General features: G+C 51.7%; 11 protein-coding genes across 19 annotated transcripts; 5 read left to right on the top strand and 6 right to left on the bottom strand.

Annotated features, from left to right (window-relative positions):
• The first annotated feature begins 8041 nt into the window (after positions 1 to 8041).
• LOC128268495 (nuclear transcription factor Y subunit beta) lies at positions 8042 to 48712 on the top strand. The gene is given in 6 exon segments (XM_053005610.1): positions 8042 to 8120; positions 30023 to 30218; positions 30362 to 30419; positions 30749 to 30920; positions 30995 to 31548; positions 46372 to 48712. Coding segments are annotated over 6 exon segments (1527 nt in total). The 3' UTR covers positions 46840 to 48712.
• Positions 23082 to 24180, top strand: LOC128268498 (uncharacterized). Its single transcript, XM_053005615.1, has 3 exons — positions 23082 to 23291; positions 23360 to 23599; positions 23669 to 24180. Exons 1-3 carry the CDS (start codon positions 23162 to 23164, stop codon positions 23824 to 23826), a joined length of 528 nt encoding a protein of 175 aa, XP_052861575.1. The 5' UTR covers positions 23082 to 23161; the 3' UTR covers positions 23827 to 24180.
• Positions 24105 to 25280, bottom strand: LOC128268502 (uncharacterized). 2 transcript variants are annotated; one of them, XM_053005620.1, is made up of 4 exons: positions 25011 to 25280; positions 24865 to 24956; positions 24650 to 24791; positions 24105 to 24582 (listed from the first exon to the last, which is right to left on the bottom strand). In XM_053005620.1, the coding sequence occupies exons 1-4, from the start codon at positions 25027 to 25029 to the stop codon at positions 24437 to 24439; spliced, it is 399 nt and encodes a 132-aa protein (XP_052861580.1). In that variant the 5' UTR covers positions 25030 to 25280; the 3' UTR covers positions 24105 to 24436. The 2 variants fall into 2 exon arrangements, with proteins under 2 accessions (XP_052861580.1, XP_052861578.1); XM_053005618.1 differs by having other exon boundaries at positions 25015 to 25280.
• Positions 26471 to 27486, top strand: LOC128268501 (uncharacterized). Its single transcript, XM_053005617.1, has 3 exons — positions 26471 to 26814; positions 26903 to 27133; positions 27216 to 27486. Exons 1-3 carry the CDS (start codon positions 26685 to 26687, stop codon positions 27362 to 27364), a joined length of 510 nt encoding a protein of 169 aa, XP_052861577.1. The 5' UTR covers positions 26471 to 26684; the 3' UTR covers positions 27365 to 27486.
• On the top strand, positions 27807 to 29289 carry LOC128268500 (uncharacterized). Its single transcript, XM_053005616.1, has 4 exons — positions 27807 to 28123; positions 28197 to 28288; positions 28359 to 28503; positions 28578 to 29289. Exons 1-4 carry the CDS (start codon positions 27988 to 27990, stop codon positions 28724 to 28726), a joined length of 522 nt encoding a protein of 173 aa, XP_052861576.1. The 5' UTR covers positions 27807 to 27987; the 3' UTR covers positions 28727 to 29289.
• On the bottom strand, positions 33195 to 38569 carry LOC128268497 (uncharacterized). Of its 2 annotated transcripts, none has more exons than XM_053005613.1 (5): positions 38105 to 38569; positions 37315 to 37409; positions 37083 to 37227; positions 36574 to 36998; positions 33195 to 34034 (listed from the first exon to the last, which is right to left on the bottom strand). In XM_053005613.1, the coding sequence occupies exons 1-4, from the start codon at positions 38262 to 38264 to the stop codon at positions 36793 to 36795; spliced, it is 606 nt and encodes a 201-aa protein (XP_052861573.1). In that variant the 5' UTR covers positions 38265 to 38569; the 3' UTR covers positions 33195 to 34034; positions 36574 to 36792. The 2 variants fall into 2 exon arrangements, with proteins under 2 accessions (XP_052861573.1, XP_052861574.1); XM_053005614.1 differs by having other exon boundaries at positions 37315 to 37406.
• LOC128268496 (uncharacterized) lies at positions 39989 to 41000 on the bottom strand. The gene is made up of 4 exons (XM_053005612.1): positions 40676 to 41000; positions 40425 to 40611; positions 40225 to 40317; positions 39989 to 40155 (listed from the first exon to the last, which is right to left on the bottom strand). Exons 1-4 carry the CDS (start codon positions 40988 to 40990, stop codon positions 40079 to 40081), a joined length of 672 nt encoding a protein of 223 aa, XP_052861572.1. The 5' UTR covers positions 40991 to 41000; the 3' UTR covers positions 39989 to 40078.
• LOC128268503 (uncharacterized) lies at positions 41426 to 42624 on the bottom strand. Its single transcript, XM_053005621.1, has 4 exons — positions 42387 to 42624; positions 42215 to 42306; positions 42015 to 42144; positions 41426 to 41936 (listed from the first exon to the last, which is right to left on the bottom strand). The coding sequence occupies exons 1-4, from the start codon at positions 42526 to 42528 to the stop codon at positions 41833 to 41835; spliced, it is 468 nt and encodes a 155-aa protein (XP_052861581.1). The 5' UTR covers positions 42529 to 42624; the 3' UTR covers positions 41426 to 41832.
• A 1259-nt stretch (positions 48713 to 49971) lies between the features above and the next one.
• On the top strand, positions 49972 to 50751 carry LOC128268971 (anaphase-promoting complex subunit 15). Its single transcript, XM_053006293.1, has 3 exons — positions 49972 to 50154; positions 50220 to 50313; positions 50384 to 50751. Exons 1-3 carry the CDS (start codon positions 50035 to 50037, stop codon positions 50509 to 50511), a joined length of 342 nt encoding a protein of 113 aa, XP_052862253.1. The 5' UTR covers positions 49972 to 50034; the 3' UTR covers positions 50512 to 50751.
• LOC128268969 (RNA-binding protein 1-like) lies at positions 50750 to 57431 on the bottom strand. 7 transcript variants are annotated; one of them, XR_008269174.1, is made up of 6 exons: positions 57305 to 57431; positions 56761 to 57046; positions 56604 to 56693; positions 54166 to 56023; positions 53034 to 54059; positions 50750 to 51900 (listed from the first exon to the last, which is right to left on the bottom strand). XR_008269174.1 is itself a non-coding variant. In XM_053006291.1 (4 exons), the coding sequence occupies exons 2-4, from the start codon at positions 56976 to 56978 to the stop codon at positions 51801 to 51803; spliced, it is 408 nt and encodes a 135-aa protein (XP_052862251.1). In that variant the 5' UTR covers positions 56979 to 57046; positions 57305 to 57431; the 3' UTR covers positions 50750 to 51800. The 7 variants fall into 7 exon arrangements, 1 of the variants encoding a protein (XP_052862251.1); XR_008269175.1 differs by having other exon boundaries at positions 53034 to 53862; XR_008269176.1 differs by having other exon boundaries at positions 53034 to 53688.
• Positions 57432 to 116532: 59101 nt separating this feature from the next.
• LOC128267875 (U7 snRNA-associated Sm-like protein LSm11) lies at positions 116533 to 117595 on the bottom strand. Its single transcript, XM_053004823.1, has 2 exons — positions 117116 to 117595; positions 116533 to 117032 (listed from the first exon to the last, which is right to left on the bottom strand). Exons 1-2 carry the CDS (start codon positions 117417 to 117419, stop codon positions 116545 to 116547), a joined length of 792 nt encoding a protein of 263 aa, XP_052860783.1. The 5' UTR covers positions 117420 to 117595; the 3' UTR covers positions 116533 to 116544.
• Between the last annotated feature and the right edge of the window lie 4301 nt (positions 117596 to 121896).

The raw sequence follows: 121896 nt of genomic DNA, 5'->3' as shown, positions 1-121896 counted from the left end.
GATACGGAACGTAAGCACCGGAAAATCGACATGACGGCGCGCTCAAGCGGGTGGAAAAATAAATAGAAAATTGAAAACGAGAACGCTGTGAGTGGGACTAAAAAAACGCACACACACACATACGTAGGGCAAGAATGTTGTGTGCCGGTTGTGTGGCGCCTCGGGAAAAATTCTGGCCAGCCAAGTGTGTAAACATTGTCCGCCGGAACGCTGTGGGCGCTGCCGTGGCACAACCTCTCTCCTCGTGCTATCAATCACACACTCCAACGAGCGCGTGCGTGTGTGTGTTTTTGGAGGGCTAACCCAAGGAGTCTGGTTTGCTCACGGACGGCCCCTCAGGTTATTCGAACCCCACCAGTTCCAAGGAAGTCTGCAAGGGGGCTCTATGAAAATTCTTGGCTTTGGCTTTAAATGATACTTTTGCGAAGAGTTTGGTGGCTTACGCGGCCTACTCTGCCCGAGGAAGACGCCAATCCTAACCGACTTGGACTCCCCATCACGCAGTAGGCGGTTTCGGAAAGAGTGTCGAAGGATGAATAGTTTTCATAACGTTCTTTCGTCTCATCATAGTTCACAGTGTGAAATTGTTGAAATCCTTCCCCGGTGCGAAAGTTTGGCGCGCGAATCCTTTCACCCTGGTGGGCTGGCATGTGGTCGTGCTTCCCGCAAAGAACCACCTGCCATTTGCAGATAGAGTCGGCCGGTGTGGATCGCTTGTCAGCCAGCAGCAGCAGCAGCAGATACGGTAACCATAAGCTCTGTAAAGCTGGTTGCTCCCGTAGAGACTGCCACCGACCGACCACCACCGTTATCAGCTCTCCGACTCCGAACCTTCGACAGACAAACCCCTTCGCAGGCCGATAAGTCACGAAGCGCTAGATTTGCAAAAAGTGGGCATTTTCTGGCGGAGGGCATGGAATCGGATCGGCGGCGCTTATCGACAGGCCGGCAGTGGCACCACGAAAATATGTCTAATCCTCGGAAACTTGTTCACCAGGGAGCGGCCATTCGAGGCTCACGGAACCGGGTGGGGAAATTAGTTCGCGGTAACATCTCGGTTTTCTGGCACTGGCGGACCCTAAGGTGGAAGATTGAACGTTCAACTGCGAGAATCGGCCGCCGAGGTGGGCGGAATGTCGATTCCAGGAAGAATGTCACCTCCAATCCTTGGCTAAGATTTAGTAGTTCACAGGAACGAAGCTTTCCACTGCAATCGGTCGTGACATTGAAATCCCTTTCCCGAAGTCTCGAAGTCGAAGCCTGTTCCTGAAAATAGCTTGCCCCGTAAGTGGTGCTTGTTCTTGGTTGACCTTATGTGACATGTCTGGGTTGGCGTATTGAACTAAATTGATGACCCAACCAGCCCCAGTCCAAACACTTACCAACGGACAATAGAGCTAACAAGGTTGGAAAACGCAGGCCCCCCTCAACGGGACTAGGATAGTCGGATTACACGGGTGCTGTCTAAGCCGGTTTGAGAAGGGGCCGCATAAGCCCTAAGCACAACCAATCATAATACAAATAAACGTTAGACGGCTTTGTAAGGTGACCTGTGCTAAATACGAGTGCTGTCCAGGACGCTCCGTTGTCACCGTTGCCAGCGTTGGTTCCCCTCTATTTACGAGTGCAGCAGTAAATACTCTGCAAGGGAGTTCATGCTCCGGCCCTTATACGCCAACATTTGCATATCGTTTAATAGGGGCCAGCCTGGACGGTAACGAAACGGCAGCCGACCAACGACCTCATTTGTTCCGATGTTTACATCCTTGAAATCCAATTTGCCAAGTACAAGAACACGGAACGAAGGAAAACGAAAGGATTCCACCGTGGATGTTGGTGGCGGCGGCCTACCCCAACCAGCGATGCGCCTGGCGGTTAGAGACTTTGGGCTGAATAAACAGCTCCCTCATAGGTTAACTTTCGTTTGCAGTTCGTAAACTGACACCGAATCCGACACCAACCGCCGGGATTCTGTGCCGGGAATCAATCCGCGTTTTAGAATATCTTAACTCCCGGAGTGGAGACTAATCTGGGACTACGAGAAGAGCTGGGACCGAGAGCGCACCTACTGTGGATGCATAACAGGATTGTCCCCGGACCGGAAGGAGTTTCTTGGTAGAATGCAAATCTGATCACACATCGGACCGCGCTACTCTTCAACCGCCCGGCGGCAGCCCGCAACCCTTTTGGACTTGAACTTCGGTGCCGGTGCCCGGGTGTCTTGCATGCATAATTGAATTATAGGCTCTGAAACACACATCGACACGGAGACCTCCACGGACGTGTCACGCACGGGCTTGTAAGTGAGAGGCTTTAATATACCTGCCACCAGCCACGTCCCGTAGCCGATGGCAAATCGCACATCCGCCGTGGCACACGTGGTGCTCTTGCTCAGTGAGTGTTCCAAGCGCCATCGGGGGGGTCCATCCGGTCCTAATTTAATTATTAGGCCGCTCTCCGTCTAAAATTTCATCCAACGGAGGACGGTTAAGCCATGGAAGGTCTACAGGACGCTGGCGCATGTATTAAATTTTCACCGGCTACCCTTCCCGCGAGCGTCTTGCCGTTTGAAGTTTGCAGCTGAAACCTGTCCGGAACTTTCACGTCACGTGTTGAGCTCTATGGCTATATGGCGCTTCGTAGGACGCTCGAAAGTTGCTCCGGGGAACGCGGGTTCTCCGATTTCTCACTGCACAAATGCAAATGCCAGTGAGCCCGATATTGGCAGCTGTATAAATATTGTCCATAGTGAGATTGGCTTGTTCCGGTGATCCGGTCGCTTTGATCGCCCCTGTGTGCGCCCGTCTCTGTGCAAGGTGGTCTCACCGTACCTTCGATTTGCATTTCACGGGATGCTCTTGACACACGAGCCCTGTGAGCTGCTCGGTGCTGGGTGACCCACTAACATCTATAAGTGGATATCGAGTCGAGAACTTCACTTTGCGGACTGCGATTGCGCCATTCCGAATGCGACGTCGGAAAATGAATGTCTGTGACGCAGAGAGATAGCGTTTTTTTTTTGTGGAGTTAAACGACAAAAGTTATGCCGCAAAGTCTGAAGGGCCTTCTTGGAATGCTTGTGATGCATACTCTACGTTCCACGAACGGAACGGAATTTCAGTTCCTGCCGGTAGTTCCTTCGCCGGTGTGCGATCCCGAAAATAGACAAAGTCACAACACTGGGTCACTTACTTCACTTCGACGAATGAAAGCGACCGACCGCTGGCGGCCTTCCTTGTCATTCTGCCGGGTTTCGTTCGGGGCCCCTTTGGCAGCACACACACCACACACGATTGTCGTCACCTCTTCCAGACACTTAGCGAACGTCATCGTCGGAGCTCAAGGATGTTTATTATTTATCGAAAAACAGCGCTCAAGCGCTCGGCACGATCCCGACCCCCGTCGTGTCCCGGGCACCACCATCACCAGCAAATGGATCACACCGAGAAGAGGCTCGAAAGTGGAATCCTTGTGGCCACTATCCGGAGCGGTCGCGGCAACAGGTCGCGAGCGGCGCAAAAGATGGCGCTCGTTCGGAGTGGCCTTCAGCCACGTATGATGTGAAAATGGTCCTTCATTGGGTTTCTTTGTCGCTGGCGCTCGGCTTTCACAATGCTGTTTTTCCCAGTGTTTTTCTCATTCTTTTTCCGTTCCGTTGTACTTTCGCCGGCCCACAAGCGGCCCAGCGGCGGCTCTGGGCGGCTCGTGCTTTTGTTGCACCGTTTGGGGACCGTAAGGATCTCACCTCAGCGGCGGGGGATCGTCCCCCGTGTGGAGTCATCGTCGGTGTGTGTTCTTTGTGTGCACCACGTGTCCCATTTTCCTCGCCCCTTGGCACACAGCTTTGTGCCAGGCCCGCCTTTTCGCCTGGTGCCCTTTTTGACGAGGTGGCCGACCGACGAGAGGATCGTAAACGGATTTTTAATCATTGAGCGCTCCATTGAATGAAAATGACTGCCCGTTTTCGACCCAAAGTGGGAAGTTATTTTTATGGCAGAATTCAGTTGATGGCTTCCTACTGTGGCATACATGCTCTTGATTGCTGATAAGCTCCACTCTCACAAAACCTTCTCAAGGCAACGTAAAATCGACATAAATTAGTGAGCATATAGTTTGATTCAATTTCCCTATAATAATAAGTGAACCTGATTTGATTATCGATCGACGTCCGTTCGGACCACTTGCGAAGCGGTTGCGATCCTGATTTTAGCTCTGATTTTTTGCCACTTAGCCCCCGGTGGGGGACCATACTGGCGTGGTACTCCATTTTGTCCGCCACCCATCTGTCCTCACTCAGCTCGCGGGGCGGCGTCCGAAGCGGCATCCCTGACCTACACTCGAGGCAAAAAGTAGGCCGCCGCTCGGCAGCACCATCCGTGATCCGGCTGCGCGGTACGACGGTGGCCTACAGTGGCTTTTCCCCGTCCGAATGTACGTACGCGGACGGCAACAAATCTAATTATACCTAGTGCACCTAAAAATAGCACAACTAACCGGCCACCAGCCGCTTCACTCTTTCGCTGATGGCCACACACTCTCTCTCTCTCACTCACACTCTCTCTCTCACACAAACACACACCTCATAATGTTGCGCCGTTGCCATTAACATCGGTTGACGGATAAGATAGCGTTTGTGCGTTTTTGGGGGGGTTGCTCGAGGTCACCGCGGCCGCGGCGCGAGTCGAACGAAGGATGACGAAGTCCCGCTGACGTTTTATCGATTCCGATCGCACCGGGGGAATTGTCGAGAGATATGTTGGGTCGACGCGCAAACCGCCCTTAATGTCCGCGACTGGTCGGTTGCCAAATAATGGCTGGTTTGGGCCAAACTCCGGGCGCAGCTATCGGGGTCGGTAGCCTAAGGGCGCAGACTGTACTGCACTTAGCCGAGCGGCTCGACATCAAACGGATCGGGCTAATGTATTGTCCGACGCACGGTTTCTGTGGCTGTGGTTGGGAAGCTTTAAAGTATTGCAGATATTGACTGACGGTTCAAAGAATGGGTCTCAACGTGACCAAACTTCCGAACTAGGCCCCTATTGGGCCTTTCGGAACTACAGTCTGAACATTTTTAAATCAAATTCCCGGCCACAAAACGGGCTACAAAGGGGACCAACTGATCGCGCCAACGATTCGGTGCGCCACCAACAGTTCGAGGACGCCACTGGCCGATTTGTTTATGTTTTTCCATGCACACTGCACCGTTCCTGCTCGCCCAAGGGTGTTTACGTAGCGAATAGCAATGAGCTGTCTATGACGTTATGTCGTAGGCTAAGTTTGCCCTGCAATACGCCGCTGGAACGTCAGCGCTCCCTCTGCGATCGATCGGTTGATCGCGTAGCAGTCCTTCGTTAATATTCCTCGGATTCGGAAGTTCCATGGGCCGCATTCGACGACACAGATTGATGATCGAGATTTCAGCGAGTTCAGATTGCCACTCGGCTTCGTTTTTAAATCAATTTTGCCTTGTTAGGTAGGTGTATTGCCCCGAAAACCCACCTGAAAATCGTGAATCCTGAATTTTTGTATAGGATTTTTTGTTTTGTACGTTTACCTAGCATGTAGCGTGGCTAGCGAAGGGAATGAATAATCCATAAGCTTCCCAAGACAGCCCAAGTGGGACGGTTCCCGTGTCCATTTTGGGGTCCACGGCATCGCCCGGTATGTACACGCGTGCATTTTTCCCGTAATGAATATAAATGTTACGCCTGGGAATATTAACATTCCATTTTTCTCGAAATCCCTCGAGCGAAGAACGAAAAAGCTTCCTTTTTAGGTCGAACTTGAATGCGTGCTGTCAGCATTCCGATGTCGGCCACGCGAAATGAAGGGCAGTTTCCCTCCCCCGGATCGTCAGCATTCAATCGGAGCCGCCCGCACACTCAATTCAGTGTCCCAAAGGCAGTGCACCGTTCCGCTTGTTCCGTGATGTAGTTGTTTTGGGCTAGTTGTGTCTATGTTTCACTACCACCCACCTCGTAGAAAAGGGCATCGAGGCCATCAAACACATTAAATCGTATTGCGATAGGCCAGCGAGAGCCGAGAGTCGAAAAACAACCCCGAAAAACCGACGGTCTAGTCCACTGTTCGTCGTCATCAGTGCGATGATAAATATTCAAAGAATGTTTGCCATCTCCATTTTCCAGCCTCACTGGCCCCAGTCACCCAGTGCTGGCAGCACTGGGTTCCCCACTGGTCTTCCTGCTGTTTGTTTTTTGCACAATCTCCGACATTTTGCCGACTGCGCGACCAGATTGGAATGGCTTCCGTGTTCTGCGAGCTGGCGAGGCTGGCGATGAGTTTTCTTACCGCTCACGGGCTCCAACCAGCCGGCGGTCGGGCGTTCGTTGACCTTTGCTGCTTATGCCGCTCCTTCCGCGAGTCGTCGTCGTCGTCGTCTGATGGTACGGCCTCGGGTGGAGTCTTCCTCCTGTCAGCGCGTGGAGGCTAATGTCACGCCCTACGCGAACCCTGTCGGACCGTGCCGTGACTTTGCGGAACGCTGTTTAATTGAAATCTCAGAGCAAACCACAATTTCTAATCGTCGGGCGGATTTGCACGAAACTGTCCCCCCGGGGGGCTACGCGCCTTAGAAGGGCGGTGAAATTCTGGGAAAAAGCATTTCACTGTTCACTCCGCACAAGGCACTAAAGGAGCTCTCCTGGGCGACGTCGACAGCACGGTGCTTTCGCTTAACAAAATTAAACAAACAATAGTAAATAGAAAGCAGGAAGGGAAGTCTTCGGAAGGGTGATAAATCATGGATTCAATTTTGGTCCGTCCGAACGACCGAGTGTGGCTTTCTAAATTCATTCTAAAAAGTGGCGATATCGTCATTTGTGCTACACTCCAGCACACTTTAGTAAAGGAGTTTGGATTTAACGGACAGTTTCACTGAAGATCTCATTCTGATTGCGGCTTTGGCGGGCACAATCCGCGGCGTAGAGCACCCTGGTACGAACAACCATGCGCCTCCATTCCGGATTTTCGATGCGATTTCCAACACTCAAATGAATGCTAATCAATGCTATCCCTTCTCGCAGTCGCAGACCAAGCCGGCCGCATTCTTCGACGTACGGAAACCCGATTTTTATCTGCCTCTGAAGCTTTCTTAGTGCCGGGTCCGTCATCCGGTCTCGGGTTCACACCATCCGCGACCATCGCAACGCGCAGCATCGAGGGCACGCGATGCTGCGCCCAGCAATTAATGCCATGCTCTCGGTGCCATCAATCACTGCCATTAATGGGCCCGCCCGGTTGGTGTTGCTGAATTCAATTAAATAATCGTAGAGAGATGATTAATTAATTTTCCATTTCGCGCGGTGAATGGTCATTGTTCCGGCCATGTCGGTTGAGAGTGCTGAGAGTTCGCCAAATTTGATATTGATAACTGCCACGCGTGCATATTAAGGTTCTATTTAAGTTCGCATAAAATGCGTACGGTGTTTGATTGAACATGTTTTTAACTCTCTGTCTGTCTTTGCAGGAACTTTGCCGCAATGAAAGTGTTGTGAAACGAAAAGTTGGGTGCGTTCGCAGGAGCAAGCCGGATATTGGAGAGAGAATTCATAGAAAGTGAAGAGTGAGTTAATCTTAATAGTGGTACTGGTGATCGCATCGCAAAGAATGTTAAACGTGTTTGTGTTCTTCGTGAGCTCCCAACTGAATGCTTGTGATTTTCCCAAGTGCTCCCCGTTTGGTTTAATAAAATATTCCCATTTGTTGTAGGTTGAATAGTGCGAAACAAAGTCAAGCAAATGCCGTGAACATAAATGGTGCAGTGTTTGTGTGGTTTTGCTCCAGAAGAAGCAGAAGTGAAGAGTTGAACCTAAAATTGTGTACTGAAAAGCTTCTCAAGTGGCCCGCAAATGGATCGTACGGTGAAGGAGACATGAGGCGCGTCCTTCGCTAGGTGTTTTTTAAAAGTTCGTGCAAGTATCAAGCACCAGAGTGTGTGCCAGTGTGCCATAGAGCGAGAAAGAGAGAGAGCCAAAAAGGGAAGAAAAAGGAGACGAGAGCCAACCACTAACAGTGCCACAGAATGGGATGCGGACAGAGCAAGATTCATCTTTACCCGAGGAAAAATAAGAGCAAATCGAACGGCAAGAAGAGCGGCCATAGTAAGTAGCACCGAGCGAATGTGTTATGTGTCCCTCGTCCGCCCGGTTTTTCGGTGGTAAAGTCTTAGCGCGAGCTCTTAATCCGACTCCGAGATCCGGTCCGATCCATCCATCGACGTCTCGCAGTTTTTCCACAATTTATCTCCCATAAACTTTGGCTCTCCCGGGTAGCGCGTCCCGTACCGTCGACAAATTAATGTTTTCAATGCTTAAATCGATCCATCCTGCCTCCAACGAGGTGGAAGAATTCGTCGGTTCCATCGATCGACCGTGGGGACCATCACCCCGACGACGTCTGATGGGAAGAGCCAACCCATCGGTAGCCCCATCATCGCACCGAAACAGGCAACGGACAGGGCAGCGCAGGGCAGGGCAGGGCAGGGCAGGGCAGGACAGGGAACTGTTTGGAAACCGAACGATAAAAGGATCCTTCTATTTTTGGCGGATTATTTTGATGTGTTTGCTAAAGCGTGCAGTCAATCGAGGCAAGGCAACACATCCTTCCGAAGGGTTCCGGGAATGCAGCGTGCGCCCGCCTTCCCCGCAGGCGCCTCGGTATACGATACATCCAATGTCCGGTAAATCAATTTACAGTGCTCTCACGGCACACTGTTAAAATCTGCCACCTTTAGCGACAGGATGATGAGCTTAGCTTCGGAGAATTCCGGGCACGGTGATGCGTGAATTGTGTGGACACCGTTTCCGCTCGGCTAGTCCTGTTGTGCGTGTTAGTTATGTGGTAACTACAGAAATGGACAGTTACACAGTACCCGACACCTTTCGGAACGGGTTCCGTTCTTTGCCTTTCACCGCAAATGGTGCAGCTTTTCATTATCCGCTTTCGAACGCGGCGGACATTGATGACGATTGAATTCGCAGCCGTCGCAGTGGGAAATGGACATTCGGTAACAAATATTTCCGGCCAACTCGTAAATGAACTGTTTTAATTGACTGACGCGCATCCATTTTAATTACGGCTCTTACGGCCAGGCTTAATCGACAAACCGGCGTGTCCGGCGAGTTGTTCTGTTTTCGTGCAAATCTCTCGCTCGAGCTTCCGGCGAGCTTATTGGTGGAATCCACCATATTTTATCGGCTCAAGTATTTCCAGTGCCCCATTATGAAGTGGCAGTTGGTTCCTGGCGCGACGCGGCGGAGTGTGTCCTGGCGGTGTTCACATCGCACGCCGCCGACGTCGCCGCAAGTAATTAACCGATGGATCACGGTGGCGATCAAAACAAACGCGTAATGAAATCCGTCCGCCCCAAGAACCATCAATTACATGGCGTAGCGAAATGTATCCATCCTTCCCAAAAAACCCCGTGGATGCCGGGCCGCGCAGGCTGTGCAGTTAAATTGTGTGTAAATTGCTTTATTGATGGCGGGTGTTTCGGGTCGTCCTTCTTTTCGGTTTCGATTGCAAAGGTTAGCTCCGGAAAGTCCACCGCGAGCCACCGACTAAAGCGCCCCGGGGCTGGGGTTTTCCTTAATGTGGCCGGACAGGAGTTTTCTCAGGTAATGGAAAACGGAGCTATAATGACCGGGGGGGGGGCGGTCCATAAATGTCGGTCCCAGGTGGCCCTTTTCCGATCGATGCCGTCTTTTTTGCTGCCACCCGCCACGCAGCGTGGAATATTTTCAACAAACTTTTGAGCCACACTTTTAAATGACCGACCGCCGAAAAGGGCACAACGACAGAAAAGTTGTTCCGCCGAACAGGGAACATTGAACGTTGTTTTGTAATTCACCCGCGTGGCTTGCCATTAATGGTCCCAATCGGCCATTCGAGCGATGCTAGTAAGAACCCAATAGAAACCTGTTGCGTTGGTGTTTGGTGGGATTGCATGAATTAATGGGTGTTGGTGTAGCGGATACTAAAAACTCCCGAGATAAAGATGTCACCGGAGAAGATGATCTGCGTCAATCATGAGCAGCGTTAATGGTGGCAAGCAAAAAACGGGGCGGACCGCTTAAGAGCCGAAGCGGCGGATCTAAGTACCGGTGCTTTTGTTGCAACATCCCCATGGTCTTGCCCCTTATGGCCTTATGCTATCTGTTTCACGTTTCATTGGTTATTGCCGCCGTCCCCAGGCGCAAACAAGCACCTCGTATTCATGTGCCCCCCCGGCACCGAGCGTTGCGTGTGAATCCTCGCCGCCGTACGATGAGTGTCACGACGCACACGACACGAGGCTAAACTCGGAGGAAACCATAAATCAGCGGAAATCCTCATAAATCAGCGTCCGAGAAGCGAGAAGTGGAGGCGCCTTGGCGCCATCAGCTGCCGGTGTGCTGGGCGCCGCGACCACTGGATGATGAAGCACAAAGCGGACCGAAAACGAGAAAGGATTGATTTTCGTTTCACATTTCGGCACCCCGAACTGTGGGTGGTGCGCGGACTTTCTCTTAAAAAAGCTTTAAACGTTGAGTGGCGCTGAACGTTTCTAACAAATTGCAGTCTTTATGCAGCACCAGTGCCAAATTTATTGTTCCGATAAGAAGCGCCTGGGTTTTTTTTGTTTTTAATTAGCTTCGAGTGGTGCTTTGGGTCCCTCGAAAGGATGACGTCCGATGAAAACGGTTCTCTTCGTTCCCTTCGGCAAATAACTCATTTTTGGGACCACCGACCCTTGAAGACGGTGGCCACCACCGAAATCACTCCACCATTCGCCCGCCAGGACTCGCAATTTGTCTTCCGACGGTCCGTGGTCGGACAGAGAGAGGGGGCATCAGTAAGCGAAGATTAATGAGGTCCACCGCGGCTCGTTTTGCTGATTGGGGCATCTTGAGATTTTTGAACGGCGCATTCAAAAGTGGGCACTTTCGACGCCGTCAGTCGAGAGATTTGAAACATTTGAAACCGCGGAGCCTTGTGCGGGTTTGTGGCCGCACAAGACGTTGAAGCCCCGCAGCTGTGTGGTGCCACGTGCGCCGTGACGTGCCAACACCGTCAAAAGGGGGTTTTGAGTGAAGAAGATCAAAGCAATGTTCGCTCACTTTCGGGGCACGCTCTCGCACGTCTGTTGCAGGGCGCGCCAAGCTCCTTTGTGTGTTGGCATCCAGGAGTTGGCCACCGACGGCTCGCTTTCAGTGTCATTGGCCGCCCATTTGCTTTCAGCAGTGCCTCAGTCCGGGTTCGGGGAGCATGAAGGCGGCTGGTAATTTATTGTTAATGTATTTCGGTGTCGGTGGCCGCTTTCTTCGTGTACAATGTTTATCTACGATCGGATACCCCGGAACAGGAGTGTCCACATAAATCATCACTTATGTGTGCGGGCGTGTGTGTGTGTGTGTGGGGCGCACCAATTCGTTACACTCTTATCTTCCCGGTGGGAATTTTGGAAAATGAATTAAACAGTGCGCGCCGCATCGGTCGGTCCGTGAAAATGTTATTAAAAACTTTCCAAGAACTTTCCTTCCCCTTCGGGCTCCTTAGTGGCGCACGTCACCAGCAGCGTGACGTGTTGCCGCACTTAGTGCCGCGCTGTGGCACGCTAATCGTATCGGATCGTTTTAGAAATTAATGACATTTACATGAAAATGTTCACCCGGTCGGTCCGGCGGCGAGTGGCAGAGTTCGGTTCGATCGAAAAGTTGTTTCGAATCGGCTCCCTCTGGGGCGGGCCGTGTGGCCTAATAGTGACCGAGTTGAGGAAGGACGAACGAAGGACACACACAGCTGCTCTCTGGGGCCGGACGGGACCTCTCTGACCTGCTATGGGGCACCGTTGTCACTGCCGTTGCTGTCTTCGTGGTCTCATGGTGTGAAGTGTGCTGGATATGTTGAGGTCCTTCAATCTTAACGGGGGCCCCTCGTGCGTGCGATAAATTATTCACTCGAGAGAGAGGAGCGGTCACTCACACGTAGGCATACTTTTCCTAGCATTTTCGCCAACTTCATTATGCTTCCCAGGCCCCTAATGGTCCCGCTGGCCAGTGTCGTAAATATTGTTAATGTGCTTTGTTTTATGAAACCAATTTCACTTGTGTTTACATGTTCGCAAATTCATGTTCATTTTGTTTTACAAAAGATAACAACCGCCTGCAGGCTGGATTTAATAATAAAATGGTCATTTATAACGTCCGTTGCCGGTGGTGGCCGCTTGGCCGCCGCTAATCGTGAAACTCTCCCCGGGATTGCTGACGTCAGTGGACGAAGGATTCGTAGCAAAGTGCGCTTGGTCGCACAGAATTCCTACGGCACTGGCACACGCGGGTTGGTCTCTGAAAGGTCAAAGGCCAGGGGACGCGGGAGACGGCCGCCAGCATCGGCCAGCGGATGGAAAGGAAAAATTAAATTATCCAACCGATGCTACAATGACACTCTCCGGGACCGGGACCCCGGGGCCGGGCGGCGAGTATAGTAGGGGCAATAAAACTATCGGCAAGTTATTTTTAGCCGTCCATCAGGACGACAACTCACGCCGCGCCGAGTCCTTGTGCGGCGAAGTGTATCTTTCGGATTCGGATTTATCGCTCTACACACAGGAGGTCGGCAGCAGAAACTCACACACTCTCACTGTTCGGAAGTAACTTTTGGTAGAATGGAAAATGTTTGTTAGCACAACTATGTTCAAAGCTTCGGGGGTCCTCCGGGGGAGTAGTGCCTGCGTGGAACGGTTGGTCGCCGCTGATGCGATGGCGATAAAAACTACAACGCCTTTTGTTACGGCTAATCCGGTACACGGAGCGGCGGGAAAAAAGTGGAACTCTTTTCCACACCGAACCACACCGAGCATTGGAAAACATTTTCGCAAAGCGGTGGCGCAATCACGCCGAAGCTCGCGGTGCAAACGAACTTGTGTTATAAAATACTTTTGCTCAAAATGTCGCTAAATTATTAGCAGCATCAACAGCAGCACCGGCAGCAGCAGGTGGCCCACTGTTGAAGCCTCGCCGGTCGGTTGGTCGCGGTTGGCATAAAGAAATTAAAATATCATCCCATTTATCGCTTTCTGCAAGTTTTGCGCTTTTTGCCCGCGGCGAGCAAAATAATAACGGAAAACCCCTGAAGCAAAAAGCGCGCTTTTATGACCACAAAGTTGTCTGTCCGTGGGCGAGCACACGAAATCGATTTTTGCTTCGGTTCTCGCCGTGGTTGGCCGTAAAAGTTTTGCGGGGCACGCGAGGAGACGAGACCGACCGATGTTCCCGGGGGGGGGGGGGCCATGTTGCCAATCTTTCAGCGACACACTTGCCGATCGATTTGTCTTCGGCATTTCGAGCCAACGAACCATCGGGACGTCGTCAGCGACAGTGCAAGAGACACACTTACAACCGTCAGCACGACGCTCGCTGAATGGATGATTAATTTCGGTTGGGGAAGAGTTTTTAATTACATTCAACCTACCGTGTACCGGGTGGAGTGTTGGGTTGGCCACATAATGTGGCCCGAACAGCGAATGGCGTTCGATCGATAAAATGCTCATGATGCTGCTCGCTCTGTGAGTCTGTGAGTCGAAAATGGGGCCACGTTGCTCAGGACACACAAAAAAGAACCCAGCTCGCAAGAGCTTTGAAGTAAACTTTCTTACGGCATACCGACTGCCGGCAGGCGGCCACCCTCTCGAGAAGCTCGGTTCTATTTTTGTGCCACGCCGAGGACGCCGAGGATCTAAATTTACTGAATAGCGCCCTGTTTGGCTTCCTCCAGAAAGATAGAATAAAACAATTCCGTACCTGGGCCAAGATAAACGGAAGCGGACCAAAAGGAGCACGCCTCAAGGCGATGTGCTCTTCACGGTCCTTTACGCTCGTAAGGAGGAACTCAGCAGCAGCAGCAGCAGCAGCGGGCAGAATAGTCACTGACTGACGCCAAAGACTGAACGTTTGCCACCGGCCGGCCGTGGGCCGGTGGTGAGAAGTGAAAAGAAAATCGGTACGGTACGGCAAATGAGCATAACGAGGCGCGCGCGCAGGGAGAGCTATTTTTAATCCCAGCGCAAAGATCTCAGCGCCCGGCGGTGGGGTCCGTTGCTCACTTAATGGTCCTGGTACGGCATTCCGGCGATGGAATCCTTGCGCCGCCGGCGGCGGTGGTGTATCCGTTTTCCGATGTCTAGCCGTACAGCTGAGATTCGATTACCCGATTCCCGGTGCTTAATGAATGGAAATAATGTCGTTCGGCACGACGGCGGTACCTTGACGGACGGGTGGGATCGTTAGGAGGGCACCGAAAAAGGTACCGTGATAAAGCTACGGAACCACGGCTTCTTTTGGCCGGGCCTCGAGGGTTGTGATTTATGTGCCAACCAACGTGCCATACGGTTGCTTTGGCTGGAGAAGAGGTCACCATTACTTTTTCTTCTCGAAACAACCCGCAAACTAGAGAGTGGCCAGAGCGAGCTGGAGAACGATCCATAGCGACCACGAAAGTAGAAGGAAAAGTAAGTAAATAAATCAGCCTACAGTTGTTTTCGTTTGCCAGCCGCACCGCAGGTAATGATGTGATCTGTGTGGCTCCATCAGCGTGGATGGCGGCGCATTTGTTTCCTTCCAACTCGTCGCTCCATTCCACGTGCTGCCCCCCCCCAGGCAATCACGGCTCGTACGGGGGGCGTCTAAAGGTGTTGGATGCCGCCGCTGCACACCGTTGGGCTGTTGGGCTCCCGGCGGAGTAGACATTCAAATAGCCCGGTCCTGGGAGGAACAGTGGCTTACACAATCCGTGGCACGGCGCAAAAATTGGTTCAATTTTGCTCCCACCACAAAGAATGGTGCCGAGAATGGTGTGAATAATGGAGGAATGTTTGGCCAACGCGTGTTTTCCGCACAGCCACATGCCACCCGACCCGACCCGGTCCGGCCTTACACCTCACGGCGGACGTTCAAATTGGGGCAAAACAACAAATTTGTGCACTCCGTCATCCGTCCGGCGCGCCGCAACAGTGTGAGTTTTGGGGCGAGACCTACCGACGACCAGGCGTCTCCATCTGCTCGGCTTCTTCTGCGCGTAACTTTCCTAATCTAATTAATCCCAAGCCGATGTGCTTACGGTCCCAGTTTTGGCATTTCAATTTGGTCGTTTCTTTAAAAATGAATCAACCAAAAACACACTGACATACTCTGATGGCTGAGGCAAAGGTCCTGCCACAAAGGTTTTCGTGAGCCGCGCGCAGATCGTTAATTTTGCTTAAATTCTCATCCTCCACCGGGCGGGGGTGGCCATTAAATGCGATTGACGCCGCCTCCCCACTAACTCTCCCCTGGCTTCCCTGGCGTGAACAAAGTGTCAAAATGTACATTTTCGCTCCTGCACACGCAACACTTGGTGGCCGCGGTGTCCGATCTCCGGAACGTTTCCTCTGGCCGGGCAGCATCTTGCCGGCAGCCGGACAGATGGACAGAAGTTTTGCGCTCGGCTGTAGCGAAATGAGTTTTCAACTTTCGCTGTCCCAATTATCGTTTGTTTATGTTAGCTCTGGCCACCGTAACATTGTGATCGGCTACAAATGTCTCGGACTACGGATACGGCAACATCCCGGCGCGGAGTAAGTTCGGTTCGGTTCAGTCGGCTGGAACTAGGTCGCGAGAGGTTTATTTTATTCGCTCCCGGCCCCATCCGTGGTAGTCTTGGTGTCGCATGCATCGCGAAGTGGTCTTCGTTTGAATTTTCTAAACTAAGCCATCGCATCGCGGCTGGTAGAGTGTCCCCGCGGGGAAGGGGCTTTCTTGGAATCGAGGTTTGGAGAACGCGTTTTTGCCAACGGAACGGATGCCGTGGTGGGAGCCACAGCCACAAGGTTGGCGCCCCGGCGCCAGCAACTAGCGGAAATCCATTAACATTTTCATATCCTTTTCACCGTGTACGCGTACGCTCGTCTTCTTTCGCACCCGCTTTCCGTCCGCGGTAAAGGATGCGGCACTTAATTTTCTTCCTGTTTAGCCCGTTCCCCGTTCCGGCCGAGGGTTCGCCGGGTTTTTTCATTTCATCGGGTACCGTGTTTTTCCCCATTTCGCGCCCCGCATTTTACTGTTGAGCGCACACAAAATAGCCTTCACATGACTAACTCTGCGCCGTGGCAAACCCTGGGGGGGGGGGCTGGTCACGACGCAATGGCGACGAAATGGATACCATGCACCGGCACCTTGGAGGGATTAAAGTGAAATTTAATAACCATTTGAAACATTTAAATCGCAAACAGCAAAGAGAGCTGGTTATTGAAACAGTAAAAGGCTTCACAAATGCGCCTTGTGCGTTGATTTGATCAAACCACAACGGCACGATCTACGAACGATCTGCTGCGGCAGGAGAGGACGGAACAGAACGGGAACCGCCTCCATTTTATGGCCTCCGGAATGATGTAATGGCGGGCCTCTCGGAGAGGCTTATCGGAGCTCCGAGGTTTCGGGGTACGATTCGCCGATTCCAATCGGCCGTCGGCGCGTCGGGTGTTGCGACCCAACCCAACATCGGGGCACGGCCGGGACACACACGCAGGCCTCCGGGAATGGTTTATATGATCGAATGAAATTTAATTTGTTTGCCTTTGGTGCGGCGGACGGACGGACGGACGGCTGCGGAAGGTAGGAAAACCATCGGCGTACCATCGCGACGTGGCGTACGTTTGGGAAATCAATTGACTTCGACGGGACACACACGGTGCGGGGTGGAAGACGTTCGCGGTCGCTTTCTGTCGCCATCTGCTGGCCCCGCAGGCTTATTGCGTGCAAGAAAACCCGGCAAAAGTTAAAGAGTGTGCGCGGAAAAAGGAGAAAATGAAGCCAAAATGTATCCCATTTGTGACATTTAAACATCAAATGCGACAGCACACCACACGGCCATGTTTTCGCCCGGTTTTCGTAAGTGGAGAAAGTGGATCAATTGCTTCGGTACCAGACCGAAGAATCTCGCCGGTCGTCGGTCGCAGTTGTGATGCGTATCAATCGACAGCGAACTCAACGAAACGTGGGTCGATGTTTTCCCAGCAAAACAAACAAAACTGTAGAGGAATTTATCGGCTTACCACAAGCGGAGCAAACTGGTATCGTTCCTGACGAATTTCGAATTCAACAATTCTTCTTCATTCAACCCCCCGAGGGTTGCTTCCCAAGTGCCACCCATTGGCAGGTTAAATCACTTCTGCAAACTATCTGCATTCTACCGCGAATGAGTTATCGAAACATATTTCTGGCCAGCTGAAGGGGGTTCTCCCTGATTGCCTGACGTCCTGTGGCTTGGCTTTGGGTCGTTTCCAACTCTTTCAATTAGGGCACACAACACCACTCCACGTTACACTATCGACTGCCAATTAATCCGACAGCGTAATCATTTTCCCAACCCCGACGACGACCCCCGCCGTTTTCGATTGCGGCCAAGGTGCGAGACCCATCTCTCTCTCTTCGTGTCTGTCTGTGTGGCCCAAAAATGAAGCCGTTAAGCCCCACCCAAAAAGCGGGTTCGGTTTGGATTGGAAGGCCTCCGCATTTACTAATTTAGTTCTTCCGGCACCGAGGACGACGAGACCCATTCGGTTTTTATGTGGTGCGTGGTCTGGTGATAGTGAAACACACCGGCACGCAATTTGCTGCAGAAGGACGTATGGGTGCAGTTAAAGGACGAAGTGATAACAAGGCTTTAATGGTCAATTTTGGGGTGTCACTGCAGGTCCCATCAGCAGCCAGCCCGGAGGGTGCGTGTGGAGTGGTCGGTTCTATTTCCGCTCGCTTGGCGCTTGGCCCGCGTGAAGTGTGTCGCATTAACGCCAAAGTGTTACGCTGAAGTGATTACGACGGCCGCCTCTACAACTACACGGCACTTGGCCTGTTGTTTGCCAACAATTACCGCCAGCAAACACACCGTGCGTTCCCGTCGTTGGGCTAGTGTGTCCGTCGACATGGACATAACGAAAAACTAGTTGGTGCCCAACTTTAGAGCTAGAGCGCCCCGCGCGCCAAACGACGCCACATACCACCGGTTGGGCTTCGATTAGTTTTCGAACTGCGCGGTCAAAGTTTTCCCCAAAAGCCAGCAGCAAATCTCGGCCAAAGTTTAATACGGAACTTTTCGGATATGGATATCGAACCCGGACCCGGAGAGTTTCTTGGTTTCACGTGGCTTGTGGCCAACCGTAAAGGAGGACGCGCGACCATCGTCGTTACGTGAAGACGGCTCGAGGCCACAGGGAAGCAACGGTTCGAACGGTCACGACGTACACGGTGATGATGGTGCACGACATGGGCCGCCACGTCAAGAAGCGCGTCTTTTGACGCGGCCCATCGGGGGTTGATTGCATTAAATTTTGGTACGCTGTCATGTAACGAAATTATTTTACATGCTTTATAATTATGGTGGCCTGCCAGTCAGCCAGCCAGCTGCTGGTGGTTTTTACCATCTCGCGGCGGTATTTGACGTAATTTTGTGGCTCGCAGTCGGCCGGGTTGTGCAACCTGAACCATGCCGATCGAAATTCATTAAATTCCCGTGACATTAGGAAGCCACCTTTCGTATGCCTGCCGCGGCGGCACATTGTTATGCAAACGAGCTGGGAAGGTAGCCCGGAAATGGTGCCAACTTCGAGTAGTCTGAACGGCAGACAGTGGAATTGTCCGGAACAGGGTCGACCGGACAAAGCAACCGAACAGGCTGTTCTTGGCGTTTTAACGCCTCGGAACTTCCCAGCACACCCTTCTCGCTGCTCCCGCGACAGGCTCCCGTTAAATTGTCCATTTAAAAGTCTTGAGTGGCCCGTTCGCCGCGTTCTGTTCAACTGTTTGGATAAACTTTGCCGTCTATTGAACCGCTCACCTCAAAGTCGTCGCACCGGGTAGGTGGCGGCGTCCAGAAAAAAAGGGCCAGTTGGTTCCGGTCACGGTCAGTTGGTTTTCGGGCTAGGGTAGAGTTTCCTTTTTTCGGTGGCCAAAACGGAGGACCTTCGAACGTCCTTCACAGACTTCGCTTTGCGGCTCCTTAGCTCCCGGGAACCGTTTTCGTAATACGAATACGAAAGAAGAAAATAAAAATTGCGTGAACGTTGGCCGCCAACAGGCGAACGACAGACCGATCTACTAATAGGCAACATTAATTAGGTCATTAGAAGCGAACGATGGCATCGAAGAGGTATTTATGGGTTTTTTTTCTTATCGGATTTCAGTGACAAGAAGTATCGTGCACGGTCGATGGCGTGGTGCGATACACCGGTTAATCCGCTTCCTTGGGATCTACAAAATAACAGTTCCTTTTTTTATGCCTTTCCAATATCGTTTAATACGGAGCATTTTAGTAGCGTCCGTTTCCTCGTTTATCGGACCATTTATCAAACCAATCGATTTAAACGACACTGGTACACGGTTCCTTACAAGTCTCCCGTAAGCCTACACCCTACAGGTGTGCAACCCGTGCAAAGTCTTCAGTCTGTCGTGCATCCTATTTTTATGCGAGCTTTCATAAGAAACGCTCCGAAGCCGAGAGCGCCTTTATCACCTTCTCAAAGGTTGACTAAAGCCACCGCAAGGAGGCACGCTTCAAAAGACACGAAGTCCGAGAATAGGTGACTGACAGGCCCTAACGACACTCTTTGGGCGGCCCGGCGGCAGTGTGGTTGATTAAAGTTTCTTTTTCCGAGCCCCGGTCGCCACCATATCCGACCGACATAGCACAGGGTGTCCCGATTTGAATTCTTTAAAAACCAGAGAAAGAGAGAGAGAGAGAGAGAGAGAGCGCTGCCGGAAGTGTACTGTGAAACCCGGCGATAGTTCCTTTTTGGTCGTGGGGACGCGATTGGACCTGGATTTGTGGTGAGGAACCGGAAACATTATTATCATATGCACTGCCAAGGGATCAGTGGCTTTAGGAAGCGCTGCACAAAGCAGCATCATCATCGTGGCGCTCGGCGCACACGGAGCGGGGGGGACCGAGTGCCGAGTGTGTGCGCCAGCATGAAAACTGCATTCCCTGGGCAGAAGGTCCTTGCTGTCACCGAAGACGGCGACGGAGAAGAGCAACCCGCACGTTGGCACCGAACCGAACGGGACACGCGAATCCTTTTGACGCGTCACACACTTCAGCACGACCCGCGAAGACTTCAACAGCTGGCGTCTGACACGGGTCTGGGCGGGGGGTGGGCACCTTCAGGACTTCCGCGCCTTTCAGTGAGGTTCCAGTTGGTTCCATTTCCCTGCGGGCACCGATCGGAGGGGATGTTCCTTTTCTGCTCGCTACCGGACAATAGAAAAGACCCACCGAGGAGGGAGTCCTTGCTATTAATAAAACCGCGACATACGCGTCGGATGATGGTGGCGCAATAAAAAGGTGGCAGGCTGGTGCCCGATGGTGCTCTGGGTTGTTTGGTCCTTCCCGTAGAAACTTTTCACGTACACAACTTCGCGCTCCCGGAGGAAGTTTACTCCAGTAGCCGTAGTCGTAAGCCGTTATTGAACAGTATTGTCGCTCACAAGCAGGCAGCCAGGCCATTAAGCCACTCGGCACCGGGTGCGTCCTTCAAACTTCCGCCCGCCCACTTCCGTCCAGCAATTCGTTTTAAGTGTTTCTACATAAAGTTCAGGCAATGCGTGTAATCCTCACCGATGGCCATTGGGACGCCGGGAATTTTCAAGTGACCACGCTCCTCGAAGAGTGATCGTGAGATATTGCCACAACGCAGCGGTGTCGGATTACATCAACTGCACCCTCACGAGATGGTCACGTTTCAGTTCCACATCATTCCGGGCGGCATTCTTCAATTCCTCTAGCATCCATCGGTGGAATGCAATTCCCGACGGTGTCGGGGTGGAATCGTACATCGTCGGGTACAATACCCCGGGACCGGAAGAAATCCTCGGAAGCTCGCACACGGGCACTACACACAGTACTTGTTGAGATCGCACTCAATCCCACCGCTGGACCGAAGCATGATAAATGGGTTAACAATCTTGTCCAACTCTCCGTCGAAGCATCGTGTTAAGGGCATTCCGATTTCCTGGTGGACTGAATACCCCGTTCGTCGTAGTTCGCAAATCGAATCGTGGTCGATCCGAAGGTTTGCCATACATTCGAGAACCCGCCCCGGGTTGTTGATGGCGCATAATATTCATTATGCAAATATTCGCAGTCGATGCCTGTGTAAGTCTGTGGCCAAGATCTGCCCGCTTCCGTGTGCTTTTGGAGTGTTCTTTTGCAACGGAAATTGATGCTCGATGCAATCCGTGCTTTGGGTGCGAGGGATACAGTGATTTCAGATTCGTCTTTTACGGTTCCGAGAACGGAAGTAATGCCCGAGTTGGCATGCAAATGATCTGATAAGTAAAAGTATAAATTAATCAAAGTTTGTGTCCTGCGTCGTCTACAGTTTAATGTTTAAAACCCGTTTGAAATAAAACGTGATCAACTCCTTTCCTTTAGTCCTTTAGGACTGTTTTGGTTCCGAGCCGAGCCGAGCAAGTGGATCAACTGTAAGCATCTCCATCTTTAAATAAAGAAACTTGAGCAAAAGTTCGACATTCGATAAGTTCTGCGAAAAAGTATCCTCGCAGCGATCCCCTTGACGCAGAGTCCGCTTGAAGTATCAATTTTGTCTACCAAGTAGTATCTGCATGCGCTCGAGACTGCCCCGGGCAGGGCCGCCATCAGAGGATGGGCACATCAAACGGCGCAGTATCTTTCTGCGAAGCGAAATCCACTTGCCGGGACACGCTGCACACTCGATACGTTTGACACCGGACACCGACCACCGAAGTTCTCGGAGTTGATGCCGGATGCGCTCGGAAAGAGAACGGGCCCAAGATTCGCTGAATGTTGACACAACTCGCCGTCTCTACTAGTGCCGATTTCTACCGGACTGGAGACTGGGGCAAGCACAGGATTTTTGCCCTGCCGGACTTTAAGGAAACGGGATGCGGCAGTGTCAGTCATCTTTTCTTTTCGATAAGCTTCGAGCAAGCTTCTCTCTGTTCCGAAATATGGTGTAAAACGTGTCCCGTTTGCTTTCGGTCCTTGTGATCGATCGATCGAGCTTGATATGGATTTGATTGTATTAACCGTTCTCCCCAAAACAACATGATGCCTATCAGGCCGCAACATCTTGACGGTCCGATTCACGAATGGTACGAATCACGAGTGATTGATGAACCGTGCGACGGAATTGAACCTTCCGAGAATTGGTGAGGAGCAAATCTTTCATTCCCCGCCGCAGAAAACAACAGACGATGGCGCAATAAACCACTTTTCCGGGTCGCCCGTCTTGGCGTCGGGGTGACCGTAAAATTATTAAACGTCAGCCGGGCCGGCCGGACTTGCCTGCCTGGGTTTAGACCACCTGTTGGCCGCCCCCCCACCACGCTGGCTGGCCTAATTGGCAGTAATGACCGTCATTTCCTTGCAGTGCCACCGGTAGCGGAGCCATGATTTACATATCATAATGCGAGCGGGAAAGGCAAGCCGAGCGACCATAATTAAGGCAGCTGTGCCGTCGCTGCCGGCCGTTTGGTCCTTTTTTTATGGCGCACCTCCTTTGATCAACTCCGTGTCCGGCCGATGGAAGTAATGGGCCGGGTTGGGTTGGTTGGGCCATTTTGCCGAGGCCCGAGTGGGGCAGTAGCGGCTGGTTAAGTATTCAAAGCAACTGGTTGTGGTTCACGTTTTCGGACCCCAAAGGATTAGCCGTGTAATTAGCCACCACATTAATGTGGTCCCGAAGTGGTTCATGCGCGCCACCGACCGGACACTGACGCATAAATTAATTCCGAGCGCGCTCGGCACGCGTAATCAAACGCGCGCAACGTCGGATCGGGGGTGCCACAATCAGTGCCCTTCAAAATTCCACTCGGGGAAAGGAGCTGAGGAACCGCGCTGGGTGAAGAGGCCCCCGGATAGAGTGCTTCGCGCAGTGCGCAAGTGTTTCCGTTCCGCAGAGTATCAGCCCGATCTTGCCCCGTTCTCGGCGATCCCTTTTTTCAATTTCGCCCAGCGCAAAATGCCGGCCCATCTGAGCTCTTATCAGTAGCGGCCGAGTCGACCCGGCACGACCGCGCCCAGCGCACAGTTAGTTTTTTGTGCGAATCTTAGACGGAGTGTCGCAAACCGCGATCACTAGTGGTGGGCCAGAATGGAGCGATACCTGCGGTTCTACATTAAGTTTCAGGGCTACATGATCGGTGTGTTTACGTTGGTCTTTTCGGTGCTCATCACGATGGTGATCTTTGACACGAACAACTTCACCTACCCGTTGGAGTACTGTAAGTGGCGTACGGTGCGGGATCGTTACGGACACCGATCGCTTCTTACCGCTGTCTTTACCGTGTAGATTACAACTACCGCTTCATGGGCGCCGTAGCAGTCCTGTTGGGCGTGATGTGGTTCGGGGCAGGGGCCGCCTTCCTGTACGGCGTTTACCGCGAATCCAAGCAGTGTCTGTTGCCGTTCGCGCTACTCTACCTGATCGATCTGTTCCTGATCGCCATCCGAGACATCCTTATGTTGTGGCACGACAAACGGTTCTACTCGATGGTGTTCACAAACTTGCCGTCTGCGATTGTAACGTTGTGTAAGTAACGGGCTTCAACGCGGTGGTCCGGTTTCGCCCAAGAAAAACCCATTGCGATTTATGTTGCAGACATCACTTGCTACCTGCTGATGACGCTGATTGCCCTCTCGAGGCTGTTCAGTACCGATCCGAAGCCGGAGCCGGGCTCCAACTTTATACGGTTCAACAATGGCATCCAGAACCCGATCACCGTCGAGGAAGAAGTGGACGAGCTTCTCGTAGAATAGTCTTTAGGCCGGTCTTCCATTAAGCTAATTCCTCCATTTTGAGCAATACGGTCTACCGAGAGTGGAAGGCTTCCAAGAACGCGTTTGTGCTAGATTGCAACTTGCGGCAGGCTTGCGAGACGAAATCGTTATCAACAGGCGGCGGCGTGTTTATACTGCTCACCACCACCACATACCGTGCTCACGATTGATAGCGTTAAATACAGTGGCCTCAGTGGTACCCTGCCCCAAACTAGGGGCACAGTAAACAAACGAACCCCGTTGTCCCCGGTGCGCACCGATCATCCGAAACGACCGTTCCGATTCGTGTTTTAATCAGTCAATCAGATACAAAAAACGCCTCTTATTAATCTGTGTACCACAGCAGAGCATTAGATTTGGTAGTTTGAACGCATTAATCCAGTTAGTCCATTGGCGATCTACGTGTGAGGTAATTTGGCCGCCGTTCCCCGTCGTCGTCGTTCTATTGCTAATGTTTTAGTTCCACAAAACCGTGTGGAACACACACACACGGTTCAAGCTCAAACGCGCACACAGAGCCTAGCTATCGATTGCACTTCTTTGAGTTGCCAGTCGAGTCAGGATCACTCCGCAGCGGGTGATCTTCACCTCAGGCGGACGACTGCACCGCCTGTGTTGGTTCGCCTGTTTCGTTCCGTTCGAAGCGCACGAATCCTTCACTGCGTTGCGTGACGATCGGATCGACGGTGTACAGCCGGTGCAGGGCCAGCAAACTGGCCGTCACGTACGGTACCGCTGCGAAGGGGAAAGCCGATCGAGCATTAGAAAGCGGAAGAACGGGGTTTACCGCGCCGTAACTTACTCATTACCACCACCGTGATTTTGATGCTCCACAGTTCGAGGAAAAAGTCCCCAATGATCATCACATAGATTTCACGTAATATCAACAAAACGAGATCCAACGCGAACATGAACGCGTACGGGTATATGCAGCGTTTGTCCTCCTGCAACAGGAGATAAGAGGGGGCTCGTAAAGGAAAGGGGCGTTATGGACCCGGCCCCCGGTCCGGTTCCTACCTTGTGTATGGCGACCACAAGAAAAACGGTCGCCGTAAACCAGCCACTGGCAAACATTACGGCCGTCACTCCGCCGAGCCGCAGGTCTTCGACTGAAACACGGAACGGATTGATTAACTTCTAACGGAGGATCGCACCGCGCATACTCACTGCTGTTTGCATCATGGTGCGCCAGAACGGGAGTGAAAACGGCGATCATAAGCGACGTGAACATCACGATCGTGTACACCTGGTACTTGATGAACAACCGCAAGTATTTGTCCATCGTGATCGTGGGATGCTGCGGATGCGGATGGAAAAGGGATAATGCTTTAGACTTTATTCTAACACGATCACTCTCTATTCTACTGCGCTCTCCGGTCTGTGTGGGGGCTACCGGATCGGTGCGAAGCGAGCACTCATCCCGTCCGCGATCACGATCACGCACAGCGGTTAAGTGAAACTTTATTTACTAAACAGAACCGTCTGACGTTTTGTTCCGTCGCCCGGCGGCCCGTGTGTATATAGCGCAGCGTTCGGGAGTTCGGATCACGATCAGCCGCCCAGCGGCTGCTTATTTTGCTGCACGATCGCGCGCGTGTTGTGAAATATTTCAAGCTAACCGGTCGCTTTAAGGCAACATGTGCGCGTGCGTTTCATTTTCAGCGATAAGCCGCGATAAGCTGCCATTATGACGACAGTCTAATCTAAGGAGTGACACACTGACGCTCCAACGATCCTGATCCCAACGCGCCAAGCCACGTTCTCCGATCGCACTTCGAAATGGTGTCACATGGGACCCCGAAATGGTTATTGTTTTCGTCAACCCGCCACAATACTCAATTTCATAACAAATCCCACCGAAAAGGGGCCACGGACCCCAGTTCGGCCGTTCGCGGGATCATTTTTAAATAGAACACAACACCCCAACGCAGAACGCACGGAGTGGACGTTGGTCAAGGTGACAAACTTTTGCGCCCTGAACGGGTTTTCCTGCTCTTCGTTCGCGTGGTTGGAATTCCACCTTATCGGCCATTCGGGCCAGATTCTAAGGCCCGAATGGCCGATAAGGCAGGGGATTCTTCACGCGTCGCGCGCGCGGTGGCTTCAAACACACTTCCTTATCACGGTTCTCAGTCTCAGCGAGTGCCGAGATTGTGTGACGGACGGACATTCTACGCAACCACCCGCGGTTGTGTTATGATGCACATGGCGGCGGCGACGGCGACAACACCTGTGTGGTGTGCGTGGCTGTGGCTCCCGAAAGGCCTCAAAACCTGTCCCTAGCCTGTTGTTGTTGATCGCAGATAGATAGCGCGCCGCAGAAACAAGGTACACGGAATGCGCAACCTGATCTCTCGGTGGCGGCCTGACCTGTCCGCGTGCGCGGTTTTGCGCGTTGCGTCTCAGGAACGCGATATCCCGGGCGCGCGCCGTTGTCGTCATCGATGTTTTGTTGTCGTCGTCGTTCGGGTTGCTGGTAGTGGTGCTGCCTTCGGGATTATCACCGGGCGCTGGCATCCCCTGGGGGACTGGGTGGAGACAACGGGGCGGGGCAGCATGGGTCTAGTGGGTTGATCGTGCGCGCTCCGTTATGCTCACCACACGCGGGGGCCAGTGAGCAACGAATGCTTGACCGATTCGAACGCACAATCGTCGGCTGCGTGTGGAGCGTGTGTGTGCTTCGTTGAGTCGCTCTCTCGGCCACGGAACCGTGGAACAGGAACCGTTACACCGTAAAGTGTGTGCCGTGTTGTGAAAGGTTCACCCGCCCCAGAACCGTCGGGAGGGCTCGTAGGGCCTACGCACTCGAAAAAGCCCACACACACACACCGCAAGCGATGGAGCGGTCGCTGAGGAGGTACGTGAAAGCCCACGGGTATGCCATCGCCCTGGCTGCCCTATTTTTCGGATGCATCTTCGTGGCCAGTATTGTCAGCGGTGACCAGCTGCAGCGTTCGTCGAGCGAGTGTAAGCACGATAATAGCACGACGGAGCAAGGAGTTCCGGGTGGCACCCAGAAAGTATATGGTAACGGAACGGAAAATTGGCTTTGCAGATGCATTCTTCCGATCGCGACCGCTCGAGCAGCTGATCTTCTCGATCGCGTGGATCGTAGCCGGAATGATCTTTCTGCTGGGGTTGATCTGCGAGCGCAAGGAAGCGATCTTTCCGTTCTCGACCGTCTTCCTGGTCGAGTGGAGTCTGGTCCTGGTGCAGCTGCTCGGGAGGCTGCAGAGCCGGGGTGTGACGGACCTGCTCCTGTCCGCCGAGGCTGCCGTATTCCTGCGTACGTGAGAATCACCCGGTGGGGGAGTGCAAATCCTTTCGCTGACCTCTCTCTCGATCGTGCCTCTCGTTTTCTCACGCAGTGGTGCCGCTGTACGTTGGCTACACGCTGGTGGTCCTGTACCGGGTGTTCGACAGCCGGTACAAGGAAGAGGACGACATCGAGCAGCAAATCCACCAACCGGTGAAGTTCTTCTTCGGTGACGAACCGGACGACCCCAGCTACAGTTAGGGGAGGGATGCCAGGCGCCAGTGTTTGCTGTTAAGTTTTAATGTTACGCTAATTTATGAGCGCGGATCAGGAGGAGTCATGAGTTTCCAATTAAAATCTCTCGCACCATGTGCAACCGAACACACGGAACACGCGGCTGGCTCGTTTGTTCACTCTGTCCGCAGCATCCTCTTTGTGGTGTCCGAACTCCGTCGAAGTCGAAGGATCCGAAAGCTCAATCCCTAATCAGTCGATACGGCGATCGGCTCATCCGATGGGCCGGTGATCGCGCTGGCGTGGCGTGGCTTGGATCGTGACGCAAATGGGCAAAGGACTGCACTGACTGAACACGTAATTACTGGTTATTCATCGACCACTCCAGTGCTAACCGGCGTGGCTTCGGGGGGCACCTCGACGGCTCCGTCTCGTCCCCGGTTCCGGGGCGACGTAAACAAGCCGATAAGGAAGGAACCGCGTCTTTGTGGAGAGTTTCGAACACGGCCACACTATCTCTCTGTTCCGTGCCGTGATTTTTCCTTTTACGCACCCGATGCAGTGACACGAATGCCGGCCGTGGCGCGGTATCAGTCCCAGTTCGAACGTCTCGCGGGCCGTGGTAAAGTGGCCAACGCGCCGGGCACACGATGGATCCCAAATTCGTTCGATTCATTCAATTCAACGGCTACCTCGTAGCGACCGTGATTTGCTATCACACGTTCGTGCAAGCCTTCGGATTGCCACCCCGGCTCCAGCAGTGGTACCAGTGCCCCGGCGGACAAAGTATGCAGATCAGCACTCTTTTCGAAACGGGCCCGCGTTGAGCTACCATCAGCTTTTTGTTTCCCTCCTTCAGGTTGGTTCGGGCGTGATCATCCCGTCGTCGATGGGGTGCTGTTGTTGGGTTGGATCACCGCCGTAGCTTCGCTCTATCAGGCACTCAAACTGGTACGTCACTGGGGTTGTTTACCGCGGTCGCGGGTTGTTGTTGATGGGGGCCTTTTCCGCTGATTGACAGGAAGTGGCAGCGATGCTGTGCCCAATCGGTTACTTGCTGTCGCTAGAAGTGGCGCTCGTGGTGGTGCAGGACACGGTCAGCACTTGGAACGATGATGCCGAGGAGCGCTATCTACGCAACGCGCAGGACGTTCTCGCTTGGTCCGGTAAGCTGGCGCCCCGGGAGTCCTGTCGCAATCGTGTCCCGTGACTTAATGCAGCTTCGTTGCCCACGTTTTAGCATTTCTGCTGTACTTCTACTACACACTGTACACACTGAAGCACCTCTTCCGGCGGCAGGATCATCGGCAGCCTGCCCTACAATCAATCGAAACACTGGCATCATCGTTGGAGGGGAAACCCTGCCATTCGCTGATGCCAGCCGTCTAGCTCTCTGCATTATGTTGCCAAAAACGGCGACCTTCCCGACGGCTAAAGACGGGTCCATTACTGGCTGGTGACCTTGTATCAGTGCTGCCCCGCCGGGTCCATCCGCCCGCCTCACGCGCACACGTTAGATAATGATGATGTAAAATCGATAGATAAGTGAGCGAAGGCCAAAGTGAAGTGTGCGCCATTGAAGAAGTTCAAATTCGCCGTGCCATCGCGTCAGCCCCTTTATCGCTCTGGGGTCCCGCGATGTTTGTCAATCATGTTTGGATACACCTCAGTGTCCTGTTCTTTGCCGCGGGGTTGACAGGTGATTGACTTTAATGTGTCAAGGTGTCAAATGCCGTGGGTGCGCGCAATTTTTGCCGAATTTTTATACCTTATTTGCCGCCGATCCACCGACGGGCAGGACAAATGGATGGCGGATGACTTCACGCGGTCGGTGAGATGCGCTACTTAATTGACCGGGGTTTGGGTGCTTAAGAGGACCGGTTTTTTTCAGGGTCAAATACTTTAACTCGAATAAATAGTCGTCGTAAGTTTTTAACAAAAGATAAACACAGCCATTCACAGTCCGTTCGAACTATCCTCCGGTTTTGTATATTTGTGTCGCTGGAAACAGGTAAGTAACGCGGTGTTAGTTTGTGTCTCCGTGTGGTCGAAGTTTGCTCGCAGTCGACAGTGTTACAGGATGTTCCAAATCCTTCCTCAATCGCCACTCAAGTCTTGTGTTGAGTTCGCCCGCCGTAGGTCCTTCCTTGCCAATGTCAGCTTTAAAGCGCACTTGTCGCGGTAGTTTATACCTGATTCTCGTGAAACTTTGCCCTTAAATCGGATTGGATCAAAGTGATGATGAAGCAACGACTGCCACGTGGCAGATGCGATGAGCTTTCGCCCTTCGGACGCTCCCGGTTCGACGCCGTTCGGCCAAAGGGCAAAGGTTAGACCAGAGAGACGATCGGAAAAACAAAACCCACTCAAGGGTCACGGCGACCCCCTTGGGGGAAGGTGAAGATTGTAACCGAGAGTTTCCCGCGCCTCCCTCATCGTTCCCCCCGCCTTGCCGCCGCCAAATGACCTTTACCACCGAAATAATCGTTCGCTCCATAATATCCAAGACGGCGCCCGAGACAGGACAGGGCCAGTGTCTCTTCAGACAGGCCTCCTCCATCCTGCGGGCTTCGTCGAGTGTCCTCCAGGGCGCCCGCCATGTCAGGCTGCTTCGTGTGGCATATTAATCTTAACCGCTGCGTTTTTGCTCGCTTTTCCATCATAACTCACCAACCCCGCCACCAGTAGAGGACGCCGAAGCGGACGAAGAGGATGGACAGAATGGCCGGGGAGGCGACGATCGGGCCGACCGGGGCGACCCGAACGGCGAGAAGGAGAAGCTCGACGAGGAACACTCACTCCGGGACGACGGGTCGCCGGAGCCACCGAATGGCGAGATCGTGTCAATACTCCGCAAGAACGGTTCCCTGCTCCAGAGCCAGTAAGTTGGTGGCGTCACGCGGTACCGGCGGAGGTGGCGGCCGCATTTTCTCCAAAACAAATCATTGATTTTTGTTTACTCTTTGCTCTCTCTCTCTGTATCATCGCGGAAATTGCGGCCAAACGAACGGACCGATTCTTCAGGGAAATATCGTCCAGCCAACAGAACTTCTTCCGCATGTTGGACCAGAAAATCGAAGAGGTAGGTTCCACCGGTCGGTGGTGGAAATTGAATTGTTTGCTTTCCCGGGGTTTGTTTTTGACACACACACATCCTTCATCTGCTGCTGCCTGGCCGACGAAGCCTCCGAGGGCGCCCGGATGGCTCGGTGTAATTGAGTTTCGAGTTCAATCCGTTTTGGGTGGCGGCGTCCTCGCAGCACCCTTTTATTTATGGACCAGCCCCTCGGTTCCCCCTACCCCCGGGGGACGATGAGTTATGGAGGCGGTCTGGTGTTTAAACCAACTTCGCACTTATTTCCCCTGTTGGGGCCATTTTTCAATCTTCCCTGTCGAAAACGCAACCCAAAGGGCCCAGACTACGACTCGAGCAGTGAAACGGAGCAAGCCCTGGAGGAGGCTCGCCTGAACGCGCTGGTGCAGCACTGGGAATCGGCCAGCTTGACCACGTCGATGTGTTCTTCCACCAGCCGGTCCCTGCAGGGGACACCGGTCCGGCAGGTACCGCTCAGGTGAGCCCCGTTGTGTGGTCCCCCCGTGGTCCCGGTCGGACGCACCGCAGCCAATGACGCCCGACCCGCCGGTTCTCGATCTTTCACAGACAGCCTCCATTGAGGCCACCGTTCCAGCAACCGCTCAGTGCCGAGCTGTTGTCCCAGCAGCAGCTGCTGCTCAAACAACAGCACCACCACCTGCAGCAGCAACAGCAACAGCAAATGCAGCAGCAACAGCAGCAGCAACTACACAGCCTCCAGCAGTCGCCACAGCAGCAGCAGTCGATCATACACCAAAACCTCAGCCTCGGAATGGGCATGAGCAGTCCGAAGCGGGTGATCGGCAGCGGGAATGCCGTCAGCGTCGGTGGCGACCCGGGCACCCAGCGGTCGCTGCTGGCCCAGTCGCTCATCCATCAGAACTACGGTGTGATACAGACGTCGCAGACGGCGACCCAGCTGCGCCCCAGCTCGGGCCGCACGCTGCCGTCGCCGGTGCAGTGCCTGCAGATGTCGTACTACCAGCAACAGCAGCAGCAGCAGCAACTTCAGCAACAACAGCAACAACAGGCCCAATCGCTGAGCCAGCACTTCCCGCAGCAGCAATCGATACCTCCACAGTCCTACTACAATGACATTCTGCGGCATCCGATGCAGGTGAGTCCCGGGTCCCGGTGGAGCTTTTCCCGCCGAATAGATACATATTTGACAAGAGTATTACGGCTGAAATCACGGGAATAAAGGGCCGCAATGGAATGAGAATGTAGGCTAGTTGAAGTCCTCTCCAAATGTGGCGAAGCGGCTCGAATGATTGGTTAGCCCCAACAGAACAATTTCAACTTCTTCTCGAAGATCGATGTATGATCTGTATCGATTACCAAATGTTTTAAATGCAGCTTAGGTAAATGGCCAAGTTACGATACGATTTGAGCGATTTGACGCAGAATTGGCATTCGGATACAATCCAATCCTTCATGAGTCCGAGAACCTGTTACATTTGTAGACCAAAACTCGGGTTCGGATCGGTGTTGCTCCGATCGGTCTCCGGTCCCAAATGGAAATACTATATTAAATAACTTTTTAATGTAGTTTCTTTCGGAAATCAGTCAAACTGTCAACCGATTGAAAAAGGATTGATAGGGGAGACTAGAAAAACTATTCTCGAACAAAAAGGGTTTCCCAAAACGGATGAAGTCGCTTCTCGGTGGCAAATCCCCCCTCACATTTGTTGCAAAAAAGACACTCCAAAAAACGCATCGAAGGATGATGAAAGAACCGCACATCGCATCGGGCGAAAGCGATTGCGCGGAGTCGGTCTCGCCTTGATAACCCAACACCGCACAGTTTCGGACCGTATGCTCGCGGAACACTCGTTCTATGGAATGTAAGAGAGAGAGGAAAAAAACAGAACCACGATTCAACACATGCCAACACCCTTTTTGATCGGATCGATTTCACGACGATTGCATCAGGGACGGTGTTTTTACCGGAAGGCCTCCGGCCTCTGTGTGGGGTTGTAATTTGAGGCCCTAACACAACAATCATCGTTTAAGATCGTAACCCGGGACACGCCGTTGGGTTGGGTGGCTGCCCTAGGCTTAGCTTTCCACCGACACCGGCGGGGCACAATGCAACGCGCGGCACGTGCGTGGGAACTGAGCGGCCTCCCCTTTGTTCGTTCGTTTTCGTTCGCCATTGTTGTGCGATTTTCTTTTACTGCTCTTTCGAATCGAATTCCGCCCGCCCTAGGGCTGGGGAGGGGACATTTCATAAATGAAGTGATAACAAAAATGATAATAGAGATACGAAAAAGGATGCGAAACGAATTGAATCGTTCGTTCGGCCGTAATCGGTTAGTAATTGGAATAAACAAAAAGGGGACAGGTAATTTAGTTGTTAGTGTAGAGACCCTTTTAAATAAACTTTCGAGAGCGGTCTTTAAGGTGGTAAACAACATTATCTCTCACGCATCCAACTCCTTAAGGGGTCAACAACAACAGCATGTTGAATTTCGCTTTCCAACGTGTAAATTGACCCCGTTCACACCTTGCTGGCTCATCCACGGTTTCGTGCCACACGCGACCGTTTACGAACGGGCACGGGCGTCAGTGGGTCGATCCGCGGACAAAGATCGCCCGACGATCACGGTGGCTGATCGATCCCAATATTTCTTTCCCCAGTTTTTTTTTTTTTTTGTGGAAGTTAACACTTGCCGTGGCCGTGAAATGTGATAAACGCGAGCCCCAGACCGACACGAACGCGTGTTTGTTTTTCCTGTTTGCTGCGTACATAGGGGTGGTAAATCTTGCTTTATTATCGGCCCAGTTCGCGCGCCACAGTAAGACACGAAAAGTATGTATTTATTTGCTTTGGCGTTGGCAACATTACTAATGACCTTTTTTGGGGTGGTTTTAAATTGCAGTCGGTGCTCGAATTACTACCTCGATGCCGGCGGCCGGCTAGTGCCGCCAAGCGCCAAGCGGGGTCCTATGATATGTTTATTAATTGTTTAGTGGCCCTCGCCTGGGGGGTATCTTCTACATATTACTGCCAGCACCTTCAGCTCCGAGCGAGATGAGTACCGTGTACCCGGTTACTAATGATACTGATACGCGCGCGGACGCGGAATGTCTGGTCGGCCCACCGTGGGCCTCGCGCGTAACGAGACAATTTGCACTTAAAAATAGAACGAACGTGTGCCGCTGCAAGGCGTAAGGCGGCCGCACCGGACGCACCACTACTTTACTGGCTATTTGGTCGGCTAAAATAAAACAACGGAAACGCACAACATACGACCGCTTGGCCTAACAATAGCAAACAGCTCGGTCCCGCTACTCCACTGCTGCTGCTGCTGCTGCTGCGGACCGCTTTGATGATGAGCGGCGCATCCTTCGCGCCGCCCAGGACACCGGCCGTGTCCAATATTATGCGTACACCGCGCGCGCTATCACATACACCTTTGCCGCCGCCGCCGGCCACTTCAATAGGCAGATTGGATTCGCATTCAGTCAGCAGTGCGCCAGCAAGTGGCCAGCCCCCGGATCGGTAGCACCTAATTGTGGCCAATTGTGGAACGGCACGTGAGACGGCGTTGAGGTCACATACGCGTCGCAGCCAGCTGGCCTAGTCCACGCCTGCGATCCCTGGGGAAAAGAAAGTGGAGAATGGAAAGGTTGAGCGAACGGTGGTGGTCTCTGAATGGTGATCAATTAGCAGCGTAACGATCGTTTGTAGTTGGTCCCCGGTTTGGGGTCTAATCAGCTAATGGTTTAGTGTCACTTCAAACATAATAATGCTGCCTGATTTGCTGCTGTGTCTTTGACTTATTGCGTTGATTAAAAGTCCTCTCAAGTACAAAGGTTCTTAAAGGGGACCACTAATTTCCAAATATTGAGCGCATATAAAGTATATTAACAAAAGGCCCCGACGTGTTTACCGCGGATCGAACGCGAGCACACAACATTCATCAGCACACATCGCTCAGTCGCAGGACACGCTTCATTAATGGTGTGCCGCGTCGTGACCAAACGGTTAACGCGCTTATCAGGGTTTCAGGGACACCAACCACGGGGCTTGTCCGCCGAGAGACAGAAGGTGATAAGATCCCCGAGCGCCGCCGGTTTCGGGAAGCGAAGAAAGACGACACAGCGAACACACGACGAACTATAATCTCTCGCCCGCGGTTATGATGATAGGAATTGGAATTACTTCCCATAGGCAGCCCGTTCTAGAGACAACAGTGAGACCAACCATAGGGCCATGGGCTGCTCACAAATCTGTGACTAATCGTCTAAGCGGAATGCCTAATCTCTTATTCCCGGGAACTGGTTTCGGTTATGCTGTGGGGGATGCTGGGAAAAAACCGTCCCGAAGGAAGTTTCACCGATGAAGCAGATTAGGAATCCATTTTCAAGGAACCGGCGTGATTGAAGGATCGATCAATCAGTGGTCTGCGCATATCGTTTTATCAAACATTGGTGGCTTCTATTCGAAATATTGTTGGACGTTCTTAATGCGCTCTCTTTTTGAATGTTTGAGGATCAGAGTTAATTTTGGGACCATTAACCGACTGTTTCAAGCGCATTCTTTTAAGGGTCTTCTCGTGACGCTGTTCATGTGACGCATTTAACAATCGTTAATGAATCATTCAATAGTACTAATAAATTGACTTCCAATACGCTAACTCAGCTACTAACCAATCCAATAGGAATATCCACTCATGAACAATAAGCTACGTGACTGTTACGGAAAATCAAACACCGTTTTGACGACCCACTAAAGGCCACTTCAACCACGCTAAGCGCACGGCGCATTGCGGCTGCGTGTCCGGTCGGGCAGAAGTTTAGAAAGCTGTGGCTTCCACCGGCCAGGAACGTTTCATTCTTTCTTTCTGCCCACCGAAACGTGACAGCCTTCCCGGTCGCGCAACCTTGGAAACCGCAGCCTCGTTGCGGTCAGGGGCTATCCGCGGCTTGTTGTTACCAAGCGTCAGGTACCTCGTGACATCGGCCCCAAGGAGAAAATCCGTAAGCCCGGTCGGTCGATGGTGCGATAATACGCAGATGATTCTGCGGAACTGCAGTTGCGACGATAACAATGCACACTGCCTCTGTGTGTTTGTTTGGTTAATTATAATTTACATGAACAAATTAAATTTCCACTGGCACTGACTCTGTGATGAAGGCGAACACATTTAATGGCGCCAGCAAGCGAACGAAACTCGGCTGTAACGCAAGCAACACGCAACCTCTCGCGCAGCCATCGTTTGCAGTTTCCGCACGCAAACAGTGGAATCTTCCCACCGGACGACCCAGGGACCCACTTCCGGGAGTCGGTCAGTCAGTCGGTGCGCTTCGGGCGATTAAAATGTGCACCTGTAAAGCTTATGGCCACCACCAGCTTCAGCAGCAGCAGCAAGTCAGTCGGAACCATTCCCAGCCCGAGAGCTGAAGCCGTCCACGGGCCAAAGACAAAGTTAGTGACTCCATCCATCGCATCGGGAGCAGCTTACGAAGCAGCCCGCCGAAGCAAAGGCTTAGGCGCCTGGCCCGTGTAGCTGTGTAGCTTTTCTGTGGAACTGTTTCGCTCTCGATCTAAGCCCATTTAATCTATTATCTAGTTGGTACAAGATTGGACAGATTAGAGAGCATGGCCACTGGGGCAAGTGAACTAGAAAAATGGGCTTCGCATTGAAACGGAGCTTCCCGAAAGGGACGCGAGCGCGAAGGTTGATGAATGAGAAGCAATCATAAACTTCTTCGAAGATGAAGCCGTGCAATTTGTTTTTCTTTTTTCCTGTTGGCCAGCTGGCTCTAGTTAGTTAGTGGATGGTTATGGCTGTGTGCTGCACTGCACTTCCTACACACCCCCTGTGCATATTCATCAACTGAAACCAGCACCGGATTGGATTGGCCACCCGAACTTCCGACTGCGGGTGAAATCGATTTCGAACATCGCCCGCGCTCATCATGGAATGGCCGTGTGGAAGGATTACTCCAAAGTCCGGCACAGAGATTGATGAATTGATTTCCCATCACGAATTGGGCGGACGGACGGACCGGGACGCGGGACGTTTTTTTTTGCCGTAAAATGCTTTTCATTTTAAGTAAAACCGACTTTCACCACCGTTACTTTCTGTCGGCCCGTGCAAAAACACATCGGTCGGAGCGTTGAATAACTTACGCATCTTCCCCTGCGGCGGCGACGGCTGCTGCTGCAGCCACTTCGCTTCTTCGCACCACATTTATGTCACAACGCACACATACACACTCGCACACAGAGGTCTCGTTCACACGTACAAAATGTTCAACTTCACAACACCACGAAATATGTACATCACTTTCACTAGCATTTTTGCGCGCCCGCACGCCGGGACGGGACAGGAGCTGCCTCGCGGCTGCTTTAGGTTGCACCGATCGCCGCCGTGACACTGTGGGCCGCCGCCGCCGCCGTCGTCGTTGCCTGTGGCGCGGTCGACCCGGGCGGTCCCGACTCCACGTCCTGTTCGTTGTCGAAGCGCACAAAGTTGTTCTGCGGCACCGGCAGCGGTCCCTTGCCGAACATCCGGTACAGCACGATCAGACTGACCAGCACGTACACGTTGGCCACTTGATGAGGGGGAGGAAGAGCAAGAAAACCGACCTTGAAACACCACAAACTGGGGGCGAGCGAGGGCTGTAGGTGAGACTTACGTAGCATGATGACCAGCTGGCGGGTCTCGATCATGGCCAGCTCCGAGGGGCGCCCGGTGCAGAGGTTAACCGTTTCCTGGACGATCACGACCACGCCGTCGACGATGAACAGCGCCAGAAAGGGGGTGAGAAAGTTTTTGTTTTCCTGCGAACAAGAGGGAAGAGCGTGTGCGTGTTGTTGTTGATGCTCGGTTCACTCCGGCCACCACCTCGCGGCCACCACACTACTCACCCGATACAGGCCGGCCACCAGGAGGGCCGAGGCGCACAGCCAGAGGGCCGACTCGAGCTGGATCAGCACCGGGAACCGTTGGACCGCCTCGACTACTGGGGAAGAAGAAAGTTGAACATTCATGAGACTGAGAAAGTCGGTTTGGGGCGACGCTCCCATTGGCATCGAGTGCGCCAAGCGCACACACACGCACACGCGTCACGAGAGAGATGCACCATCGCTGGCTCGCTGTGGCTGTCACACGGACTAGGCCGCGGATTACGCGGCCGTCCGCTAATTGGATCCACGCACTCTGAAACGCTCTCCGTCTCAATTAGAGGGACGGGAAAAACGCGAAACACAAGGCCATCGGGCGATTAATGTCCCAATGTGGTGACGCCCCACCGAATCTAGTAAATTATTCATCGGTTCAGCGGGGTAAGATTGTCCAAACCCGCGACGCGAAAAGTGTCCCAATTATTTGTCCATTTTCCTGCGCCGCGCAGCGCACCGTTGTTGTTGTGATGGATCGAGCGCTTAGCTGTAGACCAGCTGAGCAAACAAGATCGCGCTATCGGATCTCGAGAGGAAGGTCGTCTACGTCGGTGTGGCGTGCGGCACGAGGGTAATACCACACGGCGGTAATTGTGGGTTCGAGAGAGTCGCACTTCCGGTTCGCGGCTAAAGCCACCGTCAAATGGGTTCCCAATAACAATGCGATCGCGACGTGCGTTTGTTTGGTGTGCCCTTTTTTTGTGCCAGCCGAGCTGTGATTTTGTCACAAAAACCGTCACGTGGGGGGGCCACTTACATTCTTCCTCCACGAACAGCGGCTCGTCGCGCACCTCCCGGCCCATGAACGAGCTGACGATGATGACCGACGTGAAGAAGATCGTGCAAAACGCGATGAAGTACCCGTGGAACTTCATGAAGTACCGAAAGATTCGGTTCATGATCATTGATTCGAGCATTTTGCCGTGTCGTGATGGTGATCGTGACTGAAGATCTTTGCGCGAGATGGGCACTTTGGGTTCACAGGCGTACCGTCTGGTTGCTCAAGAAAGCCCCACCACAACGGCCACCGCGGCCATTCGCGAGTCGAGAGCACCCGCTTCTTCAATCAACGTCCAATTTCCGAGCGCGGCTAGTTCTCACATACGTGTCACAGATACGGGGAATTGGTACGTCGCCACACGGTCTCACTGCGTTCGGCGGTCACACTCTAGCAGTAGTGTCTTCTTCGCTAGGATTAACGTTTTCGCGGGTCCTGTTCAAGCGTAACACACAACCGCGCGCGATCGATCGCGACTAACTGACCGGACTCGCGGGCTGGCACATTGCGTTGGGTTGCCACCGCGGCAACCGCGCCACGACCACACGCAGAGAGGGGCCGCGGCACACGCGCCGATGAAACCACTACCAACGGCCACGGCAACATAAAAACGCTTCCCGCTTCAGGGGCTGCTGGAGGCGCGCGCACGGAGCTTGTGCGGATTTAACGACGGAACGGTAACCGGAGTTTCGCAGCGCATCTGCCGCGTTTCCCAACCTCTAATGGTCTTCGCTCTTGCGCCTCCTGTTCCGACCCCCGATATGTATGCCAACGCCGTCCTTAAAACCGGCCCAAGCGCCGGCCCCAAGGTAGACTTTAATTTGCATCACAAACCGAGAGATACGATTGCGGTCCGTCGGTTTGTTTGGGCTTCCCTGGTTGCCCGTCCCTGGCATGTTCCTGGATTTCGGGCCTGAAACGCATGCATGTGTGTTCCATTTTACGCAACCGCACCACTACCACTCTACCGCAGAGGGCCACACGATCGGGTTGCGGGCACGATCGCGAAACAACCTTCGCGTAGAGAGCGAAAGAGGCCCTGTGAGGGAAGGAGAGAGCGAGAAATTTGTGGTCGGCTCTCTTGGAAACGGCCGAAGGGTATTAGACCGCCACACAGCACCCCCCACCACCATGCCATTGCTTCTCACCGGCCGGGTCCACCACCGGATGAGTTGTGCATGCTCCGCGATGTTGATGTTGTTGCCGCAATCTCAAGCAATAAGCGAGAGAGCGAGAGAACGAAATGATGCACCGTGAAGCCCTAGCGCACAGTGGTTTGTAATTCAAATGAGGACCCAAACCACATAAACGATTGTGCCATAATTGAGTGCAGATGCACTCGTCCGACTGATCACGGGTAAGAATCGAACGACGGTAATCCCACGACAGTCGGAACCAAGCCTCCGAATTACGTGCGTGAGCCCGGAGGCGGTCAAGCGGATCGGAATCGATGACGTTTTTGGTGGCAGGTGCTGTCAAATCCGACCAACTGGTTGCGGGGAACCGAAGCGAACAATTATGTTCCGTATCGATCGAACGCAGGGCGCCGGAAATCAATAATGCATTCTCAACGATACTGGACAAGCTGGTGGGGTGCTAGAAGGAGAATAGCGGCATATGTAAGGAGTAAAAAATGGCCACTGTCACGTGACTGCAGCAAACAGGATATTCACTCTTCGCGAGTGGGAACTGGTTCTCGTTAATGTTGATAATGCCTGTGGAAAGTGTTGTCCTTCGACAACCGATTACCGCCGATCGGTCATCGGTCTGGATAAAAACTCTGGATGGATGGTGTAAATTATATAAAAAAAACAAATGCCAGGATGCATACAAAACGGTCAGTACAATTGACCAGCGGTGTATTAGAGTAACATAATTCTAGAAACATAAAAAACGTGTTTGCCTTAACTAAACCAACTTCCTCCTGGTGACAGAACTGTTGTACCTCTCAGTTCAGCGGATGCGTTCTCGTCTTGCGGCAATTATACGACCATACGTTTTAACTATCTTGAAGGAGTCCCAAGTAAAGCCTGGTCGAAAGAGAACACAAGCATTGAGAAAAGAGTACGGTTTAATCGATTATTATGTTGTTTACTCACATAATCCTAATAAGAGGACGATTCCGTCCAGGCCCACTTTGTTATTGTAACCGGCCCAAACAACTACCACTCCTGTAACTGTTACTGCACTTGCTGTGGATAGATAATGGTGTAGTGTTTTACATACGTTCAACGTTGCCGTTTTGGCACATTTCCCAACGCGCTGATCAGTTGATCGTTAATCGTCAGATTAGACTTACTCATTACTATCTGGGGAAGGTTGGTAATAAGATCCAAGATAAAAGATGATAATAGTATAAAGCCAGATAGAAACCAGAATGCAGGTCTCGAATAAACATGGTTGATTAAAGCGATCCCGTAGCAGACGCAAGTCATGAGCCAATGTGGTTTGAACAGAGCTACGAAAAGCACGGTCAAATGTTGGTTCTGAAATAGTAGAGAAAGCCACATCAATATACGTTTCCGGCATCCGACATGTTAGCAATCTTACCTTACACCAAACCACGAAAAACCAAATCACAGACGACGCCAATTGTCCCCAGAAGAGATACATCTCCCACAACTGTGCGTCACTTTTGAACGCATCGACGATAGAGTGAGGAATGGTTTTGTTTCCTCCCAGATTCTGGCTCTCTGACTCTCGAGATGGTATTTTCGTAGTCAGTACCACCGCGAAGGCAATCCATACCCAACGCAGGATCTCCTCGCGCAACTTTGGGGCTTTTACCACACTCCAAAGCAAGCGCAAAATTAGGAAATCGGTGGCGTTAGAAGTTCGCGGTGCCCTCAAGTTTATCGAAGCCATTTTACCGGCACCGTTCTTTTCGGTACGACGGAGCGCAGCGACTAACTTACGGGTTTGTTCGGATGTGTGCCCTGAGTTAGCCGGCTAACAGTGCTTATCAGCAGGATTATTGCAATTTAAAACCCACTTGTTTATTATTATCGCAAAAATAATCTTCGCAGTCTCTCGTGAAGTGCTCAAAAATGTTCTTTCTATCTGTCACTTTCATTCTCTTTGTACCCGGCTTTTCTCAGGGGATTGGTGTGCGTGTGAGCCCCAGTTCCCGACAGATCCGCCAGGGGCGCTAGTGACGGCGGTTAGGACTCTATTGACTTATTTAAAATGCTTAATATTTAAAATTTTAATCCTTAAATGTTTGAGCACTTCATATCACGAGAGAAAAAAACAAGAGGAGCTTAAAAAAGGTGTTTAGTTTGTACGTCACCAATATTGCGATAATGAATAACATTAAAAATGTTAACAGCGGTTGAGCCCAATTAAGTTATTAAGTATGAAATTAACTCTAACAGTACTCAAACAAGCACAAACCCTCTGAAAACCAACACTGATCGGCACATATATTGTTGTTTGTCATTTTCCGGTGGACATCGATAGCGACCCATGCCATACCAAATCATGCGGTCTTTATGCGAATGTTGACGCTAAACTAAGTTCACGGTCGCGGTCACGGTCTGATGGCGATCGTGCCAGATTGGAGACCCACCCACGCTTGTCGCCTGCACTTTTGTCGCATTTTTCCACTGTTTTATTCTCGTTTCTATAAATAGATGTTGCGAAATTCGGCCCGCGGATAGGGATCGAAAAGATATGCTAACGACGCCGCAGCGGTGTTGCACTCCACGTTACACCGTCCCGCTATCGGCCTCCGGTTTGCGATCTGCATCAAGTGCAACGGAGATTGAGCTCCGCAGTTGATGCACCACCAGCAGCATGTACGTGACGATTCCTTTTGAATAGAAGCGATTGTAAATGGGCACAAATTAGTGAACACACGCGCGCGGGATGCACCAGATGCCGGACTTGCCTAGAATGGTCACCATTATCACCGTGCTTCCGATGCTGCACATCATGATAGCGCCGACCAGCAGAAACAAGTGCAGCACGAAGCACTGGTAAACAAACACCAGAAACAGTGTCAGGCACCATCGTTGTTGCTGGAGGAAAAAACGCACAGAGAAGCAATAGTGTTCAAGCGGCGATCTTCACGAACAAGGGGTCTCTTACTCTGATGACTCCGAGGCAGTAGATGCCGAAGAAGGTCAGTTCTATGATGCCGAGCCACATAACCACATCCTGCTGGCCGTCGAGCTCTTTCACTGGCGGTTTCAAAACAGAAGCCCCGGTTAAACGTCCGTCGAGCAGATCCCATCAGATCCGTTAGGCCGCGAATACTCACGATTTTCCCCGAGGTCATCGTCGGTGCGCAGCACTACGCTCAGAAGTAGTGTTAGGATGGCGTCCAGTGCCGTGATCACCCCAACGATCGTGGCGTGCGTTCGTATGTTTGCTGAAAAATCGCAAAACCTCCCAAACGCCATCGCGACTCCGTCACCCGACTCTCTTGCTCTCTCGCTCTAGAGTGGAAAAATGCAAGAAGTACCCGCACGCAACCGGTGTGTACGTTGTGTCGGAACAGAGCTTGGCCGGAGACTAAAGATTCGCGAAACACACGATCAATCCGCGTGCCAACGGCAATGGAATGGAATGGTGGGATGCGTGGGACATTATTCTACTCGCGCCCATACAAAAAACCAACACTGGGGTCTCTCCACTAGAGCGTGGCGACCCGAGGGCCTGTCTCGATGGTGTGAATGGTTGTAGATATTTTTGGCGTGACTTGCTCACACACAGGCCCACCGACAAAGCATTCAGATCGGGTTCGGAGGTGGTCGGGTGGCCTTGTGATCAGACGGAGATCGAGCATTGTGAAGATCTTGTAAATGTAAACATATTACGCAAAGAGCTGTTTCTATGATGATGATCGGTCCCACTTCGGGGATCCTAAGGGCGGTTTATGATCTGAAAGGATTTCAAGCGGCAAGGACACTTTGTGTAGTTTAGAGTTATGATGGTTTTATTTACTACCCTTTTCGTCTACTTTGTGGCCTGACGGAACATTTACATTAAATCAGTGACGTAGTGGTGGAACAAGGAACACAGTATGTGGGGTCTTGCCAGAAGCTTCACGTCACATTTCGATGTGCTCCGCGCTGCTACTCAAGCTACGGTAGCCCTGCAGTCGCTCGTCCCACATGCACCGCTCACGTCGTAGTGATCGGAAGAGGTAAAATACCGTCACAAACATGTAACCGTACAAAGCTGACGAAAAGGGACAAATTCGTAGGGATAAATAAAGTCGAGAAGATGGGCGCGAGACAACGTACCTAATTCTTGCACCATCGAAAGGGTTGCACCACGAAACTGTTCCGGCCGATCGCTGGTCAGCGTGATGGCCACTTTCGACGCAACGTACCCCATCGCGTCGAGCAGAAGCAGTATGCCGAACGGGATGATGTAGTACTCGTTAACCTGCAAACGATCCGATCACTGAGATTTCCGAATTCTTTCAACAAACAACCCTTGCCATCCGTTACTAACCTTGCATATTCCGATAAAGTATGCACCGACCACCAACAGCACGATCACCACAAAAATGACGTCGATTATCGCGTACCGATAGTACATGGCAACTGGGGCATGGTCGGAAGTGGAGCAAAAAAAACAACGTCTGTTTTGTCACTACTCAAACGTAATCGGAGCACACATCGGTGCCGCAGAACACTTACACTCTTCGGGAACCTTCTGGACGCTGTCGAACCGTACTCGAAGGTACACCGAGGCGGTGATCGCGGTGACGCTGTTGACGAGCGCCAGCAGCCCCACCAGCACACCGTGGAACCGGGAGCTTACCAGACACCGGCAGCCACTGGTCTGTTTGGCCATCTCACGAAGAAAGAATGGGGAACTACACTGGCTGGCGGAAGGTGGACCACAAGACGTCTTTCTGTTTGACCGTCCAAACCAATTCTGACCAAAAAATCAAATCGCCAAACCTGCTATCATCATCGTTCTGGCTTATCGGTTCCGTGGCTAGGACAGTGTTTCAAAGCAATAAACCAATCGCCACTAGTCTCGTGAGCCAGAGATTACGCCAAGTAGTCAAAAAGCTCAGCGATCATGCTGGGGCCGAACAGCAGAGGGACCGCAAAATCATTTTGATCATGCCACAGGTCAGTTTTTTACCCAGTGTGTCATCTAATGCATAAAACAATCTCACCCTAAGCCTTAGATTGGGTTAACTATTTTTTACTGAGACGAATGGAATATTCCTCAAAACGCATTATCGCTTATGGTCCTTATGGTATCGCTTATGGTATGGTCGCTTATGGTATGGACATTCACAATAATCTGGCCGATTCTCTCGCGCACCGGATTACAGCATCGGGAGCCGACCTAACTACTAACACTAAGCTCTATAACACAGATTGTTACGCTGCGATCATCGCTGGAGCATCCGGCCGGCGATCTCACAGACAGATGGACTTGCGGAACTCCTCCGACCGCGTGGCTCCTTCTTTCGCCTTGATTTGAAACAGCTTGTACAGCCCGATAAGCGTCACGAACACATACAGAAACAGAACTACGGGCGAAAAAGGTGATTAGTGATCGATCAACCGATCGCCGAAAATGATCCTTTCCTACCAGTTTGAATGACCCACACCTGGTACGGTAGGGTCCTAGGGCCGCGTGTGTTGGCCACCACGTACGCCACCCAATCGAACACGATCGACAGCAGGTAGGGGATCAGACAGAAGCGATTCTCCTGAAAACACACAGAGGTTCGTTAGTTCAGCCGCCTGACGGGGTGCCTATGCTACTGGCTACCTTTCGAATGCCGTAAAAGAGGACTCCAATCGACACGAGATGCAGCGTGTCGCCCGCGAAATCAAACCACCCATAATCGATGAGATCCTGCACTGTTGTGGAAGGTTTTTGGAAGAAAAGGGGACAGACAATTTCGTTAATCTCGCGGTTCGACTTCGACACCCTGGCGCTGTCCAGTTCTTACAGTCCCGCGGTATGCTGGCGTCTTGCGTGCCATGGTAGACCAGCTTCAGGATGGCAGAACTGACTAGGATGGTCGTGGTGAGCAGGGCCGAAAACACCACGATCACGTACCCGTGGAACTTAATATTGGCACAGAGACTCATCGCGGCGGACCTGTTGCTAGCAGCGTCGTCGGAAGGATACTGACGACGCAAACTCCCGCAAACGGAGAAACCACGGCCGCTCTAGAACACCACCTGCTTCTGCCGAGATCTTGGCCACCAGAAGGACCTCCTAAAGCCCACGACCGGGAAGAAGATCACTTGGTTAGCGCGGGGGAAACCCACAGCGCACGGTCTGTGATGGGTAATGGGAATCGGAGCGGCCATAAAGTAATCATTGGGCAAGGACACATACCAGCATCCCGCCTAAGCCTCGGAACCCCCCGGTGGATTGGCCCGTGGTGCGTGTTTTGGATTCTTCCCGAAAATAGTTCAACCCAGGAGAGGAAGGTGGTCAAAAGAGTAAGCAAGAAGAAAGATGAGAAAGAGAGTGAAAGGAGAGATCAAGAAGCGGAACCCAGACCCTTCGGTTCCGAGAAGCAGAAGGAGGATCACGCCGTAACCGGGATTGACCCGAGTTCCCCATTAACAGATGTTGCCGGAGCGAAGTCGGTTTCGATTCTTAATGAAGTTTTGGCGGGTTTTTTTGTTCGGCTTTTCGCTTTGTTTCAGACCCATCTCATTCATACGCCGTTTCTCGGCACACACATACGGGCCTTCGTATCCTTCTTCACGTTGTTGGGATTAAAAAATGGTGTCCTTTTGAGCACACCACCGCTGCCTGCTACCTGCTTCGAAGCCCGGGGCCTCAGAATGTTCGTTTCGGTTTCGGAAAAACGAAAGGCGTTTTTTGTCCGCGGGTTAGTTTGGCAACCCAATCGCCGAAAGCAACGAAAACGGCGGACTTGGGAAAACTGGAGGATTGTTCATAAAATTCCACAAAAAGAGGGACGGCAGAAACAAAACAGAAGCCCAAATAACTCATCTACCGAATTCGGTACGTGCCACGGACGTGAGACGGAGAACCGTTCGGTGTCCTCCCCGCGGGGATATAGACACACGGGAACATTGACCCGTTTTATGGACGTGATGCGTCTCGCGTAGGGGATGAGCATTTCCTTTCGTTTTTTGTTTATGGTCGACAGCAACCGGTCACATATAAACTTGCGTCTGTCGAGACAAATTATTGGGTCCTTTACGAGGCGGTCGGGACTTTCAACATTTCATTAGCTGCGCCTAACCCTTATCCGTATCGTCTATTCTTCTTTCCAGCAACAGCAGCTCCAGCCACAGCCGCCACCACCGCCAGGAATCTCGAATGTCTCGTCCTCGGTGGCCGCATCGCTGGCGTCTGCCTCGGTGGCGGTCGCGTCGGCCGGCGGTAGCGGAGGAGCGAGTGCGAGTGCAAGCGGGGCGTCCGGATCGTCCGCGGTCAGTGCGGCGCTTGCCGGCGGCTCCCTGACAATGTCCGGTGAGCCTCGCTTTCCGCCGGCGATCGCCGTGCAACGGTTAGCGCCCCAGGTGCAGCGGCAACTGCGCGAAACCCAGGAACTCATCAAGGACTCGTGCGCGCAGCTGTACGGATCGGCTTACGGTAGCCCCGGGCCACCGGTGGTCACACTCCCGGTGGCCGGTGGATCGAGTGGACCCCCGCTCCGTACGGGGCCCGGCTCGGTGCTGGGCCGGTCCGCCGGCCGGCGTCCCACGCTCGAGACTCAGTATTCGCAGGAACTTTCGTGATATCTAGACAAGTAGTGAACCTGTCCGTGCCCACCATCGTCCGAACGTGGGTAACGCGCGCTCGGTTCAGCTTCGCTTTGCCACCTGGAACACCTGGAACGACGCGCCCTTAACTTCGACCGATATGACGAGGATGGCCCGATCCCAACGAGCACCGATTCCCCATCCAACCGAACGGTCGTCGGTGGATGAATATCAGCGTGGAAACAATCGAACCAATAACCAGGAAGTCCACCCAACGCCCAACAGGAGAATAGTCCCCCAATAGTCCCGCGGTAGCCAACATATCAGCCAACCGACCCTTCCATCGACGAAGCGATCCCTGTCCCGACTTTTACTAGGGCCACTTTGGAATCGGCCGGGGAGCTATTCGTCTAACACATTCACTGTCATACAGAGCCCATACAGCCAAATCAATGAGCGTCCGTTGGGTCGGCTCCGGACCACTTCCGGGCAGCTAGTAGATCTGAAGTCATCCACCTCCAACCTGCGGCCAGCTTTTCAAAGAGACCCACAGAATCTTCCCACCTAAACCCAGACACAAACATAGTGCATCCCACAGAAGCAAAAGGTAAACTCCCGGAACTGCCCCAGCTGATGGTGCAAGGAAGCTGAAAAGCTCAGCCAAGAACCGATTGAGCGAACCCCAGCCCAAATGATGGCGATCCTACCGATGACGGAATTCGCAAGTTACGCGGAAACGAGTGCCAGCCAGCAATGCTGCCTGATGATGGGTGGCGCAGAGCCGGGCGCTATGAGCGAGCGATTATTGAACGTGTAGCTAGTGTTGACCATTTTATTTTTGTGAACCCGACGGATGTTTTGTAAAACCACGTAAGCGTGCACCCGAAAGCAACCTCCCAGTTGGGGGAGGGAGACACAGATATAGAGAGGGGGGGAGGGTGCTTATAAAGGCAAAAAAGCGTAGTGAGTTGAACCTAGGCCAAATGCAAAGCTGATGATGATGATGATGCAAACCTATAGACGATAGAAGGTTAAGTAAAATTAATGAAACAAATTTTCCACGACCGCGTGACCGCGTAGCCGTCACCGCGTGTTGTGTGGGAAGAAGCGAGAAACGTAGGGGGGTGTATTAAATGTGTACGTGAAGGAGCTAGCAAACGAAGAAAAGCACTAGACGCTAGAAACAAGTGGCGCGTAAGTGGATAAGAGACTTACAAGGCGAAAAGTAGGGCCAGAAAGATTGATATTCTAACAAACCACAAACCGAACTGCGGGCAAACACAGTCAGAAACAGGCGCAAACCGACAGATTATCGAACAAATGACTCTCTTCATGGGCGAACATTCCTCTCCACGGTAGCCGAGTAAGATGAGTGCAAATCGCGGGAACAGACAACTCCCGAAGCGATATCCTAGCCGAGATGAATTATTGCACTTTACGTTTGTTGCCAAGCTTGGCACGTGCCACGCGTTTCGTTGTTTCTGCCACCGTTGACTGACCGAGGTGTTGTGGAGATACGGGCGGTGTAAACAAATCTGCCAGCAACAAGATTTGAACCATTGAGCCTGTTAGCCGAACGAACAAACTGACGCATTGAGTTTAAAAACAATGTTTTAATGTCAAAGATTACAGCCAGAAAGGATACATACAGGAACTAGCAGACAGGAGAGAGAAAGAGAACATCGAGACAAAGTCCGTGTTGGGGAGGAGCACACAGAAAAGCAAATAAAGTGGCACAAGTGGAAAATGCTTTCAATTTGTATCTTTTTCTCGTTCAAAGTACACATTTTAACAGCGATTGATTAATTGTTTTAAAGAAATCGTCGTAACAGAACGGTACGGAGCATAACAAAGCAATTATACGGGCGAAAGCGAAGGGTGAATGGTTTTTGATAAAACAAAACAATCTAAAAACGTTAACACAGTTTTAAATTACTTTCAAGCAATGATGAAGGAGGAAGGGTTCGGCGAAGCGCAGGATAAACCACAAACGGATTGATGTAATCATTAGCCCACCACAAACCCCAAAGCTCACGCCAAAAGAATGGCCCAAACACACAATGGCCACAAGACAGTGAGCAATAGCCACCCGATCACAAATAAACATTCGAAAAAAAGTTAATTGAATTCGGTGGCTAATAGTACACAACTCACCCACACACGCCGCGCAACTCACACAACACTTCTTCATTATGTAGAATTCCGAGGGGTTTACGATTATGATATACGCTAGAGAATAAAGTCGAGCCGAAATCGATGAGCATTTAAGGCGCCAAACGGAAAAAGAGGGGGCGCCAGTGAATAGAGGATGTGCTTAGAGAATAAAACGGACCGCGAAAGCAAAGGAAACCAAACCAAAACGTGAACCAAACAAGCAGTAAATTAAACACGTTCCCAGTCCTCTACCTAACGATGCACATCTTTCCACAAACGTGTCACATGTTTAATGATAACAAGAAACTAAGTAACTGAACAAGCAAGAAAGGCGAATTACTTTCTTGCGAGCGAGCGAGCGCGGCGAGAAGAAAACAGAACAAACCAAAGTAACAAGCGTAAAGTGTTTAGTGTTGTTGCTAGGAAAAGAACAAACAAACCCAGAAAACCGCAAAAGAGTTATCTCGTACACACAAGAAGATGAGTCGTTTCACCCATTCTTAGGCAAAACCAAAAAAACACCCATCCACGTGTGGAATGTTCGGTGGAAGGGACTTTGATTGATGGGTCGGTCGAGGCGGAATAAGGCGTGGACGGCAATCACGGGCCAGGAGGGCGAATGCCGTCTGCGGACGCGAAGTGTGTTGTAAAGCAGCATGGTAAAGCAGTTGTTTCGTCGTACATGTTTCTGTTTCAGTTTATCGTTTTAACGTTTCCTTTCTACAAATCCGACTATGTACAAAGCGGTCAAGAAAATCGATAGAGAAAATAAATGAAAAATTATATGAAATTCAATAATAAAAATTAAAAAGCGCAAAGTAATTCCAAAGCACTACTGTGATAATTGCGGTGGTGGTGTCTGAAGTTTTTTTTATAAAGATCTGTTTTTCCAGGACCGCAACAGTCAGTTTGAATTGCACCACAAACTCACCACCACTACTCACCACTACGTGACTCTATACACCTTGGTTTCTAGGTGGCTGTCATAAATTGACGGTTCCGTTCGGCGTTGTTGACAAAAGTCGTTGTTTATCAAACAATAGTTTCCGATTCCGGTAACGTTCCGTTGCCGTCGGAATGATCCCGTTCTTTCCTTCACTTCAACCCTCGCGAAGTGCGAACCTGTGGTTTGCCGTTGATGAATCGTACGATGATGACGCAGAAGTCAGCACGATGGAAGCGGATCATCAGGATTGGGTAAGGGCGGTAAATAGGGCTGCTGCAGTTCCATCGGAATAGTAATGAAAGATTGGGTATTTCAGCTCAACCGCATAGGACTGATCGGAGCAGACTTAACACCGATCGGCAAAAGCTCAAGCGAGCACATGGAAAACATGGACACGGAAGATGAGGATGGTACGTATTTGCTCGATCGCATTATTTTTGCCTTTAGTTGGAACTGTCTGTTCGTTTTTCTTTTGTGCAGCAAACGATGAGAGCGACGATTCGGATAATTCAGACGAGGACGACGATGAGATGGAGGACATGAACGGTCGGAACATTGTCGGGAACGACGCGGTTATGGACGATATGGTCGGAAACGACACGGTTTAGAGGTCGGGCCTACGATCGGCGGCGCGCCAGCCAACAGTGTAATCCTGCCTCTCTCTCCCGCGCTCGCTCATAGATCGGTTTGGCTAACAGGACGGGGCCACAGGACAACCGTAAAAGCCCCCGTTAGAATTTTCTTTATTTCCGCTGGAATTGGCCTTTGTGAATGAAATGAGGAATAACGACGCAACCGGGCTAGTGTGATATATGAATAAAACAAAAAAGCGACCGATTTGCTCGTACTTGTCCGTACCATATCTATTTCTCATTATGTATCATACCGTACTTTACGAATAAGTTCTCTACATGCTATATAAGAATTCTCCCACCAACGGGAAAAGGTTGATGTGCAGGGTGGGGTGTGCGCCATGCTTTTCTGTGTGCAATACGTGGACGGCTCAATGAGCAGCCAAACAGAACACAAGACGCTACACGAGCCCTCTCCTGGCGTGAGTTTATGAGGGGATTGGATTTTGTAATAGTGTCTCTACTGAAGATCAAATAACGCTCACCACGCGGCGCACCGCCGGTTGTTGAGCTTCGCAAAAACTTCTAAAATCAAAGTTTTGCCCTTCTGGCTATCTGTCATCGTCGGGTAAACTAATCGGAGTCGATGAGAGCACAACGAAGATGCGAGTGAACACACATAAGAATACCGATGAAATAACTCAACAAAATGCCGTTCACAATTCGTTGCGGTTACAGGGAGGAGGAGCATGCTTCACTCGCTCCAACAAAGTTTGATGAACTGTCCTCTAAACGTTATCCAACACCTTCTTTTTCTCCACTCATGCTGAGAACCGCACCTTCGCTTACCCGGCAGAGTTACAAAAGTAAAAGAAAAGGGGTAGCGATTCGTGCGGAAACCCGCGGCCAGTGCTGCTACTACTACTACACACTACCAACGTTTTTGGTATCAGTATTAGCAGCAACAACAGCCCGTACCGTCACCGACAAGATATCGTGTCCGTGTTATGCTTTAAATTTCACGTGGTCACTCGTAATTTAAAAATAATAAAGTTGACAACAAGTTGTCGTCCTGAATTGCGTCACCTCCAATTTACACTCGCGGAACTAGCTCCTTGCTGCGTTTCGGTCGATCCTTTGTCAATCGCTCTGTCCAGTTACGTTTCCGTTGTAGTAGTAATTGCTTTAGTGTTGTACGTTATACTATTGTTCTGTGTTCCGGCGTTTCGCGATCGCGACCTTTGGAGGGCATCACAACACAAACACACTAGGAGTTTACCGAGAGTCTGCTCTAACATCGTATTCGTCACCTGCGCGCGCTCGATCTAGCGACGATCGCGAGATCCGCTGCGGCTGCGGCGATCGCGCTCGCGCTCACGGCTCATGCTACGGCTACGCGTCCGGGAACGGCGCGGAGATCGTGATCTGCGTTGAGAGAGAGAAGAAAAGTGAAGAAATCGGACAGGACAAAGGATGTACGTGTGTATGTGTATGTAGAGGGGTGTGTTTCGTTGGTGGACGAGATAGAGAGAGAACAAGATTGTGGAAATATGTATGAAATTGCGTTCTTTAACAATTTTCTTATCTTCTAACCTAGATAAATAGATAAAAGCATATGGGCACCACAAGTTATAGTTTAGAATTTCATACTGTGTTTCCTATTTTAGGAAATCGCAACAATGCAATTCTAAACTATGCTTCTTCGTCTACTTAACATACACTGAAGTTGAATCGAAAGCATATCAGAGCTGATGCCATGGAATGCAATGGCATTTTAGTTAAGGAAGACGAACTAGGCAAATTTTCAGAACTGCAAACATTTAGAATTCGTTTTCGCAAGTGTTTAGGGGACTGCAGATTGCGCAACCGTCTCTCCCGAGCGCCATTAGCCTCGTGAAGAAGCTTATTACCGACAATTAACAAACAATTCCACCAAACTTTAAGGAAAAAGGTAAAATCAATTCAAACCAAAGAGTGATCCTTTGGCACTCGACCACGACGACCACAAACCCACGGCACGAAGCGTAAATTTCAGTCATTGCGTGTATTGCCCACCCCAATTCCTTGAGCCGATACGAGAATGCAGGAACATCCAACACTTCTCAGGCAGTAAAAACTTTGCTAGGAAGAACCCAGACGACCCTCGCATCAATTCCTTTGATGGAAGATGCTTTATGGTAGACGTCCCGTATGGAGATCGTGATCATTTTTTACGATGAAATCTAAATGATACAGATAATTTATACAGAAACTAACACAGAGTACAGAGTACAACAAAATCACTACAGAAAGGGCAAGTATAGGACAGTAACAGATTTGCACAGTATGGACGTTTTTTTCCATTAACCATTTCGGTGTCCAAAACTACACGCTACACACCGGAGTCTCGAGAGCAATATGGTAACCACGAAAGAACATATAAATGACTAGCACAAACTAGCAATTGTCAGGACACAATTCAAAGCATCGACACACTGGACAGTGGTCTCCTGAGGGTAAAGTAATGGAAAGTAAAACTAATAAAAAAGAAGGAAAACGAAATCATACCAACATCCTACCTTTTCCGGAAACGGAAGAAGAGATGAGTAGAGAAAGCGAGCACACACGATGTGGAGCATTCGAGATGGTTGGATGCACAGCAGTAGGCGGTGGTGGTTGTGTGTAGTTGGTGGTGGTGGTGATGGTGAAGGGACACATTTTCTGTCTTGCCTATCTGGCCATTCCCTACTATCAACGTTCTTTTGGGGGGGACGTGCGGGCATTCTGATGCCCGCTCGGACGATTTGCGCCGATGTGTTGTTAATTTCGGCGATAGCGAGCTAAAGCTGCCAGGCCAGGCAGTGGACGTAATGCCGGGAACGCACGAGTATGTGTGTGTTTGTGTGTAAGAAGAGACGGGTTGAAGAGATGCCACATCGAGAGCTCCGTGAAGAAAAAAGAAGAAAACCGCAAAAAACCACCTTCTTTGTGTCCACAGCAGCGCAACGGACTCACCACGCTGTTTCAGCTCAATAAAAGCTGTCCAGCGCCTACTGCACGGTGTAACGAAGAAGCCTCGTCGACGAAGGATGCACTTTGGTGTTGAGTGGTTTGGTCGTGTTGAGTATCGTGATGGCAATATTTCGACGATCAAGTTGATTTTTAGTGTGCGGAGAAAAGTTGTTTGGAAGAAGATGGACGGAAGAACCCACGGAAGCTTGCAGCATTAACGCCCTGTGCGATCATCCGAACACCAGCATAAAGCGCGGTTGTGTGTGAGAAGAGAGGTTATTTCCCACCAAAGTTGTCCCTCCCGCGGTCACGATAATATGTTGCGCTAGCGGCAGAAGTGTGGCAATGTCGATGAGGATGATCGGCACTCGATCGAGAGCACGTCGATGACGTTCGCTTAAAATTGGTTGTGGGGACGAACATATAATGTTGGTGATTTCTTCGTACTGTTGTTGTCGTCCGTGAGATGATGATGGTGATGATGATGGTGGTTGGTGGCGTCGCACGACGTACAAGGGGAGTGTCGGGATTGGAGCAGTTATTTTTGCAGCACTAGGATTTGGGATCTTCGCGGATGGCTAATTTTCATCGAACTGAAGTAAAGTAGTATTAGAAGAAAATGTGAGGCCGCAAGGAAGTAAGGAGAATACTCGGATGGAAAGGTTGGGTGGCCGCGCCTGTTGTTAACGGTAAACTTACACATCGGTACACGGTGGTGGCTCTGGGCTGGGATAGATGTTGTTGCTGATGCTGCTGCTGCTGCTAGCGAGCAATCAATCGCAATGAAGTTTGAAGCTCTCACTTGTGGAGTGTATTAGAAGAAGAGGTCCAAACTTGGCCCGTATTGGTGCTCTAAAGCTGGTGGCTCGTGCAAAGGCCAAGAAGCAAAACATAGCTGGAGCTAGTGGCTGTTCACAGTCGAGAGCCAAATTGCAGGAGAAGATCCCAACGTTGCCCGTACATAGCGCAGTAGCAGCTCGTCGAACTAGAGGTTCATTTTCCTGCGACCTCGGTTTCTTTAGCAGGGATGTTCTATTGATGTTTGGTGATGGTGGTAGCAGTAGTAGCAGTAGTAGTAGTAGAAGTAGTAGGTAAGTAGTACGGTGGTAGCAGAGCTGGGCTGGTGGTAGGTGATTGGTAGGCAGGGGTGGTAGTAGTCGCAGTGATGATAATAAAGTTGGCAGTTGTGCAAGGTACGAGAAGAAGCCCGATGATGATGATAAATGTGTTGCCAATGTGGGCTCGAACGGGTGACCCATTAACCCTCATCGGACGCGCATCGCTACATGCTACAATAATGCGACACTTGCAAACGAATCGAAGGGCGTATCGGCTGGGAAAGAGAGACAAAGAAAAAGAAAAGAAAAAAAAATCCGAGACTTCCGGAGAGGGAGGAAACCACCAGACGACGGAGAGTTGGCCGAGGGTAGCAATCGCAGGTTGGTAGCCCCAGTTAAAGCTGACGCTGCACTCTATCATCCCGTGGTGGTCGCCCTCCATCCCCGGACTCCGGGAGGGAAGGTCCGCTGCGAAGGAAGCGCAGTAGTAGCTGGCGGCCGCGGTGGTTCGTTTGTCTGTGTGTGTGTTCGAGCCCTCGACAGCAGCAACAGCGGTGACATGTGGAGATCGTGGCGAACTTGTGTGTAAGAAGTTAGGCTACTGTCAGCGAGAGCAGCATTAGCAGGCATCCGATGGACACACGGGTGTGGTGCGCGGCGTTGCATGTGACGCGAGCAGCCAGTTCGGTCAAGGCGATACGAAACCGGATCGGACCGTACAGCGGTTCATCCCTCCTCGCGGTGTCGTCGCAGGCTAGCCAGCGAACGGCAAGGACACCTCGAAGAGGACAAGTTGCAAGGGTGAAGCAGGCGCACGATCACCGGAAGCGGCTCATCAGGCTCAGCCGGCGGCGGTCGTGTGGTCGTTGCCTCAAGTTGTAATGAAAACGGTCCACGGAAGCGACGAATGGCGCTGCTGGGCGGTTTTTGCGTTCGATGCTGCTGCTGCTGCTGTCCCCGGCAGCTCGTGGTGGGCAGAACGGACGAGACGGAAGTGGTGACGATGGCAGAAGAGGTGGTGGTGGTGGTGATAGTAGCAGTAGAAGAAAAGGAAGAGCAAGCAAACTGCACAACTGAAGGCCGCAGAATGGGATGGCCGCTGCTGTCGCTGAAGCCCGGCGCAGAAGAGAGCACCCAGCTTTCCTCCTGCAGTTGCCAGTGGCACGGGGAGCGGCGCTTGCAGTGGTGAAGAAGGTAGAAGCCCACCGTAGACGGCGCCGCGTAACGACCGAACTGCTGCTGCTGCGCGTCTGGAGGAGACCGGGCAGCGGGAGCACTCGCTCGTAGCAGAAGTAGTAGCAGTAGTAGTGGTGGTGGTGGTGAAGGTAGTATTGGTTGTATTTTTGGTGGTGGATGGTGGTGGTGGTAAAATTGGTGGAATTGATGATGGTGTTGCGGTAGTAGTCTTAGCACTAGTAGCGCTACTAGCAAAATTAAGACAACATGATGTACTGTGACGGTAGACGTCGCGGTCGTGGAGTATCATAGAAGAGTTTGCCCTGAAATTTGTTTGATCAACCATTGGTTAGATTGTTTTGTCTTCTACGATCTTTTTATCATTGCAAGGACAGGGAGAAAGGCAAGGACCAGCTACGGAGTGTAACGGACAACGGACGACAAGGAAGCAAGCGTCGATCACGTAGACAGTTCTTATATCCCTTCAAACGACAACTTTCCTAACTTTCAGCGCAAAGGCTTTTTGATTGCTGCCCACCCATACTTTACGATCATTGGAAAAAGTGATACTCGGATCGGTCGGAACCTCTTTACATTTACGCATTACAACACGCAATAAGCATACCAGATTTCGCTTCCACACAGTCGAAAATCACACTCGAAAATATAGGTCAATTAAATAGCAAACGAAATTAAATTAACGATACGCTCGGCGGAACTAGACTAGATAGAATTACTTCGAGCGGCAATCATTTCAATGACTACAACACGGTACAGAACAGCGCGGCCAACTGCATTGTTTAGGCGCTTGTTATCAACAAATTACTTTATCATTCGATACTCCCAATTCTATCATCACCTCTAACACTGTTACAGTCATAACGGTAATTGAATATCTCTTACCTGTACGAACGGCGGGGTCGGCGGGTGCGGTCATCACGACGCGAGCGTCCCGAGGACATCTCTACCCGTATCCGGGTACCACAGCATCGCCTGTGAACGGAGGTTCCGAAAGATTATTGTGGATCCCGTAAGACCGAACTTTGCCACGAATACTTACGTTCCGTCAAGCGAACGAACTGCGTCTTCTGCGTCGCGTTTGTCCTCGAACTCGACGAACGCGAATCCGGGCGGGTTCCGGGCTACCCAGACGTTCCGCAGTGGGCCATACTTGCCGAACGCACTTTCTATTTCGTGCTTCGACGCAGAGGAGCCTAAATTGCCCACGTAAACCTTGCACTGCAGGTCCCACTCACGGTAACGTGCCATCTTATCCATCTAAACTGCGACTAGCTGTAGCGTAGCTGGTGTAGCGAATGGCACGCAGGGTGTTTAGCGTAAGGAACCTATGGTGAGGACAAATACGACGCGGCTAATTATTGCGATGCTACGCAATAGCGAAATGTCCTTGAAAAGTTTTGTTGCTTCACGGTCGGTATGGGAGCAAAATTCGGTGCTGCTGTTACGAGAACGCAGTAAACGATGCATACATTTTTCCATCGTTCCCATCCAAGATGGCTGCCGTAGCAGTGCGTGCTGGGCATGGATTTTCAATTCGATTTTTCATATCCATAGCCGGCGTGAATCAAACAGATAATACTTACTCGGTGTAGCACTAGTGTTCAACTTTAAAAATTCGCTAAATCGGTGAAGATTTACAGCGAAAATTATCACTTTTTTATGGAAAATTTGCAGACACGCGAACACCAGCACTTTGCTTTGTCGTCGTTTGACAAGAAATTCGTAGAAATTCGATCGTAGCTGAATCGCTGAAGGCACACTCAGCGCACCTGGCGGATTCTACCGGGAACTACTGCAGCGGAATCACACACACACACACACACACACTTTATTATTGAATGTTTCGGCATTTTGAAACGAAACTGAACCAAACAAAAAGCCTACTTTCCAGAAAGAATAATAAAAACGCGACAGAAACTCTCGCGCCTTTTGTACAAAGTAGAAAAAGCAGAGCGAGCGAGAGATGGAACGGAACGTAAAAATGTGCGGGAACCTCATTTGGGAAGAGCGAGATGGCCATATTTTACATGGAATGAATTTGCCATGTTCAACAAAAACCAAAACAAACAAGGGCGACCTCTGCGTGCAGGTTTTAGAAACAGATCCACTACAGCGTCCTCTGTATGTCAGGAATTAGTAATTTTAAAAGTCCTATTGTTTATTGATTTACGTGTTGCAACACGCAACAAATGAATGAATGAATGGTTCCGAATGAACCGAATAAACTTTCAGAAACACAGTGAACTTCCGTTTCACATTTTTTCGTTTTACGTGAACTTGCGTTTTACATTTTTGATACATTTTTGAGTTGTTTTGCGTAAGATTTTTCAAATTTTCCGTTTTTTTGAAATGTCTTCAAAGCAGATTTTAGAGCTTCGAAATTCGGAGTGTACCTTAAAATTCAATACATCAACGCGTTTGTATGAGAATGGAAAATTATCAGAATGAGAAAGGAGAAGGATGTAAATGCTAGGAACTGACTTGAAAGTAAAAGCTTAAACAAATTTTACAAGAACGAAGTTTTACTACGAATAGTACGAAGTGAACAACTTATGTTCACCTTTCTGAGAGTTTCCATCCAACGCTGATGAACGCAAGTCGACGCACATGCTGACTCACGGCGCGCCGAACGAGTTGTACCTATTTATAAACACGAATCAAGATTTCACTTGACCTATCCCAAACGGCAAGCTGGGAATCGTAGATCAATTCTTCTACATCGCCGTCGAGCCGGCACGGCACGCATTTGGGGCAAGGTGCATCCCATACGCACGGGCTCGGTTGCTTTCGCTCCGTCTTGACGGACAATTTTCATTCCGGCGGGTGCATTGCTTCGCAACACTGCCCTTGCATTTGCCCGGCCTCCCAGAGCATCGAGAGCATCGAGCACCGGAATGATCTTCCCTCAGAAGGCACCATAACCTACCACAATGGACGAGACCATCGACTTGCACCGGGTGCGTCCGTTTGGCGAAACTATTTTTGTGTGAACGGGGAGTGGCATGCATGCCAACCGTTTGGCTTTATTTTTAGCCCACGGCTGGCGTCCTCTCTACCGTCGAAGGTCCTACGATTCGCAGGCCAAGCGAACGAATCCATCCCGAAACCTCGGGATGGATGCGTTCGGGACAGTTAGTGACGCAACTCCGCACTCCGCAGCTTCATCTTGATCGTCGTCGTCGTCGCGGAGGATGTCGGAATGGACGCTTATTAAGGTTCTGCACCGTATCATTCCCGCGTGCTGCACTCCACCGGCAACTAAGACATCATGCAGTCGGGATCGGGAGTTTGGTCCCCTGCAGAACGCGTGGACATTCCCAAAATACGCACCGTATTGTCGGGGGTCTTGGACATCGGGATCGCGACGGGTCGCGACAAGCCGGTTTCACGACGACGGCGACGATGCTTGTACGAAAGTTGCATTTCACTGCTCATTAGAATCCATCTGTCAGCCCCGCAGTCAGGCCCCGGGGCTGCGTTGGTCAAATCTTGCCACAGAGATCGATGACCCACCCGTGGCGTGGCGTGGCGTGGCCGTCGTGCCACGACTTCCGGGCTCAGTGACAGCAGCTCTAGTGTCCGATTACTGACCCGGTCGGTCGTTAGCGCGACGTTAAGCGTGCATGAGCATGTCTTAATCTCACAATTTTATGATTTTATGCGACGGCAATCAGCGAGTGGAAAGAGGTCGAACTGTCTGTGGACATTTGGGAGGGACATTGTGCCCTCAACAGACTATCGACTAGTAATAAATTCTACTGTTAAATCAGCTTAAAGAAAGTAAATGGAATCTCTTCACAACTATTACAACCTAGTTTTCGTCAACTTTAACATTTAACACTGGCCGGAACTCGTTTTACGGCATAGAAACCCAATGATTTATCATAGCCCCGAGGAGCATGGTGCGCCACTAATTCGGCCCGAGTGTCCTATTATACTACTTTCCTCGATTGGCGTGATAAAGATGCAAAAATGCACCCCGAAACAATGCACGGCGTGGGCCACCATTTTAAGGTCGCACCGAATGCTTGTCGAAGATGATACCCGGCCTCGGCCGCTTGATTTACGGCCGCTCCGCCCCGCCGCATGCTGGCGAAGAATTATGCTTTCCATTCGCCCTCCGGAGTTGCTCTTGTGGTGTTTCTATTCTGCGGAGTCTCCGGAGCCAATCTTTCTTTCTATTCACGCCTCTAGTTGGGCTTCTTTCGAAATGCCGGGCGGTCGGCGATTAAAACTAACGCTAAAAGACAGCACCGACGGCGGTGTGCGAGGTGTTTCTATGGTTTGAAGTTTTTTTCCAGCTCGATCGACGACGGTCATCAAAATGGCCGGAGGTGCCTCGTCGGCAACAACCGTTCGATTGCACTTTTCGCGAGCTCCGGAACTACACGGCCAGGCGCCATTGCGGCACTGGAAAGCATATTTTACGACCATAAAATCGCCTGTCCGCCGACAGACACCCACGAGCTGCTGCCATCTGCATGCATCTTAGCCGCATCCCACGCAACCGGCGCAATGCAATGCGGCGCACCGAGGGAAGAAAGTCTTTCGGCCGCATTTTCCCGTTGCTGGCCGCTGGAGAAATTATTTATTGCATGTAGGTTGGGGTTTGAGTTTTCCATATTTTTCATCCCCCTGTCGCGATAGTGTGTGTGTGTGTGTGTTGGGTCACGTTTGTGGCCGCTGATAACGATGCAGAAGAGAGGTGCGCATAATTTACATTCCTGTGACAGGGGACGAGATGAAGTATTCGATTTATTTTAAAACACCATATGCTTTAAGGTTAAAAAAACTGGAAGAAGATATTTAGCAGCTTCTTTCTGTTGTTTTGTGTGAACTTCAGAGTGCAGCCGGCCAGCTCGGAACGGTTCAGTCAACTCCGGAGTGGAGTGTGTTGCGGTCAGCGTCAGCGTCCGTTGTCCGACGTTAATTAAACATGTTCATCGTCCGCTTGCCTTGCCATTCCGTCGCTTGCGTTTTCCGTCGCCGTCCCCGAGAGCCTCGCCGGATTATGTTGGCGGAAAACGCGCGGCGGACTCCACGACGCAGAAGGTGAAGGGTAACGCAATCGCAATCCGAACCGGTCCCGACACTAACGTGCTCCGTGCTCCCTCCCTCGTGCATGGTCCCGCCATGGAAAAGTGCATTCGAGGGCAGCCACAGGGCCAAAGAAAGTTACGCACGCACCGACCGCGGCGGCAACCAGCGTCACTGTCACTTTCGATTGCCGGCAGACCAGCAGGACCATCGACCTGGCGATGAGCACACCTCGTCGAAGGCGATGTTGTCAACGAGTGAGGACGGGGGTGACACTAACAAACTGACCACCGCAACTGACTCGTTACTGGGGAAAGGATCACCGGTTCCTTCCCCATTCGAGAATCTCGGGAGCGGTTTTTTGGCAAATTTGCACTTTTCACACCAACGCCACTTTGTCGAGCCATCGGATCAGGTCTCGGATCAGCCCTAAGGCTCTCCGGTGCGCTCGAGAGTGAAAGTTGCGATAGGCACTTAACTTAATTGGTTTTATAAACTAATCTACAATTCACCACCACGTGAGATATTACACCGAGGGCTGTGCGGGGTTTTGCTTTTCCCACCGACCGATCGTCGGCGTGTCTGTGCTATTTGCTAATACACAGATCCCCCGTAAACGGGTCTATCGTACCGAATGGTTGCCGAAGGCAAGTGAAGGGAAGTCGAGTCGGCAGCGTCAACGTACGAAACGTACGAAAGTAGATTTAGATCCTGCTTTTAATTGAACCTTATTGCACGATACATTTTAAGCGCCCATAATACATGCGCTAGGTACCGATGCTGCTGCCGCATTATCCTGCTATGTTTTGGTGTGACTTCAGCCGCCCTAAGCGCACAGGATTATTTCTTAATGCAGCGCCAAGCGGCTCATCGCACTGATTGGTTTACGCAACAGGTATTACGGGTGTTTACAGAGCCTTCATACACAAAGAAGCTATTTGTTGGTGCATAAGTGCGTGAAATTGCTAATCAGATCGTTGTCCGCCGACGTGTCACGGCATTCCTTTCCTCCATATCGACAGGAGCTTACGTTCACTTGTTGCTCGATGTTCACCTTCATGTTTTATCGCCGTTTGTGCAGATCGCCCAGTAATTGATTACGCATTCCATCGCCATCGGCGCTTGACGCCCAAAGTCACTAAACCCGTCGTGTGCTTCGCCGTGTTCGCCATTTTCCTGCCCCCCATGCTGTTCGCGGGTTTGGCTTGAGTTTGTTTCTTTAATTCACGCAAAGCTGCATGGAAGGCAAATCGGAAATAATATCATAACATGATAACTTCTTTGCGTTCGCCTTCAAGATTTCAAATAAATTTAGTTTTTTCTTGTGTAAAGAAAGAATGGCTTTTTGTAACAAGTAAACGAGTATTAATCGTGTCAATAATACGGGCAAACAGAAACGTGATAAAAAGTATCATTAAAAACCAAAATTGAACTAAATTCTTGGTAGGAAAATTCTTGGTGTTCCTGCTCCCCGGCGGATTCCGATTGCTAGTGCAACAACTCAATCATCGGCTGTGTAGCACGAAAAGTAGAATTCATCCTTTTTCCTGCTCGCATTTCGTCGACTTGATTCACGATGCCGGCGTACTCCTTTTGATGGCGTAAATGCACCGATGGCAGGATCGCCCATAAATTGACCGTTCGATCGAACCGGAATGCGAGGTTGCAATACACCGAAATTTACCGATCGACCCACAAACCGGCTTCGTTGGTGGTCGCGGCCTTTCGCACCCATTTTCAAAAGTGGGCGATGACAGACGCGTTGCTGTCTTTGCCGCCGCGTTCCGACCACGTACGGTCCCGGTGAAGGAATTTTCACTTTTCGTATCGAACACCGAGCGGAGCACACCGTGTTCCGGCGAACCGAAGCCGTTCTTGGCACGCTTCCGGGTCTCCGTTCCGTTCCGTAACCGGAACTCGCCCGTGTAGCGGGCCGAGTGTGTCGTGGGTTGGACAAATGAGTTGGGTGGGTTGTGTTGATTTTCCTTGGTTCGCCACTCGATTGTGGGCTGTGGAAACGGAAAATGAAAGTCCACAGCAGCCCCACTGGTGTGTGTTTCTGGTTTCGCTTTCGTTTGCGGTGGCGATATTAACAGGAATTGCTTGCGGGCCGTTTGGAATCAAGTATTCGGCATTCGAGAACCTTACTGAAGACATGGCATGTAGCACCCGCTTCTGAGTGAAGCGGATTTTCTCAACCTCTTGTTTTTTCTCGCACCGACAAAAGTCATTGGCACGTTGCATCGGCAGCGCGACCTGCGGAAGGAAATTTGCATTGGAAATGGCCTGCCGGCTCGTCACACACATTGTCCCGCTACGTGGCGTGGCGAAGGCGAAAAGCGTGTCAATCTGGAGCATTGAACTCGACCGCGAGAGGAACAACCAACGGACGGGCCAACCAGCGGCAATTGCAGTTGCACCCGTTGCACCCGTTGCACGCCCCGGGATGCAAGTCTCCATGCAACCGGTGGTCGATCGGAATGTCGTTCACCGAACGCACACAAGCACACCAATGCTTACGAGTGCCCGAAGGGGCTGGCAATGATCACGGTCCGCTTTGTGGTGCAAAGGCCGTTCGCAAAGGGACCGCATAGATGGGTGCACTGGGGAGGTAAAAAAAAGCTATGCAATAGTACGCGACCTGCCCCACACACACATACACACGCGCGCGGTGGGAGCTATGCTGTGCCCGGTGCCATTGACATGGGCGATGCTCTCCCGTACGTGGGAGATCGATGTCGATCGTTTCGTCATCGGAGAAAATGTTTTGTTGTCAGTTTTCTCGCAGCAGCAGTTTTTGCAGATTGGGATGTAGGCAAATACAAGGTGCAATTCAAAAATTCCAGGACTTTTATTAAAAAACGAAAACCATTGATTTTTTTTGAAAAAATTTTATTGGTCGGCTTCAAAATAATCCCCTTCGGATTGAATACAGCGATTTGCACGTTCAAGAAGATTATCGAATGATTTTTTTAGGCCATCTTTTGGTACAGCGTTGAGAATGGTGGTCGCCGCCTTTTGAATGGCATCAACGTCAATATAGCGTTTTCCTTTCATGGCCAAATGAAGTTTTCCGAACAAATAAAAGTCGCACGGTGCCATGTCAGGCGAATAAGGTGAATGATTGATGCTTAAAATGCGATTTTTGGTCAAAAAATCTGTCGTGAGCGTCGTCTTTTTCGTGTTGTTTCAATGTGTGCGGAACAAATCGAGCACAAACCTTTCGGTAGCCCAAATTTTCTGTCAAAATACGATAAATCGATGCTGCAGATATTCCCAATTCTGATTCCATGTATTTAAGCGATGATTTCGGCTCTTTTTTGATGAATTCACGCACAATTTCCGTGTTTTCTTCGTTCACAAGATCTCTTGGCCGCCCCGACCGTTCGTCGTCTTCCAAGTCCTCCCGTCCCTCTTGAAAACGTTTAAACCACTCGTGAATACGGCTACGAGATAGACAATCATCACCATAAACATGTTTCATCATTTGATGAGTTTCGGTAAAAGTTTTACCAAGTTTAACACAAAACTTAATATTGGCTCTTTGTTCAATGCTCATTTTTCGACCGACACAATAAATGTACTGTCACATTTGGCGCGATATCTCAGCTTGTATACATCCAAATGTCATAAAAATTTGACAGAACATTACTAATGGATAGACAAACAACCAATACAAATTTCAAAGAGATGGCGCTACTAGAAGATGGGAAATTATAAATGTCCTGGAATTTTTGAATTGCACCTTGTAGCATAAAGAAGATGTTTGAGGAACATTCGTTGCAAGGCAACCTTAAAGCAAATTAAGATTACATCAATAACTATAATAACATATTTTAGAAAACAATGCGACCTAATGCAAATATGAGAAAATGAATGGTAATACAATTAACGTACAAAAATAGTAAATAAGTCCACTTTATTAAAATTTTAAAACCCGGTACTACTGTCCGCATCGGACGCACGCAGAATACGTTTCCGAATGAAGTTGTTCGCGGCTCTGACATCGCTCCTACCTCGGAATCAAACTGTCAAAGCATAAAACTGCACCGCCATCAGCGCTCCTGTCGGCACAGGAGCTGAGTAATCTTCGCCGCAAACTGTCCGTAGCGCTAGAGCCACCCCATTCACGCGGCTAATCGGCGACATGACCGATTTCGGCCGTTAATCACGTGGAAAGCACCCTGGTCTGGTCCGGCATCACACCGGCCACGCAGCTGCCGGCCGTATTTCAACACGGGTTGACCGATCGACCGTTTCCCCGATCAAACTGTTTTAGTCCTTAAATTAACTCCTTATTTACTGTCAACCTCACGGCGGCGGCGAACGACAGATTGGTGGCCGAACCCGAAATCGGCCGCGCGCTCGCAACCAAACGCAGCCGTGTGCCGTGTGTGCACGGTTCCTTACGGCAATGTGCAACGGCCCTGTGTAACTTCACGGGCCGGGGTCAATGAACCCACCGCGCCCGCCCGCCGTCGCGCCCTATCCGTTTCCTATTTCGCTCTAATTTCGTTCCGTTTCGCGTCCCGTGACGTGCCACGGTACCATGACCATGACAAGATTTCGGCCCGAAACAATGCACCCGGCCACTGCCGGCGCAGGAGAGTGCATAATCCGATTCGATCGTGCCGCGGAAGGGGAAATCGGGCAAAAAACCAGACGACGAAGAAGAAGCGAACCGGCGCACGATCGTTCGCGTTGGTCGCGTTGCTGACGGGCGCTGAGATTGTGATAAAAAATTGTAAACCAGATAAAATTAGGATTAGTGGTAAAATGCAACCAACAAAAACCGTTCTTCGTTCCGAACGTACGAAACGGTGATTCAAAACAAACAAACGTCTCGCGCGGTAAGTGAGACAAATTGACGAATGCAAAAACCCTGTGGCCGTTGGTCACCGTCCGTAAGGGGCCCTTAAGTCGTTGGCCGCGGGCCACGTTCGGTGGGCAAGAAGCTCAACGAACCACCAGCCGTCGCGGCCGTTCACAGCGAAAGTGCCGCAGTTGCTTTCTTTGCTAGTGATCGTACCGGAGTGGCCAGAGCATACATATGCTCTGGCCGTGTGGGCTGGATGCTGCGCGACTCTCGTAGCGAGAATTCGCGATCGCTCATTTCACTCGCGGTGGCGGCCGAACGCAAATTGGGATAGATCAGGGAGACTGAGCCGAACACCGAGACGGAGAGCAGAGTCTCCACGGTGACGGCCCGTGATGGACGGCGCGCAAAGGTGCGGACGGCAAAGCATAGCCAACGGGCGAAGAATGGGAGAAATCTAAGCCCCAAACGAAAGGGACAGCAAGTGCTTAGATTCCCGGTCGCGGTCGGCCCCGGAAGACCCACGCTGGGGTCGTCTCTTTTTCACTTTTGTTGATCGTGTTCCCCGTTTTCCCAGCACCCCACTCCCCGGGGGCGCTGGTGCTACCGGTTGGCTCCGGCTCCATCTTCAACCGGCCCGGCGCAGTAGATCATTTGCCGGCATCAACTTCATCGCCATCATCGCCATCATCATCGTGATCATCGTCATCGGACCAACGTCGCGTCGCGGAGGCTGAGTGCATTGAACCGAAGCTTGGCTGATCCAAACCAATCTGCAAGTCCACCGGGAGGAACCGCGGAACGAGCACCACTCCGGTCGGCCCTTCGCTTCGCAGCCCGCGCACCTCTACCCATCGGGCGGCTCTCTAACGCGGTCTTGCGTTTGTCGGATGCGGCGCGTTTTCGGGCGGGTGCGCGGCGCGGCGCGAAAAGTGTGTGCGAGAAGCATCGGGCCGCGCTGCCATTATGCTGCGCGGTCGCTTTTCTAGACCCCCCCCCCTCCCCTTGCTGGCAACGTGCTTCGGCAACGATGCGCCGACTGCAGCAGTTTGCTGACCTTTTTGGCTGGAAAAAGGGCGCCCGTTTCGTGTGCGGCGCGTCGCGTCCCGTCCCGGGAGATGATTGATAAATGGAAAGTGACTTCCTAGTGCCTTTCTGTGCGGTTGGCCCACAGGGGAAAGAAAATGACCTCAGGGAGTGCAATTTAATTAAACAATTTAATTAATTGCTTCATCGTACTCCGTATCGACTGATCGTACTCAGACGATCGTTTGTCGAATGCGAGGCCCAAACAAGTTTAAGGGAAGCTTGACTTTCACGCGACTGTTGTTTACTACACACTCCGATTGAATCCTTAAATAGGAAGCGGAACTTCGAATCGGCAAGACCCACGCTCAATGGGAAACGGGAAGGTGCCACGTAATGGTCTCCTTTTGCACACTCTATTTATACTCCATTTAGGTTCGTTACAACATGCGTCGCGTTCCGATGTCACACACTATCGAAGATCAATTACAATGTAATTATCTAATTGAACCACATCGCGTACACACACACACACACACGGAGCGCTAGGCCGCCAGTCCTTCAAGGGCCGTGCCGCCGCTCGTTGGCTGTTAACCTTCGCCGAGTGCACGAGCGGAGCTCGGCAGCAATCCTTCAACCCTCGCTGGACCTCGCCATCGGTCGGAGAGTTTACGAAAAGGGCCGACCATCCGCAGCATGACGCACTGCCGCCGTCGCCGCCGCTACCCGGTACCACCGGTGGCAATGAAATGGCAGCATCGGGTTCGACCGCACGGAACCGCGGCGATAAGATTGTAGTTCGCTCCGTGGTCCGGGCGCGGGCCGCCAAGGCGAATGCCGCCCAGCCACTCGAATGGGCGTCGATTGGTGGCGGTGACGTCGAACCCCGCGCACTGTTCCTGTGGAGCGCGGCTTCTGCTTGCGCACGCTCGGCGCGGAGTTTGAATTGGAGTTCATGATCACGGCGATTCAATTGCTTCGCGCGACAGTGCCACATCTGGCGAGGCAAGCCCGGCAAGGTTGCGCACCTTTCTGTGTGTGTGTGTGCGTTTTTTGTTGTTCCATGTTTGACTTTACTCAATCAACATTTGAATGTGATATTTTACGCGTGAGCTTGAACTTATCGGTGTTTACAGATTTCGGCCACCATGCGTCTCCATTGGCAGGGTCTTGTTTCAGTTGCCCCCTGGCTAAATTTGTTGCGAGAATTCATGCACTTAATCAGCACTTCATATAAGCCATCAAACACGTAAAAGAATAATGTATTACAAGACTTTCTATCCGCGTTATGCAAAAACAAACATTGATGTTGTTCTGCGCTCTGCGATCACTTCAATCACCCGGCGACAATTGCACGGCAAACATCGCACACCAAACCAAATCCTTTGTTATGTCAAGAACGTCCCATAATTCCGGCTCCGGCTTTTGCCACCCGCCGCCGGTTTCAAGGAAAGGGCACAGCTCCGGTCGTCGCCAGCCAGCGTTATCAATTTAACACCAAGCCCAGGGTTGGCCGTTGTCACTATCATCGCTATCGGTCGGCCTGTTTGCCGAGGGTTTTACGGAGCCCTCCACGATGCCTGTCCGCATGTGAGTGTGTGTGTGCCGTGGGTTGGTGCGTGCGTGAAGTGAGCAGCACACCACAACACTAACTATAATAATCATGGTCCAAGGACACATTCGTTAAGGAAAAGGGTGGAAACGGTGCGGCCGAGCCGAAGGGTCGCTGGTGTCGCACGCCCAGCGAGCTTCGTCTCGCTCGATCGCTTAAGGCGATCTCCTTCCGACGAGACGGAAGTGGCTGTAGTTTGTTTGTTCACGGAACTAAAGCACGGTTGATAACCAATTCACTAAATTTGATTAAAGTTCAAATGATGACTTTTTGTTCGATGGGGGATTTCTTTTACTTTTTCAAGATTTCCTGTGACTTGCCTTACCGGTTGCGTCACAGTTCCGAATGAGTTCCGTTCCGAATGATTGACAAACATTGTAAAGAGCATTAGTTCATTCTTTTCCTATTCCCTAGCTCAAAATGGTGCGTGTGCGAAAAACATAAACTGCAGCGCAGATCGTCAGCAGATGAAGACACATTTTCAAGTGCAACGTACGTATTGATAATGAATAGACCGTTTGTTTACGGAACTGCTGCACCGCAAAATGCGTCCAGAATGCGGCCCAGGCAAGCCCTGGGGCGGATGGGATTTGCGACTGTTTGTTGTTTACTCTTGCGGCTGGCAATTGCCAGTAAAATTGGCCGATGCACCGCCGACTGCTGTATTTAGTGGCATGTGGTTTTCGAAGGAAGATGATCCATCTCTGCTTTCGACCGTCCGGGCCTGACGTGTGCAAGATTTGCTGGCTACAATTTCGTGCCTTCGTTGTTGTTGTATTACATTTTTATTTTGATCTATTTTCAATTAATTTCACTGCACAAAGTTGTCGATTTTAATTTAACCCATAGACTGCAGCTTAAACCTTTCAAATTCGATTGCACAGCCCGCCTAATGTTTTGAAGTCTGTCTCTCGCCTAATCAACGACATTGATCTCCGCAACAATCGTTGAAATCCCGGCAAAGATTCAATCGACCCACATCTGTGTCGATTGATAAAGAGAAAATGGGTCACCCAAATTGCATGCCTTGCAGTGGCTCGCAACGCAACCACCATGCATCGTTTAGGATGCATCGCGATCATTACGAAATTACGTACGATCCAGTATAGACTGTTGGACGTAATCACACCGCCAAATGGGCCACGGCTGATAGTGAAGGTTAGCTACCGGACGCTCCTAGGTGTGTCTCCCAGGACCGCACCGTCAGCTGCTTGCGAGGTTGGACAGTGGAAACGATGAGGCGGCGGGGCCCGGAAGATAGTGCAACGGGCAGCACCGTCCTCCGAGCGTTTGTTGAGGTTGTTATTGTAGTTTACTGTGTTTTTTTTTTGCTCGCCTGCAATAAGACTCTCCAGAGGGGTTCTCCCGCGTGCGCGCCCTCTTCCCGATGACCCAATTAATTGTGCATCCCCCGGGTGCTCGGCCGCGTGAGGCCCGTTTTTACGACCTCACTAACGGGCGAAGTGAGTGAGATTAGTGTGCTGAGACCGGCGTTTTGCAGTTTACTTTCCCTCCCACTCCTCCCGGGGCCGGGGATCGTCGCCGGCTGATAAGGTGCTGGCCTGATAAGGCCCCGGCGCACAGGACAGCTGGAATGCCGCCACTCGAAACACGGGACTACAACAAAACTAAAATCGCCGCCCCGAGGGCTGGATGCGATTGCGATTCGACGTCAACCTCCCCGCGGGGGACGGGGGGCCGGGAGGAAAACCCGGGGCCAACAGCTTTCCGCCAAAACGCTGCGCCACAACCACCCGGCGAATGGGAAAGTGTGGAAAATGGTGCAAAAGTTTATTGCGCCACCCGCCAGCAACGGTGCAACGGTGCAACCCCCCTGTAACTGCATCGCGACCGGGGGGAGAAGAAAGGGAGGATGGGGAAGGGTCTAAAACCTTCCTTCCTGGTCATTGAACCGGCGGCGGGCAGTTTTCCGTGCCCGTGCGGTGGGTCGTCAACCGGTTGATGGCTAAAGAGTGGTTGTGCTCGGAACGGTGATTGAGTTCGGGTGGCGTTTTGTCTCTCTTTCCCTCACACACACAAACACACACACACACACACAAACAGCTATCGCATAAAACGAAAGTGCATCCCAGGAAAAGTGCAGTTTTCCTTGCCGCACATTTAAATATGGCCGCCAACTCTGGGGCTAATAAAACCAAAGTGGCAAAATCAAGGTTATGGAGCTGAACGACGCAGCTCAATCGGATCGTTATCCAAGGGAGCGAGCGAAAGAGATAAAGAATTGAGAAAGTATGCGCTGTAGTTGTCGTCCCGAAGAGTCTAAAACTGCAATTAATTGGAGTTGCACAATTGCAGAGTTTAGCTAAAAATTTGTTGGTATTGCATATCCGTTTAGCAACAATCTTGAACCGAGCTGCCTGTAATGGTTCAGTTTCCAAAAGATTTATCTCACCAAAAAAGAGTATAACTTTCAGTAAGGAGCATGTTGAATTATGCTTAACTCGGGGAGCACTCGATTCATTAAGGTGTCGGCGAAATGGTTCGGGCCACCGTTTCAAGATGGCCCTCCGCTGTTCAGTTAGACCCCCGAGGGTCGTTATGTTCCTTCCCCGAAAGTTTCCTTTTCCTGGTTGTAACAAGCTCCAAGGTGAGTAACACTCCTTGCACGACCGGCGGCGCGGGCCGTGAACGAAAGTGAGAAGGCCACCGAGGTCCGGCTGCGTCACGGCTGCCTGTTTTTCGCTGTGACGTCGCCGTGCCGTGCGGCCAAAAGAAATGCAACCTTTTTCAATCCGCGTGTGTGCAATTCTTGTGTTCGCTTCTGCTCGCGATCCGCAGCATAACGCCGCTCGGTGCCCTGGTCAATAGCCTCGCCACCGAGTGGGCTTCGAGTGGGCTCCGGTGGCCGGGACGGGGTTCGTCGTCTGCTTCGCTATTTCGCCGTGTGGCCCGAGCCCCGATTACCGACCGCCGTGGCCATGGTTTATTGGCACGAGAGTGAAATAATTTCACTTTTCTCCACGGCACGGCACGCCTCCGCGGCGGTGGCTTTCTCTGCTCGTGGCGCACCGAAAGGAAGTGGTGGAAGGAAGTGCGCTGTGCGCTGGTTGCGCTGTCGGCCGTTTGCGGCCAACCGTCCCACCGCACACCGTGCAACCGTGCACCGTGTTTCCTTAGGTGCTGGCAAAAAAGTGCACCGGTTCCGATTGCAGTTCTTGCGTTAGTTGCCCTCGCTCTCTTTCGCTCTCTCTCTCTCTCTCTCTCTCTCTCTCTCGCTGTCTCTATCGACTCTCCAGCATCCTACACGGGTTCGGTGCGGCGGGTGGTACGGCGGCACGATGCAGCCCCCCCGCTCCGGTTTGTGCTTTCTTTGATGGCGAAGCCGCTTCCTGCACACCGCAATGGCGTTGCAATTTTCTTCGCCAACTCGGCCATTGTCTATTGTGGGCTGTCGCCCTCCCCCTGGTGGGCTGTCGGGCGCGATTTTCGTAACATAATAGAGCGCGGTTGGGTGTAGTAATAGGCACACGTCGTGCCTGCCCCCGTACTCCAGGGAGGCCAGGGTGGAAACGGGAAGGATCCGTTGGCGCGGGGGCACATCGGTCGGTCGAGAAAGTTGTTTGGCGTTCGTGGGTTCAGAGCCGCGGCCAATGAACTTGAGAAGCCAGCGAAACTGTAACGATCTGGCCGGTTGGCCCTGGCTGTGGCTTGCAGTTGCAGTCCATGCAGGGCCAACGGCAGCGGATCGCTCGGAAGATCATCCGGAAGGGACGGCGAACGGTTTCCTTAGGGCAGCCCATGGGTGTGTGATTCATCAACGGCAACCACCAAATATGTAACAGTTGATCATGAGTTTTGATCCTTATTCTTGTTTTTAGATGATTAAATACTTCAAAATGACTAATAAACGGCGTGTTTAAGACTGAAACGAGTTTATGTTTAGAATAGCTTCTTTATTCAAGTAAAAGCAAAAAGGCGAAATGCGTATTGCTGAAGGAATGTACAAAAAAGGACCTCGAGAATTCGCATAAAATCATTGGCCGAACCAGGCAAAAAGGAATCACTTGGAGGCGTGTCCGCCACTGGAGTCCTTCTTCTTTACCGAAGCCGGCAGCCGGCAGCATCGGTGTAGTCCTTTAACGCTTCGCTAGCTGCGGTGGCCTCCACCGCGGCGTAGGAGGCTCCTTCTTGCTCCGGTGGCTCGCAGGCGGGCTGCGGGCCCGGCCGCAAGCACCCAATTGCCGAGCCGTGCTTTAATTACGATTTATTTATTTCCGCTTTGCACCGTTTCGAAGGTTTGCGCGCGCGTTCCCGTCGGCCGTTCCGATCGGCACTTTAAACCGCCCCATTGCCTTTGACCTTCCAGCGAGCGGGCGAGCGAGCGAGTGAGGTGGCCATAAAAATGTTTGCCGCCGTGCGTAATTGGCCGCAAATGGCCGGCGCGTTGTTGGCCGGAAGCAACGTGTAGCTTTGCGGCCAAGATAATGGCCGACGGGCCATCGAATCGATTGGGCACCGCAGACCACTAGAGTGGCTTTTGGGCCGAAATTTTTCGCGCCACAATCGCCATTTTGCCGCCGTTCCCGCCGTTCTACCAAAAGTGGGTCAAGATTCTCCGGGATCGACGTCATTCTTCTTCGGGTGTGCGTATCCCGCCTTTTTTTTCGTTTGTTTGTTTTGGTTCACTTTATTTCGGAAAATCTCGTAACCCACGAGACGCGCGTGACGGCGGGTGTGGTGCCGCGGTGCCGATCAGTCTCATTTCCGCACATCTCACTTTCCGCTTTCCTTCGCGAGAGAATCCAGTTTCGCGCCAACCTCCCATTCCATCCCATCGCCAGCATCATTATCGCACCCCGCGGCGGCGAAGAAAAGCGAGGAAAGTTCAATAACATTTGCCTCCCACTGGCGGCGGCGGCATCCGTTGCCGTTGAACTTTTCCCCGAGTGAAGGGGAAAATTCCGCTTGCTCTCAGGGGGCCGGTGTTCACTCGACGCGTTCACTCGCCCCGTTCGGCGTGAGTGACTCTTTCGCCGAACGGGCGCTCATCGAGTGTGCTTGCCGCTTCACTGCCGTGGGCCCAAGCGAGAGGGAACGATCAACGGAATCGGATGAACACGTTCCGCGGCCAACCCGCGATTCATCCGGCGGTGCGCGCGCGGCCCGCGTTATGGCGGCCGCTAGTCTTTCAGTAACTTTGCGTTCGCGTTGACGTTGAAAATCCGTGGCCGCGTACTGCGTACTCGTCGCGTAAAAATCGGGAAGGTTTACAACCGCACCCCCCCACGCCGCCCCGCCCGGCCGCTCGCGGAAGCGCGCGTCGTTCTACCCCGTTTTCCGTTTGTGTGTGCCTTTGTTTTGGTTCCTTTTCGGTTTCGCTTTTGTTGGTGCGCTTTCGCGAGGCAACGTTTATACGATCTTTGATTTCGGTGGTATTTGGTTTGATACGTTCCGTGCCAACCGTCGTGAGGCCCCCGCACCGTGCGTCGAGGGATGGCCGTGACAGGCTCGGCGGCTCGATGCCTGGTGCCTGTGGAGAATAATGCTCCCCCTCCGGTGATCGATGCACTAGTGATCGTGTCTCGGAGCTTGATCTGAGCGCAAACCAACCCCACGTTGACCAAGTACCTGAAGAACGTGAAAGCTGCCGCCGAGGAAAGACCCGACCGCGACGCGTCTGAAACCGCGAGTGCCTTTGGTGACGACGGAAACGATCTCCGCCCATATCCAAGCCACCTAATCCTAAAGGTGCAACGAATAGTGCGATAAATTACACCGGAATTAAACAAGCAATCAATACCAAATTGTGGCCAATTGGTGGTGACCCCCCGGGGGGAAGCGCGAGTTTGTCGGAAAGTGAAGAGCCGAAAGATCATCCGAAATCGGGCAGGAACGTGACCATCACTTTCGCCGTCTGCCCAGCATCACGTGCCGTGCGTCGGGGGCAGCCCAAAACATAATTGCCCCGAACGAGTCGCCCGCTGTGGAGTTGAGTTCGATTGGTAGTGAAATGGAAAATTGAAAACCGAGAGTGAAAATTAGCGTGGCCCCGGGCGGAGGTGCGAAGTGGCCACCGAGAAGGGGAGGAAGAAGCAGCAGCGGTGGTAGAAGAAAACACAAACCCCTTGGGTGGAAGAAAAGTGAGTGAGCGGTCGGTGGTGGATTGCGATTGCCCTTGTGATGTGAAGCCGACCCCCGTTGGCACGTTGGCAGAAAAATAAGCAATGGCCGGCCTGTCGGCGCAGTGAGAAAATTAAGATGATGATGCCGATGATGATCGAGAAGCAATAATACTTCGGAGCAACGGAGATAATGTAAATTTGCCCGGCCACGAGCCCGAGCCTGCACGCAAATGTGAAGAGCGCGCGAGCGAGCAGTGAAGTGGAAAACCGACGGAAAAGTATCACTCGGAGGAAAAGCGGAAAGGCTCTTCGCCCGTGCCTGCCGGGGCTGAGTGCCGGGAATAGATTTTGCTACGATTCGCTCGAGGGGGGCCATCTTGAGGCCGGTGCGCCGTGGGGCCCGACAGCGGAAGGCCCCGAAAAGATTTCCTTCACTGCCCCCGTATTGGAGTGTGATTGTGAAAAAGCGACGCATCCGAAAAGGAAGTCTACCGCACACACCGGACCTCGATTTGAGTACGGGAAGGATACTTGCTAAGCCGCCGCGAATGGATTACGTTGCAGAAACGGATTTTTTCGATCGACTGTATGAATTGCTCAAGGTTGGTGAAGAGGGTTAATTTGGGGGATCGGGATCGGGTGGCATCATTATTTTAATTCCATGATCGTTAACTCAATCGGTGTTTTCGTTTGGAGATCCCAAAACATTCGAGGGGTTAAAGTGGTTGAATTTTATAAGCCATAAAAAATTAGGAAAACGATAAAATAGGCACCTCGGAGAATGCAAATCAGCCCGAGAACGAACTCCAATTATCTCCCAACCCCGCATGGTGGCAGATGGCAATTTGGCAATGTTTTGTGTGCATTTACTGTCCTTTATTTACTGCGAAGCATATCAATTCGTAGCGATCATTATGTTATCCAATTCAGATCGATAGATGATCAGATTAATAGAATAGAATTCAGATTAATTCTGATGTTTATGGTTGATAAGAGGCTTCGTTTGACGCCACACATATTAATGGGATCGCGGAGAGCGAATAAATATTTATGTGTAACGCTCGAAGTCTCCCGCGCGAAGGTCATGGGAATAGTTTCTTTTCCCTAGCAGCGGTTCTAGTGGCTAAACACTTAACCCCGTCGGAAGCACTGTAGGGACGGAAACGATTTCCGCCAAGATGAGGCGAGCTGACCTTCGGTCGATCGTTATGTTGCAGAAATGTGGATGGTAGAATGGCTTTACACATTTCTCGGTGGCTTGTGTAGGCTTCGTCCGTTTACGGTACACTTGAGATTGTTTGCCGGACGCGGATATCCTGTCGAAGTGTGAAGTGTGTGACAAGGAAGTGAACGCACCGCTTTTGTGATGCTTCCGTAAGCTTCAATCAATGAGCGAGAATTTTCAGCTGAAACGCGCCTTTCCAAATTGTGTAATCGAAAATGAAAGGTTCCAACAAGAGACGAAATGTCTAACTCGCCACAAAACATCTTCAAAGTAACAGTTTCCACGGGCGCCTAAACTCTTTCCAGTTTTAATAGCCCAACGTGCTGTGGCCGCTTAATCACCTGCCGCGCCTGAAACGGTGCAATGTCATCTCGCTGACTACCTACAACAGGCACTTTGTGCCTTGACAATGTGCCTTAACGCGACCGCGTCAATATGCGGCGGCCAACGTGTGAGTGTTTTCACGCGGACGTAGGCCGGGGGTTTGCACGGTTTGCACGAGCCCACATGCGGCGGCTGTGAAGTACCCGCGGGACCCGCGCGCACATGGCCACGTCACGGCCGAAGGTCAGGGCACCCCACGCGGTCCCCCGGCCTTCGGTGAGGTTCAAGCACCACGCCGAGGCATTCCCGCAGGCCGCTGGAGGTCGCTTAGCCTGAGCGCCTGAGATTGATTTCTTAAATAATGTAATTAACTGAAGCTACGCAAATTTGCAAAGGCTGTATCTGGTCAGGTTTCGAAACGTTGCTGACCTTCCTGACCGATGGCATCACGTACGCTCTTCTCCGCCAAGTAACTTGTCGCCGAAATTACGATAGCAATTTGCAGCATTTGACACCTCCGGGTGTCAATGCGAGATATCCTTCGGACCGACCCGGCCTATCTGCAAGGTGAAACAATCTCTCCCAAAACGATCACTCGAACAGGTGGTCCTTCGAGCGAAACTAACACCAAACCGGACCCCACCGGGGGGAGGGATCCCTTTCGCACACCCCAAACGCCTGAGCCGAGCTGAGGGAGGGTTAGTCTGTGTCAATAAGTGGGCTTCGTTCGTGTGTTGACGTTTGATTGACGGTCTCGGGGAGCGGCCGGTCTCCGGGCAGTCGTCACCGTCCGACGGATGGTCACAGATAAATCTCATTAGGTGTGCGAACGCACACCTTGTCGCTGTTGACGACGCTGCTTGTGGCTTGTTATCCTCCACCAGGGTTGCGTCCTTGAGCGGTGTGGCTCACCACCACCGCCGTCGATCACTGCGGATTTCCCTTTCCTGACACTATTCTCTGCTGGGTTGACGTGTCCGTCGCTCAGTTCCTTCCCGTTCACCAGTCATCAGCTGTGCGTTAGCTCCACTTTTGAAGCTCCACAGCTCCATTGGAAATCTGCATTTTAATGGGCCACCAACTTCCTCTGGACCGACACCGACTGTGGCCTTGCCTGAAGAGCGGCCATAAAATGTAAAACTCGACCACCCGAAAAAAAAAACGTGTGCGTCCGATAGTGTGCACATTTCCATAAATTTTGTGAACCATCATCACCGGGAAATGGTGCGCGTGAGAACTTTTGGGAGCTTCCTTTCGGTTGCCGAATTTCGAACATGAAAACCCTCACACAAAGCGAGCACTAATTTCAAGGTTTATGTTCAAAATTCAGTCGAGCGGCCGGCCAGCAGTATTAATTATTTCGGTGAAGCACCCGGTGTGGAACGGGAACGGGTTACGGTTGGGTCGCCGTTGGGTTAATTATTTGCACCAACCGACCGAACGCTGGCATCCGAAAAATTGGGCCAAATGGTGGTCAAAAGCGACTTTTTGGGAGCCGCAAATTACCATTGTCAATTGTGACGAACTTTAACGAGCTTCGATTTGGCCGATAGAGCCCGGAGGTGTCATTGGATTCGATGACAGTTTTCACCGAGTCCGGATTGTTTCCGGAAGTACGCACCTTAATCTCGAATCGGATCGGTGGGAAAATGGAAATTCGAACAGAAAAATAGGAGCTCTTTCGCAATTGTGCGCACCGTGCGATCGCACGACCGATTCCGACGAATTTTGCGAAAAGAAAAGAAAGAGGAAGAGTTTCGTTTCTTACGTCGTTTGCAAAATCGCTCGCTCCATCCGTCGTTAGCGGCACGCGGCCCGACTGTTTATGCTCCGAAGGCACGTCTTACGACGCGACGACACACACACACACGTGACGACTTTCGACGACCGGATTTGTTGCAGGGGCCGCGATTATGAAGCACTTTTGACTGCCCCTGCCGATGGCCACGCTCGCTCCCGACTACGCCGCGTACGGCAATAAATTTTACAACCGCAGCAAAATGCGCCCGCCCAACTCTGGCCCAAAAGCTTCCCGAAATAGTGCAATAGTATAGCGGAAGGCCGGAACCGTTCGGAAAAATGGCGCCCACGAGATGCGACTCGTGGAAGTAATGGGGGTTTTATGGATCGTTTAGCCAAGTGCGCGAGAACCACCCGAAAATTGCATTCCCGTTGGCGCTGGGGAAAAGGCAAAGGATTTTCTTCGCGTCTCGATTCGGGACGGCGCGTGTGCCGCGTGTGAATGTTGCGTGGCCGATGAGGTAACACTGTTTTAAATTGTTTTATTTTCCGTTTCGCGCGCTTAAAGCAAGGTCAAGCATAAAGGGCCGGAGTACCGAAAACGGGGGACGGTAGAGTTCGGTGAGACACGTGCCGCTGGAACCGTGCAAGAATGCTACACGCAGAATGTAAGCATTGGAAGAGAGAAAGAAAAAATGTGGTGGAAAAGGGTTTGCGAGCTAAATGTTTCAACAAGAAGCCATCGATCGGAGAAAACTCAAACAAAACCCCGTGTATGGTGTCTAATTCTAAGTTCCAGCACCTGACCATTGCCCTCGCAGATCGCGTCGGTCGTTGCCGATGGAACAAACTTGAACAACGAATCTAATCGCGAGTTTGAAGGCGAGCACTTTTTGCTCCCCGATCACCCGACCCCACGGATCGCTGTGAGTCACGGTGGCGGGAACTAGACCTTCCGTGTTTTATCGTGTAGTGGTAAGGCACGCCGGGACGGGGCGGTGTATTAGGCACCGCTCGTTGGTGCAGCCCGCCTGATGCAAATGGGCGTACGCAGCCGCGTCGGCCCGACCGGAGATTAGCATAATCAATCGAATTAATGCTCCTATCAACACGCCGCGGACCGCCAAGTGAAAAGTGGGTGTCTGAACCACCACGTTGGGGTAGGTTGTGAACCCCTCTCTGGCGGCCGCCCGGCGCCGATACCGGCGGCGACCTTAAGGCGAGGCTTTTCCGCCTGCGGGAAATTACAGAGCCGAGCCGAGCCGAGCCGAGAGAGAACCTTGGCGAGCGAGTGTCACCAAGGTGCCGGGTGCATTCATTAACTCCAGCGATCGCTGATCGCCCGCACGAACACGGCACGGAAGTACGCCAAAATCTACGTAGCTAGCCATGGTACCTGTGTGTGTAAATTGAGGCAGTAAATCAAAAGATAACGGAACGCGATTTGCATAATTTCACAGCCTCGTGATGTATGGCGGTGGCCAATTAAAAGCGCCGTAACGACCCCGGCGGTTGACAGGTGTTTGAGTCCGCGCAGTCCGCTCTTTAATCGCCAATATCCTGTTAGTCCTTCGGGGCGCCTTATACAGAAATTTAATTCGACCGCACGCCGACCGACCTTCCAGTGGATCGCTTTGTCTAGCTGGGGGAAGTCCTACAATAAACAGTAACGTATTAACGTGCGCACTGGCTACGCCCATGTCTGCAAGTGCATCATCGCCCCCGACGCAGATGCACTCCACTCCGCGCCACTCGAGTGCATTACGCGGTGCACAGCCGCGGATCTCTTTGTTTTCTTCCTGGTTTGCGCTCACGGGCACGATCCAGTGTCCGGGCACGATCCGCTACGTCCAGCTCAAGTGGATCAGCTCACCACCCCCGGGCCGTCGGTCGGTTGTCCTTGAGAGTCGGCGACTCTGGCGACTCTATTAGCTTCGGCTTTCTTCCACGCTCCGAACGTCCCGACAGATGTTGGCGAAAAGGGGTGTAAATAGCGCGTGGTCCGGACGACAGATTTGCTAGGCGGGGATCTTTAACTTCTAAACCTACCCCACCTCGAAGGTCTAAGATGGCGTCGAACAAAAACAAATGGATGCGCGGTCGTGCACGGATAAATACGAAATATCTTCGAGAATACGGTAGCAGCAGTGTGCAGCAGGCTGAGACGATGCAGATTTGCCCGGGCCCGACAGAAGTCACAATAAACAGTGTGCGGCGCTTGCACCACAGCGTTCCATTCCTCACGCACACGAACGTACGCCACGCCAGCAGCTCATAAATCCGTCTGCCACGTCTGGACGGTTCCTACGATCAGACGAAAGCCGCGGAGCGCCAGGAGCTCCGGTCTAATGGCGCTCGCGGTAAATGTCATTAGCTGCTGCTGCTGCTGCGGTGTGCTGTAACCTCCAAATTCAATCCATCGCGACCCACCCATCGCACTGAAGCGACCAAAAGTTTGTATCTTCGCTCGGAACATAAGATCGGATCGTACTAGGGCAAGTGTCTCCGCGGTTCCTAGTGCACCCCACCACCACGTTTCGCATACTAATTGACTAGAAACTCGAAACCATTAATTCTAATTGTTCGGGGCGGTGGCAGCGGCCGACGGCGATCCTCGCGAGAGGGCGAACGCACACGCTAATGCACCCGGCTGGGCGGCTAATTAACCGTGAAGCCGCCCCACGATCACGTTCGGTGCATAAACGCTTCGGTGTGGCTGCATCGGCGGTTAACGATGGTTTATCACTCGCGACTCGCGTTCGCTTGCACTTCCGGGGCACTTGGGGAGGTCTAGAGGTGGCCCAGTCGCTGGCGGAAGTTCAATGATGCAGGCGGCGAGTGCTGCGAGGGGAAGAGATAACCTCGGTGGCGCGCGCGCGTAGTGCAAACTTTTAACAAACTACGCCAAACAGCTCGACTGGGACTCGACCGAGACCGTAAACTACCTCCGTGACCTGGATAACGGTCGGAGCGAGAATTTTTCCGGATTCCGGAAGTGGTCAGTCCGAAGTCACGCGCCGAAAGTGGCGAGACGGTGAACGCATTTCACGATAACTGCCCCCGAGATTCGAGCTGTCGAACAAGTCGAGCTGTTGCAATAAACTGCTCGATGCCGTACTCGATTCCGTTCGGTGCCGATGGCGACTCACGCCTATTGCATAATGATGCCCGCAATGTGTTTGACGCTGGTTATCACATGTTTTAAAGCGGCCCGTTGTGAAATCGTCGTCGTGCCATAACAACTCATAATCGAAACCTTCAATCGACGATTATCGGTGGCACGATCGGGTGGCCCGGCCACGCCGGGTGCTTGATAATTGAACGTTTCTAGAGTGGGAAGAACTGTGCGGCGAAGAATCTTTTCGCTTACAGGTCGTTACATCGTCCGGCTGCTAGTTTGTTTTCTTCCATCGAAGTTGGGCATAGTTTGGCGTGGAACACTTCCGACCTTCCATCGAGTGTTGTGGTGGGAACCAGCACCCACATCGGCGGCCGAACCCAACGGCCGGAGGCATCTAATCTTATCGGATAGTTGCCAAGGTGAACCCCACCTGGCCCCAGCACCACCTGGCCCTGCGCAGCTACGGGGTTCCGGGCACCACCACTATTGGAAATTGATCGGTGCGGTGCGGTGCAGCCATACCCTTGACGGCCGACCTTCGACGGGGCTTCGAAGGGCTTCCGGCCCGCGATAAGCGCTCGTCTGGGCTGGGCTCCGTCGCAGGGATCTCGCTCTAAATCTGAATATATTTGCTCCATTTTCCTGAAACGGCCCAAAGAGCGGCCCCGAGTTGACATGCCGCCGAAAAGGTGCTGTCTAGTGTTTTGCGTCAGTTCTGAATCATTATCGAACCAAACCTCCAGCGGTCAGCGATAGCAATCTGGTTCAGGATGGCACGGGACGTTGTGTTGTGTTGTTTTTCGTGCGTAAATAGGGACGCTCTGTTCAATTATTCGACAACAGTAATTACTTGGCCACACGGCGAAGTGTTTCCAGGAAGATCGTGGATCGTTGTTCCGCGGTGATGTAACACGCTGTTCGCGACGCTTTTTATTATTCCCACCTTAATTGGGTCAAGAATGGTGACGGTTTTAGCCCAAGAGTCACACCGTGGCCGTGTGCTTCTTCGAAGGGTGTTCTACTAAAACGCCGATCCATCCATTCGCCGCTAACAAACAGAAACCAGGCCACCGCCGCCGAAGACAACCGAAGGGAAGCCCGAAAGGGTGCAAAACAAAACAACCACAGCGCGCTGACCGCAACGGCACAAAACCGCACACTCGCTAATGATTACACAAAACAGTGCACCACACCACCAAACGGCTTTGCAGAACTCAGCATAAAATTCTTCGATCATCGCGGCCCGACGATGACCGACATATTGGGCCACCGATATTGGTGTAAATATCCCGACCGATGGCAATCGGTGTCAGCCCCGCCGCGGCACGAAACGAATGAGGTGACAAACACACCAGTGTTCTAGTGTTCCAGTAGCATAATTAGCGAAGCGAAAACAATTCTCCGCTTCGCCTGGGAACGTTTGGGTTCTGCGAAATTTCTTCCATTTTAAGAAGGTGTGAACCGCGAGTTCTCGCTGGGAAAGTGTTGAAACCCACACTTACACTTTATTCCCTTTTCCCGAGAGCGCCCGGGGCAGACGAAAACAAATCGGAACAGAACACTTTTGTTGGTCTGAAATCATCATCCGATGCGGCGCACAGGCTTAATGCGCGGCCTGGCCGCGGCCTTTCTCGCTTGACGATGATTGATCTTTTCTTTGTTTGACAGCCGAGCTGAGGGGAGGCGCACCGACATATCACCTCTTACCACGCTCACGGTCTTCTTCGGTCTTGATGATGCGGACGTTTGTCCTTTCTTGGTTCCCAGCCCCGCGGGGTGGGTGGTTTGTGATGAAAAATTCTAACGAAACGTTCTGACCCCTTTCGAGCACTGGCAGTGGGTTAATTGGCAGTGCGTCCTGGTTCCATTTTTCATTGCAGTTTGCAATGCCACAGCGGTGGCGGCCGGTTGCGTCGGTTCTGCGGTAAATAGTGACAATGTTGTGGGTGCGATCCTGCTGTCCAGTCAGAATCGTTACCATTAGTTTGAGGAAGTCCAAGAAAAAGAACTTCTAATGTTCGCAATGTTCTGGATGTTCCGCTGGAATCAACTACCAACGATTACCTCCGACTTCAGGAGCGACTTCACGAGCCCAACCGTGGCAAGTATCCATTTTTTGTATCGGTCGGGATTTTATTTTGGTCGCGTTCGCGTAAAATGCGTCCTCCAAGCATATGCCGCAAGCCACGCGTTGACATCTGGGTGCGTCAAATTCGGGGAAGCTTATTTTCGACTCGTTTCCTGCCATTTTGATTTCATCGCTATTTTTTTCGTAGCCTGTGGCTTTGGTATTAAATTCTGTTTTTTTTGTGTTTCGTGTACATCTGTTTGGAGGTTATGACACGAGCTTCTATGCTCGCCGAAGGCCCAGCCGCAGCTACTAACTAAATCTTTTGGGGTATCTTTGGGTCTAACGTTTTGGGTATCTCTCTTTTCTGTTGGCCGTTTCCAGATTTTACATGCCCTGCTTGCTCGCTCGCTCGTATCATGTCACTCTGTAGTTCAATTTAAGTCCATCCGCTCTGCAGATCTTGGCCGGTAATTGATTATTTGTAATTGTTGACATTGTCCGACAACTCAACGCGTGGTTCTTTTATTCGTTTTCTGTCTCGGCCCGCCAGGCTGAGCACGCAATTAAGGAGTTACTTATTCGCGCGATTGATAGAATGTAAAACAATTAGCCACGCTAGTCGCCGGCATCCGATGCTCGGCCGCCAGGCTCGCCCGCCGCGGTGTTATCTTATTTAGCCAACGGCCAACACACCACTGCACCGGGGGCCGCGTGATAATTGGCGGTTTTGCCGGGTGATATGTTTAAAAATAACGGCAACCAGATGATTACACACGCGTCTGCGTCTGGTGCCGGGGGGAGGGGGAAAAACAGATGGTGACCCATGGCCTTGACGAGAGAGCGCGCGCGACTCGGGCTCGGCCGCGTTTCCGCCAAGTTCCGCCGTTTGTTGTGTCGTGCCGCGGCCGGCAGCCATAAAGCACCAAGATGTCGTCGTCGTCGAACAAATTGCAAAATTAATTAAATGTTACTTCTGCCGGCGCGTGATTTACTGGGTCCTATTTTCTAAGCTTCCATTCCCAAGACCCAAGACGCAAGGCGCGGTATAAATATAGTAGTGTAAATAAATTTGCGTACCCAGATTAGACCAAGACGAATCAGCGCACCGCTTCCTTCCATTTTGAATTGATGAATAAATTCGTTTCGGTTTCGGCTTCCTGAGCGCCGCGAGGTCAAGGCATTTGGCGGGTGGGGGCCAATTTAGTTTCGTCGGCGATGCTCAAACGCTAGAAGACGGCCAGACTTCCAAAAGACTTTCGGCTGAACTTGACCCAAAAACCCTACCCCGAATGTGTCGTTGTGAGCCACCGCGGGCCCAACTCACCCAAATTCACCAATACCATCAAACAGAGCGCGATGTTGCGCCGTCTATTGTCTCTCGGCTCGACTCGTCCCCGATTGCCCCCTCCGGTTAAATGGTTTTCGCTTTCTCGTTTCGGCCACGGCCCAACATGCCGGTTTTCTGGCACCGCGCGGCGTGTTCCGCCGGAGACCGGCTCTACGATTGTCACGTGCATTTTGACGTTTCCTTGAGCCGCCGACACTTGGGTCGGTTTTCGGGTGGGTCTCGTGGTTTTTGGCACCTTCGCCTTTGGGCCTAGTCTGGTCACATTTGATCTGCGGCTGGAGGCCACGGGAAAGCCGACGGCAGCGTAAAGGCCGCCCTGTGGTCGGAGGGTCGTCGGGGTTTCAAGTTCAAGTTGTCGTTTGCGAAATTGGGTCAGAGCCTCAGTGGCGGTCTGCGGGTCCCAAAAAGCGGTTTCACTGTCTCACTGTCTTCAATCTTCCGTGACCGACACGTGTCGCGCCGCAGGCAGGCAGCAGGTTCCAAGTTATGTACGTCTTCCGCCGGATTAATGACTCAATGGCGGAGGCTCGTGGAACCTTCCTTCTGACCCGTACGTATCGAGGAGGTACCCACTAATGGGTCTTTTTCGCCTCCGAATTTCTCCGTCCACGGGATGGGCGTAGAAGAGAAAGTGTACGCCGCGGGTGGTTGACAGAAAATTGTCCAAAAATTATAGATAAACCCGGCAACATGGGCCCGGACCCGGACCTTGACCCAAATGTGGGTAGGTCCAACACCAAATTTGCGTCTCACGTACCGTCAGGTCTGCCGTGGCCTTCGTTTGTTCGCACTGACACGACGCCGTTACGCAGCCGCTGATCTCGAGGGTCCATCGCTGAATTCGTCCCAAAATGTCGATTACGCTGCCTGTCGGTTCGCTGCGGTTACACACTTGGCCCGGCGTCCTTGATCGTTGTCGTGGTCGTCCGATAAGCGGGAAGCGACGCAACACGCACATTGTGATGGAGCCGCTTTGGAGTGGTGAGCCGCAGTTGACTCAATTAGACGCTCAAAATTGAACTATGGTTTGAGTCTTTTTAAATTTAATACCGTGTTCAAGTAGGGCAGGCAGGCACTCACTCGGACAACGGTTCGCTAGGAACAGGCCCGTCATGGTCACCTCCGCAAACCACTTACTAACGCATCTCCCGTGGCCGAAACCGCTTTCTTCTCATAAACACGGCCACAACGGCACGCGGAAGGGCACGTTCGGAACAGACAGTTCTCTGACGGGCTGCCAAAATGCAGTTTCAATTAACTCTAGCGCCGTCTGGCAGCATCCTTGTCTCGGTACATTGTTGTAGATTAGAGCTGCGTCGGCCAGTTCGCTCCTGACCCTGAACACAGCGAACACTTCTCGAGTGTGTGGATGCAGCGGATACACTAATACTTTTTTGTCAAAACAGGCGCGACGAGCTCAAGTAGAAGGCAAATTTACTGTCCGAACCACAGACCGTTGAGTTCTGGCACTTGAGAGCGTCTTCTCTAGCATTATAGCTTTGCCGTTTCCAATCTTTCCAACAATTTCCTGTGTGGCGTTTAAGTTTCGCTCCTAGTACGGGTTCCGTTTCGCACCGATTATTAGGTGCAACTCTGTGAGCCAACCGACCGACGAGTTACCGCACCCAAATTTAGAATCCCATCCATTGCGCGGCGCTCCCAGGCTCGTCGCTGTGGGGACTCGTCGCGCGAAAGAAAATGGCGAAAGTATTGAACCTTGGGTCGGGAACCGGATCGCGGTAGGTTTATTTTTGTGATTCGCAACTAATACCCCCGACTCGACCCGGAGGCCCGCGTCCTGCCGAGTGGGTGCCGTGCGATTAAGGACGATATTTATTTCCCTTTCGCTGCCAGCTACGCCCCCCTCGGCGGGGGGGGCGTAATGTCGTTTGGGGTTGCAATAAACTACGGGCGCAGCACATGCGAAGTCACGATCACGACGCTGCTGAACGATCACCGGAAAGCGGAGAGATCGTGCCACTGGCAAACAGCGCGCCGTGGTCGTCTTCTGCGAAAGGCCCTTTTTTGGGATTTGCTAAAATAGTTCCGACTCTTCTCGTGAACCCAAGCACCGGCGTGGCAGGTTTACGACGTTCCATTGCCGATCCGATGGAGAGCGATAATGAAAACAGACATCCAGCAGCGGAGCAGCAGCGTATAGGAGATTTCGAGACGAACACAGCTTCTGACAGGCACACCCCTGGCTGGTGCTGGTGTTAGTTTATTTTTAGAGTCACGAAAATAGGTCAGGGTATTTTTAACTTACGATGCGCATCCGATGATCACCGGCATCGGTACATAAAAATAGCGATATAGTGTCAATCGGTTCGGATGCGCCAATCAATGCGGCACGAGCTTCAGGACTCGCTTCCAACAGTTCCTGTTGCTGGTAGGACCTCCAGCACCCAATCTAGCTCCTTTATTCGATCGTCCTAATCGTTCCCCTTTTATTCTCTACCATTTCCTCCAGGTAAGCCAAGAATCAGCCGACTTTCTTCCCTACCCGCAGCCAGCACGTTGGAAGTCATGTGAGGATCTACGCCACGATGCGCTCCCGACGACTGCAGACGTCGACCAGCCCGGGAAGTCGTCCTCTCCAGTCGCCCAATTATCACCCTTTCACGCGTCGTCGCGCGCTTGCGCGTGTTGGCAAAGTTTACGTAACTTCTCGATGAGGCTCTGCGCGACAGGCGCGTCGGTTTCTTTCGCCTTAAGCCGCGACCAACTTCCCGACCGATTACGTGGACGGGAGGCGAATTTTTTCCGTTTGTTAATTCAGCACGTCCGTCGTGAGCTATCGCTCCACGTGTCCCCCGGCGCACGGTTATGCAAGCCACCAAAGTCTGCAGTCTGCTCCGAGCCCGACCGGACCGGTCGCGAAACCTTGAACGGGTGGCCCAGGGGAGCACCGTTTTGAACTTGACAGTCCATTCGTGCGTACCGCAGCAGACGAACGGCCTTCCGACAGATCGGACGCTTCGCAAGATGAGCCCGCACGAGGAAGCCCGCGATCCTGTGGCTGTTCTGATAAAGTGGCGGCTCCCAGTTCGGAACGGCAACAACAGAGGGGACACCAAGGGTAGCCCTCGGGCGATCGATCGGTCGCCGTGCCAAGTATGGCCGGCTAAGGACTACGCGACTGGTTTAGCCTGTCGATTGACGCAAACACGTTGACCGTGGGGCCGTGCTTCACGGCTTCAGCCAAGAGGGAACGATCGAAATACCGATCGTCCTTGCGATCACGCGGCATGCACCGTGCCGTTTGCAGATTATGACGGTCCTTACTACTAATTTTTCAATTCCCTGTTTTATGCCCTGTTGCCCGCCTCAATTATCTTTGCCACCCCGGGAGGTTTCGACACATAATTCCGATTGTTAAATTGAACCTGAACACCTCGGGGGCCTCGGATTACGGTGATATTTCCGCAATCCGCGGCAGTAAAGGATTTACCATTCGCACCACCACCGCGCCAGTCAAACCGATCGTCCGATGTCGGTGGCCTTCCCCGGGCCCGTACGCACCGGATTCGGCGCGCTCTGGTAGACCTTCGACGGCCACCCCTTCGGTTGGCGGGTTTCGCAGCATAACCTTGCGTACCGTCGGCAGCGGCGGTGTCCGAGCGCAAGACGAGAGTGCGAGCGAAATGGCAAGCAAGCGTGGCCGCGAAAAATCGCGTCCCAAACCCCAGCATCGGCCAACGGCCAGCGTCTAGCATCGCGCATCGTTCACTACGCGCCGCCGCTTGCGGTGTGGCGGTGGAGGTCTTTCGGTCTCTTCTCGACGGTCAGTTGGTGGCGGCGGGGGTGGCTGAATGGCCGCGGCGAACGGTCACGGTGAGCGGTGGTCGGAGGGCGAGCGGCGGCCGGGCGGCCACGTGCGGTGGTATGAATTTTATTCTTCAATGTACGCTAACCCTGGCCTGCTATTGAAATTTAAAAGTGTGTTAAGTTTAAGCCTTTTTTTGCTACCCTTCTCAGACCAAGCTGATCGTGGCCGGCAAGGTGGCGTTCGCTTCTTCACACACACAGATACTGACGATTTCACGCACACTAAACGGGTCATCGCGATGCGTACTAAGTAACGTCACGCCGTTACGTGCGTTACCGCGCGGTTACTACTCGATCTCGGTGGGGGGCTAGCTCGGTGGGTGGGTTGGCGGGAAATGTCATTGCGCGTGGGATGGTGTGCGTACTTTACTCGGTACTTCAAGCTGCCGTATGTGTCCGTTGTTGTTGTGTGATGGTGCTTTTCGGAAGTTTTTCCGATTGCAACACCAGCCTCATCCTCGACGGCGCTTTAGAGGCCAACAGACAGGTGCGTTGCGAGGGGGGGTGGGGAGGCCGTAAACTGAACTTGGCAATCGTAACGGTGTCCCTGGGGCCAGCTGGTACGGGCAGACGGGCAATAGAGCACATTAGACCGACGGGTGAGCATTGTTTTCCCGCGCACAGCATAGTGGCTAGGGGCTCACGAGGAAGACCTTCGCGGTTCTCCGGTGGCGAGGATTTATGCTACGCTGCACGGAGTCGAAGGCCGCTGTGCGGCTGTGACGTCCGTGGCTTTGGTGGCTAAACCTCGCTGGCTGAACGATTTGACGATCAGTGGGTCATGTCCGACCAGTGGGTTCCGATCGGTGCCCCTGACCGAATGGTTACGGACTTGTACTTGCGTAGTCTGCGTGCACTTCCTAATGTTCACTTCCTTGTGCTGACGTACGGAGCAGAGGTTCCGGTGAGATGGCAAGTTCCGTTAAGTTGCTTAACTTACGATCATACATAACGACACAATATTGCTCAATTCTATCGGCATAATGATTCATGGTAAAATGCTCACTGCTAAGGATAAATATGAGATCAGCAAAATGGCACCCAAATGGTAGCAAGCGATCAACAGATGGTTGCCCCGGGATAGGTATCAATTGCCAATTCCGTTGTGCGATTTCACCCCCCAAAAAGCAACCCCTTACGATGATCATTTTGAAGATGATCTTCTCAGGTTTTCGGCCTCCCCTGATTTGGTGATGATGGCGGTGGACCGAAACTTTCTTTTCCAAGGTGCACACTCTGGCCGGCCACTCTTGATTAACGCAGTTTCGCTTCGCTCTTTTGCATTTTTGGAATCACACCGACACCGACCAGCCCCAATCAGCCTCAGCCTCCGCGGGAGATGGTGCATCGCGATCTTGGCGAGAGATTTTGGAGATATTTTCTTTTCCCCCTTTTGCCCCGGTTGCTTGCCAACGGTGGTTGTTGTAACACCCCCAAAAATCACCCTCGATCCGCTGGGAAGGTGGCCGTCGATAGCGAAATTTGCCATTACCCAAGGCCTGGGGAAGTGAAAATGAAACTCCCGCGGAAAGTGCTTATGCTTCTCCGGTTTGTTTGTGTGTTTTCTTCGCTTCGCCTTTCGCGGCACCTTCAAGCGGTGCGTTTGTCCCAGACAAACGAAATTGATATTGCGCCGAAAAGCCGATGAAAGTGAGAATTTGAGATATTGATTGATTGACGTTCGATAAGAGCTGATTAATGGTGCGTTATTGATGAGCCGGGCTCATTGTTTCTGCCAACGGCCCCGTTGGGTAATGGTTGTATATGTGTGTGGAATCTAATTGTTTCTAGAGCTTAAGAGCGTGGATTAACAAAAAAGGTGGCAAGCGATATTATTAAAAAGTTATAAAATTCCTAAAGCTCTAATGTGACTAATGAACGTTACTTTGTACGCGTTTAAAGAGCATCGTATTGGCTCTCAGTTTGCCTGCGCAAACCACGCAAAGCAAAATTAGGTGTAAGTATTTAATAACTTCAACACACTGCCCACAATTACCCAATTTATCGAAGGACGACCCACGAGCCGCACAACCTGTTGCTTGTTTGGTGAAAAAGTCCTTCAAACACCGGTCGCAGGATACCGAACAGTCGTCAAGGCGACAAGGTTTCGCACGCACGCGGCATTCGCCTCTTTTTTTTTGGCCAATCTTTCAAATACGCATGCATTCGCTTTTCTTGCGTGCGTAAAGAAGAGAGAGGTGGAAGAAAAAACATCGGACACCCCAAAATCCGAGACCCACCCAGAGAGGTGTGCCGTACAAACTCTACACAGGTTGGAGTTTGGAGAGGGCAAACAGTTTCATTAAATCATGAGAAACAAGATCACCGAAATGCTTGACCGCGGGCCGCGGGCCTCGAGCGCCCCAGGGCCTACTTTGAAAGTGCGTAAAGTGCGTATAGTCAGCTCCGCATGTGCTGAAGCAAGATGGCGTCATCAGGCTTGTAGCGAGACAGAAAGAGAAAGAGCGAGAACTCCGGCCACTGCGATTCAAATTCAAACATTAGCTTTCGTTTGTCGTCGCCGATTTCGCTTTCGCTGTCAAAAAAGGGGCCTCATCTGTCTCGTTCACACTTGGAGTGCTCACTCTTCTCACTGCTCAAGATTCCTCGTAGGCGCCTACCTAAAACTGAACCGCTGGGCGTTGAAATACACTAAAATCTAAAACATTCCTATTTTATCTTCGTGTCTTAATTTCTTCATTGTATGATAAACTGTTGTAATCAGGTGAAGTTTGTAATTTTTGTATGATCAACTTTTCCCGGCCACACTTTTGGGTGGTCTTGCAGCTCCCTCTGCTTTCGCGCTTTCGCGTCCTCAGCTTCGAACCCGGCGGCGCAAGAGATTCATTGTGGTCCGGTTTGCGTCCCAGCATCGCCACCGTGCGCATAAATGGCCAATAGCCATGGCCTACATATTTTCCAACGGCCAAGTCCATCATCATCGTCATTACCGGCGTTGTCATCGCGGTTATCGGGACGCGCAACTTCTTGTTTCTGGCCTGGGTGGTCAATTAAATTACGAACCTTTAGGTTAATCAGTTTCACAAACAAATTAAGAACCTCTTTTACCTAAAAACAATGGCTACAATGGCGTGAGGTTCGCGTTCATTCGTCGCGACGCGACGCACATTATAAAGGATCCTTCCGTGGAGTGTGCACAGCCAAGGACAAACCGGAAACGGCGCGCGGCGGGTCGTTGCATCGCATAACAAGGCGAACATAAGCGTCGCGCGCACCAAACAAGGCAATCGCCATGCAGAAAGAGAATGTTTTTCACCCCATTCCGGGAGTGGGAGCACCGGCCACGGACGGTGTCCTTCGAGGAGGCAACAGCATCAGCCTCAAGTGGCTGATTGAGACATACGGAGTGTAGTCAATCAAGCGAGAGACCCACGGGCATCGCCGGGCATTCCTTCCCGGCCCCGGGACCGACCTGCGGAAGGAAGAACTTTAACGAGGTTTTCATTGACTTATTTGTCTTTCTCTTTCTCTTGGGTTGTGTTCGTTTTCGAAATTAAAGGACGTCGTGCACGTCGTCCCTCGCCGCCCAGTGTGGTGGCGCGATTTACTTTTATTTATCATACTTTATGCCCCACGCGCTCTTGTCGAAGTGATTACAATCGAACCGTCCTTGAGGGCTGGGGAGTTGGGGCCTGAAGAGTGTGGAATATTTTATCTCCCGTGGTACATGGGCCCGCACGGACATGTTTTCGCCGCTCTCGGTGACGTGACGGAAACATAAATGTTTTGTGCGTTTTAAATCGCAACATTCGAACTGTGGGCCGCACTCGTGACATTTTGACTAAGTCTAGCGGTAGCGGCTGATGTTGTTTCGATGATGTTTTGTCTTTTACTGTCACTAGTGATGGCAACAATTTGAGTTGCGTTTGGGAAGTTCTTGTAGTTCGTAGTTTCTTAATTGCCAATTGTGTTGCGTACTCACGCATCAGCGAAATGACGGTTGGCATTGAAAGTAATCCGCCCGAACGGTCGTACCTTAAACCAATTGGGCTTTCAGGAACGAAGACACGAACAAGCCTTAAAGTATGAGCAGTTGAAACATAATTTCAAGGGCTAAGGGACGTCCCAGTTCGCTATGCACTATCTTCTTGTGCCCCTGTGACGCTATGACGACCAATCGAAAGCCTTGAATAGGTATTACATTTTGCGTGACGGCTAGCGCTTGCGATTGTTACGATGTTTGGTGCACATTTTGGAAGCTTTCCGTCAGCTTGCGGCACACCGCCAAACTTGTGACATTGCGAATCACATCTGGCCTTCCCGCGGGCGGTGACGGTTCGGGACTCTTCGGAAAGGGAAAGCCATTGAGCACGTGTCACTTGGTCGTCGGCACGATTTCACACAGAGTTCACAGAGCTCCGCCGTTATGTCATCAGCATTTTGTGGCCTTCGATAGTGGGTGGCACCGGTCTGGGTGCCAAAAGCGACTCGATTCGATAATGACCCATCGCTGCTACCTCTTACAATGGCGGAGAAACTTTAGTGACATCCGGCAACTCCGTGCCATTGTTCACCAACCGAAACAGTTTAAATTTAATTTAATTGTGCGCAATGATTGAACGATACAATTAGAATGATTCATACTACTACTAATCGTTGCCAGTACGGCCGTGATGCTGGCGTGTCACGCCAAATTTTGTCCGCCGGCCGAAGATCAAGGACTGCCTGGATCTGTCGCGCAGTATCTTCACTCTGTCGGACTCTCCCTTGCCTTGTCCGTCCTTCGCGTGCTCGTTTTTGCTCTCTTTTCCCCTGTTTCGTTTGTCGTTGTTACTGTTGGCTGTTTTGTTGTATTATTATTATCGCATGACCGTGACACAAAAACCGCGCACAACCGCGTGCAGTGATTTCTCAGTTTCTTCTTATCGTCTTCGTTGGTCCTGCTTCGGCTTCGTTAACCGGTGATCGTTAACATTGCTCGATTCGATTTATTTTTGCATGTTTTTGCGCGCTGTTAATGTGTGTGTGTTTCATCTTGGCAGCCAGCCACGGGTGTGTGTGTGTGTCCAGATCTGGTGTGTGGTTAAAATTTTATTCACCGAATCCGATCGTCGATCGCGGAAAAGAGCTTCCAGGGATTGGTGGTGCGTGCGCTGTCTTGGGATTTTAGTTGTGTGCGAAATATATGTATAGAGAGCGTGAGAGAGAGGGGGGAAATGTAAGCTAGAAAGGGAAAGCGAGAAGCACGCCGACAAATTTGCACAACTGCTGCTGGTCGATGAGATCCAATTGATCATCGGGTGTCCTTCGGCGTTTGGTGGCGTCCTTCGCTTGGGGCGCGACTAGTTATACGCAGTGTTGTTGGAGGCAGCAACTGGTCGCCAGAGGTATAATGAAACCGAAAACGTACATCATGCTTCCTGTCTCCAGTGCAAACCAGTGCCGCTCCATTGCATCAATTCAGCCTGTGATCATGTAACTCTGGATCGAAACATTCGTCGCTCCCGTCGCAACCGATAGCGCCTCCCTTACCGGAAGTTGACGGCCCGCTCATCGGTTCACCCAGCGGCCCCCCTGAGCCGCTGCTCATGGTTTACACATTTATGCATATGTTATTTTTCCCGGCCGGCGTGGCCGACAAGCAGGCGAGGTCCTTCAATGGCACGCGTGATGAACGATCGACTCAGCAGCGGCTCAGCATCGCTGGCGACGTAACTGTCGGAGCCGAAGGTCAAAGCAATTTGCATCCTCCTCGCTGCCAGGGCGAGCCGGCATTAAGCCGTCATCGTCGTGTGGGTTTTGCGTGGAATGTAACACGCCGTAAATTTGGTACCGGAGTTATTGGATTTTTAAAGAAATCTTTTCCCAGCTCTTTGGATGCAGATAGGAAGCACTATGTACATTTCAATCAGATGCGGCTTGGCGTTGAATGACAAAAGGAAAAGTAGCTTTCAATTTAAAAAAAGTAGCAGGTAATTTAAAAGAAATTCCCTAGTACAGTTTCTTATCGCTTACGAGCCTTCGGGCATCATTTTTCCAACACAAACAGAGCGTGAATCGCGCGGTTCCCGATATCATCCCGTTTCGGCAAGCGCTTAGCGCATTGATTCGTTTTTAATAAGTCGCACCGCCCAATGGCTCCACTTTGTGGCGACTGGCTTCACGTGAAACTTTGTCAAGTACACTTGTCTTGTCTCCCAAGCAAACCCCCAACAAGCAATTAATCGCCTTTCGCTTTCGCGGTTCCATGTTGCCCAAAAATAGACGAAATAGCGCGCCCGGCATTTTTTCTCCTCCGGTTGGGGGAACTTATTTTGGGATCAACGCTTGGTGGAACAGGGAAAAAGAAAAACGACCGAAAATAGGTTGCCGGTAAACGGCGGCGCCTATCTGCGATAAGCACCGCCGTCCGGGTTCGTCCCAGAGGGAGACAGAAAAATGACGAGAAATACAGAGCGAGAGAGACGGAGGGAGGGAGGACAACCAAATAACAACTCGTCGGCGGGATGGAAATTAGATCAAAATTAGTTGGACGAAAGTGAAACGCCGCCGGCGATGACGCCGATCGGCCACTTTCGATCTTGGGCCACGCCACGAATCGGAGAAAAACATAACACCCGGACCACGGTGAGAAAGAAGAATGGAACCGGTAGTGCGCGGATGTTGGGCTCGGCTCACCCGGCCGTTCGGGTGGCTTTCGACGTCATAGCGGCCGGGTCGGGTGGTGAGAAATGCGTGCTGAGTCGAGCGATAGAGAGAGACAGAGCACCGCGAGTGATGAGCGTGAACTCGCGGGCGAAGCCGTGAAACGCAGCCAGCCGCGCACATGGAGTAACCTTGTCTTTGACCCAGATTAAAGCCATTACGGGGCGGCGGCGGCGGCGGCGGTAGGTGGTCCGCGGGCCGCGAAGGGTGGGTTGCGTGTGTGTTTGTGTGACTGTGTGGCAGGCAGCGAATTTGGTCGTCGTCGCCGTGGTTCACGGCTTCCTAGATTATGCTGCGTCCACAAGACGCGCGCGCTAAGGGAAGGGTGTGAATCGGTAGGGTGGGACAGTTGGGAAGTTGGCCATGGAGACGGTCGAATTTTGGCTTTGGTTGTTGGCCGATCACCAACACACCGACAACGAACCGGTGACGATGATGAACGAACGCACACTGCGCCGCTAATGAACTTCGTTCGTTTCGATCACGGTTTTCGTTGTTTCTCCAACACAACACTCGCGCCATTTGTCTTCCTTTGACGGCATACTTACACCAAGAGAAAACAGCTGGTTAATTGATAAAGTGCGTGTGTCAGGAGCACGGAGCACGGCTAGGGTGCGAAATGATTTATTTGGCAACCAATCAGCGATCGGTGGACGACAATAAATAAAAATTGAATTGAAGAATCACACCGGTCCGACGACACGAATAAATCTGTACGCGCAACGAACATCCGCTCGGTAGGCCCATTAGCCATCGTTGCTGATGTGCGTTTCGCTACGAAGAACATTTCCTGCTTCGAAGAAATCTATGAATAAACCCGACGCTCAAGACGAAACAAAAACAATCATTTTTCAAGGTCTCCAAGATACTTCCAAAACGAACTGCGCATAAAACTACGCGATGGCCGCCAGAGTCCGCGATGAAGAACGTTCTCAGCGTGCGAGGGTTTCGCTGGCCGCTGGCCGCTTGGGTGGTCAGCTTGTTGTTACACTATTCGTGTAACATTTTACAACACCGATTGCGATTGTGCGAAGAGCGGTGCGTTTTTTGGAAACTTCCTCGTGCGTACCAGCGTGACGACGATGGCTTTTGTGGTGTTGTTTTAAAACCCCTGACTTGCTGTATAAATTAGTGATTAGTTGTTAGTATGCGATCAGTGTGACACCCCAAACGGAACGCGCTCAGCATGTTACTAAATTTACAATACAATATTTCTTCTTTGGCGATGTAACACATGGGCTGAAAAGTCCCGGCCCTAAGGGGGGGAAAGGCGGTTTTTGTCAGTCAAAGTTGGATTTATTTATCAACGTAATTTACTTCAAGAGCCACTACATGCCACTCTTACATTTCAATACCACTTTTGTAGAACGATTAATTGTTTGCCTCAAAATAGGCTCCAGTTCCAGCTATAACCACCTCAATCGAGCAAAATTTCTTACCCATGATCATTTTTTGATGTCTCCAAATAGCCAGTATTCGCTGGGGGCCAAATCTGGATCTGAATCTGGTGGATGTGGGCGCAATTCGAAGTTCAAATCATCGTAGCTTTGCCATTGGTTTGATTGACCTGTGACACGGTGCGTTGTCTTGATGAAACAACATTTGTTTCTTTGCCATATGCGATCGTTTAATTGCAATTTCAGCCTACACACTATAATATTCACTGTTGATGGTATTTTCCTTCTCTAGTCGATGAGTATTACACCATGCACATCCGAAAATTCCGAGGCCATATCATTTTCAACCGAATGTTTTGCTTACGGGCATTTTGCACGAGGATCATCACTCTTCACTCAGATGACGATCGTCCATTGGATTCATCATCTTCTTTGTCTCTACAAGCACTTTTGAAGTTAGCAAACCAACGTTTCATCGTTTTGTTTCTCATGGAGCGTAGTCCTTATAACATTTTCCAAGCCATTGCTTCACTTGAACGGTATTTTACCCACAAAGGAGCCGGGGTACTGGGTTAGGTCTGGGGTTTTTCAGCCCATGTGTCCTGTTAACAAGCCCTTCCTTAATCATGAAAGCTTGGGAGCAATGAATTTGATAAATATTCTCCAGTGCTAATTTCCTACAGCTTTGCGCAATTGATACGCAACAAAATCGGTGAATGGGTCCGAGACCCTAACCAAACCATCATCGAAGGCAACGGTTTGACATTTCGCCTGTTCGTGCCTTGCTTCTGCTGCAATCTCACTGCCGGAAGTGAACTTTACTGCAAACCGCCGGCCCGTTCAAGGCTTCCAAAGAAGACGCTACAGCCGAACGTGACCTTTGCGGCGTCGAATCCACGCAACGGAAACGTGCGAAACCGCGCGCCGAGTGCGTTTGCAATAAACTGTCGATTGCGCCCCGTTCGCTCGCCAGTTGGCACAAAAAAGAGAAATCCTTCCCCGGCGAGGCTCGTTCCGTCGTTTCGTGGGCGATTTGGCTCCATGTTTGTCGGGCCCGAACCAAGTCACCCAAACGGTGACTATCTCACTCTCGCTATCGAACCGCCGCATTCTTTCAACGGTGCTACGACAATCAGACTCCGTTTTCGGTGCACAAGCACGGTATGTTGTTCTATGCTATCCTTTTTTATTTTTTAAATTCCGCCGCGCGATTGAAGTGTCCTTCGCACCATTTGCCATTCGATTATTTCTCACACGTCCTTGAAAGTGGACGTTTCAAATTCAAATGATCGCAGCACTACTTGACTGTGACATCCGTTGTCCGTTCGGCGGCTCGACGAGCAAAAAGACCATCCGGCGCCAAGGACGCCGGATTTGTTGATGTGTTTCTTGTTTTGCCTCACACTTGCCCGGTCCACTGCGCGGGCGACAGTTTTTGGGGTTTTTGCACATTTCTCCTTCGGTGGGCGAGCCGTTTTTTTTTTCTTTTTTCTTTTTGGCCCCATTTTGATGCGCTCCCTCCTCCTGCGGTGTGTGTGTGTGTGTGTACCCAACGTGTGATTAATGGTGGCCACTTGTTTACATTCGATATCTGTCAGCGGATTACACGGCGGGCGATTTGTCGCGTTTCGCATGATCCTGGCGCCTCTCCTGAAGGCACCCCGCTCACAGCAGCGGGTCAAAGGCGTCGATGGACAAATTGTGTTTCCAGCAAAATATATAAAAACAAGTCACGGAACTAAAGGGGAACCCCACGCACCGGCGCGCTGCACCAGTTGTGCAAACATCGGTCCACGCGTCATCTATCTCTGCCGTACAGGGTGGTTCTGCGTGGAATCGTTTGCTCTGCTGCAACAGAATGTCTTGCCATCCCGAAACCCGCCGGCCAGCTCACGGAGCTTCCGAACTCCCGATCAGCTGGTCAAACGAATGTTGCGTGACGCACGTCGATTCTTCGTCAATCTCCGTTGGTGCTCCACTAGAAAACGGTGAAATATTTTTAAACCTCCCCCCCACCCGGGGGACCGTTCAATAAACTTGAACCCGTCGGCCGTCGCCCCTCTGCCCCTTGGCTTCCGGGTGGCAGCGACTGCCAAAGATCGCCGCACTTCGCTGAAGGACGTTCTATTTCGATAGAGTCCGCCCCTAGCCTTCGCCTTGTCTTTCTTTCGACTCGATGACGGACCCTGTTGGGTGGGTGGTAAAAGTGTCCTATGGCCCGGCCCCGGGGGGGGGGGGCATAGGCCGTGTTTTATGCTTTGACAACTGGACGTCCCGGGGCACGGCCGGGGGGTCGTGTTGTTGTTGCTTGGTTTGCTTGGGTTTTTTTTCGGATTCGACGAAAATCTGCACATGTTCGCCTCATGGGTGTGATATAATTTTAATCTTTCTTCTGACACATCGTAGCTGCTAGGATCGGAGTCGGCCGGTCGGGTAGCGCGATCGTAACCATGATCTTGAGCGATGAAGCTAATGAGAGGGACTAATTACGAGGGCCATTAATGTGCCGCTTACTGTCAGCCGGCAATGGTTTGTGGTTTTTTGTGAGGGGCACACAAATGCCTGTGTTCGGCGGAGTGTTCAAACGAAAGAGGTCTGAGGGCTGGCTCTCAGAATCTGGCGAATGCGACTTTAATCTGTCGTTTCAATGGTTCGTTCTTAATAGTTGGTTTCACCTTTAAGCTTTCTAGGGCGTTGTCGTCTTCTTAGCATTGCGTATCTTTCTATGTCCTGCAAAACCCATCTCGTGAACGAGTCTTTTTTGCCAAAAATCACCATCGGCAGGGTCATAAAGCATAACACGCATCATCAGCAAAACGGTTCTGCCAATCTGTCCTCAATAATCCAGATAAAGCGCACCCCCTTAGTAGGGCAAAGCGCCATCCGTTCGTTGCACCGGTGAAAACCCCCCGAACCGGGGACACAAAAACTCTGACAAATAACGTCATTTCTCTCTGGCTACCAGTGCCTAGGTCAACATACGAATTCGACGACATCAGCCGAGGGTTTATATGTAGTTTTTCGAACCCCCTTCACATAATGCACCGCATCCCGAAAAAGATTTATGGCTCAAAACCCACCCCAAAGATATGGTGCCATTTAGTTTGAGCTTTCCCGCGTTGATGTATCCTTTTCACCAAACCACTTTTCGGAGACAGCAAGCAAACCGAAACTCCGTCACTCCGGCTGTCCGTCAACTGATCGGATGACGACGACCTTTACCTTTGGCCACACCACACGCCTTTCGTGTGCTCCAATTTCGTTGACCTTTGGTACACAACTTCTTGAGGCGGTTGATTTGAGACGGGCGGGCATTCCTGCCGACCGGACCTGCCCAGAATGGTACGCTCGCGAGCACTTAAAGTTTTCACTTCGATCCGGGCCCCTCAACTTCACCACCCACGGCCACACGGGCGGCCAGCATAACATCCGTTAGAACCGGCCCCGGGCCGGGTTCGCCGATTTACGCCGGCCCTTTTATTGCGCGCTGCGCGTTTTCGCTGTTTGACTTTGTTAATCTCCTTTCTACGCCCTATCTTCGCGTGCGCTTTTCCCAAGACACACGCTGATGTTGATGTTGATGTCGTTCGGGCGCTTAATGCGCCTTCGCACGCTGCACTCCCAGTTTTCTGTTTTTTTCGTTTCGTTTCGTTTCGTTTCGTTTCGTTTGTTCGTACGCTCGCGTGGCCGTTGCACTTTCCCCCCACCGGCACCAAACTCACGGCGGGGGGGGCGGGAGAGCGCATACCCCTCCGCCTCTAGGTGCATTGTGCACTCTAGGTCGGCAAAGGTCGTTGCCATCCCGGTTCGCCGCCGCCGCCGGTTGGCGGTGATAGTGCACAAACATACTTTTGCTTCGCCTCCCTCCGGACTGCACTTGCAACCAGCTGTTGCCCTTTCGCGTGCCAACCGGCCACTGTGTGTGTGTGTGTGTGAGTGGTTGATTGGCTGTGTGTGTGTGTGCGGGGGGAGAAAATATATGCTAACGACACATTCGCTGGCCCTGGAGAATGCCGGCGAAAGAGAGCGAAGCCCTCCTTAGAGCTGGAAAGGGGTTTCAAGTGGGATGGCACATGATTAAAGTGCCTCCAAAGTGGCCACTAGTGGTAGATGTGTGTGTGTTTGGGTGGATGCTGCATACTATTGATCCCCCCGGTGCATTGGATGAACCGATGGCGAACCGAGAGAGAGAGAGTCAGAGGTGCTCGCGAAGGAAACCGGTGGACTTTTCCCATCCGTCCCGGTGGAAAGATCATCGCCGCAACTCCTACGCGATGCTGCGGCCACCATTAGGGTGGGGCGAGTCTATTGCTCTATTCGCGTGCTGTTAGAAATGGCAATCGCCAGGTCGGAATGCTGACGCAAAGTCTGCAGTGCAGTCATAGTTTAAGCGATTTTACGATCGATTTTGCGTGAGTCTCAATAAACTATGTCCCCTAACACGTCCAACCGAATGGGAACCGAAACTGTCATCGTGCTCGGTTCGGTCAACAACTAAGCAGACAACCGGCGTTTTCGGGGGTGAAATGTGCCGTGCGGGACCAACATAAATCTGCCAACGGTGTGTTTGCCCACGCACCACGGGATGGCCTACATCTTGGTCGTCTGTCTTGAGCCACCCAAAATTGTCACCCGAAGCAGAGGGAAAAAACTTCACCCGCGTCTGTGCGCAGTGACAGGAAATTAGCGAAAACCAAAAACCTGCGGTTCGGTCACATCTAGTGAAATATGATAGTCAAAGTTATGGGCGCAACAACAGTTCGACCTACTTTTGGGCCAAAAGCAATAGCTGACCGAAAAACCGAGAATCAGGATAATCGTTTCGGTGTGTTGCGTGTGCCGGGGAGTGCGAAGTGAGATGTTTGAAGATTGGGCGACTTTTAAACGGTTCTTGACCGGCGAAGGCCGTTGGCATAGGATCTGACAAAGTTTGTCCGCGTTTTTTTTTTGTCACTGCAACTTACGTTGGCTGCGGCACCATTTTCCCACCCGGCACATGCTTCTCTGCAATGGTAAAAAAACGTCTGCTCGAAACAGTTAATAGTTCCGATAATTTGCAACCGTCACGGCTGTGAGATGATTTTCAGCAACAACCAAAAACAGGTCCACCGAAGGTGCGCCCGAAGGTCTGTGAACCTTCGGTTCGTCTGTCGCCGTCGAAAATTCGTCTCACTTATCACCGGCACGTATCCGGTGTAACTGAAGACGGATAATGCAATTAGGAAGTGCATCTTAAAGCTAAAGTGGCGAACCGTTCCGAGAAAACCGAAAAAAGGTACCCAGGACCGAGGGGTCAGTGGCTCAAAACAGAAACACTGACGACGACGGCGCTGCTTCCCACAAACGAGTTATGCAATCCCGCCAGCGTCTTCTCCGCCTGTGCGCCGTCAACCGTGCAGCATGTTGCATTCCTGTGCATCGCCCGGCCTCGCGTTCGTTGGCCTCGCTTTTCTTTCATTTTCATCGATGCAAACGGTGCACGCTCCCGTTCATTCCCGGTCGGGAAGCTTATTTTCGCTTACCCTGGGGGGGGCGAACTGTCTGAACCGGGTATTAGCATTTCAAAAGTGACATGGCTAGAGTCCACCTCAAAGATTCCAATGATGTATGGTCGCAGTTTTAGGGGTAGTTTATTTTATATACTCACAGTTCCGCTTAGACGATCGATGGAGACGCATGGTCCCTATCTAGTGAGCAGTCTAATAACTAATATTTCCATATCTTTTTTACTTGCAGGTGAGGGTTTAACATTAAAATGGCCCGAAACAAAAATGGTAAGCATGGCCTTAGATTGAACCTTAGCATGTTCTATTGCCATCGAATGAAAAACGTACGAACCGCGGTGGAAAGTGCAACGGGGTACACATTGTTATTCATACAGCTTGATGCACCGTTCCACTACACGTTGATGTCCGCACGATGGCCACCGAGGGAACCGGTTTCTGGACCGTGCCTCCTCGCCCCAGCGTAACTCATCTTCGCTGATCTGTTTCTTTCTTCCTTCCTTGCTGTTTCACTTTCGGTGCTGCAACAACGAAGTGCAACGATTTCTGCGCCGTGCCGCGCCGCATCTTTCTTTCGCTCGTCGGTTTCGCTTTGCTCTTGAATTCGTATCGGTCCCCCCCCCTCCGGGGCGGGCGATGCAGCGCGTCGGAAGAATTATGCAAGCGTACCCGTTACCCGGGTCTATTCCGGTCGGCATCGGAGAAAGATGCACGGCGGAACGGTTGTTGGCGACACCGAGCGAAACCTCGCGGAGCATAAAAGGGGAGAAAGAACATTACGCCACTTATGACGAGCGCCCCCCCTCGTTGGATGCAGCTTCGCCGGCGGTCGGCCCAAGTATGGGCTGGACTCCCCAGTCGAATCGACTACGGTTATGGATCATTTCGTTTCGCGGATGATCTCCCGCCCGGGTCGGGTTGGTCTAACGGCCCGGGGACTTATGTGCTGACCTCCGACAAGGTACGGCGGCATTCCGGCACGCCGGCACCTTATCTAATCGCCGTATCCGTGATGCTTGACTTTTAAAGCCATTCTATTCAGTCACAACCACCTCTTCGACAACATTGTGTGCAGTTCAAAGGCATTCGCGGGGCTGGAAAAGGCGGCACCGAAACAGGTTTAAAGTAACCACGGAAAATGTGTTTGATGTCCTGTTGGTTTATAAAGTTTAACGGCAATTTAACATTATTTCACCCTTTTTGTTTTATTTATTGATAAACTGATGAAATTGATTTGATGCGTTCCCCCGGAACCCCGCGTATTCGTGTGGCGTTTAACGTTCTTTTTTCGAACGTTAATTGCCCCGTTAATTGCCACGACAACGACGTTCGGCGTTCCGGAGATCGATCATGATAAATGAGAACAATTTTTTCGTTCTTTGATGTTCCACAATGTTAATGAATCAAAAACACGGCGTAGCGCTGCGCTGATTGCTGGACGCTGGACGCCACACGGCCCGGAAGGGTCCTCCGATTTTTGGGCCCTCCGCTTTCCACACACGCACACGCATTATGTTCGCCGTTCGAACGGTGGCTCAATTACGAATCATTTGGCAAGGGGGTAATAACCAAATGGCATCAATTATGCGAGCCAGAAGCGGCCAGAAATCAATTCCACACTGCACAACGGTGAGTGTGGGAAAAAGTCCCTCGGTCGTCTCTCGGTGCACCGCGCTGATAACGGCAGCATAATCGGGGCCCGCTCGCTATCGATGCTCCAAGATGGTGGTGCACTCGACGGTGCACGGTGCAATGACCACCGGGGGATTCGAGTGTGGCTCAAAATTACTTCCAACGGCAACGGGTTGCCGAACGAAGCTGTTGGCAGTTGGTTTTACGCTTTTTTTGCACGCTGCGTTTTTTGCGCACTTTTCACACGCGCCTGGGCCCAGGCCCAGGCCAATGTCAAAGACCCTGCCCGTAGTCGTGAGGCGGAGAAAGGCGCAAAAGTGAAACAAAACCCGTTTTGAAGTGGTGCACGAGAAATGGTTTCTCACCGACGGCCGACGGGTGGCCAAGGACGGACGGGCTGGAGTAAGTGAGCTGCGGCGGTGAGCGGAACTGACAAGAAAAAAAAGGTTAAAGACGGAAGAAATCGTCACCGTTTTGTGGTAAAATCATAGACCCTTTGGCACTTGGTTGTGTTGTTGTTGTCGAATGATTGGTTTGCGAAATTCGCTTCCGGATTGATTGAGCAGTTGGCTAGCAGTTCTCAAATAATGAGACGTTTGATGAGTGAATTGTCCATTTCATTAACTGTTATAATAATTCAGAGAAGATGAAAATTTATACAACAAAAAGAAGGAAGATTTATGCAACAAAAAGAAGGCTAGAAAAAGAGGGCAGCAAAGAGTTAAAATGAAGAAAGCAAAATAGTTAAAATAACAAATTAAATTGAGTAAAGCAAGCAAACACAATCATCAAAAAAACCTATCCCATCAAACGCACCAAACTACACCGAGTGTAACGGCGCAGAAAAACCCTGGTGACCATTTAATCAGTGGACATTGCGTTGTCACTACGCAATTTTAACAATATCGATCACTATCATCGAGCGACTTCTGCGACTCCCCCCGGTATCGCGGTTACGATAAGCAGAAACGGCGTGAGGGAAGAAACATGCGCTTCCTTCCAAAAACAACAAGCAACACCAAAAGTGAGAGCATAGACCGCCGACAGGACAGCGTGTGGCGGGCGCCGCGTCGTGAGAGATTAACTCTCACCTGCGCGGCGCGTGCGTGCGTGCGTGGTGTGGCGAGAAGAAAGTGTGTGGATGCGAGAGTTCGATGAAATGGAAATTTGGATGCAAAGTGCATAATGAGTGGTGCGAAACGCGCACCGACCCCACGGAAACCACATAACCATGCGCCGTTTCGATCTCACTTCCAGGACGCCACCCCGAAACTGGTTGTGAAATGGCGACGATCGTTTGATTCGATTTCGTCGGATCGCCCGTCAGTGTGTGTGCGGTGTGGGTCTGTGTTCGTGGTGGGCCCGAAGTCGTTGAACTTTAATTTGGTGTTTTTGTTCCTGCTTTTTTATGTCGGCTTTCTGCCGTGTGTGTGTTTGCGTATGTTTACGTTGCCGATGGTGATTTTCTTTTTGCACTTTCCTTCGCACGGCAGGGTGAACTTGAACCTTGCCCCTGCCAGCCTGTGAAGGGAGCGCGAGTGAAATGTGCTGAAGTTTCTCGTTTCACCTTTGACATTGACCCACACAGCGGGGCCAGTGATAGCCGCGAGGGAGAGAGAGTAAATACCACCTTCGATCCGTGTGGCAACGGGGGCATCACCATCGTTATTTGCCAAACATAAGCCACTCGAAAAGAAGAGAAGCTGGAGTAGGTGTTTTCGGCCAAACTCGAACCCGAACTGCTGATTACACCTTCACCTGATAGTCACGTGTTGACTGTGCGATTACTTGGCGGCGATCGACACTCGCGGCCGCGATGATACCAGGCGACCGAAAAAGTCACGCAAAAAACTGTATTCGATGCGCATCATGGCGTGTATCATGTGTCTTGAGATAGTGACTTTGTTGGACCGGACCGGCCTGTTTATCGCACTCGGATCCCCGTACGCACGCTTTTTGCCGTTCCGGAATCAGTCACCACCACAATCGTAGCGAAAATAAACAACACGGAGTACAGTGAGAGAGAGAGAGCGGGCGGGCGCACGACAGAAAGGGCGACGGAAATAGAGATGATCGTTCGGCGTGCCGTGCCCGGCGGGGTGATGTTTTAAGTCACACGCACCCCGTTTGTTGTCAAACGGCCTGGTAAAAGCCGCCGAATGAAAGCAAAAAAGGCACGGCTAGGAGATTACTACGTGACGTTTGGTGGCACTTTTGCGCCGCTTAATGCGCGATGCGAGGCGATTTTTGTGTCCGGTTTAATTTCGCACATAAAAGCGGAGACAGCCAGCTGTTTATCATCAACTCGATAATTTGTTCAACTTCTGAGTAAAGCAGCGGACAAGTGTTTCGTGGTTCGTGGTTTCTGTTACCTTTACGGTGGAACCTCGCGTCGCCTAGACGACTAATCATCGTGCCTGCGACAAAAATAGTGCAACACGCGTTGGAGCCCCACGTGACGATGGTATTCTCTGCACACGCGAATGCATGTTGGTCAGTCACAGGATCGGCGGAAAATGGAGGCGTGCGACCTGCAGCATAATTTTTTGACCACTTTAAATTATATGCTACGAAAATCCTGAAAAGGTTCTTTGAGAAGGATACATTTTAATGGCGTTGCTAAATGGTGAGACTTGCTGGCACCGTAAAAGAAGTTTTAAGCCGCTCCATCGGTCACATGGCGCCGGATGGAACGGTCGCGTGTCCGGCTCGGCCATGTGCATTCGTTGCACATGCTGCGGTGCGGCCCGCCAATCCACCTCCGAATCCGACAGGAGCCACGCGAAAGCATGCCAAAAAGTGATCGGCAAATGAGATTAAAACAAGCAGCATATCGATCGGGGCGGGGGCGTGGAAATGCCACCCAACAGGTGGACAAGGCACCTGAGCAAAACGTGACCGATGGCACGATGTGCATAATGTTGCACTTTTTCACTGCACAAAGAGAGAGAGCGAGAAAGCGATTGAAAGCACCGAATGAACTGAGCGACTCACGAATGAATTCGCGCGGCGTGAACGTCCGTCGGCGAATGACGAACTCGTTCACCTCGCGGCCGGACGGGCGCCCTTCGCACACACAGACACGGACCAAGCGCGGCGCGGCGAGATTCGCACATTTCAATGTAAACATGTTTACACCAAATACCCGCGAAGGGTTCGGAGCGACGACCAAGTTCAACGGCGAAGGCGAAACCAGAAAGAGAGCGGAAGCGCGCGCGTTGGGCGCTCCTCTAGCGAGTCGGGTGGCGTGCCGCGCCTCGCGAGGTCGAACCTTTTCACGTCGGGACGGCCGGCCGGATCCGTCTCGCACACACAGCATCCGATTTGCATTCGGCGCCTCGTGTTGGCTCTTTTGCTCCTCCGATATTCATCGCGGTGCGTGTCTCTGCGACGCGGGACCATGAACCGGGAACCGGGAGATGAGATACCATCCGCCTCCATCTCGCCCCCCTCCCCCCCAACCCCCCCAGTCGCGATCACTCACGTGGCCACTCACTGCGCTAGCCCGCGCGCGCTCGGTTGGGATAGGTTCGGGTTCGCGCCCGACGACGACGGGAGGACCGGGACCTAACCTATGCCAACAAAACCGCGTACCGGGAACGGCGCGATTCCCGTCGTCGTCGTTGCTCACATTTCCATTCGCATTCGCGCACTCGACACTTTCCCCTTCCTTGGCCGGCCGGCCGGCTGGGCGAACCAGAAATAGATCAGACGGAGCCGGCAGCACCGCGGCTTTTTTTTGCGATTTTTTCCTTTCCGTGGGCAACATTCCTACACAGCCGAACAGGCTGTAGCTCCGATTCCCGCCGGTCGGAAAGGGAACCGGGAGAACGGTACGGTGTTGCTGTTGTTGGAGATTCCGGCTGCGTCACGCGACCGGGATGATGATTGACGGCAATTAGATGACAAGATTGTAAAGCCGGGAATGAATCTGGACGCCGCGGGCGCGTTGAATGAATTGGATGAGTTGGTTCGATTCCGTCGCTGGTGTGGGTTTTGTTTGCTTTTGGTCTGCACTTTATTTGGTTTAATTATTGACTGTGTGGAGGTGGACTTTCTTGTGGCTTGTCGATCATCTTGAGTCTTGTTTCTGATCAAAGATTAATTTTTGATCTATTAAGTTTAAGTAGCCAATAAATGCGGATACTATCTAAAACATGATCAAGTATTGTAATATTATTATCTCCAGAGGAGTGTAATAGACACACGTCATATTGACATCCTCAAAAAGCATTGAAAAGCAAAAGAAAGACATGAACCAGAGGCTCATTATTATAATACAAAAATAGATAACGACGTGAAAGTAATACCCCACTTGGAAGGGGAGAATGTTGACGATTCGTATAATTACCAGCCTTTCATTAATTCCACACACAGGAGGGGACACACTGCAACGCGATCAATCAACGATCCGCAGCCCCCATTCAAATGCTGTCAATTGGAGGTTTCACTTGCAGATGCCGGCAAAGCGGTGATAAGGATGCTCACGCAGCTGCTGCCGTGGGGGTCCTTGTGGGTGCGATTCTCGCGAACATTCCACTGGCCTGCCGATGATCGGTGGTGGCGGCCTTTCGTAGGCTGGTTTTTTTTTTCCTTTTCCTAAGGACATATGGGCTAAACGTGAGTGGTGATTGTTGTCACACATTCACAGTGCTACCGAGAGTCATCGTGCGGTGGTGGCGAGTACTTTTAAATCGTTCGTCCGACCGTCTGTCCGTCATAAATCATAAATCATGTGTCACTCAGGCTTAAGTGGAATTGGAAAGGGTGTGCCGGGAGCGTCACTTTGCAAACTCAAGGCGCGTTATGGCGTCGTCGGGGAAGAATTTATCCTGTCACTGCTACTGTGTGCTGCTCCCTTTCGTTTGAAGGAAAAAAGGGAGCTGCATCACGACAAACAATTAACGTTGATCCCTTTCTCGGTGGTGCATTTAATTTGACACATCAATCGTACGGTATCACCCCTAATAGCTATCCTTGTGCGAGTTTTCCTGTTAGAAAATATAATTCCAACAATTCGCCTATCGGCGGCCACTTGAAGATGGGCCGCCATTCGGAAAGAAAACATTCTTCGCTCAGTGCACGCCGTGTCGCCATTCGGCCGCACTACACGCACACCATCTTGTGGCGAGTGGCGATTAGTGTGTTTCCTTGAACGGCAGTTAGAAGCAAAAAACAACAACTACACGATGACTCGGTACACCCCACGGCGACGACGATGGAAAAAAGGAACGAAACAACGGCCAGACAGCCGTCAAACGGGGTGCGCTGGTATAGATGGTGGTGCGCGCGCGCAGCCTTTTGCCCGGCTATTTACTTCCTGGATTAGGGGACCGAGCGCAAAAAACGCACACGCAAACACCGCAAGCGAGTGGCGCCGCCGTGAGCCGCGTGCAGCGCCTATTGCTTCGCACGGCGGCCACCGCTCGGTGATGGATTGCAATTTGAGTGTAATTTACTACTGGAACGGTACGGTGAAACGTGTAATTCAGCGCTAAACTCTGCCCGAAAAAAATCAGAACACACACACACACGAAAGGAGCAAGGAGTAAAAAGGCCGCTTGACCAATCCTTCCCGAAAATGGCTCGGGTGGCCACGGCATGGAGTGTCGTTTGTGGAGTAGTAAACGGAGTAGTGCTGCTTCACTCTTTCGCGTTCAATCGCGGCGATGTCGGCGGTGGGGTGCCGCCGACGGTGGCGGGGTGATCGCGTGCTTAGCATTGAATCGATCAGGGCCAGATACATTGTCAAGGGCGCACTATGAGCGCGTCCGTTTCCTCCACCTTTGCGCCGCGACAACGACGACGGGGGGCGACGATGGGGAATCGATCGCCGAACGAAATGCGATCGTGCGACTGGCAGGTCAGGGAAGGGCGGCACGAGAATTGATTAGCCAAGACGCGAACCGGTTTGCGCGCGTGTGCGCAACAGCTATTTGTTTTCATTCTCGGCTTTTTTTTTCTGTCGCCTCACACCGGCCGATTTTTGGTCCACTTTTTGCTGCTCTTGGGTCGCGGAAAATTAGTCACACAGTTCGCCCCCCACCGATTGGGCCGCCTCCGAGGAACCAGCTCACTTGACCAATTGGCTTAGCGCGCTTAGTGTGCGCTGAATTCCTCTCGCGCTGAAGGGTTCAAGGAGGTTGACCGGGCTCCTTGAGCAGGGCCAACGCGCGAGCGGAACCGGAAGTGTGGCGAGCGGCGTGCGGCCACGGACCGCCCTCAGGGTCAAACGGTGACCGTCGGACTTAGATGATCTAACAGAGCACCGCAGCACGAAGATGGGTTTACGCACGGGTCCATAATTCACTGCCATGACCCTCACAGCGAGAGCTGTGGACTGCGTCATCCAAACGGAATTTGTTCTACGATAATAAATGCAGATTATCGAACTGGTTGTCGTTGCCTTTGAAGTGAACAAAATTTTATTACTTTACTGCGATCATTTATTTTTAGTGTTATTGTTTCTTTAGTAAGAGGGATGAATGGTGCAATTTTAAGTACGCAGCGGTCTACGAAAGTTGCGGCACAACTTTTACTTTCTCGATCGATATGCGCCGATCTCAATTAGATCGTAAATCACCGGCCACAATCGCGTGTGAGCGTGGAAGAATTATTGTGCTCGTGGCTTTCTTTCCTAGAACTCTATTTTCTCGGAATCGAGACAGCACGCGTGAGCCTCAACCGCAAACGGCTCCCCATTCGTGTTGTTTGTCACCAGCTCAGCAGGGTGCGATTGTGCGCGATTAGAACTAATTATGCTAATAGGCCATCGAGGAGCTTGGCGTTCCTCGGTCGCTCGTGTGGAAAGTACTAAAAACCGTTGCACAAAGCGTCGTTGGGGTGCACAACAATCAACCGTCAGGGACATTCTGATCAGGTCCGGTCCAGGAGCAGCTCGTACTGCGTGGCGTGGCGTGGTCGGTTCCTGGTCCGGTCGCGTCATCCCACCGCGCAAGGACAATCCACGCACACGCGCCGCTGACGGGGTGGCGTAACGCAACGAGAATAGAATTAGAAGCGCGGCCGAGTTTCGAGGGGGCGCACTTGCACTCGCTCCGGGTGCAGTCGAGCAGTGCAAGTTCCTCCCCCCGGGCACACGCACACTGCACCCGGTCGTTGTTTTACTTCCGAGGCACACGCGAAGAGTTGCGAGTAAAAATAAATTGCACCAATTCGCCAGAGACAGCCGCGGTAGAACAATGGCGAGCAGTTGCAATTTGCAAAGACCGGGCAAAGACTCATCGTCTCGGTAGCGAGAGTCACTGCCAGTTGCCAATCGAGCGATTAGTCACGCGAGTCGGGGTACTAAATTCTGGACAGGAATCGCCGATCGTGATGACCTAACATTTTACTCCCCGGAATCCTTTCACTCTTTCGTCGCTTTCGTAATGCCAAGGACACCAGGGTGGAGGGCCACGTCGAAGCGATCCATCATGCGCGAAGTTGAAGGATCACACGTTTACGATCGTTTTATTGGGCGCCTAAGGGCCGGGAATCTTTCCGCGAGGGTCTTTCGAAAGATTCCCGAATGGGTTCTACAAAACGATCGAGCGCCATAAAACCCCCGGGGCGTGCCAGGCTCGGCTGCATCATCTGTGGCGATTCTGTGGAAAGTTCTTCGACACAGTCCGCTGGTCTCCGATTTATGGACCATTAAAAACCTTATATTACCCACCCGCCAAAGGTTAACCGGGAAATAGCCGTGTTGGCCGTGTTCGGTTCGGTCGATGACGATGACGTCCGATCACTCAATTCACGACCGTACGTGTGACATAACCATCGACGAAGCAATGGGAAATTTAAATGTATAAAAAACTCACCGTTTATTTGAACAAACGCCAGCGGCCTTATGACATTATGCAGAACGGCGAAACGCACACACACACACACCCGCCCGCCGAACGCTGAAGAAGGAACTCCCCTGGTCCAGCAGAGCGGTGGGCAATAAAGTCGAAATCGCGAAACCAGTTCCGTGTGGCCGCGAAGGACCGCGCTGTACGCTTGTAAAATATGATTGACAACCACTCTACTGCGCCACGCAAGTGCGGCTGCATTCGCAAAGGAAGTTTACTTTTTTGAATGATTTACGAAGCACGCGAATGTTTCGCAGCGTAACTGACGTTTAAGGAAGTGCATCGGAAGCCCACTTCGAACGCACTGCGTGACTCAAACGGACTAAGAACCCATCAAAATCCGATCCAGCCAACGATCGTTTATTGTCAGTGCTACAGTACTGCCCATATGGTTCAAGTGTCGCCCATTAGATCACACAATGTTGGTCTACAATTTAATGACGATCAAGAAAATGATCTCACGGAACTCGCAACCCTCAACACCTGTGCGAAGCATAGTCCCAGGAGCATGATTGTAGATCACATAAACTAAAGGATTTGTTGTTAAATGAAATAATTACAATCGGTACCGGTACCTCGGCCACGAAGGCGATTAATTACCGCACAAAAACCCCGGGATCGCAGATTCGCAGCGATCGCCTCCACCGTTTGCCAATCAATTATCGCCCATTACTAGGTTCGCTGGCTGGCTGGCTGGCGGGTTGGCCCATTAATTTGTACGCGCGCAAAATTATCACTGCACCGTGCGATTATCGATTTTTAATTTTTCCTAATGCTACATCACGCCGAGTGCTTTCGAAAGCCGCTCGCCCGTTGCCTTGTGGGGCAATTATTTTAATGTCGATCGCGGGAACGGGAAGCTCGTGCCCGGTACAGTTGCGTGGTTTTGTTAGTTTTGCCTAGGAGTTGGCCTTTATTTTGTGGCCCGTTCGCACCGTTGCCCGTTTCTGCAACTAATTGTTAAATCTGACATCAAACCCCCGGGCCGGGGCGGGTGCATTTGCCCGCGAGTTTGCCACAAAATTTGAAATGCAAATCATCGCTTTCGGTGATGGTGGTTTACCCACAAAAATAGTGTTTAAAATTAAATGCGTCCCCCATTCATTGTGGTGCCGCCCGCCCGCGGCAAACAATAGAACGCAATCGCGCCTCGTTGCGCCTCGTGACGCGATCGATACGCGATCGCAATGGCAAGGTCGTGAGCGGAGAGCGATATCGGAAGCGCAGTTACTTCGATTTTGGCGCGGATCCCGTCCGATTGTTGGTGATCGTCATGAAGCATGGGGCAGGAAACTAGAAACACTAGTCGCAGACACAGTGCTGCGCGTTGCGTTGTGCGAAACATTCACTCGCATCGATCGCGATCGATCGTGCGGCGTCTACAAGGAGACCGACCCGGCGGCGTACGGCGGCGTGTCGCCGCCGTGCGTGAGTGAGTAGTGGCGGTCGGCCCCACGTTGTTCGTCACGATCAAGGTTTCCCCCTTGATGTTGACCGTGAGCCGTGTGCCGTGATGATGATCGCGGCCGCAAGGGTGCGTGGGGCGGCGGGTGCGGGACCGGGGAGTCGATGCTACGTCTCGCCGCGTGAATAGCCCCGCCATAACTGCTGCTACCTCTTCCTCGCGAGTGAACGGGTAAGCGATGGTGCAGGCTTCGCCTACAGCGCGGTGGTTAGCTTTCCGGTGTGCTTGGTGTGAGCTTACTACATCATGACGGCGGCGGCCGTTGCTGCTGCTGCTGGTTGACCTTACGAAAGTTTCATTGGCGGCGGGGGTTTTGATCTTGAAATTTTAAGTTGCTCACCGTCATTCCGTTTGGCGGTCAAACCAGAACCGGCCGACCGGTGGGGCGAATGGGGGGGTAGGTGACGGTTTCGTACCATTTTTGGAGTTTTGCAGTTTTCGGAGCTCTACCCTTCAGCCGGGTGGTGGGGTTGGCCCTGCTGCGTGCCACGAGGAAGTAGGAAATAATGCTTTAACAAACCCCCTGGCACCCCGAGCAAAACAGAAAACAAAGCTCCATCTTCGGGCAGCGAGATTATGCTGCGATGGTGTTGTTTTTGTTTTGTTACTCAGAAATTACGTCTCAAAATTGGTACCTTTTCGTGTTGTAAACTTTTCCAAAATCAACAACGAAGTCCATTCAAATTTTGATCCCGTCCCGTGAGTTTTTCGTACAGTCCCGGCCCGTCAAGGCCAGAGTTCGACGAGAGTAGGTGGTATACTGACCGTAGAAATGGTTTCAACCAATCAGGACACAGCACTTGGACGCTAGCCTTGTTAGATCGCAGTATTCAAGTAATAAGGACGTAGGAATCGGTACTTTAAATTCCGATGTCGTAGAAAATTTCTGAAGCTGGCTTACTAATGCTGATATCCCTGCCATATTTGTATCAAACGTCTGATAGCCTTTAAATTTGCTCAATTATTTAATCGCTTACACCTGCAAACTAAATACGGGTAGCTAGCTACTTTCCATGGATTTAAAACCCTAAATAGATTTTTAATTTGTGTTAAAGTGGACTATTTGAAGTGGACAAAAAATGATCGAATCAACTCGAAACCGCTCAAAAAAGGTCGCATATGTGCTAAAACCAGGAGAGATCGATGCAGAACACAGACTCGCAAACCACCCCTTTGGAGCATGGATTCCCATCGCCAATAGTGAATGCAGTGATTGTATCTCCCTCCGAATAGCGAAAAAAAACGACACCACCATAAAACGAGCCCAAAAAAGAGCCAACACTCGCGGTGCCGAACGCGGAAACCGTTTTCGTTCGCTCAACAGGTTTTGCCCGCGGCGTACGACGCTCGTGCGCGTGAAACATGCACCCAACGCCATCGACATTGAGCGCGGGCTCCATCGCGCGTAAACTAGCAAAGTCACGGCAACTCCGCCGTCAAGTTCGCCGTGTCCCCGCCGCAGAGTTCGACAGTTTTAAAACCGAGCGGGTCGAAGGATCACCCGATGCTGTGGACCTGTGATGTGCGGCGGCCAGCGGTGTCAGACAAACGACCTGTCATAAGTGGCCGGGGTCAGCATGCAAACCGGGCTCGTAGTGAACATCGTGCCAATTTGCATAAATAACGACACTCGGGGCTGCTTGCCGGGAGAACCGGGCAAAAGCTGCACTGATACATAAATCAGTCAACCAACCCCACGGCCCGAGCCAGAGCGGGCGCCGAGATACGCGAGGGTCGATGGGTCGATTAGAATACTAATCGATCGAATTAGAAAAAAAAAATGTAATTAACTTCTGAGTAACATTGTCGTCGTGTGTCGTCGCGGAGAAAACCTAACGGCATCGACGGTATCGACTCCCGATCGATCGCCAACCCGCTTCCGGAGCCCTGGTCGATCGATGCCCGGACCCCGCATAAGGTTCGATTTCTCTCGCCCGGACCGGGCCGCAAGGCGCAAGGAATGTTGACCATTTTACGGGCACAGGATTACATCAACAACCACCGTTGCCCACCACCACCGACATCGCCCACAGCGCGCGTGGCGGAGAACCGAGAATGTGCGCTTGCTTGGCGCGTGTAATTATTTAATTTATTTCAATCTAACGCTCGAGCGGGGAGCGGCACCGTGGACCACCGTGGCACACACGGCTTTTTTTTTTGTGGCACAACAACCGTAACTTAGACGCGAGTGAAAGTAGCGAATTTGCGATTTTTTTGTGCTGGGTTAAAATATTGTTTAGCGCTCCCGTTGGTGGCCACGGACACGTGTTACAAGGCCACGGGCAATCTGTGATTTATGGGCAATTTGTTTTGATTTAATGGTTCTGGTTGAATGCGATACATTTACATTATTTATTGTTTGTTGATAGCAACATGGGATTTGAACCATCAAAGCTAAATTAACTACTAAAAAGAAAATTGGAAACAATATGTTAGATAACAAAGCCGTGCTCGAATAGAGCTGCATTTCCAATGAACAGGCCGAACACAGTGGCAGCGCACCCGTCGTCGTGTCAATGCCCTTTCCATGCTGCACTCCAAATGCACTTCGGTAACACGGTGCAATGGGCGCACAAAGCGCGCCAACCTTTCTAATGCACTCCATCATGCACACAAACACACACACACACACAGAGATGCGAATCTGAGAAAAGCGGGCCCTTGAAGATGCTGGTTGAATGGCGGATGGTCTCTTATCTGCGTCTTTCTCTTTCCCGTTCGTCTTCTGCGCCGCTTATCGCCTTTTATCTATGCTGTCGTCGTACAGCTGCCGTTCGGTTCCTTCGTACGCTTCGTATCTCGCAGCTCACTTCCGCCCTCCGGCCGAGCATCGGTGGTTCCGGTGCAGTTTGTTGCACTTTCCACTAGCTCCCCTACGGCCCCGAGCTGTGCCCTTTAGCGGCCCGCGGACGAAGAAGATCACGATCAAAACAAAACCGGCGAAAGCGGCAAGAAAAATGACCTTTTCCATCGTGCGCATGGCGTCATGGCGCGTAAATGACGATGCACCACCTCACGCAATGCGCGGAGAGCTGCATTGCGTTGCACCTGCACCCTCCTTCGTTCGTTCGGTGGTACCTAACGGAACGCCGGATGCGCGGATGGGGAGATTGTGTCTTCAGGCTGCGGCAGTGGGAAGCAGCCGCGCGCATTGCGTGTTGCGGAGTGTGACGGACGGGCGATTAGGTAGTTGATACTGAAAACAAAAGTGGGCATCGATTACACCATATTCCTGTTCGTTGCCGTTTCATTTGCTCCACGAGGATCACCCAACCGGTTTCGTTAAACTCAGGTTGAGCTGATTTTCAAAACATTCAACATCCAACATCTATTGTTAAGAAAGAGCTTGTAAATACCCAAAGCCGAACGTGTCTCCGTACGATCTTCGGCGGATCCTCAAAAGCGGAAGTGATCGAAAGTGATCGAATGCACATGTGAGCTAACTCCACGGCACGACAAAAATAGCGCGCGCCTTGCGGTAACCCCGTGCTGGGCACTTTCTGCACTCCGCCACCCAATAATTATCGACGACCATCGGTAGCGGTAATAAAAATGGCCACCAGCCCGCGCTAAGATGTAATCGCATTCCACCCCGGTGGTGCCAATGCACCCGGAGATAGGAGCCCCCTCCTGTGACGAGACGGGCAGCATAGAATTGCATCGTGCACCAGGCACCAGGCAAACCGGCTGGCCTAAGCCAACCGACGGCGACGGCGACGGCCGCGCCGGCTGCTCGGTTGGCTGGCGTGTAAAAAGTGAAATGATTTCAACTTTCTCCATCTTTCTATCGGACGGATTTTTTTCTTTATCTGCTCGCTGCACCCGCTGCCGGTGGCTACCAAGTGGAAGGCGGACCGGTGCCTATGCTGTGGTGGACCGCCGCGAGGGCAATACACTTTCCGGACGTTGCCGGAGCCGGATTTCGGTAGAAGCCAGTGGGAAGGTGGGGATGATTTTGAATGATGCTCTTCGTAAAGAAGGACCGACGGCTAGTGAAAGTGATTCTTTGCACACGATCGCACCATGATCGGCAGTGAAACGTCAAGCGTCTTGAATTAAGTTTGTTTATTCTTTAACCCTCCTCCTTCTTTTCTTCCTTAATGTATTCCTTCTTCACCACGGCGGCCGGTTCCGGCGTTACGAGCACAACGTGGTCGCCTTTAACCAACAGTTTCGGAAGTGACCGGGTACATATCACATACTTTTTGTTCTGCAGCTCACATACCTTTACCGCCGGCAAGGTGATGCCGAGCTGCCGGAGGCGATCGCTACAGTCCTGAGGCTCTCCGAGCCCGGCCAGTCGGTTCGCAGAGTAACGAAACTTTCGGCGACTCCACGATTCCTCCACCTCGCTTATGGCCAGATTCCAGTGGCGATCGAAAAGCTCGATGATGCCGGACACGTGCCCGCCGACTCCTTTCTGCTTGCGAATGTAGACCCGGACGCGGGTTCTCTGATCCATCCACTGCTTCAGCGCGCCCAGAGGTCCTTCGGTGCACTTTTCGAGGCGAGTGAATAGATTCCGCCTGTGTCGCATCGGCCGTTCCACTTTGACGAGACCTTCGTGGGGGCAATGATAAGAAAGATTGTGATTGTGGGACGCCAAAAAGGACCTTCGGGTGTCCCGTTGCGTGTCGTTTTACCTTGCGACGGCGCAAATCTTCGCTTGGGAGTCTCGCTGGTTGCGCCTAGCTTCTTTTTCGAACTAGCGGCCCGTATTCGCTTCAAACGTTCCGCATCGAACGGTTCCTCGAACCCCCCAAGGGTCGTCTGTTTGGCTTCCAACGTTTGCACGTTGTCGTGTAGCATTGCCCGTGCCACCGGCACCTTCAGTTTGGCCGAATAGAGGGCTTTCAGGGGATTGAAGCGCTTTCCGGTGGCGTCCAGCTCCGATGAACTGTCCGTGCCGGAAGTAGAGCTCGTACCATCGGAATCACTTTCACTCATAATCGACGCGGAGAGTTTAACGGACCAACGGAACTTTAACTAACTACTATGCAATATAACGGATGTGTCGGACAAAAGCATGACCGAAGCGGAGAAGGTTCTTAGTTGCCGTTTACTCTGAAACACTAACTTCCCAATAACATGCAGAGTTTGCTTACGAGCCTTCGCAAAATTGTGGCCACGATGGTCAGTGAAATACGGCGAAGAGAAAACCGCCTTTTAGATGCACCGAAAATAGGAATCAATCACAATCGAAAATCAGAATCAATAGGAACGAAAACAAAAAAAACCGGCATTTTCCAACTGACGTTTGCTGTCAATTTTTTTGCTTTGAGAATCCTTTTTGGCAACACTGTCAAAGACGTCACTTCGAATCACAACCGAAAGAACACCCAGATGGCAGCACATGCGTTACGATTCAAATCGTCCGTTGCAATGTCGGTGGCACTAGCCCGACAAATTAAATGGTAAATCAACTAACCCGTCACTGACGTCGCTACCGGGCGGGTTTCTAGCGCACCATGAGTCGGTCGGTCGTGGGCTCTATTATTAGATTACAGCCCTCTCGGTACTCGGTACTGGTGCGAACAAACTATCGATTTCAATGCCAATGAACGCTCCCGATAGCACATTGGCCTCGCCGGCACGACGCCGAGAGGGACAGACGATCGACGATGGTGTGCCATTACCCGATCGAAAGTGAAAGCTTTATCGACATTTTCCGCAACGGGAAACGGAGCGCGGTGGGAGAGAAAACCCGGGGCGGCCTGCGGTGACGAGCGGTTGGAAAGAATGCAACTAATTGAATTGTTTCTCCGTCGTCACCGATCGTCTTACTATCGGTACGGTCGGTCCTGCCGTGCCTTCGAGACGCGCCGCGCTAGCCTTGACGCTTGTTAACGAGTTGTATCCAACGATGATTCCTGTTAATTAGATTCCTGGCTGGGCTTGCATAATGCGCAACTCGGCGGCCGCGGATTGCGTTGCTGCGGGAGTGGGAAACCAATCTAGTAGTCGATGCGGTAGGATGTAAGATCAATTTAACAAGGTCGTCCTTGCGCATATCATATCGTTTCCGTGAGAAGTTTTGCATAGCGTTTAACGATTTCGTTTTTCTTTTTTTCTCGTTCCAGCGTTAAACCCACTGCCAACACGTGCCTTCCTTCTCTTTACGCGTGAGCCAAACGTAGAGCGTAGAAAATGCACCTTTCGCAACGCAGCGAGCCAAACCTTGCCCAGAGTGTAACGTTTCCGAAATCGCCACCAATCGGACTGCGACCACCGGTGGACAACGTGAGCGGCTCGATAGTGATAGGAAACCTTCTTCATTTTCGTTACTTTTGTAACACCCCGGGCAGATTATTTCGCCCAACGATCGTAGCAATCTGTGATTTGAGATAAAAAGTGCCTCGCAACGTCTAGCTGCCAAGCGGCATTGCATACCTGCCCGGCGCTTCGGGCTACTGGTTGCAACAACCGCCGCCTAGAGGGCGCTACCGTCCAACTGAAAAGCTCCGATTGCTAACCTAAAAGCTTCGATTCCGAACCCAAAAGCTTTCCTATTCAGCGCGTCGTGCGGTGTGTGTCCCGAGTGCGCTGAATCCGAAGAGTGAATGCGCGAGTGAGTGAGTGCGTGCGTGCGCGTGTGTGTGTATTTCGTTCGCGGTTTTCTAGTGAGTGTTAGGAATTGTGTGGCTGGGGCAACCAAGTGCAAAAGGCTGGCGTTGGCGAGTCTCCGCGGGGGTGGCTCGGCCATTGTGGCGATGCCATTTATCGACGACGAGCTGCTGTGGTCCCCGGACAACGATGGACGGATGGTGGATCTGCAGGCGTGTCTGCAAGCGGTACTTCTCCCGTTGTCCGCGGATCGGTTGGATTGGTTGTTGAAACTCACCGTTTTGCTTTTTCTTCACCACACAGGAAAGCAACCAAACGGCAAGCCAAACGGCGGAACTGGCAAACGGTGGCTGTGATCTGAACACGCTCGAGGAACAGTTGGACAACGATTCGGACGAACTGTTGCGGCAGCTGACGGAAAACACCTTCGAACTGGAACAGTTCTTTCAGGACTTTCCAGCAACCGAAATCAAAGTCGTAAGTCTCGTAACTGATCTACCGGTAACGATCCCTTTCAATTGATTGCTTGTCCCGTTTGCAGGAGGAAAACAATAACGATCTACAGCTCGATGAGGAATCGAGCGGCCAGATCTTCCTCCAGAACTGCAGCCAGTTCCTGTCGTCGGCTGCGGCGGCCGCCCAGCTGAGTGCCCTGTCCGTGAACGATTCGAACGAGCTCGATGGGTCCGGTTTGGGGCGGCTCTGCTCGAACGATCAGCTTGTGGCTTCCGGTGGCCTTACCACGCACCAGCTGCAGGAACAGTTGCTCCTGGCACAGGCGCAAGGGTTGCTGCAACAGAACCGCTTCAACAACTCCCTGCTTGCCGAGAAAATCCTGCAGAGCCACCATCAGCAACAGCAGCAGCAACAACAGCAGCAGCAACAGCAGCAGCAACAACATCTTCTCCATCAACACAACCATCCGAATGTCGTTACCAGCCTCGATGCACTAGGGGTGCCGTCCAGCAACAATCATCACAACAGCAGCAACCATGCCAGCAGTAGCAGTAGCAGTAACGGAGGCAGAGCCGGAAAGCCGCCCGACATCGTCATCAAAGGTGGGACGTTCGCTTTCATTTGACGATCATACCGAAATGATTTTTAAAAACATTGAAAGCACTTTATATCTGTTAGAATTAACGTCTTTTCATATTGATTTGAAAGATCCACGTATCGACCCCAATTTCTAGCTACGCCATTGGCGATTATTAAAGCACAACGACACGACGAAGAGAACCGTAACAGGATCGTTACTACAACTTATCACAAAAAATCAGCCGAAACGGAAGCACAAACCGTTGAACGGGGTCGTGCAATGCGATGCGCCGTGGAGCGACGCAAATGTTTCTGACGAGTGTGAAAAATAAAACGAAACTGTCCCGCCGACACAATCGCGCCCCGCCAATTCGTTGACGATCGGATCTATAGTAAAAAAAACGATTATGCTAAGCCATTGCCAACCTCAAAGGTACCAGCCCAACCGAGGAAAGGTTCCTCATTATTCATGCTAACGTTGCGGACCGCGTCGCACGTTGGGTTCCGATTTCGGTCCGGTAGCTCCTGGATTTGCCGCGATTAACCGGGAAGTACCGTCTCCCGGCCGGGTCCGGTGAGGGTCAAGTGCACTGTCCGCGGTGCCAATTTCAGCGTCAGCAAAAGTGCGATTGCATCCGTTAAAAGAAAGCTCTGTTTGGGGTTTGCGTTGAGTTGGTCGTCCTATGCCCAATGCGGAATATGGAAGTTTCGGTTGCGCGGTTCGTGTTGCTCAAATTTCCGATGGCCGTCGGGCAGGGTTTTTTTTTCGGAACCAGAACCCCGTTTCTGGGCGACAAATTTCACCGGCGTGGTTGTTGGTCGTTTCCGCTAAGTTTGCATTTTTCTGTCAAAGACCACGGCGTACAAATGGTGTCACGTTGGGTTTGACGAGTTTTGATACGCTTCGGTTTCGACTGTTCTGTGGCGGCGTAAATCGTAACAAACGGCCCTTGGGTGTTAGATATCTGACCCAGGGTGAGTGAACTTTCATGGGAACTGCATCACGTGTACGACATATTTTATGATCTACGGAATTGCAACATGATTCGGTTGCGATTTCTTTGCCTTTCGGCGTGAATGGTGTTTGCTGCCTGGACAATGTTGAAGCATTTTTTGTGAATAATGATTGAAATTGTTCCTGAAACCCTTGAAATTTGTGCTGCTGTTTACGCTATTTCATGGGAGTTATTTAAATTTGAGATTGGCTATATGATCCATTTTTCAGATCGTGAACTTGCGTGATTTCCAATAGTTTGCTACATTTGTTTTGCAAAGCTCCATCAGATCCCGTGTCAGATTTAACGCAAAGATCGTTAAACTTCTCAAAGCCATTTCGGCGCCAACTAAACTTGAAACCCCGTTCGAAAGGCTTGATCGGATGATTAAATTTTTATGTTTCCCGATCGTAATGCTTGCACGTGTGTACTTTAATTGAAGCACCCCGCCAGCCATGGCCAGCGGACATTATCCAATCGAATCGCGGCGGACAAATCGCCCCTGGCGCTAGGGCTCCAGGCCTCTATCGTCTCACGGTTCTCCCATCGGATCTTACGAAACAATCAAATACCCGGTGTCCCGGTGCTCCGGGTCTCCGGTTGGTGCGCGAAGAACTTCGATGCGATGACGCGATTGTGTAACGCTTTAATTTGGACCGTCTTTTTGTTTCGGACCGACCATCGCTCCTGTGTTTTCAGCAACCCAACCCAGTCCCTGCGCACGACAGTTTCGTACGCCTTCGACTGCCCATTAAAAATGCAGAAACGTGCAGAAAAGTGGGACAGATCGTTGCAGCAAAACGGAAGTGACGATTGCCTTTTTCGAAGAA

The sequence above is a fragment of the Anopheles cruzii genome, chromosome 2 (assembly GCF_943734635.1).
Source record: "Anopheles cruzii chromosome 2, idAnoCruzAS_RS32_06, whole genome shotgun sequence".
Classification (NCBI taxonomy): domain Eukaryota; kingdom Metazoa; phylum Arthropoda; class Insecta; order Diptera; family Culicidae; genus Anopheles; species Anopheles cruzii.
Note: the sequence above shows the minus strand (reverse complement) of the source record. Positions and strands in the feature narration are given on the sequence as shown.

What these genes read in the sequence shown, in the direction of transcription:
- LOC128267875 (XM_053004823.1), bottom strand. Translation starts at nt 117,419, where the DNA reads ATGAGTGAAAGTGATTCCGATGGTACGAGCTCTACTTCCGGCACGGAC. An exon ending in AAGATTTGCGCCGTCGCAAG is followed by an intron (nt 117,033 to 117,115) that starts GTAAAACGACAC and finishes GCCCCCACGAAG; the next exon opens with GTCTCGTCAAAGTGGAACGG.
- LOC128268503 (XM_053005621.1), bottom strand. Translation starts at nt 42,528, where the DNA reads ATGGCGTTTGGGAGGTTTTGCGATTTTTCAGCAAACATACGAACGCAC. An exon ending in ACTGCCTCGGAGTCATCAGA is followed by an intron (nt 42,145 to 42,214) that starts GTAAGAGACCCC and finishes TTTTTCCTCCAG; the next exon opens with CAACAACGATGGTGCCTGAC. An exon ending in GATAATGGTGACCATTCTAG is followed by an intron (nt 41,937 to 42,014) that starts GCAAGTCCGGCA and finishes TCTATTCAAAAG; the next exon opens with GAATCGTCACGTACATGCTG.
- LOC128268501 (XM_053005617.1), top strand. Translation starts at nt 26,685, where the DNA reads ATGGAGCGGTCGCTGAGGAGGTACGTGAAAGCCCACGGGTATGCCATC. An exon ending in GCAGCGTTCGTCGAGCGAGT is followed by an intron (nt 26,815 to 26,902) that starts GTAAGCACGATA and finishes TTGGCTTTGCAG; the next exon opens with ATGCATTCTTCCGATCGCGA. An exon ending in CGAGGCTGCCGTATTCCTGC is followed by an intron (nt 27,134 to 27,215) that starts GTACGTGAGAAT and finishes TTTCTCACGCAG; the next exon opens with TGGTGCCGCTGTACGTTGGC.
- LOC128268969 (XM_053006291.1), bottom strand. Translation starts at nt 56,978, where the DNA reads ATGGATAAGATGGCACGTTACCGTGAGTGGGACCTGCAGTGCAAGGTT. An exon ending in GTTCGTTCGCTTGACGGAAC is followed by an intron (nt 56,694 to 56,760) that starts GTAAGTATTCGT and finishes CTCCGTTCACAG; the next exon opens with GCGATGCTGTGGTACCCGGA. An exon ending in CGACCCCGCCGTTCGTACAG is followed by an intron (nt 51,901 to 56,603) that starts GTAAGAGATATT and finishes CTCTCAACGCAG; the next exon opens with ATCACGATCTCCGCGCCGTT.
- LOC128268971 (XM_053006293.1), top strand. Translation starts at nt 50,035, where the DNA reads ATGATCCCGTTCTTTCCTTCACTTCAACCCTCGCGAAGTGCGAACCTG. An exon ending in AAGCGGATCATCAGGATTGG is followed by an intron (nt 50,155 to 50,219) that starts GTAAGGGCGGTA and finishes TGGGTATTTCAG; the next exon opens with CTCAACCGCATAGGACTGAT. An exon ending in GGACACGGAAGATGAGGATG is followed by an intron (nt 50,314 to 50,383) that starts GTACGTATTTGC and finishes TCTTTTGTGCAG; the next exon opens with CAAACGATGAGAGCGACGAT.
- LOC128268500 (XM_053005616.1), top strand. Translation starts at nt 27,988, where the DNA reads ATGGATCCCAAATTCGTTCGATTCATTCAATTCAACGGCTACCTCGTA. An exon ending in TCTATCAGGCACTCAAACTG is followed by an intron (nt 28,289 to 28,358) that starts GTACGTCACTGG and finishes GCTGATTGACAG; the next exon opens with GAAGTGGCAGCGATGCTGTG. An exon ending in GGACGTTCTCGCTTGGTCCG is followed by an intron (nt 28,504 to 28,577) that starts GTAAGCTGGCGC and finishes CCCACGTTTTAG; the next exon opens with CATTTCTGCTGTACTTCTAC.
- LOC128268498 (XM_053005615.1), top strand. Translation starts at nt 23,162, where the DNA reads ATGGAGCGATACCTGCGGTTCTACATTAAGTTTCAGGGCTACATGATC. An exon ending in CACCTACCCGTTGGAGTACT is followed by an intron (nt 23,292 to 23,359) that starts GTAAGTGGCGTA and finishes TTTACCGTGTAG; the next exon opens with ATTACAACTACCGCTTCATG. An exon ending in GTCTGCGATTGTAACGTTGT is followed by an intron (nt 23,600 to 23,668) that starts GTAAGTAACGGG and finishes TTTATGTTGCAG; the next exon opens with ACATCACTTGCTACCTGCTG.
- LOC128268502 (XM_053005618.1), bottom strand. Translation starts at nt 25,129, where the DNA reads ATGGACAAATACTTGCGGTTGTTCATCAAGTACCAGGTGTACACGATC. An exon ending in GCACCATGATGCAAACAGCA is followed by an intron (nt 24,957 to 25,014) that starts GTGAGTATGCGC and finishes TCCGTGTTTCAG; the next exon opens with TCGAAGACCTGCGGCTCGGC. An exon ending in AATCACGGTGGTGGTAATGA is followed by an intron (nt 24,583 to 24,649) that starts GTAAGTTACGGC and finishes TCCCCTTCGCAG; the next exon opens with CGGTACCGTACGTGACGGCC.
- LOC128268497 (XM_053005613.1), bottom strand. Translation starts at nt 38,264, where the DNA reads ATGCTCGAATCAATGATCATGAACCGAATCTTTCGGTACTTCATGAAG. An exon ending in GCTGTTCGTGGAGGAAGAAT is followed by an intron (nt 37,410 to 38,104) that starts GTAAGTGGCCCC and finishes CTTCTTCCCCAG; the next exon opens with TAGTCGAGGCGGTCCAACGG. An exon ending in CCAGCTGGTCATCATGCTAC is followed by an intron (nt 36,999 to 37,082) that starts GTAAGTCTCACC and finishes CCCCTCATCAAG; the next exon opens with TGGCCAACGTGTACGTGCTG.
- LOC128268496 (XM_053005612.1), bottom strand. Translation starts at nt 40,990, where the DNA reads ATGGCTTCGATAAACTTGAGGGCACCGCGAACTTCTAACGCCACCGAT. An exon ending in CCTTCCCCAGATAGTAATGA is followed by an intron (nt 40,318 to 40,424) that starts GTAAGTCTAATC and finishes ATCTATCCACAG; the next exon opens with CAAGTGCAGTAACAGTTACA. An exon ending in CGTCCTCTTATTAGGATTAT is followed by an intron (nt 40,156 to 40,224) that starts GTGAGTAAACAA and finishes TCTTTCGACCAG; the next exon opens with GCTTTACTTGGGACTCCTTC.